The sequence below is a fragment of the Pseudonaja textilis genome, chromosome 16 (genome assembly GCF_049901715.1).
Source record: "Pseudonaja textilis isolate UNSWEBS1 chromosome 16, rPseTex1.2, whole genome shotgun sequence".
NCBI classification, from domain to species: domain Eukaryota; kingdom Metazoa; phylum Chordata; class Lepidosauria; order Squamata; family Elapidae; genus Pseudonaja; species Pseudonaja textilis.
The window spans coordinates 2,777,781-2,915,557 of NC_142005.1; the positions used below are offsets into that span (position 1 = coordinate 2,777,781).

Genomic DNA, 137,777 nt, shown 5'->3' on the forward strand with positions numbered 1-137,777 from the left:
TCTACTTCCTTCCTTTCTCTTTCTGTGATCCAGCAGCATCAGAATCCTTGGAGTGTGTCAAACTTAAGGCCCGGGGGCCACACCTGTGCCCCCCCCAACCCCCGGGGCCTGGAAGTAGCAAAGGATTGGCCTGCGGTGCCTCTGCCCATCCGAGGCCCCATTTTTGCTGGCGGGGGGTAGCGGGAGGCCGAAAAGGGAGCTCAGGAGCCCGTTTCCTTTGGCAGAGCACTGGGGCCACAGCGCCCCCCTGCCAGCATGAATGACGTCGAGCTGGCCACACCCTCCTCTGCTTCCCCCCAGGTCAAACACAACCCAGATGCGGCCCTCAATGAAATCGAGTTTGGGACCCCTGCCCTGGAGGCGGTTTCTGGGGGCCCGAAGGTGAAGGGTGGAACCGACTCTGGGTTGCCGCCCTCCGGCTCGGTTCAAGCGGCTGGAAATCGCCACGCCTTGAAAGTCTGGACCGGTCAGTCCAGGCCTAAAGTGCACAATGGCTCAGCCGCCTGTGCCGCCCCCTCCCCACCCCGCTTGGGGGGTCTTGGATGCCCGTCTGGTGTTGAGCTCAGCCTGGTTTTCCCGGGCTTGGAAGCAGCGGCACTGCGAGGGCTCTGCTGTTTTCCCACCCAGGGACCCTGTTCTGGGTCCCCTTTTCCCCAAGACGGGAATTGGAGGGCTCTCCTTTTCCTCTCCTGATCGCTCCCCTCGTTTGGCTGAGCCTTGGGGTGGCGTTGCCTTCCTCCCCAAAAAGCCCGCTCAGGCCCACCTGGCTGCGTCCGCTCCTCCAGGATGAAGGCAGCCAGGGAGAAGGCTCCCCCAGGGTTGGTCCCCTCCCCCGTTGCTTGAGGTGGGATTTCCTATCCGAGGACCCAGGCGACAGCAGCCCCCAAACGTTCCTTGACAGTGTCTCCCCTTAGCGAAGAGCCTGGATCTAGAGAAGTGACGGAAGGAGCTTTTTCCCAGCATAGTTTTATTCAAGGAAGGCAAAATTTATATCAAGCGTCCACTAAGCCTCCTCGAGACACTAACAAGGAGCTGCAGTCCAGTCCAGGCTCTTGCTGGCTCTGGGAGCAAAAACTCTACTCTGTGCTCAGGGTGGGGGGGAGGGGGTGTTGCAGACCTGCCCCCTCCAGCCCCCCCTCCCCCCCCAGCAGGTGCGTCTGCTGGGCCGGCTCTAGGAGAGGCGCAGGACCGAGTCCGTCTCTGGGTAGGGCGGCAGGTTGAGGGCGTACTTCTTCTGCAGGGCCTCGGGCACAAACCTGCCCCCCAGGAAATGGTAGCGCCCCTGGAAGTGCCGGGCCGCCGCCTTGGGGGCTGTGAGCGAGATCAGCATGTCCGGCTGCAGCCCGCCAGGGTTGCCCTTCTCCACGTCCCAGCCTGGCAACGAGAGGAACGGGGCCGTGAGCGAAAGGCAGGCCGCCTGCCGGGAGCCAGCCAAGGGCCCCGCGTATTCCGAGGTGCCAAGGCACCATTGCTGTGGCTCTCTGGCTTGGTTAAACTGCAGGGGCCCTACACACACACACACACACACACACACACACACACACACACACACACACACACACAGACAGAACGTCAGTCCCGTTTTCTCCAGATTTCAGGAGGAGGCAAAGCCAGAACAGAAAGGAAAAACGAAACATTCAAACACTTGAGTGAGGTCACCAATAGAGTCAGAGAAATTAAACCCTTCCTTGCTTAATTTTGGGATGAGGTTTATGGACACCCCACTCCTGCGCGGCCCTGGAGCCTCTGGGGAGAATGGATGCTGGAGGCCAGAACAGGATTCCGTTTTGTGCTTCCAAGTTTGTCGAAAACAGGACTTCCCGACCTTTTGAGTTGATCCACTGTTCATGAAGCTTCTCATTGTTCATCAATCCCCAGAGATTCATTACACAGAAATAATAAATGCAACCATAACTGATTGTACTATGAATAATAATAACACTGAGGGTTGGATATTGACCACTTTGGAGCAAAGTCTGCTGGCATGACCAATGCCCGCTCTGAATAGTTCATCATTTGAAGTATTAGGGCAGGGGGTCTCCAAACTTGGCAACTTTGAAGACTTGTGGACTTCAACTCCAAGAGTCCCTCAGCCAACTTTGCTGACTGAAGATCTCTGGGAGTTGAAGTCCACCAGTCTTCAAAGTTGCCAAGTTTGGAGACGTCCGTATTAGAGGGTGGGAAATGAACAGCAGCTATGCAAAATAAAATAAAAATAAAAATCAGGCTAATTGTATCCTGACAGGCAGTTTGGTGTTGTGGTGAAGGCCTTGGGCACAAAGCCAGTGGGTGACCTTGGGCCAGCCATTTACCCTCAGCCCCGGGAAGGAGGCAATGGCAAACCACTCTGAGCAACCCTGCCAGGGCGTTCTCCAGGCTGCCTCAGAATCGGACATAAACTGAATGGAAGGAAAAAATGTACTTTATCTCTACTTACAAGCCTAGACCCCGTTAAAAGCTAAATTTCTCAGCACTGAGAAATTTATTCCATGGACCTAAATTTTCCAAAATTGCTCTCCAGCAGAATTATTTCGGGGGGGATTTGGGGGGGGCCACAGAAGGCCAGCAGGATGAGGTACAACTCCCAACAATGAAGCAGCCCAGGCCCTCTTGGGCCCAACATACCAGAAGGAATATCGATGCTGACCACAGGGATGGTCACCTTCTCCAAGGTGCCCAGGATGGTCCCGAAAGGTTCCCGCACGGCGCCTTGGAAGCTGAACCCAAAGATGGCATCCACCACCAGACCGTAGGCCTCGTCGATGAGGGCAGCCTGCGGGGGGATCAGACTTGGGTGAGGGGTGCAGGTGGAGACCCACAAGAGGGCTTCGGTCCAGCCATCCCCAAAACAGGGGGCTCTCTTTAGAAGGGGGGTTCTCAACCTTGGCACTTGAGGATGGGGGGATTTCAACTCCCCAAATCCCCCCACCAGCCTTAACCAGAAGCTGTGGCGGCGCAGTGGTCAGAATGCAGCACCGAAGGCTAAGTCTGCCGACTGCCAGCAGCTTGATTCTCACCGGCTCGAGGTTGACTCGGCCTTCCATCCTTCCGAGGTTGGTGAACTGAGCCCCCGGAGGGCTGGGAAGCCCCGTGAAGCCATTGATGGGCCTAAGGGCGGTTGCTATTAACCCTGAGACCCCCTTGTAGAGCAGCCTTTCTCGACCCTTGGCTGCGGGAAGACGGGCGGACCCCCGTTTTCTTTCTTTTCGACTTACTTCAGAGGGAAACTCTGTGAGGAACGGGATCTCCATCTTCTTACACTGGGTGGTTAAACCTTCAAAAAGCGGCTTGTTGGGGCGCTTGGGATAATAGAGGGCCGGCTGGTAGCCCTGCAAAGACAAGGGGGTTAATCTGGAGTTCCCCGTTTGTCTGGGGTCTGTCGTGTTCCTTGGTGCCTTTTGGGCAGCCACGGTTTGAGGAGACCTTCTCAAGGGGCAGGAGGCCAGCAGTCCAGTATTGAGCCTCTGTGGCGCAGTGGTCAGAGGGCAGGACTGCAGGCTCCTTCTGACTGACTGCCAGCTGCCTACAATTTGGCAGTTCAAATCCCACCAGGCTCCAGGTCGACTCGGCCTTCCGTCCTTCCGAGGTGGGTAAAATGAGGACCCAGATGGTTGGGGGCAAGAGGCTGACTCTGTAAACGGAGAAGGCTGGAAAGCACTATAAAGCGGTTTGTAAGCTCCGTGGAGGGAGGTGGCAAACCCCGAGGCTCAGCTGCCAGGGGTGGAGGGTGGCAGAGAGAGGTGCATTGTGAGCGTTCCCTGCAAGCCGCACTTACAAACACAACCGGGAGGGACGGGTGCAAACAACTCACAAACATTTTCAGATGACGGGCACAAACTAGTCCATCTCCGCCGTTGTTCCCAGGGCCGCACACGATCAGCACCGCTGGCTGGCTGCTGGTGAAGCTGGTGGCTGGGTATGCCTGGGGGCGGGGGGGGGGGAAGAGGTTTGTCCTGAGAATGGCAAGTTTCCCAGGAGACCCACAAACACAAAGCGGGTAGCGGTAAAGAGTCTCCAGATTCCTAATCTAATGAAGAGCAAGGATTCTAGTCCTCATGAACTAACTATCCCTAAACTCCTTGAAACAGGGAAAACTATACATAAATAGTTTTTATGGACTCTGTTTTAGGACTCCTGGACTTGGTGACCTTCAACAATAAATGGGGGTTTTATACATTTGCTTTGTATTCCCGGCTCCCTCCTCCCCCAATGTCTACTTGAAAGGAAGGCCCCTCCCCCCAAAAGGATAGAAAAAGAAAAACCAAGATGGGAAAGACGGTTCTTTGACTTCATCCCATTGGAAATATAACCTGGGCACCTACATCCGTACCCAGGCCGAAAGCTCTCCCTTCGCTACGCAGCGCTGTGTGTGCATTCACAGAGGGGGAAAAAACCCTTCACTCTAAAGTGGGTTGAGAGGACGAATGCGAACCTCACGCTTTGCCCAGGAAACTCGGGCCCTGCGGCACACGGCCGTCTTATCTCCTCCGTGGGAAGGAGGCCCAGGGAGGCCAGCATCCCTCCCCTGCTCTGCCTCCCCAGCACGCTGTGCCAACCCAGCTCTGGAAATGGAGCTGTGCAAGACAGCCGGCCGGGCGAAGGGTTTGTTTCCCCTTCCCTGGGATTCCTACCTTGGCAATGGCCGTGGCGCAGCTGAGGCCAGCCAGCTCCATCAGCTGGTCCACGCTGAATCCATACTCCTGGAAGAGCTCCTGGTCGATGGCCTGGGCTTCCTTCTGCCTGGAGGGGACAGGAGGGAGGAGGGAGGGACGGCTGAGCAGCCCCGGACGGGTGGCACGGATAGATCTCCTGGCCCACCACCGTCCCCAAAGGGTCGGCCGGCCGGACGGACACTGAACCCTCCTGGGCTCCCTCCCGGCTGGATGGCTGGCGCCCTTCCCTTCCCCAAGGGAAGAACGGGAACAGGGGGAAGAGCAGCTGCCGGGGCTGCCCCGCAAGAGGAGCCCGGCGGCGGCTGGTGCTGGAGGCCTCCGTGCCCAGCTGGCCGACCTCCCGTCCCCCCGGGGCCCTGCAAGCTCCGGCTCTTCGGCCTCCACTCTGGCTCAACCCCCCACACACACACACGCCCCTTGCAGGCCCGGGGCAGCGGGGCGAAGGCAGCCGCGGAGGGAGCCCCGCACGGAAGGGGCTTCGGCAGACCGCTCGGCTCCCTTTAAGCCCGGCTCTTTCTCGGGGGGCGGGGTGGAAAGCGAGGCCGCCGGATCGGAGCCCCCCAAGCCCCCCCGGCACGGAGGCAGCAGGACGCCCCCCCGCCCGGCCCGAAGCCTCCTGGCCTCCCGCCCCGGGGAGCGAGCGCGTCTCCCGCCTACCCCAGGAACTTCAGGCCCGGCGGCGCGGCGCTCTGCATGGCGCGGGGAGGCGGAGGCCAGAGCCGGGCCGGACAGCGTCCCGCGCCCGCCGCCCTGGACAGGAGCAGCCCGAGTCCCAGCAGAGAAGCCACCCGCCGCGGCCCGGACATGCGGACAGGCGGCCTCCTTCCGCAGGCCCCGCAGGCCCCGCCCCGGCCCCGCCCCTCGGGCCCTCGAGCCTCCCCGCTCAGGGACAGTCTACCGCCCAGACCGCGGCTTTGGGCCTCCCCTTCGGCTGCTTAAGCCCCGCTCGCCCGGCCGGGACGCCCCCAGCTCCGGCCAGCCCAGCCCGCCCCGCCGGGGGGAATTCGGGAGGGGGAAAGCGGGCAGGTTGGGCGGGGCTCCGAGCGGCCACGCCTCCTGCGGGGAAACTACAGCGCCCAGGAGCCTCCGCGGCGGCCCAGCCGAGAGGGCGGGGCGAGGGCGGGGCGAGGGCGGGCGGGGCGGCGGCGGCGGCGGCGCGGGAGATTCAAACCGCCCGGGCAGAGCGAGCGGGAGCAGCCATGGCGCAGCGCGGCGGGGCTCCCTCCGGCTGTGAGTCTGCGGACTGAGGGCAGCCGGGCGGGCCGAGGGACGGAGGGAGGGAGACCCCCGGCGGGGCCTCGCCCCTCTGACCGCGCAGGGAGGAGGCGAAGCGGGCAGGCAGGCGGGAGGGGGGGCCGGGCGGGCGGGGCAGGGTCGGCAGGCTGCGGGGCTTGGCTGGCCGGGGGAGCCCCCCTCCCGGGGCGGGCGTGGGGTCGGCCGGGCCCAGGGGGGCTTCAGGCAGGGCTCGGGGTCTCCAGCCTTGGCCACGTTAAGACTTGTGGACTTTGAATTAGAGTCTAATAAGCATTTAATAATGATAATATAATATGCATAGTTGATTTATATATAATATGAAGTTTAATTTAAACTAGAAGGGCAGTTGATATTGTGCACAAGAGATATGTACCAACTGACACACTGTATATAACGGAAAGATGGTTTTATTTGGTGTTTTATGTTTGTATTTGTCTAGTGTTTGTTGTCAAAATAAATTATAATATATATGTACACGTGTACACACACACACACACACACACACACACACACACACACACACACACACACGACTTGTGGACTTCAACTCCCAGAATTCCTCTGCCAGCATAGCAGGGGTAAGGAATTCTGGGAGTTGAAGTCCACAAGTCTTAAAATGGCTAAGGTTGGAGATCCCTGCTTTATTTTATTTTATTTTATTTTATGTTTGTATTACATCTACATTCTTCTAGGGCCCTTGTCCCTGGTTCAGAGCAACGTTTCTCAATCTTGGCAACTTTTAGAGGTGTGGACTTCAATTCCCAGAAATCTCCAGCCAGCCATGTTTGTTTATCTGTTGGCTAGGGAATTCTGGGAGTTGAAGTCTATGCCTCTAAAAAATTGCCCGGGCTGAGAAACCCTACTCAGTTGGCAGAGAACAAACAAGCATGTCCTCGAGATAAGCTCAAGGTCTGGAGAGAGCTCAGGTGCAGATTGTTGCGTGCGCTGGTGTGGCTGTTGTATCCATGCAAATATTCTGTGTGAAACCGATCCAGACACTCGCTGTGGCTTGTTGCATTTGTGGTTCCCTCGGCTGTGGCTCACTGACTAAGCGACAAAAGGTCGGATTCACAAACTGCTGGCCTAAAACGCTCCTCCCTCAGTTCCAAAGCGCAGCCGGGCTGCCTCCCCAGAACTGAAGGCGAATTCCAGGACGGGGAGTGGGATGGAGGGGGCATCTTGGGCCCCTTCACTTGGGGGCTGGGAGGCCCAGAAGGACAGTTACTTATTTATTAAATTTATAGTCTGCCCACCTCACCAAGGAGGTGCCTGGGCAACTTATAAAATTGGTCGGGGGTCTCGTGGAATTTTGTCTTGGGGGGGTGAAATTCTTTCTGCCCCCACCCTCCCCCAGATGAGCGTCTCACGGCGGATGAGATGGACGAGAGGCGGCGGCAGAACGTGGCCTACCAGTATCTCTGCCACCTGGAGGAAGCCAAGCGGTGAGACAGTTTTGGGGGTGGCTGGGTGGGAGAGAACCCCCACATTCACCTTCACAGGGAAGCCCTTTGTATTTGAAAGACTCCCCCCACCCACCCCCGAGAAGCGGTAACTTCCCTTGCAATATGTGTGATCAATTATCGTGGATTAAAATCGATCCACGTCCTTGCTAGGAGCCAAGAACAACTTGGAGGCCCTAATTATAATAGGTGATGAGGCTGGAGAGCTGAAAGACCTCCGAGGTCATCCGGACCAACCCCTGTTCCCTGCGGGATTCACCGGAGCAGAGTTTCTCAACCTTGGCCCCCAGAATTCTGAGATTTGAAGTCCACCTGCCGGTTGAGAAAATCTGCCCGGCCATACATTCCGCTCTTCCTCATCAGGTTGACTTCCCATGTCTGAATGTGCTGAAGTTTTGAAGCAAGTGGACCTGAATGGGGGAGGGGCTGAGTGAGCCCGAGTGGGTCTGAATGGGGCCTCCCACCACTGCCCTTCTGAAGAAGGAACGGGGGGGGGGCCTCTTCCAGCCTTATTTCGGGGAAGGGGTGCCGCTGGACGGCCTCCCAGAGACAAGGGACAGGAGGGATGTGGGCGCAGGAGTGCAAAGGTCCGCAAGGAAACTGTGGCCAGAGAGGCTTCCTCCTCCTGCTCCCCCCCTTGGCCAGAGGTCTTAGAGGGGCAGCCCCTCGTTTTAAAAGGACAGTGGGTCCCAGGTCAGGCTAGGGGTCTCCTGAGGGGCTGCTCCGACGGATGCCCTGGGCTGGAGAGGCGTAATAACCCTGCCCCACTTCCCCCCCACCCCAGCTGGATAGAGGCTTGCCTGAAAGAGCCGCTGCCCCCCCCGACCGAGCTGGAGGAGAGTTTGCGCAACGGCGTCACCCTGGCCAAACTGGCGCATTTCTTTGCTCCGGACGCCTTTCCCCTGGGGAAGATCTATGACCGCGACCAGGCCCGCTTCCAGGTGAGGGGCTCGGGGCTGGAGACGGGGGCTTCACGGGGGCTGCCGGTCAGGCAGGGGGTCCCCTCTGGGGGCCAGGAATGGGAGGGGAGTTTTGGAAAGGCCGCCCTGCAAGCCCCGAAGCTGGTGGGGAGCCTGGAGTTGGGGCTCCTGCAGGCCACCCGAGCTCGGATTTGGCTCAGGAGGAGCTTCCGAGACTGTAGGGTGGAGACCCCAAAGGGAGACGGGCAGCTTCTGGTTCCGGTCAGGGTTCGGCCGTTCCTGGGCACAAGGCAGCTGGTCCTTCCCTCCCCCTTCTGCTCATTGGGACAATCCGTGGCTTCTCCCCCCACCTGAAGGCTGGAGAGATGGACCCCGTCGCTGGAGTCCTAGGGCAAGATGGCCTCACAGGGACACCCCACCACCACCCCAATTCACTCTTCCCACGTCCACCTGACCATCTAGAAGAGGGGAATCCAATCTTGGCAACTTGAAGGCTTGTGGAATTCCAGGGCTTGACGTCTTCAAGTTGCCAAGTTGGACTCCCCTCTTCTAGAAGAAAGACTCTTCCGCCTTCCTATTTTGTGGAGGAGGGACTACAGCTTGGGCCTTCCCAAGGCCCAGCAAAGGGGGGGGAGGAACTGGCCACTGCTGCCAAGCCTTCCTGGAGCGGTCCCTGCCCCCAGCGTCCCGTGATGGGCCTGGGAGAGGTGACCGCCTTCTCTCTTCTTCTCCCCTCCCTCTCGAAGGCCTGCGGCCTCCACTTCCGGCACACGGACAACATCAACCGCTGGCGGGACGCCATGAGCCGCGTCGGGCTGCCTGTGGTGAGGCCCTCGACCCCTCCCACCTTCGCTGGGTGTCTGGCAGCGGGTCCCCTCCGTGCTCTGAACCCCCTCCCCCGCTCCCTTGTCCCAGATTTTTCACCCCGAGACCACCGACATCTACGACAAGAAGAACATGCCCCGGGTGGTGTATTGCATCCACGCCTTAAGGTGAGCCTCGCGCCTGCCGCTTGGTGAGCCATCCGCCTCCCCGTTCGTGTTCGATCCACGCTGAACCCCGTCGTTTCTCTCATCCGCTTTCCAGCTTATACCTGTTCAGGCGAGGGCTGGCCCCCCAGATTCAGGACCTGTATGGAAAAGTTGACTTTACAGGTAAGGCGGGCAGAAGGAGACCTGGGGAATCTTTGGGGCCTTTTGACAGAATCCTAGAGTTTGAAGGCAGCTACAAAAATGCAACCTCTCCCTGCCCGCCGGTTCTCTTCTTTGCACGGCGCTTCATCTATTTGGCATTTGGACTGTGAATTAGGCTCACTGTGTTGCTGTAGGACAGGCGTGTCCAACCGAGGCAACTTTAAGGCATGCAGACTTCAACTCCCAGAGTTCGACTGGGGAATACTGGGAGTTGGTCTACTGGTCTTAAATTGCCCAGGGTTGTAGGAGAACCGATGGGTCTTGTGGAATGAATGAATGAATGAATGAATGAAGCAACTCAGTTTCTTAAGGCCCAAGAAGCCCCTTTCACCTCCAGGATTCTGCTCATTAAACATTGATCGACAGGAGGGGGATTTTTTGGGGGAGGGCAGCCCAGACCCTCTGGCCTGACCGGCGCCTGGACCCTCCCCTTCCCCTCTGCCTTATTCCAGATGAGGAAATAAACCACATGAAAGAGGAACTGGAGAAGTACGGTTTGCAGCTGCCCACCTTCAGCAAAATCGGCGGGATCCTGGCTAAGGAGCTCTCGGTCGACGAAGCAGCCGGTACCGTAGGCGCTGGTCGCTGTCGGGTCCGTGGGATCTGCCGCTCTCCCCTCCCCCCCCACGTTAATCCGGCTTCTCCCCTCCAGTGCACGCGGCCATCCTGGCCATCAACAGGGCGGTAGAAGTGGGGATCGTGGCGGAGACCGTGGCGGCTTTGGGCAACCCCAGCGCCATGCTGGTGGGCGTGCAGGAGCGTTTGGGTGGCCCCTACCAGGAAGAGCTCTGCCGGGCCAAAGGAGAGAAGGCCGAGAACGCAAAGAATCGGGTGAGGAAGGTTTCTTCCACCACCACCACCCCAAATGCCCTACCTGTTCTCCCCGCTGAGTCGGGCTCGGCTGATTGCAGAAGGGAACCGACCATTTGCTGGCGGTCCTGGGACACGTGAGCAGCCTCTCTGCGCTCCGGGGAGGGAAACTCTACTCAGGTGCCTTCAGCTCCCACCCCCGGTGATGCAAGTGGGAAAGTGCTTGCCAAGGTGTAATTAGGGGGTGCAAAGTAGCCTCTGTTTGCAATTTTTCCCCCCTGTTCTGGTAAGTTCCAAGAGGGGCAAACACGGGTGACGGGCTGATTCCCTGCTCCCTCCGGTCAGTTTCTCGTTCTTCTCCTGCACATTTCCTTCCTTCACTTGGAGCTATCCTGGAGGTGGCCCAATGGGGGACCGTTTGGCTTTCTCTTTGCTTGTTCTCAGCACCCGCAGAAGATACCAGATGGGGAAGACATCTACGATCGCTGTTTGACCCAAGCTGAAATTCAAGGCAGCATCAATTGGGTGAACAGTGAGTAGACCAGGACGGGGATTGAAACCGTATAAGTTAGGCTGACTGAGGAATTCTGGGAGTTGGAGTCTATCCATCTTCAACTTGCCCAGCTGAGAAACGCTGGTCCAGACCACGGTTTGGGCTCTTGAAGGCTCTAACCGTGGCTGGCTTTCTTTTCCCATTCTGTCTGGGGTGGACTTGGAGGAACGCTGATTATTACTAGCATTGTCTACGTAGTATGGCTGTAGAACTATTATTTATTCTTCCGAATTTCATTACTCGTCTCTCTCATTGGAATTATGACTATCCTTATTCTGTTGCTTTGCATGCGCATTGAGAGAAAATTCCTTGTGTGGGTCTGGTCATTGTTCTGGGCGGTTCTTTTTTCTTTTTTAATTTTAATTTTAATTTTTACACTTTAAAAACCACCTCTTTTGGCGAGCAGTCTGGTTCCAGGTTTTTACATTTCAATACAAACACGACCCTAGTTACGTATTCATCTTTCTCCTTCCGTTTCACATCATGTTATTACTTGTTTCATTTTCCTTTAAATATTCTCAAATATTAAATGCATTACGCTTGTTTTATCCAATCCCAGTTCGCATCTTAGCTTATTTCGTTTTTCTTAAAATGTTCTCCAATCTTATTTTACAATATTGTCATATTTGCAGTTTTATCTGATAGTGCTATTCCATTCATTGTTCAGTAAAGTTATCCTTGTTCTAATAATTCAAAAAATCGTCCCCTGTTTACCTTATACGTTCCTTCAGTGTAGAAGAAATGGGGGCCTTTCCGGCTTCCCTGGCCCCAGTGGGGAGGGCCTGGCCATCGATCTGGGGGGTTCTGAGGGGTCCTTGCTAAGCCTGGGCCGCTATCGGGTCGGCTGCTTGCAGAACAAACCTGCCCCTTGCCCTTCCCCGTCTTTGCGCGAGTCCTTTGCGACCCTCTCCTCCCCATCAGCCAGGAGTGCCCTTGAGATGGTGGATGACGCCCTGGAGGCCCAGGACCCCCGGACCTTGTACCGCCTTCTGCAAGATCCCATCCTGGCCCTGAAGAGCCTGCGGCGGGAGAACGCCGGCTGGTACCTGGATCAACTGTCCGCTGACCGGGAAGAGAAGGCGCTGGTACGCCAAGGGAAGCAGGGAGGGAGGGGGGCGTTTCCTCCTCTTGCATCCGCCTCCTGTGAGAGCGTGAGAAATCAGGAAGGGGAAGGGGGATTCTGGGATGGGGGCTGCCTGTGAAAGCATGCCTCCAGTATCTAAGCTCTTCTACCAAGGCGAATGTTGATCGTCTCTGCCAGTTCTCTTCCTCGTGGTTTATTCAGAACACTTTCTCTCTTTTCTCTCCTTCCTTTCTCTCTTTTCTCTCCTTCCTTTTCTCTCCTTTTTTCTTTTAATCCCTTCCTTCCTTCCTTTTCTCTCCTTTTTTCTTTAATTCCTTCCTTCCTTTTCTCTCCTTTTTTCTTTAATTCCTTCCTTCCTTTTCTCTCCTTTTTTCTTTAATTCCTTTCTTCCTTCCTTTTCTCTCCTTCCTTCCTTTTCTCTCTCTCTCTCCCTTCTTTCTTTTTCTTTTGTTTTTTCCTTCAGGAATTGGGGTACGTTGACTTCCTTGACCAAGAAGAAATTCAAGCTGGACTCTACATGGCCAACCAGAGAAGTGATGAGGAGCGTGCCGGTGAGTGGCGTTGTGCTCCAGGGCAGGACCTATGGGGGGGGGTGGGAGGGCAGCCTTGGCTGGTTGGGTGTCCCTTTGCTCTTGGGGGGGGCGGGGGGGGGCAGAGGACCCCTGGGGAGAGTTCTGCCGGGGACTCCTGCACCTCCCCTTTCGGTCTCGGGCCTTTCCTTAACCGGTCTTGCCGCAACACCCCCTTCTTCTCAAACACCTGAGAATGCCCCCTGCCCCTGTCCAGCCGCCCAGGCTGTGAGCCACATCAATGCCTCCCTGCGAAGAGGAATCGCGGAGGAGACGGTGCGCGCCCTGGCGAACCCCGAGGCTCAGCTGCCGGAGGTCTTCCCCTTCGCCGCTCAGCTCTACCAGCGAGACCTGTCTGCCCTGCAGCGGCAGCACCCCCAGGTGAGCGAGGACCCCCGAAGGCTTCCTGGGAGGGGGGGAGTCCCAGCTCAAACAGCTGCTGTTTTCCCCGTGTGCAGAGCAGCTCCCTGTTCCCCTCCTTTTCCCTTCGCGCCTCTCGGCCCAGAACCCTTCCCGTCGGGGTGGGTTTTTTTTTTAAAGACGAAGAGGCCCTTTCCACCCTTTACAAAATAAGCAGGAAAAGGAAAGGCCCCCGAGCCCACTGGCCGAGTCAGGTGCCTGTCCTGGGCTGCAGGGTCTCCCAGCTGTAGGCCTTGGGGCGCCTTGTGAGGGGAAGCCATCGGCTGGCTCAGAAGCACCTGCTTGGGGCTTCTGCGGGGCGCACCTGGCTTGGGGAAAGCCCGTACCTGGCCCTCCTGCGTTGCAGGGGAAGCTGGCCCAGGAGGAGCTCTTTGTGGCCGTGGAGATGCTGTCCGCAGTGGCGCTGGTCAACCAGGCCCTTGAGGATGGAGACAGCCGCAGCTTCTGGAGGAGCCTGCTCAGCTCCGCCCTGGGACTCTCCAGCGTCGAAGAGAGCCATGCACAGCGGTAAGAGGCCCGGCTCAGCATGGGGTGTCCCCCTCCTCCTCCTCCTCCTCCTCCTCCACAGCACCTGGTGCTGGGTGCACGGCAGCTGACAGTCCAGAAATTCCTCCCCTTTAGAGGACAGTTGCTCCACAGATCACCCCCACAACCGGGACCAGAATTTCCATTGTAAATTGTCATGTTCAACACACTTTAATGACAAATTTTATGGCAGTTGTTAAGTGAATCGCCATGGCCATTAAGCAAATCACATGATTAACTGAATTCGGCTTCCTCAATGGACGATTTTTGCTGAAAATCGGCCCAGGAAAAAGTCACAAATCGCAATGGCTGCAGCCGATGTTACCAGGCCGTGAATTGCTGAATCTCGTGACTCGAGATTGGGATGAGATTCACACAGCGGTGCTGTGACGGGCGTAAGTGCAGGTTGCAAGCCAAGAAAGTTGTCACTGGTCGTTAAACAAACCCGCTGTCCGTCGAGGACGACCTGTAGACCGTGATTAATTTCTGCATTCTAGCTGACGCTAATTGCAGCTCCGGCCTCGTATTCCCTTTTGTTTCGGTTCTGCAGCTATTTTGAGGGCCTGTCAACACAGAAGCGCCTCTTTCGGGAAACTCGGCGCGACTTCCTGAGTTGGAACGACATCCAGGCCGTGGTGAAGGACGTGAACGCCGCCGTCCAAGAGGAGCAGGACAGTAAGGGGACTCGGTGTCCGTTGTGGTGGGCAATTGTGTGTGGGGCTGCAACTGAGAGCCGAAGGGCCTGGCCGGGCCTCCCGGCTGAAGAGCCCTTCTGGGCTGCGGGCCTGTCTTGGCCTCGGGGGCAGCAAGCGAAGCTTCGGGCGCCTGGAATCGGAGGCTTCGTTGGGGCCAGTGGGGTGACTCTTGGCCCAACCCGCTTCCAAGGATTGTGTCAACTAAAAGATACTCCTTGGTCTTTTTAGCTGCCAGCAAAGAGGGAGTAGGGGAAAACAGTGCCTTCCTTAAGTGCCTAGATAATCACCCTGGCAGGGACATTACTGGATTGGTGACTCTTGGCTATGGACGTGTCCCATTGGAGAATACACATCCAGGGGGTGGAGGGGGAAGACCAAGGTCAAGGGGGAAATGAAGGATGTATTTTAGTACCAGCTGCATCCAGCTAACACCAACACGTCCACTTCTAATAAATCAATTTTATTTTCTCTGAGAGATGCGGCTAGAGACTTACGATTTGAAGCGGGGGTGGTGGATTTGTTGGCGTCCTGACAGATGGTTGATGTGGGGGAAATCCAGGAGAAGGAAAAGGGGGCTTATTTTCCATATTTCTTAACTGCCCGTCTCCCTTGGAGATGTGTGTTTGCCATCCAATAAATAAAAATAAATACAGGGCTCATTCCGGAGCTACCACCGAGGTGCCCCGTTGGGATAATTCCTGGAGTGTTTCTCTCCGGCCCCGGTTCAGCCGAGACCTCCCTCTCTCATTGCAGAAATCCTTGCTGTCCGGTTGGTCAATGAGGCTCTGCAGGGCGACTGTCCGGAGAAGACCCTCAGGGCTCTGCTCCTGCCTTCTGCCGGCCTTTCCGACGTGATGCTCCCTGTAGCCAAGCGCTACCATTTCGTTCTGGCCCAGAGGCTGAGGCAGAAAGCCCAGGTAGGAAAAGAGGCGGGGGGGTGTGCGGAGAGATTTTTGGGGTGGGGCTGGGGTCTCCTGAGCTAATGCAGAAACACCACCAGGCACCTGGACCAACAGGTTTCAGGCGCTCCCAAAACTGGGTGTGTTCTCTCTGGCCGAGCCTCTTGCCGGAAGCAGGAAATGGTGCTAGGAACAGATGGAAACCGGATCGAATCGCATTTTTTTTCCCTCTGGCCTCTTTTCTCGGAGTAGCACCTCCACCTGCTCCAGTCTGGACGCCTTTCAGCTGCCTGTGCTACAATTCCCAGAATTGGGAACTTTCGGTTTTGGAATTGGATGTCCCTGTGGCTTGGGGGGGGGCATTGACGCAGCGGCTCCCGTGGGGATTCTGCCATCTGTACCAGTTGGGGGAGGATCAGCACCCCGGTCCCCAAAGAGTTGTGCCGCCAGTTAGACCAGCATTTCTCAACCTGGGGAACTTTGCGGGGGGGGGGGGTTATGGGAGTTGAGGTCCCCCCCCCCACACCATCTTAAAGCGCTGAGTTAGGCAGTGCACGAGGAGAGCCGAGTCCATCTATACCAGTGGTGGCTAACCTTTTTGTCGTTGCGTGCCTGCACCCATAATGCAATGCGCGTGCACCCCCCACGCGCATGCGTGCGTTGCCCCCCCTGCACATACACGTGCCCCCTCTGCGCAGGTGCACACACGTCCCCCATGCGCCCCGCCCCCACATGCATGCACGGCACATACCTGACGCTCAGCTGCTAGCAGGAGGTGGGCACCCATGCGCAGGGCCTCCTCTGATCTGGAGCATCTGATCTTGCGTGCCGGCACACCGTGCCATAGGTTGGCCACCACGGGTCTACGGGATCCAAACTCAGAAGGAACCCAGTGGCCCCTTCTCTGGCTTACACAATTGGAGCTTGTGGCGCCTGGTTTTTCGTAAAGTCTGTGAGCCAGGAAAGCTCGGGGCTCTCCAACTTCCAGGCTGGTCCGCAGCCTGTTAGGAACCGGTGAGAGACGCTTCATCCGTGCATGTGCTGGAGCTCCAAGTAACACAAAAAACCATCACTGCACACACACACACCCCAGTCTGTGGAGAGGTGGTTCTTTCCAGGACTCCAGTCCCTGGTGCCACAAGAGGAATAAGGTTCCAACCGCCTGAAGGGGTCAGAGGCGGCTGTGGGGCTGATGGCAACCCCGGTTGGGGTGAGGCTCCCGGGCTGCTCTGCAGGCCTCCTCCTCCTCCCTGTGGGACCTACCTCACAAGCTTGGTGTGGGAAATGTAAGGCCGTCCCCTGGACAGGTCTTGGGTTTGTTTTACCGACGCACAACAGATTCGGCTTTTGTGGAGCTGGCGGTCGCGGCTTCTCCGGAGGAACCACGATTCGTCCGCCTGGTCCCGACTGCACCGCCAGGGTCTGGGCGACTGACTCAGAGCGGGGGCCCTTTTGTCTTCCCTGCGCAGGCGGCCGGAGACCCCGGAGCGCTTTTGTGGTGGGAGGACATCCAGGAGGGGGTCTGCAAGGCCAACCGGGAGAGCAAAGCGGCACAGCAGAGTAAGGCCAGGGGCTGAGGGGCCGTCTGGACCGGGGGCTTGGGAGAGACCCCCACTCCACCCCCACTGCCCTGGGACCCCGGCTTGCCGCCCCCAGCTGCAGCCCCCTCTGGATCTTCCACAGTGGCCCTGGGCCTTGCTGCCATCAACCAGGCCATCAAGGAGGGGAACGCAGCGCAGACTGTGCGCGTCCTGCGCAGCCCGGACGTGGGCCTCTGTGGCGTGGTGGCGGAGTGTGCCACGGCTTATCAGGCGCAGTTCAGTGCCCTCCTGGCAGCACGAAGGCCGGCAGGTAAAAGGGGGGAGGTCCCTGCTGCGGGGAGGCTCCCCCCCCTTCCTAAGTTGCTTGTCCAACCTTTGGCCGTAATGTTTTGCTTTTGGCGCGTGTGTGTGCGTGCGTGCGTGTGTGTGCAGGGGGCCACTCGGAGGCGCTCTGGGTGCGGCACAGACTGAGGGACGGCTCTGAGTACTACTTCCACCTGCGGTCCTTTGAGGGCTCCTGGGAGCAGCCCCAGCCCCTCGCCCTCAACACGGCCCACCTCAGCCGAGAGGAGATCCAGGTGGGTGTGGCAAGAGCCTAGGGGACCCCACCGGGTCCATGCAGTGTGGCACAGAGAGTTTGGGGGCTTGAAGGGGAGCAGAGCCGTGATGGGCTTTGGATTCGCCGGGTCCTTCCGGGTGCCGCCTCACCGGCGCCAGGGAAGGTCCCAGTCTTGGCACAGGCTGCCCCCCTTTTCCTGCCTCCTCTGGGCCTGGAGGGCATCAGGTGGGCCCCCCGCGTGGACTCTTCGCGCCTCACAGAGTGAAGGGTGTGCTGAGCTGTCCCGACGGGCCGCTCGTCTGTTTCTCCCGCAGGGGGCCATCACCCGCGTGTCTGCCACCCACGACCGGCAGCGCCTCTGGCAATCCCACGCCTGGCTGGTCGTCCGCTTGCAGGCCCGGATGAGGGGCTTCCTCTTCCGCCAGCGCTGGGCCGCTCGGCAGCGGCTCCTGTCCCGGCAGGTGCCGGCAGCCACCCAAATCCAGGTGGGTGCAGGGCACCTTTGCCGAGAGGCTGCCTCCCCCGATCTGCCGCAGGGCTCCTTCCTTGGACCCATCTTGCGAGGCGGGGGGTCCTCACAGCCCCTAGAGCGGGGCTCCCTGAGCCCCCAGTCCGTGGACCAGCACGGGGCCACGTCCTGCCAGAAACCGGGCCGGACAAGCAAGTGAAGCCCCGCCTGCAGGATGCAGGCAGCACACGGAACCACCTGCGGAAAACCCTCTCGGCACAGACCGGTCCCTGGTGCCCAAAGTGGGAGGGGGGGGCTTTGCCCCGGAGGAGCAGGAATGCCCCATTCTGGAGGTCAGAAGCCCCCGACCGGCTGGGCATTAGCTGCCTCTGGAGGGCTGGGCGTGGGGGCCCCATCTCCAGTCTGCGAGGAAGGCCGGGAAAGGCCCTGGAAGAAGGCCAGGCCGGGGCCAAGGGGAGAGCCCCTGGGGTGGGAGGGTGACCCCTGCCCTCTGCTCCCAGGCCGCCTGGCGTGGGCACCTGCAACGCAGACGCTACATGGACAGGATGGGCTACTTGCGGAGGAACGCAGCTGCTGCGATCAAAGTGAGTTGGGGGGGGGGGGAGGGGGGGCTGGGCCTCCCCCCCGTGAGAGGCCAACGGTTTGGCTTTCCCTCCACTATCCCTGCTGCACCAGATTCAGTCCTGGGTTCGGATGTGGCTTGCCCGAAAACGGTACCTGGAACGCCTGCGCTACTTCAGGAAGAACGTGAGTGTTTCTGTCCCGACTGTCACAAAGGGGGGGGTCTTCCTTTGGTGGTGGTGGTGGTGGGGGTCTTCCCGGAAGAGACCAGCCCGATGTCTCCAGCGAGCCCCTTTGCAGGCCTTTCCATCCTCGGGCTGCTCCTGAATGTGGAGGCTCCGTTCTGCGTCCCCAATTAATGTGTGTCTCTCTAAATGACGTCATTCCCCGACCTCTGCGCTCCAGACGGGAGAAGAAACGGGTTGGAGCAGCCAACTTTTTAGCAGGCAGCTTTTGATAGCCAGGGGATTTTGGGGATCCACATGATCCAATGATCAGGGTTTTTTCTTTTTTACTGCTCTCTGTTCCCCCACATTCTTCTCATTCAGGAGAAGGGCAGAAAATCTGCTGTGGGCATTTCTGTTCCCTCTTCCTGGGCTGGTCCTTCTTGTAGAGCCAGGCTGGCGAATCCTGGGCCCACCTGGATGGCTCTCTCGGCATGAAAAGCCCTTGGGAAATCACTAGGTTTACCCAACCAGGCTCACCCCCAAACTACACTGTGGGCCAGTTGACCTGCTACCCGCTTTGGGGCTTCTGCGAGCGGGGAAAGGTGCCCCGGCCAGGCCCTGAGCAGGCGGTCCCTTGTCCTGCGTCTCTGACAGGTGGCTGCCGTGGTCAAGATCCAGGCCTTCGTCCGGGCCAACAAGGCAAGAGAGGATTATCGGATGCTGGGTGAGTGGCCGGGGCTGGGCTCTTCCTTCCCAAGGTTGGCGGGAACGGCTGCTCCCACTTGGGCCCCGCTTCAAGGCGGGACGGTGAGCGCCCGTGAAATGCCGGAGAGCATTTCCCCACGAGGGTCACCACGGAGCCCTCCCTCCTCCGCCCCGAGGGGTGGAGGGTCCGGGGGCTCCTGGGGAGGGGGCAGGGAGGGTGATGGCCGATTCTGCGTTCTCTCTCCGGGCCGCCAGTGCACTGCAAGGAGCCCCCACTCCGCGTCATCCGGCGTTTCGCCCACCTGCTGGAGCAGAGCCAGCGGGACACCCAGGAGGAGGAGGAGCTGCGGGGGCTCCAGGAGAAGTTGGCCAGGGGGATCCGCTCCAACCAGCAGCTGGAGAGCGACCTCAACCTCATGGACATCAAGATTGGGTTGCTGGTCAAGAACAGGATCACCCTGCAGGTGAGAAGGGAGCGCTGCTTCCAGCCGGGGAGGGGGCTCTGGGCGAGGGTGGGAGCCGGTGGAAGCGGCCGCTCGGTTTCGACGCAGGGACAGGAATCCGGCCTTCTTGGCTTAGAAGCGGCTCCTTCCCCAGTTTGGGAGGCAAAGTGGCTGCCTTGTCAAATAAAACCAGCCGGTAGCAATCGGTAAATATTTTGCACTGTGGGAATTAACCTGCGGGCTTTTAGCCTCCTCCCGAGGAAGAGGAGAGCAGCACTTGACCAGCCTTCTCCTAACCACGCCCACTCTCAGGCGGGAGGACTTCAACTCCCAGGATTCCACGGCCGGCCCTGCGGTGTTCTGGGAGCGGAAGTCCACGCGTCTTAAAGTGGCCCAGGCGGAATCATCCTGTCCTTGACCTTTCCGCCCGAAGGCGGAAGTGGCTCTTACTGAGCAGCGGAGCCCATGAGCTGCCTGGCCAAGGGGTCATTTCTTGGGTAGAGGCACAGACGATCTCCTTGCCAGCCCCGCCTCGGCCCGCCTCTTCCAAAGCTGCGTCTCAGCTCCCTTTCTCTTGCTGCGTGCGTGCGTGTGTGTTTGTGTCTGTTGAAATGGGCCCTTGTGTGTCCTCCCGGCCTCGCCCTCCCATCCTGGGGCAGCCTGCTTCCTGCCGGCGGCCTCCTGAGTGGGGAGGGGAGCTGGAGGCGTGGGGAGGGGGGGGAGGGGGGTGCCATTGTCCGGCCTCTCCCCTGGCAGGAGGTGGTGTCCCATTGCAAGACGCTGACCAAGAAGAACAAGGAGGAGCTCTCCAGCAGGATGGACGTCAGCCAGGAGAACGGGCTGAAGGCGCTCAGCAAGGAGAAGCGGAAGGCGCTGGAGGCCTACCAGCACCTCTTCTACCACCTGCAGGTGGGCGGCACCTGGTGGCCTTGGACCAGCAGCCCTTGCGAGAGGCAAAGCTGCGAGCCGCGGCTCCCTTCCCCCGCTGCGTCGCGCCCGACGAGGAGTTTCTCGGCCGGGGCTCCTACAGAGTAACATCAGGCCACGTCTGCTTTATGACCCCGGGGCCCCTCGCTGGTCCCCCGTGCAGCCCCTCTTTTCTTAAGGCCTACCTTACCCGCACAGCCACGATGCAAAAAGGAAGGAAGAAAGGTTTCGCTTGTGTGAAATTGAACCAGACCCTCAAAAGTAATATTAGATCCAAGAGGCAACTTCGAGATCTTTAATCTTGGTCCTATTAAGCAGGGGTCCCCAACCACCGGTCCGGGGACCGGTCCCGGTCCGTGGAACAATTTCTACCGGGCCGCCGGTTTGCTGGGCGCCGCCATCTTGTTTTGATGAAAAACTGCTTCCGGTGAGCTTTTCCGGGTAGAAAGCGGCGTTTGGGTGCTGAAAGAATCCTCGCGCCTTAGTTTCATCGAGGGGGGGGCGGCTTCGAACAAAACTAAGGCGCGAGGATTCTTTCAGCACGCATGGCAAGGCGAGCCGAGCGACCGTCCCGAAGCCGTCATGAAGCCCATTGGCACAGGTACAAAGGAGGAGTTGAAGGTGGCGGGGAGAAGTGGGGGTCGGCTGGCTGGCCAGTTGCTCGGCTCGCCTTGCCATGCGTGCTGATGCCGGTACCGGGCCGCGGATGATTTTGTGATGCCGGTACCGGGCCGCGGCACAAAAAAGGTTGGGGACCACTGCTATCAAGGATTAAGCCTTGCGATCTACGTCAGTTATTCTTGATCCAATTGCATCCGAGCTTGGACAACTGCACCCCCCAGGTTTGTGGTTTGTGCCCTGGGAATAGAGTCCCCTGCCCTGCCTGGACGTCCGGGCGGCTCAGCGGTTGTTAGCTGCTCTCAGCCCGGGTGGGCGGGTGGGGCTCGCGGTCCAGGAAAGCCGTTGGCGCATCAATAGCCCTTTCCTGCTGTTTCTCTCCCTCCTCCTCCTCCTCCTCCCAGACTCAGCCGGTGTGTCTGGCCAGGCTGCTCGTGCAGATGCCACCCAACAAGTCCACTAAGTTCATGGAGTCGGTGGTCTTCAGCCTCTACAATTACGCCTCCAGCCCCAGAGAGGCTTACCTTCTGCTCCAGCTATTCCAGCGGGCCCTGCAAGAGGAGATTGCGTAAGTCCTTGCCCCCCCCCCCCCTCGGGCTCTCCAACCTCGGCCACTTTAAGCCTGGAGGACTTCAACTCCCAGAATTCCCCAGGCAGCAAAGCTGAGTTGAAGTCCTCCAGGCTTAAAGTTGCCGAGGTTGGAGAGCCCTGGTTGAGGGCACCGAATGGCATTTGGTGGAAGGCATTTTATTGAATCTGGATGGACAAGGCAAAGGTTACCGGGCCAGGCAGCCATTGGTCAGGCTGGTGGACGCATCTGGCTTCGCCTTTTCCTGCAGGCCTTAACAGGAGAAGCAAAGGAAAGAAACAGCCGTGCCCCCTTCTCACCCAGCTTGGCCAGCGAGCGGCTGGGGGCTCTGTGCTTCTCATCCCTTTCCTGGCACTTACGCCCTACGGACTTATGCCAACTCACCTGCCGTTGGGAAGGCTTCCGCCTTAGTCGGTTCTTTATTTAAACATGGTTTTCTTTAGGTCTGTTGAGGTTTACCAATTTTAGGGCCCAGCACTGAACATACCAGGCTGATCATTATTGGCTTAGCAACCATTCAAAGTTGCGACGGCACCGAAAAACGTGAAAACCGCCCCTCTCGCTTATAATTGTCACGGCATCCCCCACAATCCCAGGATCGAAATGCAGGTGCTTTGGCACAACCAGCTCATATTTACAATGGTTGCAGCATCCCCGGGATCCCACGATCCCCGATTACGACCTTTCCAGCTGGATTCCAACAAGCCAAGTCCTCCCGCCAGATCCGAGGTGCTGCCTTTGTCTTCCTCCCAGGTCCAGAGTGACCCAGCCGCGGGACATCCTCACGGGGAACCCCACAGTGATCCGCATGGTGGTGAGCTTTTACCGCAACGCCCGTGGGCAGAACGCCCTGCGCCAGATCCTGGCAGAGCCGGTGCAGGAGGTCCTGCACGACAGGAGCCTGAGCATCCGCACCAGCCCCGTGGAGATCTACAGGGGGTGGATCAACGAGATGGAGTGCCAGAGCGGACAGAAAAGGTGGGCAGCCAGAGCGGCCATTTCTCCACTTCTGGGCTGTGACACAAAAATAACACAGTCACAAAGGTAGAATAAATTGCCTTGAATGCCTCCAACTTGAGCCCCAACATCCAATTATCCTCCGCTTGATATCAAACTCTGCCAAAAGCAGTCCATGAAGAAAGTAAATGCAGTCCGAACCAAAAGTAAGGATAATTAGAAATAAAATAAAAAAACCAACACAAACCACACTGGAGTCATTAACACAGCAGGCCAGGATGATAAATTGCAGACTTCCAAAAGATAACGCAGCACACACAGATGGGAGGACACCAAAACCCAGATAAGCCTCGACAAAGATAATGCGCGCTTTGCTTCCAGCAAGGGGCTGTGTGCAAACGCCCTTCTTATATCCTGTTCTCCCAGCTGCAACTAATGAAAGGGATCAGGGCCTTTTCCTCTCCCATAAGCCACATTGGTCCCTTCTCCGTTTCTCCCTGTGTGGCCTAGGATGAAGAGCAGCTGGGCCTGGGTCTTTCGCTTTCCCTTCCCCTGTTTCCTCCACAGCCACCAGAGCCCCCCTCCCACTCCCTGTCAGCTGCTCGACCTCCCCCTCAGAGTCAGACTCCAACAGGGGCATGACTGAGGGGAGCCGAGATGTCGCCATGGCGGGCACCCACAACGTCTCTTCTGCATGAGGCAAACTGACGCTGACTCTCAATTGTGGGAGGTAGAAACGGCAACCGTGCTGACACACTGTTGTCTCTAGTTGCTGCCACTGTTTTTGTCTCTCTCCAGCCACCTGCCGTACAACGTCACCCCACAACAAGCCCTCGGCCACCCAGAGGTCCAGAGGCGGCTGGACATCTCCCTCGGCCATCTCCTTGTGCTGGCAGACAAGTTTCTCTCGGCCATCCTCTCGTCGGTGGACAAGATCCCGTACGGATTTGAAATCTTGCTAGAGTTGGCAGCCCGGTCTTAGCTCACGCGAAGCTTCAGGCGGGGGCATCCGCCGGGCTGGCAGACGAAAAGGCGGGCTGGGATTTTAGGCAACATGGCAAAAGACGCCCTCGTTTCAGGCCACGCAGCCGCTGCAACCTTACTGGCCCTGGGTTCACGCAACGACTCTGCAGGGCATTGCGCAAAAATATAAAATGAACATCCCAGGAGTGTCCCATCCCTACATAGGGATAGCAGTTCCCGGGACGTGCGTGTGTATGCTTCCTCCAAAGGGGGAAGACACTTCAATTTGCAATTTACCTTTGCAAACAACCCTGGGGGGGGAAACTGAGTCAAGGGAAGAAGAGAGAAAAGGCAAAATTACGGCTAGACGGGGCCTCCGACTGCCCCACATCCCGCTTCCCCATTAGCATCCTTATAAAACCTTACTTTGGTTTTATTTTAATTTAGCATGTTATCTTTTCTATTGCACAGATATTTATGCTGGCGTTTTGTTTCAACTAAATTTGCATATCGGTGACTGATGAGTCCGTAGATGCCATACGCTAAATAAATAAATAAAAACAGCAGCCTTTTGGAGAGGTGGGGGGGGGCAGTTTTCACACCCATCAGATTAATGCTCGCCAAAACTACCCTTCCATCGAATTGCTCCATACTGGAGAGGGGAGGTCACAGGTGGACCCCATTTTTGACCATTTTTCTCCACCCTCTTCTCTTAGCGTACCCAGGAGCTGCGTCTTGGGAAGGGGGCTACTTCCTGCCCACCCAGGAATAAAATCTGGCTGTCCTTTCAGGTATGGGATGCGCTACGTGGCCAAAGTCTTGAAGGCAACTTTGACGGAGAAGTTTCCAGGTGCCTCCAAGGAAGAGATCTACAAGGTTTGGAGCCTGGGGTGGGGTGGGGTGAGGGGCTAGGCCAGGGTCTGCTCTATTTCCCTCCATTTAAGGTTATTTTATGAGTTTCTCAGTCAACCTTAGAACCCTGACATCAATCACCTTGGGAGGGGTCCCCCACGCCTGGTCTCTGGGCCAGCACCAGGCCAGAAACTGTTCCAGTCTGTGGAAAAGCTCCTCTCCACAGAACCAGCCCCTGGTGCCCCAAAGGTTGGGGGGGGTGGGGGGGCCCTACAGGGCAGGGATCCATCGTTGCTTCCGCCTGTCCTTGGTCTGCGAAAAGATCCTTTTTGACCAAATGAAAACTCTGTGTTAGATAGCACGAAGGTCACCCGGCCAGTCACAACACCCTCTCGATTTGATTGGCCTTGAGGACTAGCTTTAACCTGGTTGAGTCCTTGCCCGGGATCCCCCAGGGAGAGTCCAGAGGGGGTTTGTCCAGTTGCCCTGATCCAGGGCACCCCTTTCGGTGGCTCGGGGGCTGCCCAGAGAAGCAGCTCGGGAGTAGCCTTTAGACGGAGGGTCACTCAAGGAAAACGCTTGCGGCCCCTTTGTCCATACTGGCCAGCCCCATCGCAGCAGCTCGCAAGAGGGAAGGCCAGTATTTTGGCTCGAGGTTCTCCAGGTTCCTAAGCCCTGGGAAGGGGTGGATCAAGTCGAACAGGGGGGTCAGCCGCAGACGCGTTGGCGCCGCCAGAAACAATGAGCCGCCTAGGTACCAGCCTTGCTTCTTCAAGTAAGACCTGCCGCCCTCCCGTCGTAGGTGGTGGGCAACCTGCTCTACTATCGCTTCATGAACCCGGCGGTGGTGGCACCAGACGGCTTTGATGTGGTGGACGTCTCTGCTGGGGCACCCCTGCACCCTGACCAGAGGCGCAATTTGGCCTCTGTGGCCAAGATCCTGCAGCACGCGGCTGCCAACCAGCTTTTCGAGGGAGAAAACGGCCACTTGAACGTGGTCAATCGGTACCTGGAGGAAACGCACCATAAATTCAGGTGGGTCAGGGGATGAAATGCCCGTCTCACTGGCCGTTATCTTCCCTCCCAAACCCCGGAGAAGGACCAAAGGAGAGCCCCTCCCCACTCCAAGTGCAATGGGACCCCTGCCCCATTTGCAGCTCTCGGGTGCCTGCGTTGGCATCCCTGGCCCGTTAACTGGGAGTCGCCCCAGTTGCCCACCGGCATATATTCTAACCCGCTGGGTGCGGCTGGAAGGGGGAGGTGCTTCCGTCTGCTCATCCTGAAGAGTCCCTTGGAGCTACGCAGGCAACAAATTCAAATTCAAATAAATAAATGAATCAACGAAATATTGGAAGGGGTGATGGAGAGCATTCCTCTGCCATTCAAGATCTTGCTGTCAACATTCCAGCAAACCTCCAGTCCGGTCGGTACCTCCAAGACAAGCGTCATCTCAAAAGCATCTTTATTGGAACAGCACCTGGCACATCTGTGGATTCTCGGAACTAGAAGCTTCCTGGACTTCCCACAATGTCCCAAACTAAAATCCATCCCCCTTTTTCCCCCCATCGTCACATCACACGGACCAATCACACTCCGTCCCAGAGTAAGATCCCTTTTCCATCCTGCGCCACACTTAAAAACCTTGAACTAAGGAAAGAATTTTATTTTGTCTACTTAGGACTACTCAATTAAATCACCCCACCCCCACCTTATCAGGCGAGGTGGCAGCGTGGAATATGGCTTGCAAGGGAGGGAAGCGGCCCACCATGTCTAGTGAAAGAAAAGAAGGAAGAAGAAGCAGCAACGGATGGAAACTACCGTATTTTTCAGAGTATAATATGCTCCAAAGTATTAGACGCACCTAGCGCCTCCCAGCGATTTTCCTCCTTGCAGCAAACAGCCGGTTTCAGCTTCAACCCAGCCTGATTAGCACAAGCAGCCGATTGTCGGTTGGATCGGCTTCCCGACGATCAGCTGTTTCAGGCTGCAGGGATTGCCATCGCCTATTGCCGTCTCCATGCACCCCATTTTCAGCCTCCGCGCACCGACAGTCAGCTGCTTTTGCTAATCAGGCTGTGCTGAAGTTGACCCGGCTGTTTGCTGCGAGGAAGCACATCGCTGGGAGGCGGAGGCCGAACGGTGAGGGCCAGCGGGTGAGCAGAACTTCAACATTCACTGTGTGATATTTCCACCTACTTTTGGGGGAGGAAAAAGTGTGTCTTATACTCCGAAAAATATGGTAATCAAGGAGAGACTCAACCTGGAACTGAAGAAAAATTTCATGACAGTTGGGACAATAAACCAGAGGAACAGCTTCCTTCCAGAAACTGGGGGTGCTCCGTCACTGGAGGTTTTTAAGAAGAGACTGGACTTGTCTGGAATGGTATGGGTTCTCCTGCCTGAGCAGGGGGTTGGACTAGAAGACCTCCAGGGTCCCTTCCATGTTTTTTCCTTCTGTCTCTTCCAGAGCATTCATCGACGCAGCCTGTTTGGTCCCTGAACCGGAAGAAAGATTTAATGTGGACAAATATTCAGAGCTGGTGGCCATCACCAAACCAGTGGTCTATATAACCGTTGGGGAGCTGGTCGAAACCCACAAGGTGCAAACCTCAAATGTCAGAAAAAAAAAATGATTTGAGGGGAGAGAAATCATTGCTTTTGTGCATAGGCCAAACCAATCTCCGGATTGCTTGTTTGTGATTTTATGAGTTTGCAAGCCAGGCTTTATGGCTTGACCCGTGAAAATCCAACAATCTGGCTTTTTTAAAATAAGCCCATAGTTTTTTGTAGACCTGAGCCCACTTTTGCCTTCTTCTAGTTTCCCCCTTGGCTGTATCTCTTTTCCACAAAGCCATTTGGTTTGCGGCAGATGTCCAACCTTGGACACTTTAAGACTTGACTGGCTGGGGAATTCTGGGAGTTGAAGTCCTCCAGGCTTAAAGGGGCCGAGGTTGGACACCCCTGATTTAGAGTAACTGTCTATGGCTTTCTTGCTACTCAGATTCTTCATCTTCGTTGTCTTATTTCTGCTTATCCCTTCGTCGATTCATGTTTTTAAGACTGTATTTTGATGATCCAAATGATGTTTGTTTTACTCAATTTGGAAAGGCAAGTTGTGTAAATAAGGCACCGGGAATTTCCTTCTCTGCCAACCACACAGTTGCTGCTAGAACACCAACACTCCTTGGCTCCCGATCCCGAGGATGTTCTGCACAAACTTTTGCAAGACCTTGGAGAGGTGCCAACCGTTGCCTCGTTGATAGGTAAGCTGTGGGCACCCTTCGGACGGACGGCGTCCCTCCCGGTACTCCATTGGCGTGGGAGCGGGCCCTGTTCCTGCCCCAAAGAGGAGGCCTCCGGTAGCACCTTTTCCAATGCCGGTTCTATAAGAGGCTGCAGCTCACCAGAAACTTACGGTCCTCATAAAGTTTGCCAGTTGGGAAAGGTGCTGGCAGACTCTTCCTAATTTTGGCCTGCCAGAGACGGGCGTGTCTCTCCCGTCTCAGTTTCTGCATGTCGTTCATTCAATTTTTGAAGCCACCCAACTCAACCAGGTGGCTTACAGTTCTAAAATTATAAAACAATTAAAAATAGTAGAGCAGTAAATACGTCCACAAAAATAGATAGATAGACAGACAGACAGGATAGATGGATAGATAGATTAGATAGAGACAGACAGACAGGATAGATGGATAGATAGATTAGATGGATGGATGGATAGAGAGATAGACAGAAAGGATAGACAGGATAGATGGAGAGATAGATTAGATAGAGACAGACAGACAGACAGGATAGATGGAGAGATAGATTAGATGGATGGATGGATGGATGGATAGATAGATAGATAGATAGATAGATAGATAGATAGATAGATAGATAGATAGATAGATAGATAGAGACACATGATAGATAGAGAGAGAGAGAGATAGACAGAAAGGATAGATAGGATAGATGGAGAGATAGATAGACAGGATAGAGAGAGACAGACAGACAGACAGACATAGATACAAACAGCGGTCGTGATGTTTAATCAACTCATAGCAAAGTCAAGAAACGGGGCCCTTCACATTTATAACCCTAAACCAGGCTTTTCAAGAGAGTGGTGGGGCCGCTGTATCCCCACCCGCACTGACAGGGCGAGCCGCTGGGCGTAAACAGGGAGCAAACCAGGCTGCTACTGGTTCACACTGGTTTGGGTGAACCGGATGTTGATTTTACATCTGGTTCGTCGAACTGGTAGTTGCAACAACTGGCTGGCCCTCCCCTCCAAGGAGTCTCCACCTGGCCCGTTTTGGATCCAGGTAAGTGCAGGAGACTTGGGGGGGGGGGGAAGAAATGGGCCTTCTAGAAGTTTCGGAGGACCTCTGGGCTACAGAGATTCTCTTCTATCGGCCTCTCCCCCCTCCCTCCCTGGCCTTCAGTTTGCGCGGCTGGGGTGCCAAACGTTAGGCTCCCGGAACCCATGCAAACATCCGCCCAAAGGAGTGTGGGGCACCTGCCTTGCTTTCTTCCTTGGCTCCCATGAACCTGTTGGATTGCTGTCCTTCGGCAGGCCACGGCCCGGGGCAGGGGGCGAACGGGCCCTGGGAGGACGCGCTGTCTCAGCTCTCCAGAACGGAGCTCTCGCTCACGCTCAGCGGCAGGTACGGCGGGGTGGAGGCCGAAGCCGAGGGGGAAGGAGGTGCCGAAGGCCTGTGGCTCAGGTAGGTGACTGTGTCCCCTTGCGAGGGAAGGTGGTCGGGCCCGGCTCCCCCCCCCTCAAACCCCGTGAATAGCAAGCGGGTGACGACACTCGGGAGCACCAAGACACTCCGCGACGTAGGAAGCCGGTGGGAAGGGACTTTAGGTGAAGCGTGAAGTCACGCGGCTACGTCCTTAAGGGATGGTTGTGGGGGTTAAGCAAGGACCCCTCTGCCACTTCCCACCGGCTTCCCACAAGCAGCCACTGGGGAAGCCAGGGGAAGGTGGCCAGTCGGAGGTCGCGTGCAAGCCAGTCGAAGGGAGGAAGCCGTTGCCGCCCCGTGGGGAGCTCCGCTCTCTGACTGCGAAGGGCCCCTTCGGGCGGAGAAGGCCGAGGGCATCTAGATTGGTTCAACACCTCCCACCCTTATTGCACCCGACGCCTGTGGCCGTGTTGGCATTGTGACGGAGACGCATTAGGGGAACTAGAGTGGTGGCTTACAAAGAGAGCCGCTCTTAACCGAACGGTGGCTCAGAGCGGAATTTGGACGTGCCCCTTTTTGCTCCGTGAGGGTCACAGCTTGGTCAGGAAGGGGCCCTGGGAAAACGATCCCTCAGTTGCAGGTCCATTTCCTAGAATCCCAGCCCAAAGAGCTCAGACAGTGTGACCTCTCCCGGGGCTCCTGCTGGGCAGCGTCTCCGTGACCCTTTCAGCCTCTGCCCACAGTGACCGGTGCCCTCTCTCTGGCCTTTCTCTTTTGGGGATGAAGCACCAAACGGATGCTGGTGGACGTGATCCAGTCCCAGGCTGGCGACTCCCTGGCTGAGATCCTGCACTCCGAGGCATCAGAAGAGGAGGTGGGTGGAGCGGGGGGCGGGGGCCCCGATTGCCCAGCAGGGGCGCAGTGCCCTTCCCGGGTGCCTCCGGGCCGAGTCTGCCCAGGTGCTGCCCTCCGGATTCCTCCAGGTGAAGCGGGGGTGGCCCCGCCCCTTCCCGCAGATGCTCTAAGCCCCCCCGGCAGGCGTCGCCCTGCTTAGCGGGTTCTGGGAAGGCAGCCCTGGAGGTGATGGGAGAAATGCAGACCCATTGGGAGGATTTCTGGAACCGGAAGAGAATAAAAGCCCCACCTTCCTTCACGTTTCCTGTTGTGGGGAAGGGTCTCCCTCACCCCCAGGACAGCTGCCCTGGAGCCCAGTTGGCCCTCAGGAGGCCAGTAAGCGATCAGCTCTGCGGTTGGAATGACGGGAGCCACTCATCTGCGGAGAGACACCGACGGGACCCTCCGCTTGTGTAGGAATGTTTGGGTTGTAGCTGACTTGGTCCACTTAGGGCCGGTCCCTCAGCCACCAGTCCAAGTTGCAGCCTCCTTTTCCGCAGGAGCAGCTCCACCAACAGCTCTTGCGGAGGAGAAGGGCCGCTGGCCACCCGCAGGGCCAAGAGCGGGCCCATCGTTCCCTGGCGGAGAAGAAGCAGGAAGTCCTCCAGAACCTGGAGCGCCTGGCTTTGCTGGGCTCGGCCGGCCAGCCCCAGGCCCTGCTCCGCGAGATTGCCCAGGTGACCCAGGCGGCGGAGAAGGTGCCCTGCGGGAGGAGGGTTGGCCACCCCTGGCCTCTTCCGCTCTCTGGCCTACCTGGCGGGGGGGGGGGGCTGTCCATCTTGGCTGACGGTGGCTGCAAAACGGGAGGAGTAAAATAGCATGGAAGCCGATGTTAGGCCGGCCGTGGGGAAGGTTCCTCTCCTGGGGGGGCCAAGGGGAGGCGCCTCCAGCGCAGGGGGCTTCTCCGCCTTGGTGACTTTTAAGATCTGGGAACTTCAACTCCCAGAATTCCTCATTTAGCATAGCTGGGAGTTGAAGTCGCCAAGGTGGAGGAGACCTGATCCTTCCCTCCTGAGATGAGGGGGCCGCCTGGGAGTTGATTGAGAAGCCGGGTGGGGGTGGGAGGTCCCAGAGGAGGGGCGGGGGCCGTTCCCGGTGCACTGGGCTGCTCTCCCCTCCCCGCAGGACATCCGCTGTCAGAGGCATCGCCGGCAGTGCCGCAGGGGGCAACTGGCCAAGCTGCAGCAGACCCTGCGAGGCCTGGCCTCCAAGCGCCGCTTCTACCGGGAGCAGGTGGGCTACTACCAGAAGTATCTCCGCACCTGCCTGGACAACCTGGCCGCCGCAGACAGGTACGGGGCCCTTGCCGGCTGGGGGATAAAGAGCACCTGGCGGGTGTGGCCAGGGCAGGTGAGGGGCAGGGGCAGCCCTCAGGGGACACTGCAACCTCCCCTGAAAAGAAAGTGAGGAGGGGCTCCTCATCTCTTCCCATTGGGGGGCAGCGAAGTGAGGTTCTGCCTTGAGCCCCCCTTGGTAGGGAGGGTGAGACCCCCCACCTCTCCCTCTTTTGTGGCTCTCAGGGGAGCCACTAAAAGGACATGGCAGCCGTTCCCCTCCCCCCACCGGAAAGGCCTTGCAACACCGCCGGCCCCCATTTCCCTTCCCCAAGCAGAGCCCCCCCCCGACATTCCTTGACTGGGAGCTGTGCCCAGGTCCACTGTGGGAAGGCTGGCCAGTGGGGGAGCCAGGAACCTGGGCTGGCCCCTTCCCCGCTGACCAGGCTGGGGCCCAGGCGGAAGGAAAGCCAATTTTGGGTGGGGTGGGGGGCGAGGCTTGGCGTCCATCCAGGCTGACCCCTTTTTCTTCCTTTCAGGCCCAGCAAGAAACAGGCTGTGCTGCACTACACCGCGGCCCGCCTGTTTGAGAAGGGGGTCCTGCTGGAGATTGAGGCCCTCCCGCCAAACCAGTGAGTCCAGATCCTCCCCTCCTGGCTCCTGCCATGCCCCCCCCGCCCCCCCACCCCCGGGGGGGCATCCTGGGGAGCGTCTTGGGAGGGAGCAGGACCACGGGCATCCCAGCCGGCTGCACTGAGCGAGGGGCCGAACTTTCCTCTCTCTCTCGGGGTGCTGCGGGAAAGGCAAACCGCCCCCGGCAGCGCCTGCCACCCCCCAACGCCGCGGCTTTAATTCCTCTCCCCCCCCGGTTCTTTTTTCAGACTTAGAAATGTCATCTTTGATATTATCCCTTCCCGGGAAGCTGGCAAGTTCCAGGTCAAGGCGAAGTTTATGGGGGTCAATATGGAGAACTTCCAGCTTAGTTACCAGGTAAAGCGGGCGGCTGAGCGGGGCTTATTTAAGGATTTTAATGATGGTGGTCGACCGAGTGAGGCCACCACCCCCCCCACCACTTGCAGGAATCCCACCTGAACCATTCTGGGCCCTGGGAACGAGGGTTCACGCGGAGATGTTCTGCCGCAGAAGGGTTGGGAGGAACCATGGAGGTTTTCTAGTCTGACCCCTCCCTGCTCAAAGCAGGAGACCCTGGCCCATGCCAGACCCCTTTCTCTCCGCTCAGGACCTCCTCCAGCTCCAGTATGAAGGCGTGGCTGTCATGAAAATGTTCGACCGAGCCAAAATCAACATCAACCTTCTAATCTTCCTTCTGAACAAGAAGTTTTTCAAGAAATAATGTGCTTTGGGCGACAGCTGTGGATTATTGGGGTCCTCGCTGGGAAGAGGCCAAAGAGATATAGAGGTGCTCGCTTTACTCCGGTCCTGCTTCAAAGAAACCCAGAGGGACCCCACGGGACCCCCACCCGGGCAGATCCTTGCATGGCAGAAGGCCCCCTTGCCCTATAAACCGCTTGCATGCAGAACACTACTAGGCCAATAGACCAAAAGACGGGCTGCTTTTCCGAGCGCAAAGCGTTTCACCCGCCGTCCAGCCCTCTTCAAACACTCCCACTGGTCACTCAGCCCAGGGCGCCCTAAAACCTCTGGGTTCAGAGTGATGTGACCAGTCCGGCGACCCCATCTCTAGATTCAAACATCTGCCTCTCAGTTGCCAGACTCTGAGGGGGCCGATGACCACCCACCTACCCCCGCTGCCCCTCTCGCCTTTTGGACCCCACAGGCTCCTGGCGCTGATCTCCAGGAGGGGCCGTTGGTCCTCCCACCCGCTGGAGCTGCCCTGTACTTTGAGAGGAGAGGGGCGGGGGTCTGCGTGCCTGAGAGAGAGAGGAAGGTGGGGTGCTTTTTAACCCTTGTCACTCCCAGGGAGAGCTTGCACAAAAATCCGGTTTCCTCAAAGGGAGTTTTAGAAACCCAGGTTTGCGGATTGTGCTTCCGCCCAGTGCTAGTTTGAAACAGAACTTGCACAGAAGCTGCCAAAGAGCTCCCTTCTTTTTATACCGGCGTCTGGAAGGCGACTGGAGACTGAATTCTTTGGATCCTCCCTGATAATTTAAGCATTCAATCAAAAGAATAAGATAAAAAGTTTGCACAGATTGTTAATATAATCAGGCATTTTATTAAGATCTACAATAAACACTATTATTCAGTTCTTTTTAATATGATTACTGGATGTTATCTGGGTATAACGAAAGGAGTTCTGTTTTTGGGTTTCGTACATCAGGATTTGTACAATTCACAGTTAAAATGTAGACCTTAAAACTAATAATTGAAAACAAGAAAAATCTAACCGAAGAAATGAAATCTAGTGGATAAAGAAAACATTGGGGGGGCGGGGAGGATTAATTAAAGAATCGCTGAGAAATGCATTTCATCCGACTGAAAATAGGAAAAGATTCTCTGAATGATAGAAACATGGGTGATTTTTTAAAAAGCTTTTGGTAAAAACTGCCCAATAAGATTCAGGAAACAGAGGAGACAGGCAGGGAGGGGAGGGGAAATTATGCCTGTCCCCTTCCCCTGCGTCCCTCTTAATTTCCTAGCAGTAGCGAAAGGCCACAGCATTAAACGCACCAAGTCGTATCTTCGAATAATCCCCTGTATTGAATGTAAACAGAGGCTTCAGCCTGGGGAGGGGATCTGTCCATTAGGTGGCGCTGTTTTCAAGGGAAGCCAGAAAAGGAGGCAGAGGGGGGCGGCCGTAGGGGAGGAGGAAAGAGGTGGGGGGGGATGGGGGGGACGGGACCCCCAGCCTGCATGCTCTTGGATCCGGCCCACCCACGCTGGGGTCCAGGGAAGCTCCCCGGGATGCCCAAGAAGTGCCCTGGGGGCCGCTTGGAAGATGGAGGCGCCTGAGCGACGCCTGCCCGATGGCCACGGGGAGGCCCCCCCCCCCCCCCGGCCGCTTAGCCTGATCCCATTTCCGAAGCCTTTGGAGCAGAAGGCCACATCTGGTGGCAGTGAGTTTCACAGGCTGAAACCGAGATCCTTTCGTTTCCTTTTATTTTTGGCTCGGTATTTCTAGGGAATTGTGGCAAGAGAGAGAATAGTTTGAGAAGCGTCGCAGTTGCCATGCGACACCCCCCCCCAACCCAAGCCAGTTGGATCTGCCTGCGCTGTAGACAGCTGGGGATGAGTCTGACAGGGAGGGGGGGGCTGAGAAAGCCCCACCAATGCAAAGGGGCCGGCCCCGTTGGATGGGGCCACGGGGTGTGTGTGTGTGTTTGGGCTGGCCAGAGCGCAGCTGCTGTCTGCCCCGGCCCACCCCTTTGGTCAAGCCATGGTGCCTTCAGGCCTTTCCAGGGACCAAAGCAGAGGTGGGATTCAGCCGGTTCTGATCAGTTCTGGAGAACCGGTAGCAGAAATTTTGAGTAGTTGGGAGAAGCGGCCAATCCCGCCTCTGACTGGCCCCGCCAGCCCCATCTCTTCTCTGCCTCCCATTGAGTCCCAGCTGATCGGCTGGGTCTCCTTTGGTTGCCCTGCACAGGAGAACGGAGCTGGAAAGCAGGTCAGTGGGGTGGGGAGGGAAGGGGGATTTTGCGGTGTATCCTTCCCCTGCCAGGCCCACCGAGCCACACCTACCAAGCCACGCCAAGCCACGTTCTCAGAACCAGTAGTAAAAAAGATGAATCCCAGCACTTTCCTGCTTAGGACTGTGCCAGCCTGGGACTTCCTCTGGCCACCCTCGGGGCAAGAGGGGCTTGGCTGGCCCTTCAGGGCTTGCAAGTCTGAGAAACCACAGAGCAGCTGATCCTGTCCTCTGGCTGCACGGATCCCCTCGGAGGAGCTGGGCAGGGGCAGAGGGGGCTGCAGCCACGCAGCACAAGGGACATTCTGGGCGGAGGAAGCCCCCAGCCAGGCGGCCCCAATCCTGCTCCCCGGAAGGCCCCTCCGCATTCTTTCCTACTGATGAGTAGGGCCTGGAGGAGAGCCAGGCCAGGAAGCAGAGGCACCCTTCAACCCCCGGCTGGCTGGCTGGGCCCCCACGTGCCTTCGCTGCCCAAGGCTGCAGGGCCCCAGCTGGAGGGCATCTGTGGCCTGGGTGGCTCCGGCAGCTGGAGCGGAAGGGGCAGGGAGAAAGAGGGGGGCCCAGCAAAGCTTGGAGCCCCACATGGGGGGTGATGAGGCCCACTGAGGCTCTGTTCAGTTCAGGGGTCCCAGGGGTGGCCTGCAAGGGCAGCTTTGTGTGTGGTGGTCAAGGCGTCGATGCTGGAAAGGCTGGCCATTGAGAGGGTCAAGCAGCCTCGACGGGTGTTTCATCCACTCCTTCCCCGAAGACTCTCCAAGTGGCCCTTGCAGAGTGAGACCCCCCCCTCTCTTTGGAGGAGGGAAGCTCCTGCAGGGTCAGAGAGCAAGGACACCCCCCACCCCCCACCCCACCATTTGCCAGGTGAGGAAATAAGGCGGCTATGTTGGACCAGGAAGCTTCATCCCTGGCAGGTCTGGCTGCAGACAACTGCGATGCTGCCCTTGCAAAGGAGCCCCCCGTTGCTACCCAGCTGGGGGAACAAATGGGTGCTGCAAACCCCCCCCCCTTCAATAGAAACAGCTGTGGCTTCTCCTAGTACTTTCGTGGTTAGGGATATTAATGGTGCCAGAGAGAGCTAAATCACCATTTTCCCCCCCCATCATTTCTGGAGTTGGGATGTTTGTTTACATTTGGGTGGGGGGGTGGGGGGGGTGGCACCCGATCCTTTTCTGAAAGGAGGCCAGCAGAAGGATTTCTTCCCCTCTTGGAGCTGAGCTGCTTGCAACTGGGGAGTGGGTCAGCTCGGCTGGAAGTCCTTTCTGGAGTCAGGGGGGCCCCCAGGCAGCAGCCCGGCCTTCAGTTCAAAAGCTGCGGCCTTGCACGTCACACTCAACCCCCCTGGTGACGGTTCACTGCCTCTCGGAGAGCCTTCAGAACCGTGGCCGACCGTGGCCGCTTGCCAAAAGCTCTTCGGAAGCTCCCGGCCGGTCCCCAAGGGAGCGGCCTCGCTCCGCCTCCGTCCTCCCGGGGCTACGTGGGCAGAGGAGGTGGCCCTGTTGTCCAGGCCCTGGCACCCCCGCCCAGCCCCGCTCTGGTCCCTGCTGGAGACGTCCGTCTCTTGCACAAAGGACCTGAAACGGGCCAGAGCAGCGCCGTAGCGGTCCTTTGCCCCGTGGTCGTTGTGGGGGTGGGATGGTGGTGCCCGCCCTTCGATACTGGCACAGCTGCCCAAAGCAATTTCCTTTGTTAGACGGGGAACCTTCTTCAAACTAACGAACATAAGGTGGTTATGGTTGCCAGGGCGACATCCGATTGCCTTGGCAACCGCAGCTGAGTTTCATCAAGGGTCATGTTGCAAACTGAGGGAGAAGTGGGGGGGGTTAGGAAGGGGGGGGCATGGAATACCCCCCATCGTCAAGTGCAGGTTCAAGGGGCAGAGCTGCTGCCCTCCGGCCCTCCTCTCCCTCGTCCTCTCTCGGCTCCTCCCAGGGGGGCAACTTAACATACGGGCCTCGCAGGAAGGAGCAGAGGTGGAGGGGCACATTTGCCCGAGCCCCCCCTTCGCTTCGCCGCTGTTGCCTCTCCAGCAGGGCTTGAATGGCTCCCCGCAACCCCGGCTCGCCCGGCTCTTCCACCTCTGGGGGCTTGAAGGCCTGGCGTTCGTTCCCCACTAATTCAGGCTGGGGCTGAGGCCTTGCCAGCCAAGGCTTCTGTGGGATCTCAGACCAACCAGGCTGGCATGTTCAACCTGGGGAATTCATTCATGGCTCTGCATGTCCTCAACTTCCCCAAAATTGGGCTCAGCGGCTGCTTATGATGTCAGTCTGGGATGGCGGACCTATGGCATGCAGAGCCACCTCCTGCCCGCACACAAGAGGTCACCCAGAAGAGCCCCACTGCGCATGCGCACACGCTGCCCCCCAACAGCTGGTCATCAGGGATCTGATGCGCACACATGTACTGAGACATGCCGGGCACGTGGGGGAGTTGCACATGCATGCACGGGGGCGTGCCCCCCCACCCCACATGCCTTGCCTTGTGGGGGCTGGCACACGAGTGAGCGGATGTGCAATTTTCAGCACGGGAACCCAAAAAGGTCAGCCACCACTGATGTAAGTCATGCAAAGCCACCCTGCCTCCCCCCGCACCCCCTCCCTGGCTAACAAAAAGTCAGGTACTGGGGCATGCAGGCTTATTCTGGACGTTTAGAGATCCTGGCTTGCTTAGAACAGAGTTTGGGGCGCTTGGGGTAATAATAATATCACCTTGCTGGCTTTTTTGAAATGGTGGCCAAAAGTCCTTCATACCGGCAGAGAATCCTGAGTGGCAGAGATGTGACTGGCCATAAACCCATTTCGACTTTACTCTCCGTGTTACTAAGAAGCACGAAGTGGAGACGGTCTGGGTGGAAACAAGAGCCTTTCCTTATGGCTTGCCTCTCATTGCAGCAGACAGAGACCAAGATGAAGTCACCTTCATCTCTAGCACAGGGGTCTCCAACCTTGGCCACTTTAAGCCTGGAGGACTTCAACTCCCAGAATTCCCCAGCCAGCAAAGGGGAGCCAGGTAGAATTTTGGCTGGTTGCATACGGGAAAGCGTGCACGCTTTCGCAGGCAAGGCAAAGCTGTGCTGTGGGCGGAGGAGCCATTTTATTCCGTGCAAGTGGCAACCACCGCTTTGAAAACGAATGCATGGAAGATCAAGGCAGCTGCGTTTGCCAGCAAGGATAACGCAAGAAATTGGACATTATTCATAAATGGTGGAAACTAGAGCGCACGCCTACATTTACAGTATATGTATATAAAGGATGGGGTAATAGCGCATGAAGCCATTTCCAGCTGCTCCTCCTAGCAACAGATACACGTGCAAAGAGGTAAAAATGGCTGAGTATCAGAGGCGGCTTTGGCCCACTTTGCAAGAGGGGAGGGTGTACAAGAGAACCCCCAAAACAGTTGGTGGCAGAAAGGAGAAGAAAGAATGAAGCGTGTTGTGGGGGTTGAATATAGGAAGCTGAGGTGCTGAAATTGGGTGGGTGGGTTCCAGTGAAGCGCCTGGAACTGACCTCTCCCCATTCCTCTCGTGCAGAGAAGAGGGGAGGCATCGAGAGGAAGGTCAGAAAAGCTGCCCTTGACTTGCGGATTGTGGATTTCAATTTCCAGAATTCCTTTGCTTGCCAGTTCAGGAATTCTGGGAGTTGAAGTCCACACACTTGACAGTTGCCAAGTTTGGAGATGCTCCTACTTTGCTGTCATAGCCAGCATCTTGAATTGCACCCGGAATGTACTGGGAGCCTGTCCAATTCACACAACGGGGGTGTAACGTACCCACACGGGTAGATGGGGCAACTCCTCACTGCATGTGCTGCCACATTCTGGGCCAGTTGTAACTCGGGCGGCCTTCAAAGGCTGCCCCATGTAGAGGATGCTGCAGTAATCTAGGAGGGAAGAGACCAAGGCATGGAGGGCCTCTAGATCTTCCTTTCCCTCTTTCATTACTTGGGTCTCATCTCATGGCTGCAGTTTGCTGGTTAGGTCGTGTGTGTGTGTGTGTGTGTGTGTGTGTGTGTGTGTGTGTACTGAGTGAGTGCTGCTAGAACTGGATTTATTGGTTAATTAATTTACCTATATATTACTATTGCATTTTATTTATTTTGATCTGTTGATTTTGTTTAATTTTGTGGTAAGCCAGTGTGAATCATTTATGATTTGGCAGCATATGTGTTGGATAAATAAATAAGCAGATAGTACAATGTTGGATAAATGTTAACAGGACACGTAATACTGAGATTGGAGTGGAGGCGGCGGCTTCTCCCCCAAGTAAGAGGCGGGTCAGATAGATCCGGCAGACCGAAATCCCCCAAAGGCAGTAGATAAAGCAGATCTTGCTGAGCCCTTGTGCCCCCGATGTTTAGTTGTATTTATTTTCTCTCAGGCCTTTGGAAGTGCTGCCACCTCACACTGATTCTCCACCGATGGCTGCCGCTGCCGGCTGGCGGAGAGAGAGAGACCAGGCTTCTCTGTGAAGGCATCTGTCCTGAGTGCTGATGGATTCCCCCCCCTATAATTAAGCAGGCCAAAAATAGCCTTGAGGTCTACTGAATGCGGACAGGAGGTTTGAGGAGAAAGAGCAGCAGTCACAGCAGAGCAATGGCCTCCGTTCGCTTTCTCGCCATCGGAGTGGGGCGATCGTGGTTCCACCGGCTGCCTAAAGAGCTAAGGCAGCCCTGGGGGTGAGGTCACTGCGCTCGAGGCCAGAAAAAGGCGGGGAGATACACCTCTAGAAGTCACGTTTAGGTTCGTTTGCACTATCCGGATACTTGGGATCCCCCGGAACGGTTTTGCCTAAAATTCGGCCTCTCCTGAACCGGGTGGGCCCAGGGGAGCCTCTTCCGCAGTGGGCCAGCAGCCCAAGAGAGACAGACGGACGGACTTGGGCCAGGATGAATGCAGACGGCGGGCCCTTTGCTCCGTTTCGCCTAGTGGTTCTGAAAGGGGGCTGGAAAAGGCCAGTTCAGAGGGAACCTTCCCCAGGAGAGGAGAGTTGACACCTGCCCATAAGGGTCCCAAGAGAGGCCCCCAACCGTGGCCACTTTAAGCCTGGAGGACTTCAACTCCCAGAATTCCCCAGCTGAGACCACAGGAAGGGAGGGTGGGGGTCCGTGGGGTGGGAAGACCTTTCCAAAGAGAGCCGAGAGAGCGGCTGACTCGGGGGCAGGAGAAACCTGGGCAAGTCAGACCCCCGGGGGGAGGAAGTCAGACCCCGGGACCACCCTAAAGTTTCCGTCCTAGTTTGGTTTTTGGTTCGGGAGGGCGGGAGTCGGTAGAGCAAATAAACGAATTCATGCCGTTTTTATTTTGCAAAATCTAGCGACTTTACCCAAGGAATCGGTAAAGGTAGAAAAAGGGAAACCAAGTCATCGTATAAGGAAACCTTTCAGGGCTCCATTTCCCGGAAGGCAACCATCCTTCTCGCTGTAGCCTACCCCTCCGCCCCCCGCCCCCCGCCAGATATGGCAGGCAAGAGAAGGGAGCATTGCATTACACGCTTTTGAACACGGACTCGCAAGCCTCGGATTCCCACGACTCGCCCGCCTGGCCTCGCGTAGCCCCCGCGCAGGCGCGTCCCGAAGGGGAGGAGCCGGGAGAGCTTGGCCGCCGTCTCCCGCGAGGGGGCGTAAGCAGCGCGCCGTCTGGTCGCGCAGGAGACGGTGACGCACGCATGACGCCAATGCCGCGGGGCGGGGCCACGCACAGCCGTCGCCCGGCCGCGAGGGGGCAGAGCGGGGCCTCCTCCGCCGAGGTCCCGGCTAGATCCGGCCACCTCTCGTAAACACCGTGTCCCTCCGCCGCGCGTGCAATGTAGTCCCCGCCCGGCTGCCTGCCCCCCCGGCCGCCCGGCGCATTCCCACGACCCGGTTCGGGCTTCACGTGTCGCGTAAATGCGGCCGCCAAGCTTGGCCCGCGTCGCCCCAGAAAGCGGCGGCGCTGCTGCCTTGAGGCAATGGGGCCCTCGAGTCGCTGCTGCCGGCTGAGCGCCGAGTTCCGCTCCTGACGGCCCGGCCGGCGAAGCAGGGCGGCTCCCCCGCGGCCCCCTTCCCGCTCCGGCCCAGGCCCAGCGCTGCCCCCGCCCGGCGCCCCGTTGCTCCCAGCCCGACCCCCGCCAGCGCCGCGCCGGGCCGCCGGAGCGACCCCTCCGGGCCCCCTCCTCCCTCGGCCAGGCGCCTCCCCGGCTCGCCCCGCCTGGCCCGGGCCGGTGCGGGCGGAGGGATACGGGCGGCGAGGAGTCGGCGGGAGGGGGCGGCGGCGGCGGAGGAGGAGGAGGAGGCGGCCCTCCCTCCTCCCTCCCTCCCTCCCTCCCTGCCTGCCTGCCTGCCCGGCGCGGCGATTGGTCCCCGCCGCAGCTGCCCCGCGTCCTCGGCCGCCTGGCTCGCCCTGCTGGCTGCCGGAGGGGCTGAGTGGCCGCGGCGGCCTCGGAGCAGCCAGCGCGGAAGGGAGTCCGGCAGAGCAGCGCCCAGCCGAGCCGGCCCGGAGCCCCGCCGCCCGAGGCTCGAGGAGGAGGAGGAGGAGGCCGGCCGGAGCCCCCAGGTGAGCAGCGCCCGCCGGGCAGGGGCAGCCTGGGAGGGTCGGCCGGAAGTCGGCGGGGCCGGGCGGCGGGTGGCGGGCAGCGGCGCGCCCTTGACGGCCGCCCCGAGGAGGGCGCTGCGGGGGGCTGCGGAACAGGCCCCGGCCGCTTGCCCGGGGAGCAGCCGGGCGGAAGGCAGGCGGGGTCCGGGGGCTTCGGCTGCGGGGTCCGGGGCCGCTGCGGTCGGGGAGGGCTGGGGCCCCGGAGCCGCCCGGGATGCGGGGGTTCTCCGGGCCCGCCGAGGCCAAGGCTCCCGGGGGCATGTAATAATACACCCCCCGCCCCGGACAGACGGGCTGCAGTTCTGGCCCGGAGCTGCTTTTCGTGCGTGTCTGGTTGCGGGGAGAGGCGGCGGGCTGTGCAGATGCTTCCGTCGGGCCTGGGCTCCGGTGTCGTCGTCGTCCTCCTCCTCCTCAGACGGGGGTGGGGGGCGGGGGGGGGTCTGTTTAACGCCGATTTCCCCGAGTAAACCGCCCTGGGCTGAGCTCGGAAGGCCGGAGCTGCTGGGCTTCGGTGGATTGAGTTGTGCCTGGTTGCTTTTCCTTCCCACGACCTGCCAAAGTTAGACTGCGGTTGCTTTGGATTTGCCTTAAGGGGTGTGAGGATTGTGGCGTCTATCTGATGGTTCAGGATCGATCCTATTGTCTTCGGGACCCCTTTGACTCCATTCCCATAATAAGTGCACATTTCTCCGTTTGCATCTCGATGAGATCTTTTGGCCCGGCCGTAGCCGTTGTGGTTAATTTAGCATTCTTGTGTATGTCATGCAAACTCCCAAATTGGGTCAATTGAGTAAATAATCGGGCTGTGTGAACCCAGCCTCTGATGTGAACGCATCCAGGTTCTCATAGAATTTTCTTAGGTGCTTTCTAACAATTTCCCTGCCTGTTTGTGTATATTTTGTAATTCTCTCTGTTGAATCTGATGGTTTTTTTTTAAAGCTGCCTCTCTGGGTTGTTATGTATTTATCCACAGCTAATATAATTTTCCCCATATTGAATTTCTCATAAGTTTGGGTGATGTTGATCTATGCAAAGAACACGCAGGTTGGTTTGACACGTCAGGCTAACCGGGTTGCTGGTTTTGGGTGCCATGCAGATACAGGGACTGAACCACCTCTGGTCAATGCCATTTTAGGACAGAATGCCCTGCAAAATTGGCCAGTGTATTCCTGCTGGATTATTTCCCTAAACCGTGGCCAAATTTATTATGAGTAAGCCTGTTGTGAAACCAGCCACTGGGTTGGGGGCGCCTTCCACTTTCTGGAGGGAGCCCCTTCCGTCCCCTGAGTTGGAGGGGCCTTTTGCCAGCATTCCAGGCCTTGCTTGCCGCTGCCCTGGCAGTGGGTCTCTGGCAGACGGGCAGCGTCTGGCCTGTCAGCTGCGAGGGCTGGGCTCCGGTGGTGCCTCAATGAGAGTCGCCGCCGGACTGACCAACAAGCCAAGTGTGCCGCTCAGACTTGTATCATTAGCAGGCGTTGGTGGGCAGCGGACTCCAAGCCCTGGGCTGGCATAAATCTTGTTTTGGAGCAGGGGACCTGGGAGGAGGGAGGGCGGCAGGTCCCGCAGTCGAAAGGGTCAAGGAGGTCCACGAGTGGGGGCCTTCACTCGTGCCTTGGGTCAGGGGAAAATGACCGACGGCCACAACGGTTTTGTCCTCACCCTTCCTGTCTGCTGCCCAGGCGCAGGTTGGCACAGCGGTGCTGTGTTTGCGCTCTCACGGGGCCCCAGCGGGACTGTGTCCCCCTAGCCGAGTTCCCACCACTTGTTTAGCTTGGTTCCTGGATGAACGCCACATGCCGAGCCTTCAGCCGGGCAAGGAGGCGCTTCATACCAAATTGCACAGGACTAAAATTAGCCACGCTGAGCATGTGGAAGTGCAGCCACCAGGCCTCCCATGGAGCCACTGCAACATCATGTGTCAATACAGGCCATGTTGCACTTTTTGTGAGTTTCCTGACTGGCACCAGCGGCCCTCCTCTCCTGGGGGGCACCTCTGTAGAGAAACGGGCACGAACCTGTCTTTGAGGAGGGCTGATCCTTATGGTCAGGGAAGGAGGAGGAGGCTGAGCGTCTGGTTGCCTTGTGTCAACCATGGCTTGATGTGGCTGGCATGGCACCGTGTATTCCGGTTATGTAAGTGGAGAGTTTGCGCAGCACCTGATCAATCTGTAGCCCTCTGTGCCATGGGAACGGCTGCCTCAGCTGCTGAGAGCATCCTTGAATGCCAAGCCAGCGATGGGCCTGGAGGGAAGGGCGTTCTTTGGGTTGCTCTCCCCTAAATTTGGGCCAGGGTCTTCCCAGGAAGGGAGAGAGAGAGAGAGTCCTCCATCTAGGAGTATTTAATTGTTCTGCCGTTGTCTCCGGATCTGTTCCTCGCAAAACAAGGCTGTGTGAAATTCAGCCGTCTCTCTAACCTGGCAGCTGCATCCTTTTATTTATTTATTATTTGTCAATTGCTTACAAGATAATAGGTATAAGTAAAAACGTAGTTATGAATATATGGGTACATATAAGAGAAATAAAAATAGAAAAGAAACAATAGGACAGGGACGGTAGGCACGTTTTAGTGCGCTTATGCATGACCTCTTAGGAAAGGGGTGGGGTCAATAGGAGACGGTCTGAGGTTAAAGTTTTTGGGGTTTGCAGAAGCTGTGCAGATGCAGATAGATAAACTCAACAAGACGTCCATAACAAAGTACGTTTATTGGTTCATCGGGTATCCTCATAACTCACATTTGTGATGAAGTTCTTTAATGACCAATCCTTTGCATATCTGCCTTGTAGGTAAAAATATGATTTATCTTTTATCTGTAGCGGTAGAAGTAGAGGAGTTACCGCGAGTCCATGAGTTCAGCCAAGAGTGAGGAAAACCTCCGCCAAGCCCTGGAGGGTCAATTTAGTGACCAATCAGGATTACAGATGTGGTCACGTGATATGGGCTACGTTTCCCAGGATACCTTAACTACATTTCCTATGGGGCATTTCCTTAAGGGGGCAGCTCACAATTGCTACCTAACTATCCAATCCCCATAGACTGGCTGGACGACACACTCCCTGCCTGGAATGGTACATTCCACTATTAAAAGAAGAGAAAAAAATTAACTATAAACTGAGATAAACAGTTAGCTATATTACTAAAAGAAACAGAAAACATTCATAAAGCATCAAACAACGCAAAGCATGCAAAGTTTGAGGTTCAGTCTTCAAGTTCGGCCTTTCTCCGCAGTAGCACCAGGTCAGTGACTGGCCTGGTGTAGAGCTTCTTAGTAAAGGTCCGATGGTCGCAGGAGGAATATAGTGACCTCGCCATCAGGACCTTGACTTTGCGGATAAGTCCATCAGAGCTGGGCGTGGCTTGAGACACAAGTCCCGTAGGCCACGCGTTGCGATGCACATCCTTGTCTTTCAGCAAGACAAGGTCTCCCTCCTGGAGGTTTGGTTCTTTGGTCTTCCATTTACGGCGGTCTTGTAGGGTAGACAGGTACTCTTGGTTCCAAAAGGTGTTGGCAGGCTGTTGAACTTGTCTCCATTGTGGTTTGTACAAGTCCTTAGATTCAAAGTTCCCTAACAGTGCAGGCCAGTCGCCCGTCTTCTGAGCTAGCAAGGCAGCTGGACTGAGAATGGTCGGATTCTCAGGGTCTGAAGTGGCCGGAACTAAAGGCTGACCATTTATGGTGGCCGCGACTTCTGCCATAAGGGTAGATAAGAGTCCCACGTGTCAGTTTAGGTGCTTTCGCCAGCATCGAATCAAGGATCCGACGAGCCATTCCAATCCTGCGTCCCCACGCTCCTCCCATGTGAGATGCGTGGGGAGGATTAAATATCCCATGTGCATTTGTTGGCTTTAAGGTAGCCGTCGAGTGGCGCGTCAGGGCGAATGCCATCTTCAGTTTGTAGATCTTTACAAGCGTCTACAAAGTTCGTTCCACAGTCAGATCTGAATACCTTGACGGGGCCTCTGTGGCCTCTTGAAACCTTCTCAGGGCGTGGATGAAGCAAGAGGCCGCCATAGATTCAATGACTTTGATATGGACCGCTCGAATGCGGAGGCATGTGAAGAGTGGTGCCCATCGTTTGCTGTTAGCTTGACCGTCCCCGGTCCGTCGGGCATACACAGACCAAGGGCCGAATCCATCGAGGCCTACGCTGGTGAACGGTGGTTCAGAGCTCGGGCGCTCGGGTGGTAGGTCAGCCATCATCTGACGTCGAGTGTGGCCTCGTTGCTTGCGACAACGGAAGCAAGACGGCTGGACAGTTGAGGTGCATCTTTTGGCACCTGTGACCCAGAGTCCACTCGCTCGGAGGGCACCTTCTGCCATCGTGGCGTCTCCCGCATCCTTTTGGTCTCTTCCTTGAAATACGCGCCCGAATGGCCTCTTTCAAAGGGCTTTATAAGCGCCCCCTTTTCAGGCTTCTCTGTGGATCGGGGCCACTGGAGGTTTGTGCTGGGGCTGAATTTCAGATCTAGCCACCCAGGAGAAGCCCCAGCGGTTTCGGGAGGAAGGAACATTTGGCTGAGGCACGAGAAGGAGATTTTGGTACAGTTTGGACCATTTCAGGTGCTGGTGTCGAAAGGCCTTTTGGCGTAAAGGCCTGAGGGGGAGAGAAATCCGGGCCTAGCTGTGGGCTACAACTCCATCCTTGCCCCACGTCTCAAGGGGTCCCATTGGCCCTTTCCTCCGTGGCCTCCCCTCCCGCCTCTCTCTCCCTCCCGCTCCCCCACGGGCCCCAAGCGCCTGGGCCAGCTCCTTGTTTGGGTGGGTTTTACAGGCGCCCCCGGCACTCACACCATTCCCCCCCGCTGCCTTCCTTCAGACCTGCCCAGTTGTCGCTTTCAGTATTCTGGCAATCCCCGCCCCCGCCTGGCCTGGGAGAGAGCCCGGCTGCCGTCTCCCTGGACGGGCAGAGCGTGTGGGCACCCTCAGCCGAGCCAGCCTGCTCTGCTGCAGGTGGAGGCAGGAGCTCTGGCCCTCGCCGGCTTCCCCGGGCCCCTCTCCTGGGTTGGCAGCCTTTCCTCCTCCTCGGCGCCATTAGTTGCCTTTGGACAGTTTGCATTATTGTCGTGTTTGGTTTTGAAACTCTTTCATGCAGGGCGGATCTTTCTCTCTCTCAATGTTGCCCGCCGCCTCCTCCTCTGAAGATGGAGGCGGACAGGAGGTCAGAAACGCCCCGTCTCCTCCTCACTTGTCGCCCCGGGTCAGCCCACTTTCCTGCTTATCTCTTCTTCAGTCTTCACGCGGCTATTTGGCCCGCGTCCCCCTGCCTTCTGCTCTTCTAACTCTGCCGCCTGGCTGAGGAGTCATCCTCTCTCGTGGTGTCCAGAAAGGCTCCCTTTGGAGAGAGGCCCAGCTGTCTCTGGAACGGGCAGGGCTGCCCGGGGGGCAGATTGGGGGGGGGGGGGCCAGGGACCTCTCTGAACCCCAATCTGGCTTGGCCCGGTCCTTGAAAAGGACGTCGCCCCAACTCTGCGGGCAGCTGCCCAAAAGCATAGTTTGGAATCCTAGGTTGCGCACCTGGTTTTCATTTTGCCTTTTGGTGCCCTGGCCGTCAATGTTTGGGGCTCGTCGCTGCTGTTCATTATTTTGTGTTTATGGTGAGCTGTAATTTTCTCTTTTTTAATGCTTCCGTTCAGTTTTAACTGTTTTACTTTTTAATGGTTTGATTCGTTTTTCAGTTGTTCGGTTCTAAATAAATGCCGTAGACAGAAGAATAGGCTAAAAGTAAATCCAGATCACAGTGCCCAAAAGAGAGCAATCTCGGGCTTCCCACATCAGTTTGCTTAATCACAGTTTAGTTAATAAGCCACAGTTGGCTGGATGTGCGTAATGTTCCAATGCTTTGGAATTCATGCTTTAAAAACAGTAGGAGCAGCAGCAGCAGCAGCAAACCCCCCAAAATACGCTAGGCCAAAGGCATGCAAATCACACAGTGGCTTTGAAGTGTGCCGGAGGGTAACTTCTCCAAGACCTGAAATCGTTGCCCAGCCAGGAGGTGTGGAAGGTAAACTCCATCGGGGCCTTCTGGAGCCCAACTTCCTTTATCGCGCCAGGCAGGCCAGCGTGGCTCAGAAGTCTTCGCGAGAGGAGTGCAGGAAGAGGAATCTCTGAACAGTTTCAACAAAACCATCCACAACGTTAGCAAATCTGGATGTGGCATGATAAAACCACAGTAATGCTACCTCGTTCCTTGATTTTGCAATCCTTCCTTCCCCCACCCCCCTCAAAAAAAAAAAAATCTGGATTACCGGAGTTTGGGGTTTCTCCCCTTGTAGCTCTGGAGAAAGAAAATCCACGGGGTCTTCGGAAGCTTTGCTCCGTTTATCCGTCCATCCCACATGCTGGGATTCCTGTTTAGCCCCTCCTCTTTGCGGGGTTTGTGTAGCTGTGGGCTTCCTAAACAGAAGAAACGGAGGGCTTTGGTCACTTTGGGCAGCCACAAATTCTGCACGTGAGAACTATACTTTATTCCGTTGGCCCAAAAAACCTCTAGTCTCCCCACCGTACAGATTCAGGTGACCCTATTTCTCTGCTATCCTGCCCAGATTGTAAAAGTTTGTACCAGGCACTGAATTCCCCGCTGCCGAAGGAGCCAATGGGTGTTGATGGCTCCCAGATGGGTGGGTGGGTATGCAGGGACGCCAAGCCCCATGGTCCACACCTGCTGTCTTGGGGGAGCGTTGGGTGGATGCCAGCCCAGGGCAAATCTCCCTCGTAAGGGTCGCTGGGAAGCAGGGAGTCATTCCAGTTTTCCAGAAGTCCAAGTGAGTCAGCCCACAGGAGTCTTGGTTAGGCTGGGGAGAAATTGGCATCTTAGCAGCCCTCACCAGCCCCACCAGGCTTTGTGGAGAGCTGCTTGGTCAGGATGCTGCTGTCAATCAGCTCGCCTGCATTCTTGGCAAAGGAGCTGGTCAGTCAAGCTGGTTCTTTACCAAGAGCCGCTGGGGCAGCCGGCTCAGACTTGAAGCGCTGCTGTTCTCCTGGCAAAGCCGACGCCAAGTTCTGTCTGCCTAGGGCAGCGTTCAGCCTCGGGGGTCTCTTCTTCCCCCTTGAGCCTAAGGATGCTGGGTGCCCAGTTCACCAGCTGAGCTTTGGTGGAAAATGAGGCCGAGGGAGGCAAGGAGGCCTCCTGGATGTTATTATGCCCTTTGCGCTGGAGGCATCCTAGTTGGCCTGAATGTCTGCGTCAGGCTACGTCCTGGGCAGCAACCGCCCGAAATCCAAACACACAACAAGGGCTCAACCACAGCCGGTTTCCCAACCTTGGGAACTTTAAGGTGGGTGGATTGTAACTCCCAGAATTCTCCAGCCAGGGAGGCTAGCAGAGGAATTCTGGGAAGTGAAGTCCACACTTCTTACAGATCCCAAGGTCGGCAAACACTCCACCCAAGCAATTTCCGCTCCCTCGTGGGACGCAGCTATTGGGTGCTCAGGCTTAGCTTTTGAAAGTAGGCCGAGACAGTGAGCTTGAACTGCCTAAGATCCGCACCAGGGACAGGTCTGAAGGCGAGATGTCATTGCCTTCGTTATTAATCCCGTTTCTATAGCCACCCGTCGCGCCCAAGGCTGGCTTCCCATCATGTCGCTGTGGTCACCATCGTGAGGCTTGTGTACTGCTGCTGTTGCCGCCTTTAGCACCGTCCAGACAAGATCAGTGCAAGGAGACAGCAGGCGTGATGCTCCCCGAGGAGGAGGAGGAGGAGGAGAACACAGGAGAACATAGCGGTGGGATCACTTTGTCCGTTCTATTAAAAAAGTAAGAAAAGGTAGTGTAAAATATTCATCCGAGTAATTCCGGTCTCAGCAGTTGAGAGCCAGGCCACCCTCCAGAGACCGGCTGGGCCCGTGTCCTGGACTGGCCGCCTTGCCTCTAGCCCAGCGTCTTTGGGAAGGACTTCCGGAGATGGCTGTGCCCTCCTCTTGGCGGTGGCACAATGGCGGCTGCTTTCCTCGACTCCAGCACCACCCCAAACGAACCATGCCCGGCTCCGCTTAGCGTCCCAGTCCAGAGCAGGTCCGCGGATGCCGCCTGCTGTTGAGTGGATGGCAGTCTTGCCTGCGAGCGCACAGCTGTGCCCGCCCTTTTGTGGGGAACACTGTTCTACGGAGCAGAGAAACAGAGTGCAACGTAATGAGCCCCAAAACTTTACAAGTAAAACTCCGATAAGGAAAGAACAAAAGGAAACGCAGTTGACTCTAATTGATAGCAACCCGCAAGGCTCTTTCAGGATCTCATCCCCTCCAGCCGGCCAGTTTCTTGGGTTTCCCCATTTATTTTTGGCTGAAGCTCTTTTTCCTTTATTGCACACGCGCTTCTTAAGTACAGGTAGTCCTTGACTTACAACCATTCATTTAACAACCTCTTGAAGTTACAACGGCACCGAGAAAAGTAACTTGCAACTCTTAGGATTGTTGCAGCATCCCCTGGTCAGAATTCGGGTGCTCGGCAACAAGGATGAATTTAGGATGGATGTAGCTTCCTGGGGTCATGAGACACACACACACACACACACAGCCACACCCTCCCCCAATTTGCCACCCTCCCAGCCAGCTCCCAACAAGCAAAGTCAGTGGGGAGAGCCTCATGTGACGTGCTTAACCAAGCCAAAAAAGGGTTAGAAAATGGGGCAACAGATGTAACAGATTAACAAAGGTGGAAAGGACCTTGTAGGTCATCTAGTCCAACCCCCCGCCCAGTGCAATTCACTTAACAACCATCTTGCTTAAAAATGGAAATCCTGGCGGCAGTTGTCGTAAGTCGAGGGCCTCCTGTACTTTCTTCCGTCTTCCTTCGTACTTTCGTCTGCGTTAAATGTAGACGTTTAACGTTTCTCTGTACCAGGTCCTAGCACGGCTTGTTTGAATCTGAGCTCCAGCTGGAAAATGTAATTCCACTTTCTGATTCCCTGGAAAAGTCTGGGGTCTGTTTTGTTTGTCCTTAAGGAGAAAGTCGTCTGACCTGAAGAAGTGAAAGGAAGGAAGGAAGGAAGGAACCGGAAGGGCCCTGGGCCAGAGGGAGGGGCCGGCCCGCATTCCCATCGGGGTGGCCCTGCACCCTTTGCAGAGCAGCGATGGGAATTGCCGGCTGCCTCGGTGCCTTCTGGTAGCCTTTTGCCAAGAGGAACGGCCGCTTTACCCAGGCTGTGGCTCCTGGGCAAATGGGTTGGTTGCATCTGGCGTCAGTTCCCTAACTAATATTATGGGCCTGCTTTTTTTAATGGGGTTTCGTCGAGGCTCTTGGCTTCCTCAAAACTTATTTATTTAAATTTATTCAAATGTATTTAAATTTATGTTTAAATAATAATTTATTTAATTATTTAAATTTATTTAATTTAGTTTGCCTTGTAATGTATGTCAGCATGTCACACAAAGACATCTGGTCCAGCCAATTGGGAGAATTTGAGCTAAATGTCCCTTCCTTCCTTCCTTCCTTCCTTCCTTCCTTCCTTCCTTCCTTCCTATGTCGAAAGCCCTCCATGACCCATTCGCAATCCTGGTTGGTCAGCCATGAAGTGTTTATTCTGTGGAAGGAGGCTGAAGGGAGGGAAGGGTTTCTTTATTGGCCAGGTGTGATTGGACACACAAGGAATTTGTCTCTGGTGCATAAGCTCTCACTGTACATACAAGCAACAAGTGATAAATCACAATCGTAATCATAAAAATACATCGTAAATCATAAGTTGCAACACTTAGTGATAGTCATGAGATACTAAATAAGCAAACATAAATCATTCTAGGATACCAACTAAACAATATAAATCGTAAGATACAAGCAACAAAGTTATAATCATAAGTGGGAAGAGGTAGGTAATAGGGAAGATGAGAAGAACAACAGTAATACAGTCTTACTAAGTAGCTGGACAGTGTTGTGGAAGTTAGTTGTTTAGCAGAGTGATGGCATGGGAGAAAAACTGCACTTGTCTCTAGTTGTTCCGGTGTGCAGGGCTCTATAGCGTCGTTTTGAGGGTAGGAGTTGAAACCGTTTACGTCCGGGATGTGAGGGGTCTGTAGGTATTTTCACAGCCCTCTTTTGGACTCGTGCAGGATATACAGGTCCTCCTCTTGGAAGGCAGGTTGGTAGCCGTTGTTTTTTTCTGCAGTCCAAGGTGCAAATGATAGATTTAATAATTCCTTTGTCGAACTATTATCAGCAGCTCTTGGGCAGTCTGAGCTTTCTGAGTTGGCGCAGGAAGAACATTTCTTTGTTCCGTTTTTTTTTTTTTTGATGAATGGTGTCCATTTTAAGTCTTGAGATATTATAGAACCCAGAAACTTGAAAGACTCTACCGTTGATGCTCCGTTGCCTAGTGTTGTAAGAGGCGGTCGAATAGGAGGGCTTCTCCTAAGATCTACTGTAATTTCTACTATTTTGAGAATGTTCAGTTCAAGATTGTCCCGGCGCCAACGCTAGTTGTTTAACCTCCCATCTGAACGAAGATTCACCGTTGTCACGAAGGAGGCCAATTGCGTTGGTGTCATCTGGGGTGATCTGAGGGACGACCGTCGCTTGCCATCCCATCTCCCCGACCCATCAGGGCAAGGAGGCAGGGAATGTGGCGGGTCCCATCCCCGAGGGAGAGACCCCTGGGGGGGACCCAGGACCTTCTCTGTGGTGGCTCCCTCCCTCTGGAACACCACTCCCCCCCCCCGAGATTAGACCGGCCCCCGCTCTGACACTCTTCCGGAAGGCCCCGAAGAAGACCTGGTTCTGCCAGCGGGCCCGGGGAACCCAGCGCGGGATGGATCTCATCAAAGGGCTCCTGGGATCTGCTGTCACCGATGCGGGGGTGGGTGGGAGGTGGGGGATGATTTGGTTATATTGTACTATATTAGTTTGATTCTTTTGGTTAGTTTTTATTGTTTTAAATGTGGTTTATATTCTGTTAGCCGCCTTGAGTCTCCATGGGCGAATAGGCAGCAATATAAGTCCAATAAATAATAAAATCTGCAAACTTCAGTACTTCAACAGAGGAATCTTTTGAGAAGTAGCCATTGGTATAAAGAGGGGGGGGAAGAGCACACAGCCAAGCCTGGGTGGGGGTGGGGAACTGTGCTAATTGTACAGGTATCTGATATTAATTTGGCTACCTTCAACCTGGTGCTCCCTGTCTGTTAGGAAGCTTATGAGCCATTTACAAGTGTGGCTGGGCACAGCCAGCTGATTTAGTTTAGTGAGAAGAATCTCTGGAATGATGGCGTTGGATGCCGAGCTGAAGTTACAAAGAGGATCCTTGCAAAGGTCTTTGGAGATTCAAGGTGTTGCAGGATGTAACGCAGAGCCATGTTAACGGCATCATCTGTCGATCTATTTGGTCAGTAAGCAAATTGCAAGTAGTCTTACAGTGGATCCATGATGGTTTTCAGGTGGGCCAGCACTAAATGGCTCTGGACAGCAACACTGGGGGGGGGCTCCCCCCCACTTCCTTTTTTCTGGTGGGTCAGGGCTGCTTGTGTGTAAGCGACTCCCGTGGGAAGCCCCCTCCCTAGGGGCCTTTTCAGCCTGGGGAAGACGGCCAGGGCAAGAGGGTCCTTCGTACAGCCCCCGGGCCCGGCTGGTGAATGTTGAGGGGGGCAGAGCGTGGCAGAGGAGGAGCCGGTTGTTCGCTGGGCTTGGTCTGCTCTCCCCGTTTCCTGAGGGGCCGGGGGGGGCCCTCTCAGCCAGGACGAAGCAGCTTGGGAGGGGAGCCAAGCGCAGGCCAACTCGAGGGGTCTCCCCTCCCCCCCCCCGAGGGACACCTGTCCACCTGGGCTGTCAGCCCTGTCACCGGCCCTGATGCATGCAAATGGGGGCCCTGGGGAGCCGCGGCTGACGATGCCCCAGAGAGCGGAGCTGTCACTTTCAGTCAGGCTCTTCCCCAGGCCCCACAGCCGGCCTCTCCATTCAGGAGCTGGGCTGGCGAAGGACACCTGTCTCTCGGGGCCCAGAGGGGCTTCCTTGGGGGGCAGCTTCAACCTGGCTTGCTGCTTAATGAGTCTCTTGGAGAACCCCTCCCCCGCACGCCCAGAGGGCTTTAATTGGCCGGGGGGAGAGAGAGAGAGAGAGAGAGAGGAGGACTGTTGACCAACAATGTCACCACCTAACCGGAATCCGTAGAATCTGCCATTTGCCTTCGATAGTCGGGCCTCAGCTGGCCAGAAATGGCCCCTGGTTAAACGTTGGGGGGGGGGAACGGGACAGTTTAAGATGTCCCCCTTCTTTGCTTGATCTACAGCAGGCACTCCAGACTCTGGATCAGCGTCCCAAAGCCCCCCGGGGCCGGGGTCTTGGGAGCAGGGGTCTTGGGAGCAGGGTGGGCTTGGAAGTCAGAAACTCTGTTGTCTTGCAGGGGAGCGTTGGGACTCGGGAGCCTTTGGGCCCCGGGGGTGGAGAAGCAGAGAAGCCCCCCTCGAGTCCAAGGGTGGGATCCTGTCCTGACCCCAGGATCGCGAGGTGGCCTTGGGAACGGGCGGCATCCCTGCTCCCTTTGGCTGCCCCGTTGTGGCTGGGAAGCATCAGTCCGGGGGGGGGCGGCTGCGCTTCCATCCCTCCCTCCCTCCCTCCCTGGGGGGTTGAAAGTCAAGAGAGCCAAACGGATCGGGCGTCACCCCCCCTTGTCTGCTGGCTGGCCGATGCTTCCACCGAAGCTCCTCCGACGAGGGCCCCTCACCTCAAAGTCCCGGCCCTCCGTCCTCCCCGGATGGACGGGGAGAATCTCTCGTCCTGGGGGGTTCTGGGAAGTCTTGGCCAGACCCAGCGGGGCTGTGAGTCCAAAGCACTTTGCTCCTGCGGGCAAATGCGGGAGGCCCCCCACACTCCAACCCAAGAGGCGTTGTGACTTCAGCCCAAAGAGCCTTTTGCAGCCTGGGCTGGGCTGGGCTTTAGCAAAGCTCCCTGGAAGAGCACAGGGCCTCCCGCCTGCCCTGCGAGCCCCTTCCTCGCTCTCTTACGTAAGGGGTCTTAGTCACCGAGCTGAGAAGGCTGCCCGGCTGGTGCTCGGTGAGATCTCGTCAAGGGAGGCAGGCAGGAAGAAACCCAGGGTGGCCTCGGCTCCCCACGTCCCTTTGCTCTGCTTGGCCGGCCAGAGGGGCCTTTTTTCCACAGAGGCCGGAGGAGGTCGGCCTCTTCGGAGCCTCTTACAGCATTGCTACCCGTGTCCCTTTTGGATCCCTAAGGAGGGATCGCCGGGGTCACAATGTTCATAAAAGCACCCCAGTTTTCCTTCTTACCTTTTCCTATCCTGGCTCTCTTCTTCTTCTTCTTCTTCTTCTTCTGCAGAAATGGCTGGTGCTGATTTTACAGGACCCTGGTAGTTTCTGTAGCAATTTTTGTTTCAGTCACATATTCAGTAAAAATGATAATTTTTTCAGAGTTTTTGGTGGGGAAGATGTGAAGGGGTGAGAAGGTGGAAGGTTCTGTCAGTCTTTTCAGCATTTAGAATTGAGTTCCCAATCTGGCAGGCGGTCCAAGAAAAGCTGCTGCAAGCTGGATGTGACTTTCGGGTGCTGAGCGACAAGAGTCGCTGCGGTCAGAGCGGGGTCCCCTCAATTGGATCTGAGTCACTTGCCAGCCTTGCTCAAAAGAGGGGGCCACGGAGGCCCCCCAGAATCCAGGGGCACCGTCGTCTTCCAGGCCAACCTTTTCTCTGGCAGGTAAAAAACATGGCAGGTGACGCAAGGCCGTCCTTCTCCCCTCTTGACAGGTGGTTTACCGAAGGTCTTCATGACCGCAAATGGAGCTTGGTAGCTGAAGGGGTGACTGCCCCCCAAATACCTTAGGGTCTGTAAAGACACTGGACCGATTGCCAGCTTCGTTTAATATGTCGTGGGAGGTCTGGTCCCTTCCTTCCACGGTCTCCTTGCTAGGAACGGTAGCTGAAGTGTAAAGCGGCCCCTGGGATGGGTGACGTCTTCACGCGATACAGGATCCAGGCCTCCCAAGGAAGGACGGGCTTCTCTCTATCTCCAGCCGGCCGTGTTGGTTTCTGCAAAGGCCGGCTGGCCCGATCCACTTGCTCTCGAATAGCTCCACAAACAGAGGGCACGATAGCCTTGTCCCAGGCAGAACCGCTCCTGGGCATTGTCCTTCCTGGTTCTTCCTACCTGGCTTGGCCACCTGTCGGAAGGGACCCCAGCTCTGTTCTTTCCTAACGCCCCGTCCTGGAATGTGTCCTTTTACAAACTGGGCCTCCACCTTCCTTTCCGCCTCGCTTCCTCTTCACGAAAGTTCTCGCTGGTTACAAATCCACCAAGACAGGCATGAAAGGTGGATTTTACTCCTCAATAATTTGATGTCATCGGCTTCCCCGCTCAGCTCCTCGTGATCAAAAAATTATTAAAACACTTTAAATATTAAACATTATGAACTGTCAAAAACGCGGCTCCTGTGGGAACGTTACTTTTTTTGCATACCTCTCGGAAAAATACTTATTACCTCTGTTGGGTTCTTTAGTCCATTGCTGATTTTTAAGGGGGCCTCTCACCCCACGGTCTTTTAGACTACCCAGGAGCTCTTAAGAAAGGTTGCCGTTGTATTTGTTTTTTTTGTATTCCAAAAATACAAATTAACGAAGTCTTCAGATTGCCTGCAACTGTGTACCCGTGTCATGGTAAAGAGATTAGCAAGACGTAACTGAATCAAACGTTGATTCTTTCTCTTCCTTCCGTGTGGGGTGTGGGGCCTCTGAGCCAGTCGTGACTTCTGGCCCCAGACTGGAGAAGTCCCTGCACTTTTCTTGCCAAGGTTTTTCCCGAAGTGGTTCGCCATTGCCTCCTTCCTAGGGGCTGAGAGAGAGCGGCTGGCCCAAAGTCACCCAGATGGCTTAGTGCCCGAGGCAAGACTAGAACTCACTATCTCCCGGTTTCTAGCCTGGTGCCTTAACCACTGTGCCAAACTGACTTTCATACGCTTGACTTTTTACAGCTTTAACGATAATAACCGCTTCATTTTCCGTGGCTCCCTTTTGCAAAAAAAAATAATAATAATAATGTCATAACATTGGCCCCTTTCCAGCCCTCTGGACAGAGGTCAAGCATTAAGGACACGGTGGGAATTTTTGCTAGAAGATGAGCAATTTCATGCTTGAAGTGAACCTGGACCCAGAGATTCATTTGTCTTCTTTTCTGGCTCTCCTAAGCTCTTGTCTTTTTAAAATCTCTCCCCCTCCCTCCCCCTTTCCCTCCCCCTTTCCCTCCCCCCCCCAATATGAATGAAGGAATGAGGTGTCCGGTGGCACCCCTACCCCGAAAAGGCGAGGGGAGCGTCCTGGGGGGTTCTTGCTCCGAGTCAAGCAACCCCGATCCACTGGGGGGTTCTGGAGCGGGGTGGGAGCGGAGTCCCCCCAGGCAACTCTGGCCTCAGAGCCATGGACCTCGTCCTTCCTGGCAGGTGCTCCGTGGGGCTTTTTCCCAGAGTGATCCCCCGGAGCTGATCTTGTGGGTAGCAAAGCGCCTGTTTTTTTTTTTCTTCTGTGTTCGTCCCCTTTTTCCCTTTTCTTTGCACTGCAGAGAAAGTCAAATGCGAATCTGGCTCTTTCAGAGAGTCTGAAAAACACATTTGATGAAGCCGAATCAATGTTGTTAGTATTCCTTTTCATTCTTGGAAGAAGAGGAGCTACCAGATTTCTGATGTCTTGAATCAATCTACCATCTATTGGCCCTCCTCCTCCTCCTCCTCCTCCAGTCTCTTTTCCAGTAAGTACCTGGGCAGAGTCACCTTTCCATCTGTCTCTCTTGCTCTCTAGCAAGAGGGCTCCTTCACATTGACAGCACAGCAGATGCCCTCCAAAGGTCCCCTGGGGTTTACTGCCCAGGAGGCAGAGGTGGCCGTGCCCCCTTTGGCAAACCGGTTGATCTTGGCAGTTCTCCCAAAGCTGCCTTCCCCAGAATCCTCCGGAATCGTCCTTTTACGGAGCCCGAAGGACTGTGTGCAGTGGACATGAAACAATTAGTTCTGATGTATCGGGCTTATTTTATTTTTTCCCTTCTTCTTTTTAATATTTTGTTAGCTGTTTTTGAGGTCAGAGTGGCCCTGCCTTTTCCTCTCCTTATAATTGGCCTTGCACACAAGAGCCGAAAACAATTGCGGGTTTTCAAAGGAAGCAACTAAATTTATAGCACGCTGAATCCAAGTTCGGGAGAGTCCTTGAGAGCAATAGCCTGCTTGAGTGAAAATCCAGGTTTCTGATATGAAGCAAACAAGACTCTCTCTTCGTAGTCCAGAGGTATCATTGCTCCTTAATTTAGAGCACGTGACGCTTAAATGCATATTCACAGGCTTTTAAGAGAAGCCAGGCATTTTGGGGGTTTGTTTTGTGTACTTTGATTAAAAATAGCAGCAGAGACTTGGCTGCCCTGATCTGCCCTCTTGGGATAGGAGGAACCTGCTGGCCTCTTGGGGCCATAAGTGTGGGGCAGGTCCTTTCTCTGCCCGGAGTGGAGCTCTAGCAAAACCACTGGAAGAAACCACCGTCCACAGCAGGTGTGATAGAACCGAGACCGAACAGGTGGGGCGATTCCTGGGCTGTGGGCCTCACCCAGGGCAGGGGAAGTTGGTGGCTGGGTGCAGTGATGGAGATGGCATCTCGGCCAGTGCCCTCTTTGGCCAACTCTTGAAGAAACAGTCATGCCCCATCCTCAAGGTGCAAACCTGATATAGGCACCCATTTGTAGCAAGGCATTGTCAAAAGTTTGGGGCAGGGACGTAGCTGGAACTGGAGGTATTTGGGGCGTTGCCTCACCGAAGGACTGCCGCCGAAGGCCTTGCCCGTCAGGAAAAATCCATTTTCCAAAACCAAGCTATTTAAGGTACTCCGTGTCACTTTCTCTGGAGCTGGCGAAGAAACCGCTGGACTGCGTCCAGTGGCCACTTTTGAAAACGTCTCTGGGGTCTGCCTGGAATGCAGAATCGTTCCTGGGAACGTCCTGGAGGGAACGGGGCTCCCAGGGACTGGAGAGGCGCTGTTGAGATGGCGAGCCCACCCTCGCCCTCGGGGAGGGAAGGCCCTGTGGGATGGGACCACCGCAGCCGCCTCCAGTCTAGAGGAAATAGTTGTTGGGCGATGGGTGGCATTTTCTGCCCTTTTTTTTTTTTTTCCTAATGGTTGGAATTGCTCACGATTGTGTGAACTGCTTTCCCCGCGAGCTTCCTTTCTATTCGTGCTCTTGAATCCGCTGCCTTGAAGTCCAACGGGAGGGAGATCTCGCTGGGCAGAACGTGCCACCCTTGGAGTCCAGCTCTGGCCTTGGGCTGCGTTTGAGCTCCCGGCTGCGGCTTGCGCACTCCGGCTTCCGTTCTCGAAGGGAGAAGGAACGCTGCTCTTTTTCCTTCGGTTGGCCCCCAAATCCGGGAGTGATAGGTGTGTCTGGATGCGCCTTCAGACTGGAGAGCTGATCTGGCGGCCCCGATGAGCCGATTCTGCTGCTCCTGGGAGTATCCAGGCGGCCGATCCTCCTTCGGTACTTGTTTGCTGGAGGGATGATCCAAGGGGGGGCTCAGCCCGCTCCCCCAGGACAGCAAGAGGGGAAGACGCCTCCTTGGACCTCCCTCACCTTCTAGAGAGAGAAAAGGAAGCAAATCTGTGTAAATGCAAGAATCAGATCTTTAGATTACAGAGTGAAGGCCTTAGAGGCATTCCTCGACTTGCAACGGTTCATTTAGTGACAATATGAAGTTAACAAAGGCACTGAAAAAACCCGACCTGCGACCATTTCTCACGCATGTAGCCGTTGCGTCACCCCCGTGGTCACGTGGTTTATATTTGGATGCTTGACCGTCACGGTACCCCGGGGGCTCATGCGATCCCCTTTTGCGACCTTGGGACAAGCCAGATTCACTTAACGGTCGTGTTCCTCATTTAACATCTGCAGCGATTCCCTTAAATGTGGCAAGAGAGGTGGTAAAATGAGGCAAACATCAGCAAATTTCTCCCTTAGCAATATCAATTTTGGGCTCAGCTGTGCTCCTAAGTTGAGGATCACCTGTATTACCTGTATATCTCCTGGGCACCAGCACAGAGGAAACCCCGCCTTGAGAAGCCAAGCAAATTGTGTGGAGGGAACACCTGGAGGATCCAGGTTCACCATGTGGAGAGAGGTAGAGTTGTAGAGAGGCCTGTAGACTGGAAGGGAGGAGGGGGTGCTTGAGCCACCCCCTTGAAGGTGCCAGCCAAGGGGGTCAGGAGTTCTCCAGCCAACCTGCCTTTCGTGGAATCTGCTCCTGTGGGCCGATGGTTCCTTGTCCCACCAAGAAGAGCTCTGCCTACTGAGGATTTCGTGCAAACTGGGTGTTGAGAGACGGTGAAATAACTAGAGAGCGATACCTGAGGGATGCATCCCGGGGTGACCCTGCGTTGTCCCCAGGTTTCTCCTAAAGCAGAATTCAAAATGAAGGTGGGCAGCTGTTGGTGGACTTTTCGAGAGGGGCCAGAACCTCCTCTTATCCCTTCACCAAATCATTCCTTATTTATCAACGTGAAGAACAGCAGAAGGCCTGGACCAGGGGTGTCCAACCTTGGCAGCTTTAAAGCTTGTGGACTTCAACTCCCCAAATTCCCCAGCCAGCAAAGCTTTCCAGAGCTGGCTGGGGAATCCAGGGAGTTGAAGTCCATATATCTTAAAGTTACTGAGGTTGGACACCTCTGACTCCCGTGAAAGTACCAAGGAGCCCTTGGTGAGTGCAGCCGCTCCGTCCTGGGTTGATGACTTAACCAGTTGGTGGGAACGGAATGTCTTCAAACCCATTGAACAGGGCCTTGGCTTTTCCAGGCCTCTCTCTTCCCAAGGTCCAGGATGTCATTCTCTTCTTCTTCTTCTTCTTCGTCAGGGTCTCTGGAAGTTCCCTGTGTGTCCAAAAACCAGGTTTCCTGCTCCCAATGTCCTTCCATTCCCCCTCTCCATTTTTGAAGCTTTCCTTAGGGATGCGAGAGAGCGGCGGCATCCAACGTCCTTTCCGAGGTTTCATCCGGCTGACTTGTGAGCAACGACGCCTTTTTCTTCTGGATTCTTCCGTGAGCGGCTCATCCGATGCCACAGAGCTGCTTTTTCGGATAAGAGGGTTCTGGCTTTGGCACCCTAATAATCAAATCTTCGATTCTTTGCATTTTGCCTCTGACTTTCTTAGGGTTTTTGTTTGGTGGTGGTTCTTGAGAGAAGAAGAACTGGGTCCCGATTTGATGATAGGAAAAAACAAACTCCTTTGAGAATATTATTTCTGCACCCATCTGTGTCACTGCCTAACAGCTGGATGGTCTCCAGCTGGATTTACTTGTAAAGGCAGATGTTTCCTGCTTGTTTCACTCTTGGTGGCACCTGTTTTAAGGTGGGGGGGTGGCAAGAGATGGGCGTTGGGTTTTGTGTAGCTGTTGATATCAATTAGCTATCAGAAACTAAGTAGATGGAAACCAGACTGGTTATTTTGACTGTGCTTTAAGAAAGATTCAGAACATAAAACTGCACGTACCAGAAGTGCATGAAATCCGTAGGGCGGCCCCGTTGCAGGTCACTGTGATTCCTTCTCGCTGTCTCAAAGGATCTTGTGCAGGCAGAGGAGGCAACGAAAGGGTCGAGGGGGTTGGAGTGGTGGGGTGAAAGCCCACGTCATGGAGCTAGATTCCAAGGGCACAGGGTCAGAGTTCAAAGGGTTTACTCAAAATGATTTCCCAGTTGCCTCTTAATATTGGCAGAGACATCCAGGTATAGCATCGCCTGCCAGGGGCACGGAGCAGGAGGCAGGGGGTAGGCGGTTGTGTTCCTCCAAAAAGGCTCCGTGGTGGTTTTTCTTAGAAAGGCTGGCCTTTGCCGGACAGGCAGGTGAGCAGGGCCTTCCCGGCTGGGAAAGTTTTGCTTTCCCCATCTACACACAGGGAGCCTGCCCCCCCGCTGAGTGGCCCGGAGCCAGGGCTTATTCTAGGAAGGAGGGAAGCATCTGTGGGAAAAATACGGCCTTTCAAGCAGGCCACGACCCCGGGGAGCATCACGAAGGGCTGCAGCCGCTCTTGAGTCCTGGTGGTGGCTGTGGACCCCAGCAACAGAATTTGCCTTTGGGGGGGGAACAAGGGGGTTACCTACGGTGTTGGGGAGCCAGGTTCACTGGCTTTCCGTCCCCCGCGGGAGCCACGGCTTTGTCAATTCCTGGCAGTGGTTGGAGTGGGCGTCAGCTAACTCCTGTCCAAAATGTCACCTCAAGAGCGGGTGAAAGGACTGAACCGTAGAAATGGCATTTTCGGTCGTTTTCGGGGCCCTGCGTTGGTCCTGTGCCGGGAACGGCGTATCTAAGGGTGCCTCAGCCACACTGTCCTGGTTGAATTGGCGCCGTTCCTTGGACCAACCTGTGACCCATCATAACTCTTCCTCAAGATGGCCGCCTGCAGCAACCGCCGGACGGGCGAGAAACCAACGTGCTGACCAGATGGCCGGCTTAGGCGGTTCTGCCTCTGCCGTTTGCTGCTGTGTGGCTTCCCTTCATCGGAGCTTCTCACTGCTTGGACGTTTGGAAGAGGAGCAGTCACGGAAGGGAACTCCTTTCCCACCCATTCCTGCGCCTAAGTAGTCCACATCCAAGTGCCATAACAGCATATCAAAGACCCTGAAGGTCTTCTAGTCCAACCCCCCGGCTCAAGGCAGGCAGCCCTACACCGTTCTGGACAAATGGCTGTCCACTCCCTTCTTCCAGACCTTCAGGGATGGAGCACACCCACCTTCTGGATCAATTGTTCATGTCAGCCCAGCTCCTCTCTCCATTAGGCTAGAACCGGGGGGGTCTCCAAACTCGGGCACTTTAAGACTTGTGGCCTTCAACTCCCAGAATTGCCGGCTGAGGAATTCTGGGAGTTCAAGACCACAAGTCTTAAAAGTGGCCAAGTTTGGAGACCTCTGGGCTGGACATCCCCGGTTCCTGCAACTGTTTGTGTGCGCTGTACCCTCGGAAGAAAGAAGGTTGCCAGCCTTCTGGCCCTTCCCATCTTCGAAGGCTTTGGGGACGTGGTGCCGTTGTGAGGAGGGCGCCTCCCTCCTCCCCTGCGTGTCACAGCAGAAGTTCAGTTCCTGCCAGCTTCCGAAAGTCCCATTTTCTTTCGTTTCTTGAACCCAGACCTTTGACCCGGAAGCACATGGAGGTGTCCATCACTCGGAAGCCCATGCCAGTCTGAGGCCATTCCGGAGCCCCCCCGGCCCCCCTCCCTCAACCTCTCCTGGCTTCTTAACGGGAGGGGAGAGGCAGCGGCGTCTTTGGTGCGCCCAGCTGCTATTATTATCCCCATGTATGGAAGAAAGAGGCCGCCAACACCAATAAACGTTTTCTCCCATGGCCGTCTGGACATTCAGGAAGTCGAGATAAGGGTCATTACAGGCAGAATGGCGCAGCCTAGCAGTAGCACTTAGACTTATATACCGCTTCGCGATGCTTTACGGCCCTCTCTATAGGATAGAAAGGATCGGGTCGATGGTCATTACGCTCTTGCTCAGCCGGAGCTCACTTGGAGAAAGGGTCTTCGTGATATTCACGAGCTCGATTGGGGCGACACGGGGACCACCACCCCTCCAGGCCTTTCTGTGGCAAGGCACCCTTGCTTCCTCCGTGCTGATGTCTCTCCCGGGGGGCTGGGGGGGGGTTGCCTTTTTGTTCTCGGAGCTTCTCCCCTCTTTTGGGGTGACTCATAGCTCCGCCCCAGCAGACTCTCCTCTCGCTCGTCCTTCATGGGCCCCTCCTGTGATTTCATTCTCTGGGAGAATCAGCAGCCACTTTGATCGGACGTTTCACTTTTGGCTTGGGTTGAACCGGCAGGGTCAAAGCTTTCAGCCGAGATCCAGAAGGACGCTGCCTGGGCCGTCTTGCCAAGCCAGCGGGGATCCAAAGGGTCAGCCAGGCCCCAGCCCGCTGAGGCACGAAATCCACTCTGCAGCACCCGGGTGAGTGGCGGTTGTGGATCCCCACGAAATCTTCATGGAAGCTTCCAACGCATTCAGAGGCAGTTTGCTCCACGGCTGATTAGTTTGCCCGTCAGGAAGTCCTTTTAATTCGGATTCTTCCCTTTTTCTCTCATTCAGCTCTGTCCCTCTTTTGTGTAGAGTAGCACTTCTCAAAGAATTGTGGACCCAGCTATGCTGGCTGTGGAATTCTGGGAGTTGAAGTCCGTGCATCTTAAAAGTGGCCGAAAAGTGGCCGATTTGGAGCAAATGCAGAATAATTCCTGTCTCTACCGGCCAAATTGATTTAAGTTTCTCTTTCCACCTTTTCTCATCAACCTCTTGTGAACCTAATCTCGCCCATCAATAATGTCTTCTTAGATTGCATGTCTGTGCATCCGGTGAGATTTGGCCAAGGCGTAAGGGAGGCAGGTGTTTGTTGATGCTTTTTCGCCATGCAGCTAGAATTGCCTTTATTTCTAGCCCACTGGACTTCCTTCGTACTTAGTGGATGCTTTTCCTTCACGGTAGGTCAGCTTTTTAAGTATGGCTAGGTAAAATTACGTGCACCTTAGAAATGCTGAGCTCAACGTCTGTGCAAAATCTAAGACTCCTAAATATATCTGGGCTAGAACTAAAGAACTGAAACTAAGCTAGAGCTAAACTGCCTTATCCCGATAGGTTCTTATCTCTCTGGGAAGAGGAGCGAGGATGAGAGATGGAGATCTAGTCATGGGGTACCAGGGGGGAAAGGGAGGAGGAGGAGGAGGGGGAGGAAGAGGAAGGATTCAGGGGCAGGCTTCATATCAGAAGGAGGAAGGTCTTGTCAAGCTCCAGATGCTAAAAAAAAATATCACAGTATTTATAACCGTGGAATCTTGTGGGATTTGCAGGGATCTCTTCCCCTGGAGGATTCCATGATCCCACGTGGATAGGCTGAAATCTTGGCCGGCATCTTGGAAGAGCTCTTGTATAGCAGTAGTCACCAACCAGTGGTGCTCCATGAGAGATTTTGGGTGGTCTGCAGAGAAATGGCACCCCCAAAGATTGTGCCGCCCACATGGCCCACGGGAGCACAAGGCTTGTGTCGCATTGCAAACCACATGAGGTAGTGAGGGGAGGGGGGAAAGGGCGGAGGGGGGAACTCGCGCCTGGCCTGGTCCCCGGGCTGCTTCTTTCCGCTTCTTTCTTCTTCTGCTTTTGGCTGCAGGCAAGGAAAGCAGCCGAAGTCTTTCTTTCTCTCCCCCAAACTCCGCCCGGCATGAGTCCCCAAGAGACGGCCAGTGCGACAAGTCACACAAAGACTCCTTTCTGGCGGAGTTTGGGGGAGAGAAAGAAAGACTTCTGCGGCTTCTGCTGCTTTCCTTGCAAGAAGCCAAAAGTCTCTCCCCCCCCACACACCCTGAGAACAGAGCTGGAGACAGGATCCTGCGATCCCAAATAAATGATCGATCGGTAGGAAAACGGGGTGGGGGATTTTCCTGCAGACTTTGGGGGGGGATTTTCCCAGGGTCTCTGGTCTGCCAGATTTAAAATGATGAGTTTGGTGATCCCTGAGGTCCAAAAGGTGGTGGCGACCCCCGTTGTAGAGGCCCTGTGGGAGGGCAGGTAGGCAGGAGGGGGATCCTCCCTCCCTTCCTCTTAGAGGTGGGGGGTCTCCCCCCCCGTGTCTTCCCCTGCCCCCTCCCCGCATTAGCCCCCCTTCTTCCAAACGGCCGAGAGAGCCGCCCTTGTGGGAGCTCCTTGGCTGCTGGCAGGGGGGCCTTGCGTGTCAGAACAGCAGCCCTCTTGCTGCAACCTTTCTTTGGGGGCCAGAGAAGCGCATGTGTGTGCACACGCGCCTGGTTGCCATGGGAAGGTTGACAGGCTGTCATTCCACCTTGCATGTGGCGCGTTGGTGTGGGGGTGGTGTGTTTCTCACAGGTTGCTGACTCACAGGGAAGCGGCTGCACATCTGGCCGAGCACAGAAAGGTGCTTCTGCTGATTTCCACACACACACACACACACACACACACCCCTGGCTGCAGCAGCAACGGGCGGCTCCCCGCTGCAGGTCCCTTTTGAACAGCAGCAGCAGCAGGCCTGGCTGTGCCCGGGGCGGGGGAGGGAAGGGGGGGGGGTCTTCAGTTTCCATGGCCGCCTTCCAAGCCACGCAAGCTGCCCCTCGCGCATGCCGTGCCAGGGGCTCCTCTTCCCCGCTGGCCTCATGCCGTAGGAAGAGCTTTCCGAAACCAGTGGCCCCTTTTCTGAGAAGGCCTCTGCATCTGCAGGGGCCCCGCAGGGCTTTAGTGGCCCTGGTGAGGAGGAGGAGGAGGAGGAGGAGGAAGAAGAAGGTGGTAGAGGTTCTGAAGGTGTATGGAGTGGGGGGTCTGTGTGGATGGTCCTGAAGCCACCTTGCTCTGAGCAAGGGCTGCTTTGGGGCCAGCCCCCTCCCCAGGCCCTTGGGCCTTCCTGGGGCGGAGGGGGGGAGGTCTGTGTCCTCCCTCCCTCGGTGCACGGGCCTGGGGCGGGGAGGGGAAGGCTTCCTGAGTGCAGTGGGAGAAATGACACCTCCGCCTCCCCCAGGGGAGTCAATCTGTAAAGCCAGCCTGCCCTGCAGCAGCGGCCAGAGGCTGCCAGTCCCCACGGAGGTGCCAGCGCCTGGCAGAAAAGAGCTTGGATTATGATGTTCCCCGTCAGCCTCTCCCGGCCAGCAATTAGCCAGAGGCTCTTCAATCATTAATGCTTTGGCTGACTCGCCACTAAGTAGGTCAGGAATGAGAGGGAGTGGGGGGTCTCTCTCCTGCCTGAGAGAGGCGGGGCCTTTGCTGAAAGCCTCCCCCCAGCCTGGCTTCCTGCTTCAGGTGGGAAAAACGCTCAGCCAGGATTCCCTTTATCCTACCTGTCTCGGGGCAAATCGACGGTTCTCCATCATTCCTTGGGGTCCCTATCCAAGGCTCCCAGCTGGCTGAGGAACTCTGGGAGTTGAAGTCCACAAGTCTTAAAGTTGCCAAGGTTGGAGACCCCTGCTCTTAACAGTTTCAGTGATTCACTTAACAACCAGGGCAAAAAAGGTCGTGAAATCGGGTACCACCCAATAACTGCCTTGCTTAAACCACAGAGACTTTGGTCCCAACTGTGGTCGTAGGCTGAGTAGTCGCATCCTTATTCTTCCAAAGGAGAAAAACTCTGTTTGAAGGCCATAAATAAAATAAGTGCAGGGCCTGCAGTGTAGAACCAATATGCAATTTTTTTTAAACGCCTGGGATTGAGGAATTTAATGAATAAAAATCAGTTCTAGTGCTGATGACGTTACCTTGGTTCGAGTCATGAAACGTTTGCAAGAAAACAGCCAAGCTCAGAGAGCACCGAGGGCATTTCAGCCCTGAGCTGCAAACATTCTTCTGACTGAAACCAGTTTTAATATTTGCATCTGAGAGGAAGAGCTGAGCCTTCACTGGCTATCTTGAATAGTCCTTCTCAAATATACTTTTATTAAGAATTTTAAGTACAGTAGGACAAACTAATGCGGATTTAATTTAGAGAAAGAGAAGAGAATAGAAAGAATAAAAAAGTGCGAGAAAAGAAAAAAAGGAAAAATATAAAGAAAAATAGAAGATATAATGAAGTGACTTCCAACCTTCACTGCAAGTATAAATAAATTGAATAATACTTCACCCCGTAAAAGGTTAAACGGGTATCTCTTCAAGCCACACCCTGTCTCTTATCTAAAAGCACATCCCTAAAATATCAGCTTTTCAATCTTAGTGTCAGCAAAAGGTCTATAAAAGGTCGCTAGATTACAAAAATATGTCCTATTTTAACCTTGATCAAATAAGCCAATGTTATATTCCTTCCTTTTATTTTCCTATTACAGTCTAATCATTTATCAAATGTCATATTGTTGTAGGATTTGATTTCTCTTCATTTTATCCCATTGCATACATTTCTTCAAGGCTTTAACAAGCCTCTTTCGTAAATTCAATAAGAAAACATATAACGGGACATGAGCCGTGGTGGCGCAGTGGCTAGAATGCACTATTGCAGGCTACGTCTGACTACTGCAGCTTGCTTGCAACTTGGCAGGTTGAATCCCACCAGGCTCCAGGGTGACTTGTCCTTCCGTCCTTCCGAGGTGGGTAAAATGAGGACCCAGATTGTTGGGGACAAGAGGCTGACTCTGTAAACTGTTTAGAGAGAGCGGTAAAGTTCTGTAAAGCGGTATGTAAGTCTAAGTGCTTTATTTATTGCTTGTATTTCACTTTTAATTTTTAAAACTTTAGCCGCCGCCCCCTTTTTTTTTAATAACTAGTAAAGCTTCCTTTTCCAAATAATTCTCTTAGCCTGTTATTTGTACTTCCACAATCTTTCCCTTATCAGATAAAATCTGTTCTGCTCCTGTCCTTCCTTCGGAATAGTCTGCCGCCCGTAGAAGCAGGCGTGGTTATTGGCAGTGTTGACATTGTAGTTGCTGCCTCCATTCTACAAAGGTCTCCTTTAGTATTTCCAATGTTATAACATTTTGTATCATTCTATAAATCCCAGAATTAACTGACATCAGCCTTTTTCTTCTGCTTAAAATCTTTCGTCCCTCTAGTGTCCATTTTCAAAAATCGCCACTTAGGTTTTGTGATAACTTGCAATTGCCAGGTAATTCCAAAATTTCATACTAAAAATCAATGTTCCAAATTTAACTGGATTCGTTCATTTATAATTTTATTTTATTAAAATCTTATTTAGTTTTTTGTTGTTTTTATTTCAAATTCTTAAGCTTGCAATTAATTTTACTTTTGTTCAGATTTGAAGATAAAATCACCCCATGAGCTCCTTTTAAGCCTGCTGTTCTCAATGTCTCTAATAGCTTTAAGAATAGGGAAATTTGGGGAAAATGATTAGAATCTGAGGTTTGTGGACTTATTGTGCTTTAAGAGTCTGCTGTGACTGCAAACAAGATGGCTGATTCCAGTATCTTCCGGTGCTCAAATTTATGGGAAGCTGCTGTCTTTGTAGTCTCCTGTGAGGAGCTGCTATCCAGAGCCCATGTAGGCGATCTCCTACCCTGTCCTTATCCAGAGAGATTCCACAGAATGGTCTGCCAACAGCTCCTGTAGTCATTTGTCAGCTCCGCTCTTGCAGAGCCGTCTTCAGGCCGCCATGCAAGGTTCCTGTCAAGGCTTGTTGAGTTGGAGAGTCCCCTAAAGCCAACTCTTGCCAGGATCTCAGTCTTCCAATATTTGAGGAGCTGACACAGAGAAGAGGGGGTGTCCGCCCGTTCTCCAAAGCACCAGAAGGCAGGAGAAGAAGGAAGGGATGGAAACTAATCGAGGAGAGAAGCAACCTGGAACTAAGGAGAAATCTCACCTCCAGAAGTTCTGGGTGTTTTTTAAGAAGAGATCAGACAGCCATTTGTACAGGCAGGTTTCCTGCCTGAGCAGGGGGTTGCACTAGATGATCTCCAAGGTCCCTCCCAACTCTTATTCTGTTAATGCATTCCTTCTCTGTCTCTTGGTAGGGACAGCTGGGGAGAACTGGAACAGTTTTGCAGGCAGTCTGCTTCTAGGTGCGATTGGCTCCAAGCCCTGTTTAAGCCTGGCCTTCCTTCCTTGAAACATCCCTCCGGAGTATTTGCTGGCCCTTTGGTGATCTCTGGATACCATGTTGCCCAGGAGGCCTGGGCCTTTAAAAAGTGGCTGACTTCTGTGCAATGGGCCTTTAGAGATAGATCTGTGGATCTGGCAGATTCCTCAGGAGCAAACTGGCTGTAACTCACTGCCCGGGGTGGTCACAGTCGCTTGCTGAGGTGGCGAGTTAGTGGTGCAGGAGGAGGAAGAGGAAGGGCTCTTGAACGCCCCTCCCCTGCAAGTGGGCCTCCTGTCTTCAGGGAGCAGAAGACCTGCTCAAAGAGCCTCCAGGCTGGGTTCTTTGTGCTGCCAGGATTTCCTGCACAGTCCCGGCCCTCCCACGCCTTCCGCTTGCTGAAGTCAGCCGAATGGCCACTTGCTCAAGGGACACGATCCCGGGGATCCTGGGGCTTGCAGGCAAGTCATCCCGGAGGGATTGGGGGGCAGGGCTTCTTTCTTTGCACCACAGGGGGGGGGCTGCCCAAGCTCTCAGGAGACGCCCCTCGGGGTCCCTTCCGTGGCACGGAGCAGCCCCACCCACAGCCGAGGGGTCACTTTGGTTTTTCCTTGCTCCAGCCTCTCTCCAGCTGTTGGTTTCACTTCTGTCTCTCCCTGGGCAAGAAGGAAGTTGATCAGTGAGACTGAAACTTGTGGTTCTAACAGTCACAGCACCACATTGCTTTCTGGTTCACCACATGGGTTAGGATCCTTTTGTAGGGTGAGCACACACACACACACACACACACACACGCACTCTGCCTGTGCATCCTGTTATTGTCCTGCCTACCCCGTTGCCCCTCTGTTCCTCCTGAACTGACCGGTTCTCCCCGGTGTTTCTCGGAAGGTGGTCACAACCCAAACCAGCGAATGCCCATCTCCTCTCCTGCTGCCCACCCCTGGCCAGGAGTTTTGCTTTTCCTATTAAATGGTAGCATGGCCCAAAGGGGGTACTTTCTATTCATTGAAAGAATATATTTGGGGAAGCCGCGGAATAATTGCCCAATGGTACATCGTCCACCCAAGATTGGTGGGCGGGAGACTCCCGAGGCCCAGCCGGTTCGGCAGATCCCCTGAACGCAACGCCAGCTGGGTTTTCCCCAAGGGCCCAGAGGTCCTGGTTCCGTGGGGAAGTGGGGGGGGGGGCTGAGCTGATCCAGAGAGCGTCCCTGCTTTTGAGGCCTCTGAGTGAGAATCGACGGAGCCAGAAACCGGGAGGCCGAGTCCTGCCTCAAGCAGGAAAGCTGGCTAGGTGAGCCTGCCCTTCTCTCTCGCCCAAACCACCACGCAGAGTTGCGGTTGTGGGGAAACCAGGAGGAGGAGGAAGGAGTATGTTGCGTATGTTAGCGGTGTTGAGTTACTGTCAAAGAAATAAAAGGTGGGATAAAAATCAAATCAATAACGTGATTAGAAAAACGAAACCATCTTAATCAAGGATGAAAGTGACAGCAAATAAACCTGTTTTCCCCCCTCCCACAAAGAGGTGACGGCTTCTTGTGATCAATTGAATTAAAAATGGAGGATTTATCTATTTATATTTTATTTATTTATACTTCATACTTCTTAACCATCCATCTCCCTTGGAGAGAAAGAGAGAGAGGCTCTGGGCATTGTACCATAGAATCAATAAAATTAAACAATAAAATCAGAATAATTTTGAATTAAACCTTTTAAAATTTTAAAGCAACTTTATAAAAAATTCAAAAGGTGAAGATGTCAGGGCTCCAACAAATCCACCCTCATTCGAAGCAAAAGTCTCTAGCCGCATCTCAGAGAAAGCAAAATTGATTTATTAGAAGTGGTGATTAGCTGGATTGCAGCTGATACTAAATCACATCATGCATTTCCCCCTTGACCCTGGTCTTCCCCCTCCACCCCCTGGATGTGACTTCTCCCATGGGCCACATCCGTCTCCAAGGGTCATTCATCATGTTCTCCAATAATCGTCCTATGCTTCGGCAGCTTTGGGCTGCAAAGGTGATTATTTAGGCATTTAAGGAAGGCCTTGTTTTCCCCCCCACTCCCTTTTCCTGGCAGCTAAAAAGACCAAAGGAGTCTCTTTTTAGTTGACAGAAGAATTAACCGTTCTTAATACAGGTGGAGGGCATCTCCTGGGGTCAGCCAGCTCCATGATTGCGGGGGTCCCTGTCCCACGCAAGGCTACACAGCTGAGTTTTGGCCCCCTTGCAGAAGGCCAAGAGACCAAGGGGCTTTCCTGACTTCTGAGGAGGACAGGATGTCCCACAACGCAGAGGTGGCGGCAGGGAAGGCTCTCTTGCTACACCCCCCCACCCCCAGTCGAAACTAAAAAGGATTAAAAAGGCAAAGATGAAAATGAATAACTGGAGTTCTTGGTGGACACCCCGAAGGGCCATTTCCTGGGATTTCCGAAGTGGGTTACATACAGATAATCAGAGTTGGAAGGGACCTTGTAGGTCATCTAGTCCAACCCCCTGCCCAAGCGGGAGACCCTACACCATTTCTGAAAAATGGCAGTCCAGTCTCTTCTTGAAAGTCTCAACTGATGGCATTCCCACAACTTCTGTTCCATGGGTTGATGGTTCTCACTGTCAGAAAGTTTCTCCTTATTTCCAGGTTAAATCTCTCCTTGTTCAGTTTCCATCCATTCTTCCTTGTCTGGCCCACAGGAGCTTTAGAAAATAGCTTGACCCCCTTTCTCCTCTCTGTGGCAGCCCCTCAAATATTGGAAGGCTGCTATCATGTCTCCCCTGGTCCTTCACTAGACTAGCCAGGCCCAGTTCCTGCAACCGTTAATCATATGTTTTAGCCTCCAGTCCCCTAATCATCCTTGTTGCTCTTCTCTGTACTTTTTCTAGAGTCTCAACATCTTTTTTATAATGTGGTGACCAAAACTGGATGCAGGACTCTAGGTGTGGCCTTACTAAGGCTTTACAGAGTGGTATTAGTACCTCCCTTGATCTGGATTGTATCCCTCTGTTAATGCAATTTAGGATTGCATTGGCTTTTTTGGCTGATGCCGCTGCACACTGCTGGCTCCTATTTAGCTGGTTGTCCACTAAGACTCCAAGATACTCTCACAGTTCCTGCTATTGAGCCTGATTTCACCCAGTCTATATGTGTCCTTTTGGTTTTTCTTGCCTAAGTGTAAGACTTGACTTTTCTCTACATTGAATTTCATTTTATTAGATATTGGACAATGGACAAGCTTAGCTCAGCAGCTGTGAGACCTGGAGGAGGTTTCTCTTTCGGGCTGGTGGATGTGGAGAAATTGGCTCTTGCAAAAGGGTTTGGAAGAGGCCCAGGGGGCCTGATCCAAAAAGCAAAGAGATCCCTGGAAGACAGGCCTGGTTTCGTGACTCTGTGTACTGACTCTTATTTTACAAGCGGCATTCATCACAAAACAGTTTTCTTCAGCTGATTCCACCCCCCCACCCATCATGAAGTGCTTTTAAATGGGGGGGGGCCCACGATGCACCTCTGGATGTCAGTAGGGGGACCGGGTGGGGGAAGGAGCTCCCGGCCAGCTCCTCTCAAACACAGGCTCCTCCGTGGGGGGGGGGGCTTTGTAGAGAGCGAAGGTGATGAGGCCAGAGAGGCAGCTCGGCAGGTGAAGGCGTGGAGGTGGGTGGGAGGGCAGCCTGTGATCTTGGGAGCTGAGTGGCAGCAGAGGCCTTCCAACTCTCAGAGAAACCTGGGGACGGAAAACCATATTGGAACTGATTTTGGTGTCAGGTTTTTGTAGTTTTTAATCTTCAGCCAGTTGAGTTTTATAGTTTTAAGGGGGTTGTATATGTCCTTTAATTTTTGATTGGGAGCCGTACAGAAGATGGCTGGCTGTATAAATGTTTGAAATAATTAAAATAAACGGAGGGCAACCTCCGCTCGGAAAAGCTTGCAGGTCATAACACGGACTCTCTCTGCAGGGCTCTGCCCAGGGGCCTCTGGCTTCCAGAGCATCGCCGGCCTTCGGGTGCCCACAGGTTCCGGCCAGTAGCCGGATGGAGACCTTCCCCCTCTGGGCAGCATGCAAGGAGCCTGGCTTCGCCCAAAGGGGCTTTTCAAGGGGCAACTGGACTTTCGTGTTTTTCTTTGAAGACATTTCGCTTCTCACCCAAGGAGCTTCTTCGGCACCGACAGTGAGAGCTGAAGAAGCTTCTTGGATGAGAAGCGAAAAGAAAAACGAAGGCTAGTTGTCCCTTGAGAAAAGCACCTTTGGGACCACTGTGACCCAGAGCCTGGCTGGTTCTTGGTGGGGGAGATGAGCTGATGGGCGGGGGGGTTAATACACCAAGAGAGGAAAACAGCCTAGCAAGGTTTGTGCGTGGTTTGTGTGCCCATTCCTCGCTTTAAATTGCTCAAAAAGACGTTGGAGACGCTGGCGCTTTATCCCTGGGTGGGAAAAAGGAATGGCGGGTGTGAGGAGGCTGGGGGTCGGCCCTGAAGTGCCAGGCAGCCTTGGAGGGGTTGGCGGTCCTGCAGGGACCCAACTGCCAGGCTGGCCTTACCCAGCCTCCCCCTTTTCCCCACCCCAGGTTGTGTGATGGACAACTCGGCCCCCCAGTCACCTTCCCAAGGCAGCTGAGGCTGCTGGGAGCAGACAGACAGACAGACAGACAAGACAGACTGCCAAGAGTCGAGGGGCTTTGAGGGTGGTGGGGGGCTGGCTTCCTCTCCCCTGTGGGTCCCAAGAAGAGGGAATCCTTTCTCCCTGATGGGGGAATCTGCCCTTTCGAGAGAAGTGGGCAAGGAATTAAACTGTCGCCCTAAACAGTTTAGGATTCGTGCTGAAAATAGTGGCATCTCTGACTTCCTGGCAAGCCGACTGATCAGCTCCTGGTTCAGCCACTCAATAGATCAAGCGCTCAGGTGGCTCTTTAGGAATAGCTCGACCCCAGAATCGAGGAGATGTTCTCACCGCGTCACCTGTGGGTCAGGAAAACAACTCAACAGCCTATTGTGTGTGGAAGAGAGGGAGGGAGGAGGGAGGGAGTATGACCCACACAGGAGCCGAGGCAAGGTCAGAAGTTGGCCACCTCCGTCCTCCTGGCCGAGGGTCTCAGCAGGCTGGCCTTCCTTTTCCCCTGGAAGGAGACCTCCAGGTGGGTGTCAAGGGGCCTGGACGGAGGCACTCAATAAGGGCTGCTTCTTGGGGTCAGGGGGAGGGAGAGCTGCGGTGAAGCCAGGCTGGTGCACCGTCGGCGTCTGGGAGCCTGGCCAACCCAGTGATGTGGGTCTCGCCCTCTCCCTCAAGAGTGAAGTCTGTGGCGGAGGCGGGGGGGGGGGCTTGGGGGGGTGGGCAGAGTCAAGAGGGAAGAAGGTTGTGCTCTGATTGGCTCCTGCGCCAAGAGTCCCACCTGGGCCCGCCTGCATTGCCATCCCCCTCTCTGAGCCCCTTTCCCTTGGACCTCACGGATCAGCTCTTTCGGCTCCATCCGGCTGGTCAAGAAGGGCAGAACCTCTGGGTGGAGGATTTCGACCCAGCTGGGCCCCACTGGCACCTGGTGGGCAGCCCAGCTCAGCAAGCGAGGGCCCTGGGGCTTCTCCCATCGCTGTCGCTGGAGCGTGGGGCTCCGCGCGTGCTTATCTTGCTCCCATAACTTAGAGCTTTTGGGTTGCTCCTTCCCTGCCCGTGAGAAAGTTGTGGCACGCAGAGTAGTTTGGGCAAGCTTTTTTTCTTAATCCATCTAACAAAGGTTTCTCGTTTGATGCAATGTGTACTGTATTGGGTAAAAACTTGGATCAGAGTTTAAAATGGAAACAAACACAGCACTGGACATTGCGAGTCTTCCTGGGAAATAAAAGGATCGCGGTGGCCCTTTTCGTAGGACCCGGGATGGGAAGGAGCCGAAGGCGTGCGAAGGTTGGCCGTGGAAATGGGTCACCAAATCGTTTTTGTGAGTGTTTCTCCCAAGGAGAGGATGAGAAATGGAGGCACTTGTGCTTTAATTTCTCCTCCGCCTGAGAGAACGAGAGAGAGAGAGAGAGAGAGAGAGAGAGCGCGCGCCGTTCCTGCCAAGGTCAGAGGAGGCGGGGAGGGTTTCTATCCCAGCGGGGAGGGGGGAGCATTTGCTGGCTGGAGCACGAAGCAGCCTTGGCCTCTCTCAGCCACAGCCTTGAGGACGCAGACCCCAGCAGAAGCAGGGGGGCTTAGAAGAAGGGTCCAGCTGCACGAAAGGGAGGTGCCAGTTTCCCGGAAGATGCCGGTCTCTTCAGTGGCAGCCGAAAGGACCCCCAAATCCAAGGAAACTGAGCCACGTGTTAGAAGCTCCCTCTTGTCAAGCAGTCCTGCCAGATCTGGGGAGTCTGATACCTTTGGTGGATGGGGACTTGCCGGGAGGCGCAGGGGCTGGGCTGGGACCAGGACGGATTTGCGTTGGGCTCAGGGGGGGGCTTGCTAGAGCTGGTTTCCGTGGGTGGCGCGATGGGAAAAGAAGCCACAGAACTGGGTACACCTGCCTCCTCCTCAGCAGAAGGAAAAGGGGGGTTTTGGACAAAGTCTGGCGAACCAGGTGTGGATTTGCTTGGCTAGATTTGGGTGGTGGAGTAGCGTGCAGCTCTGCGTCTGCCTTACCTGAGGCCCACACCAGTAAAGCCTAAGGCAGCTTAATGTGCTCTCCTCGGTCATTCCGGGTGCAGAGGAAGGTGGGGACGACTCCCCCCTCTAGCCTGGTGGTGTGAACCTGGGAAGCAGGACGTTGCGAAACCGGTTTCATCCTTCGCCCTGGTTTTTTTAATTGGCTCTTAGCCTCCTACCAAGGGTAGAATTTACCCCTCGCAGGAGCTCAGCTTTCCCCTCCTCTTGGGCTGACCCAGGACATGGCGATTTGGGCCCGTGAGGGTGAGGAGGAAAACTTAGCAATAACAGCGAAAGACAAAAATGACCGTTGGACTCATTTGCAGGTTTGCCTCCAGCTCCGTGTACATTCCTGGTTCTTCCAAGTTCAGGGAAATTGCCCTGCCTGAACAGCCGTTGAATCTCGGCCTGGTTGCTTTTTCGGTGCCTGCAATGTCCGGATTGGCATTTTGTATTTTTTGGAGGCAAATATAATAGAAAAGACAAATGTTCCTTTGACGCCTGATGCCCAGGAAAAGTTAGGCAAGGCAAAGCAAGACTGGTGCCCCGGGGGAGGGGGGAAGGCTCAACCAAGGGGCGGAAGGCAGCATTGAAATGGGGAGACGCCCCCACACAGCTTCTTTCATTCTGGCCTGATTTTGGGCAGCCCCCCTGCCCATCCTCAGGCCTCGGTCTCCGCTCCCTCCCATAGTCAGTCAGACGGTTTCTCCCTGTCGTCCAAGCAGGGCACCAGCACTGGACCGTTCCCCGGAGTCCAGGCAAGGGGAGCGGTCCAATGGGCGGGACATCGGGGCCCAGCAGAGCCCTGCGAGGGGGAAGCCGAGGCCGAGCAGGGAAGAAAAAGCGTCATGCCCAGCTGCTGAGGTGCCCACTGGGCCTGGCTGGCTTCCCCGCAGCATCCAGGGCTGGGGAGAAGTGGGTAAGGATGCCGTCTTCCCGGCGCCTCTGAGGGCTGCCTCACTCTTTCCACTGGAGAGCTAAAATTAGCGACTCCCGCCCCCCCCCACCACCACCCTTTTCCCTAAAGGACGGGCATTGTTTGAACCGAGCCCGGCTGCCACAGCGGTTCTGTTTCTTTTTAAAGCTCCTGGCCTTGTGTTTTGGGAAACGGGACCAGCTCAAGCCAGGTCACGGACGGGGAGTCGGGGCCAAGCACAGGCGTCGTCGTTTCCCCGTCTTCGCCTTCGCCTTTTTTTTTTTCCTTCTGGAAACCGCCAAAATAGAGGCTGGAGGCCTGTGCCTGGGGAGGGGGCTTCTCTTCCTGTCTGAAGGGCTGCTGGATCTTCCAAAGGAAAAGAGGAGCCGCGCGGCCTCTGCTCCGAAGCCCCGGTGGAGGCGCTGGGGGGGATTCTCCAGGCTTGGCCGGGAGGGCTCCTGACTCTCGCGGGGGGCCGGGGGAGGGGGGGTCTGGGGGCACCTACATAAATGGCAGCAACTACTCCTGAGGTGAATGGAGTTATGACTGGAAGCCAGTGGCCAGGCTCTCTCTCTCTCCTTCAACCGTTGGTCTTTAACTCGAGAGTTTGGCATTGTTGATAAGTTTCCTTGGCTCCTAGGCCATGTTGTGTTTCCTTCCATGAATCCATCTCAGGGCATCCGCCTCTTGCTGTGGGCCGTTCAGAAGGCAGTACAGAACTGGGGTGTTCGTGGCCAGGAAGTGAGCGTCCGTGGTCACAAACCCCCGAGAAGGTACGGCGGTTCCCCCGTAACCTCATTGGCCAAGCTGGAGGGAGGCAGCCGCTCGGCTCGTGAGCCAAGGACACTGAATTCCGTCCCTGGGACTTTCCGTACGCCAGGAGAAAGGCCGCCTGGGCTTGTCTCTCCAGAAAACAGCTGAAATTGGGGAGTTGAAGAACCCTGGAACAGGTGCTCAGCATGTCCAAGGGCTTAAGAAGCTTAACAGGTGGAGGCCTTTGGAGCAAAGAGCCATAATTGGATTAGGACGGTAGCCCTCAAGAAAGGAGCTTAACCTTCCCTTTGCTCCAGCACCTTGGTTACAACCCCCATCCCCCCAGTCCAGTTTCTCCTGAACCAGAAAGGTGCTTAGCACCCCCTTCCCCCACTTTCTCTCACTGGGGCTGATCTTGCGAGGGTGTGATGACCCAAAGGGGCGTGGCACAAAAGCAACAAAGTCACAAAAGTAGGCAAAGTCCCTTTAATTCCTCCAACTTGGCCCCCAGCGTCCAGGTATCATCGGCTGGAGGAAAAAAAAACTCTCCCAAAAACAGCCTTTAAAGGGAAGAAATTCATCCATATAAAGTTCATATAAATTATAAATAAAAACCAACACAAACCACAAGCTGCAGCAATCAACGAGACAGGGCAGGACGAGGAATTGCAGACTTCAAAAGATAACAAAACACACACAGTTGGGAGGACGCTAGAACCCGGATAAGACTTGACAAAGAAAGATAACACACGCTTTGCTTCCGGCCAGGTGCTGTGCGCAAACGCCCTGTTTAAATCCTGTTTTCCCAGCTGCAGCTAATGAAGGGAATCAGGGCCCTTTCCTCTCCCGTAAGCCATGTTGCTCCCTTCTCCATTCCTCCCTGCGTGCCCTAGGATGAAGAGGGGATGGACCTGGGTCTTCCTCTGAATGCCCAGCCCTACTGTGCCCTTCCCCAGTTTCCTCCACAGCCACCGGAGCCCCCCTCCCACTCCCTGTCAGCTGCTCGGCCTCCCCCTTGGCATCCGATTCCAACAGCAGCAGGACAGAGTGAGACAGAAGGTAGCCGAGCGAGTCATCTTTCTCTTCCCTGCTGGCCTGGGATGGTGGCCCAGCATTGGGTCCAGAAGGTGCCTGGAGCGCCAGTCACATAGATGTCGTGATGCTGGCTACTCTGAGTTTCTCTGAGAGGCCTTTGGTGGGCGCAGAACCTTCTGTGCCTTCTCTTAGCTGCCGGATTTGTCAGTCCCTGCCCAGCTGCTCTTTAGAGCCAGCGAGGGATGTCACGGCCACCCTCGCTTCATCCTGAAGGTCCAAGGGTGGTGGGGGAGGGGGTCCTGCCCGTGGGAGGGATGCCTGTTTCCCCCCCACATCCCTCCTTACTTCCGCCCCCCCTCTCCTGCGCTTGACTCAACCAGGAATCTTGATTTGTTGTTATTGTTTTGCTTGGAGGCTGGTGGAGCTGCAGGATGGGCTTCCTGGACCTGGCGCCCCGCCCACCCTCGCTCAGGGTCAAGCTGCAGGTTTGGTTGCCTTTGTTGTGGGCAGCGGCGTTTCTTCGTCCGCCTGCTGTTCACCTCTGATGGGTTTGGAGGTCAGGCTGCCGGCCGTGGCCTTGGAGCAGTTCCGGTGGCAAAGAGCCCTGGTGCCCGAGGTTGGGACTGCAATTCATTAGGAACCTCCTTTCTCTACACCGCTTCCTGCTGCCTTTTCTCCCCAGCCGGAGAGCTTGGAGAGCGAAGGTGTGAGCCCTCTTCTTGCCCATCTGGCAAAACGGCAGCAGTTGTTGTGGTTCGCCGGCAGCAGGTGCGGATGGCCGAGGCCTCGGAGAGCGAGGACTTGCATGTGAGGCAGGGATGGGGCCGGGACCATCAGGGAGCGGAGTGCTGCCTCTGGAGAGTGTGGAGGCTGGCAGCAGTGAGGAAGAGGACCCTGAGGAGCCTGGTTCACTTAAGAACTGGAGCGATTTGTTTAACAACCGTGGTGAATAGCTTGTAAAACGGGGCACCACTCACTTGCTTTGCTTGACAGCAGAAACTTTGGGCTCCATTGTGGTCATAAGTCGAGAACCCCCCCGTATGAGTGTGTAGGCCAGTCGCCACTTGGGAAATAGGGGTGAGGGGATCCAAGCCCTTGGATCCTGGTGGGAAGGGCCCTCTGGGCAGAGGTGCCCCCAAGGGGCTTCGCAGGGGGAACCGGCCAGCCCAGGCCCAGCCTCCCCTGTCCCAGTCCGGCTTCCCACTTTCCCTGCGGTGGTTTCTGGGGGCAGCCAGCAGGCCTCTCGCCTGCCCCCCTCGAGCGCCTCCTTATCAGGGATCCCAACTTTTGCCAGGGCTGGAGTGGCAGCTGAGTATCCGGCAGCCCCACCTCAGCGCCGGGAAGTGGTGGCTGGTTATTTCATGCCCTGCAGGGCCCTGCGGGGGTGGGGAGGGGCGCCTGCAGGCGTTAGCCGCTTCCCTTAGAGAGGAAGCTGCACGCAGCACCGGCTGTTTTGAGCGGACATAAATCACCTACGTTGCTGCCGCCGCCGCTACCTTTGGACCGAGGGCAGAGGGTTCCTGGCAGGTGAAAGCGGGAGCTTTGCCCTGTCCTTGTAATCCCCGCCTGGGCTGGGCCAGAACTGTGTTGGCGGCGTTGAAGAGATGCTCGGCTCCTCGAATTCCCGACTCTCAAGTTGGCCTGGGAGTCCCCCTCGGTTCCTCTTTTCCCACCGACGGAAAGGAACGGGGGTAGGGTCTCCTGCTTGGGCGGGAGGTTGGACTAGATGACCTACCAGGTCCCTTCCAACTCTGTTAACCTGTTAAGCTCAGCTGAAGGGCAAGAGCTCGTGGCTCCGTGGCGTCACCCTCAAGCGGCTCTCAGGCCGCAACATCCATCGGTCCCGGAGCGATGGGCCTCGACCTCCTTTCTGTGCCTGGGCTCCTTGAAGAGTTCTCAGCCATCTTTTGGCCAGGCTGAGTAGGCTGCCCCCCCCCTCCAGAGTCTCATGACACGCCTTACTTTCTGCTTCCTCTCTGTTGCCCTCCTTTTTCCGATCAGGTGCATTCTCCCACCCCTCCCCCACCCCCTCTCCTCATGCGGCTCCTAGTAACGGTGTAAAACTAGGCTTGGGCCAACTGGCAGCCATGATGCCTCACCCCCGTTTGGGGAGGGCCTTGGAGGAGTGCTGGTAGGAGAGGGTTTGAGTCCCCCTGCCCGTCCAGAGGACCCCTTAGGGCCTCAGGGCTCCCACGTCCGTTAAGGAAATCCGCCAATCCGAGCCACGAGATAAGATTAGCCTGCTCTTGCCAAGCACGTCATAGGTTTCCAGGTGCTCTAGAATTTTTCTGGTCCCCGTTGCTCTTATTCGCTGGGTCCTCCTGCATCCCAGCCACGGGATCCTGCACAGATTTACGGGGTCGAGACTTGGTGAGTGGGGTCAACGGGTCCCTTCCGTGCCCCAGCAGGGGATTCAGTGGCCCTGGAGGTGCAGGCCGGCTCAGGTGAAGGGAGCAGCGACCAGGTCCTCTCTGGCCTCCATCCTGCTCCTCTCCGCTCTTCCTCTTCCTCAGAGGCCGGCCCGGGTCGTAGGCGTTGGGACTTTCTCCAAATAGAGCTTTTTAAAAAAAGGCTGGGAAGGATTCAGGAGAATGACCCAGGGCCACTCTCTCTTCACGACAGCCCTCAAAGGAAGGCAGGGGGTGGGGGGTCTTCGGGTAGGTCAAAAGCCACCTGGTGTCGAAGGGGCCATGCGATCGTGTGGTGAACCAGGGGAGCGGGGGGAATTTTCTCTCCCCTCTGTGGTCGGCGTGGTTTCGGCTGACGAGGTTCAAGGGAGGAGGGTCTGCCGTCTCTCTCCCCCGTCTTTTTAATAAAACCGGCGTTTATTTCTTCAGAGCCACCTCACGTCTGATTTAGAGCCAGCATTTGCAGCGTTGGAAATAAATTCTCGGTTATAAAGTTTGGGGGAGGATAACAGGGCAGGGTGGGGGGTCCTCCCCTCCCCCCAAAGGCAGAAAGAAAGTTCCTGAGCACCTCTAGAAAAATGAGGTCAAGAGGGGTGACATTTGTGTTTTCAAGGTGGCCACCCATTGCCAAGCTCCTCTTGCTGGCCGTCAAGGAATGGAAAACACCAGAAGTCACTGAAACCGGCAAAGTCCCCTCCAAAGCCATGGCAGCCTCCGGATCTTCTGGCCCGAGAAGCGGAGAACGGAGGGGGGAAATCTCCCTCCCCTTGGAGAATTGTTCCCAAAGGATTGTTGCCCTGGCGCCCTCCCGAATGCCGTCGGCTTGGCAGGGCAGTTGGCACTGAGAGCTCTAGGTGGCACCCGCTTTTTCTGGAGCAGGGGTCTCCAGCCCTGGCGGACTTCAACTCCCAGCTCGGAGGGTGGGCAAGGTTGGAGACCCTGTTCTAGAGCACGCTGAAGTTGGGGTCAGGGCTATTTTCCCTCCCTCGTTTGGAGAGACACAGAACGCGTTTCTGATTTGAGAAATCCGGAGAACGTCAGTCCTTTAGTCGCCATTGGAAGTTACAATGGGCCTCCCTGGGGGCTACGGAGGACCCCAATATGGTTCCCCGCTCCCCATGGGCACATGGCTGACCTTTGGGCACTCCCACCACAATGCTGCTGTATTTATGGCCATCACGCCTTACGCTTAGGCTTCGTTATGGTACTAAGTGGAGGGCTAACTCTACTGGGGCTCGGACGAAACATTGGTCTCCACCGCCCGAGTGGCCGGGTGATCTTGCAGGACTACATTTCAAGATGTACATTTCAAGGACTCCATTTCAAAATGGCTACATTTCAAGACAGCAGCTTTTAATTCCCCTTCCCTTCCTACCCTTTTTGGCTGGCTTTGCGCCACCAGCCAAATTCTAACTTATTTCCGGATTCACAGAATCCTAAATTAAACCTACAGGCTGGAGTTGAGCAACTGGCCGGCCGGCTTCAATCTAACCTAAGAAATACCTCTAAACCCTCCTAGGAGTTTCCTTTCTCCTCTCTTCCGCTTCAGTTTGGAGCAGTCGGTTGGGAAGAAAGCCCTGGAGCCCTTAGCCCGGAGGCAGCTGAGAAGCTGGCTAATTACTGGCTAATTCTTGGGGCAGAAGATTGGGGGGTGGGGGGGGCAGGTGTTTGGGATGTTGCTGGTCCTTCTCTGTTTTTCTGGGTCGGGGAGAACATGTGAGAATGCAACTCTGTTAGTTTTTAGTAGATACAAACTAAATGGCAATATAACACATGGCAATAAAACCGTGTAACCGCTCTGTGAAGAAAAGGCCTTCTACTGTAGTTCCAAAGGACAACCTGGTACATTATGATCTATAAAAAGCTACTGTACGTAGTGAAAAAGGAAGCCTGCATTAAGGTACCTAAAAACATTAAAAAAAAAGATCTGCAGTCTTGGATGGCAAAATTGTTCAACTCTTATCTTAACCCTAAGAAACCGCAGACAGCAAGTTTCAGCCAAACAAATGAAACTTTAAAAGCTTTAAAACTATGAGGACTTGTTAATGTAATATAAATACAATATAAATACAATAGTACATAACCTGGACTACAGGGTTTAAAAATACACATCAGAAGCTTTGGGGAGCTTAATGGACCTTATAAATGTGTTTCTTATTTTAATCCAACAACGGGATTGAATGACCCTGCTGGGACCCGTGTTTGTTTATGGCCAAATGATGCACATGGCGGTGATGTTCTTTCCCAGGTGGTGTGTGCATTAAATTGCACTTTTGCAATGAAAGAAACTCGGCTCTCTCTTCTGTGGCTCCGGGCTTCTGTGCTCAGGTGTGTCTTTGTTGCCCGCTTGGAGTTACCTGGATTTTTGCAGCCAAATCCTGGTCCACACCTGCATTTGCGTCCTTTGGGCTGGTGTCCTTCCCCTTGGGGGGGGTTTGCTCTAATTCCTCTCTCTCTGCATCCCTTAGAAGCAGCACTTTTGGGCCTGGTGCCCCCAAACATCTGCTCAGGCAACCCCATCTTCTCAAGCCCAGAAAAGCCCCCCCACCCCGACAGCTGTGAGGTTGGGGGCCGGCAAAGCCCCCCTCTCCCGGCCCTGCTGCCCGCTTTCCCCTCCGCTGGCTGCAAATGGCTGCCATCCCTGTCCTCTGTTTACCTACTTATCTTGCAAGCGGGGGGGAAGGGGCTTGGGAAGGGTGGGGGGAACCTCTAACTCTGTTGCATAGTAATAGTTGCCATGGAGACCATTCCCTCTGCATCCTTGCATCCTGGCTGCCTGATGTTCCTCCTTTGGTCCTGCCTCTCCACAGATTTGAGAGAGAGAGAGAGAGAGAGAGGTTAGGAGGGGAGAGGCACCTGCCTGCCTGCTGTGGGAGGACAGGTGGCCAAGGTGCCAGTTCTTGCTCTCGGCCCTCTCTTGAGGGCACCAGCAGGAAATAGCACCTGATGCCCCTTGGGGTGGCCTCGGGGGCCAGTGGCTTCCCAGTTGCCACCCACTCCCCCTCGGCCCTCCCCCCACCTGGGCAGCTCCTCCTGAGCCAGATCTCTCTTTGCAAACTAGGTCAGGCTTTCTGCCCATCTTCCGGAGCGGCACCACATGCGCAAGGGCCCGCGGATGCCCGCCCTCTCCACTACCTGCCTTTCCTCCTGCCTGCCAAACTCGCCCCCGGCACGCTTGTCTTCCTCTTCCAAGGAAGCGTTCCTCTGGGCACCCCTTCGCTCCTCCCTCCCCCTGTGGCTGAGCAAAGCCTTGGCTTCCGCCCTTCCCTCGCCCTGAGCTTCCCCTCCAGGGTAGGCCTCTCGGGGCCCCTTCGGCAGGCTGGTGGGGTGCTCCAAAGGCCTGGCCTGTGCTTACCCAACGGACATCGCTGGTTTTTCCAGCCCCGTGTGAAACGGCAGGGCTCCCCAGCCAGGTCCCAGCGTAGCCAGGCACTTTCTACAAACGTCTGTCTACCATCTCTCTCCTATGGAAAGCAGATCCCCAGCCTGGTTCTTTGCAAGAAGTTTTTGAGAACCTTGGAACATTTGAGGCTCAAATCTTTACTTGGTGCCCAAGCTCAGCAAATGCTCGGAAGGAGGGGGAGGGTGCGGGGCCCCCAGTCTTGGTTGTCTTTGCTTCTCAGGGTTCTGGCAAGCGATGCAGGGCCCCCTCCTCGGGAGGAACCACACACACACACACACACACACACACACACACACACACACACACGCTTAAGCCAGCGGATTCTGCTTTCGGTGGAAAATATCTCAGCCGCAGCCAGAGTGGACCTAGGAGTGTTGGTTAAAGCGGCAGAGGAGGTCAGAAATGAAGCAAAATGTTAACAGAATAGAACAGAATTCCTTATCGGCCAGGTGTGATTGGACACACAAGGAATTTGTCTTGGTGCAAATATTCTCAGTGTACATAAAAGAAAAGAGACATCCATTAAGAGTCAAGAATCATAAGGTACAACGTTTAATAATGATGATATTTAGGTCTCCTTACCAAGCGCATCTAAACTATATTAAAGGAACCAAAATATCTTCACAACCCCCCAGGCATGTCATACCTTTTGAGCATCCCTAATGTTTGGAAATTGAAAGTTGATTAATTTGACCCGCGTCATGCCACGGCAAATCCTCGGCTGCCTCCGCCACGAAAGTCAGCTCAGGGAAAGCCGTTGTTCCTCTCGGTTCTGCACTGGTCCACCCGGCACTCGAACAGCATGTCCGGTTTAGGGCAGCAGATCTGAGGAAAGAGGCTGAGGCCCTGGTGCAGGCCTGGAGGAGGAGGAGGAGGAGGAGGGCAAGGCATCAGGACTCCGGAGGACAACATCCGCAAGGCAGAGAAGGCGGCCCTGTCAGGATTTAGCCCGAAGAAGGGAAGCGCCTGCTGCCAGGACAACCCGGCTGTCTTCAGACCTCTCCAGGGCTGCCATGCAGGCAACGGGGCAGATTGGCTCAGCGTTGTTGTTCCGGAAGGGAAGTCGAGGACGGTGGGTTGGAGTGCAATGCAGCACCTTCTGGCTGGACATCAAGAAAAGATCCCTTAGGCCAGTCAAGGGGAGCAGCTGCCTCCGCTCCCCCCAGGGCAGGCCGGCAGGCTCTCCTTCGCTGGAGGTATTTCAGCAGAGGTGGTGGGGGGGGGTCGTCTGTTGGGGGAGGGGTGGGGGCTCTGGTTTTGTGATAGGGGACAGATTGTGATCAGTGGGACCCTGCCCTGCTGCTGTCAGCTGGCGGGGGGGGTCTTAGTTACCTGGTGAGTTGTGGGAGATCTCCAACACCCTCCCTCAAAACAGGAGATGCAGCCCCCCGATGAGTATGCAAATCTTGCCTGGGCTCAGCTGCTGCTTGGGGTTGGCAGAAAGTGGGGTGGGGGGCTCCTGCTGGCTCCCCAGTCGCACCTTCCTGTACTGGTTGGGTGCTGTGGAAGCAGGTGCAACTTCTGTGGGGAGGGAGGGGGGGCTGGGTTGGGTGCATGAAAGGAACCCCTTGAGAATCCCCTCCCCTTAAAAAACTTGGGTCGCCCGGGGAGGCTCTGCTCTCGCCAGGAGCCAATGCAGAAAAGGCCCGTAATTGTGGTGACCCCCCCCGCCTCCCCCCGCGCCCCCCGCAAGAGGCCTCCTTCCATTCTGGGTCATTGTGCTCCTCTTCGGGCAGGCTGGCTTTTCGGGTGGGGATTCTGTTGGAAGCTGACACCCCCACAGCTGGCAGGTGGGCATCTCCGAGGCAGGGGAAGAAGGGCCTGGCCTGGCACAACCCTTTCCAGCTGCCTCACTTTGCTCGCCCCGCAAAAGCCCCTTGCGGCATCTGCTACATGAAGTGGTACTTTGTTCCCAGGGCAAATGTGATCTGTGGCTTGGCTGGATCTTCCCATGCGTGGCAGCTCCCAGCCAGGAGCACCGAAGAAGCCTTCCCAGCTGGGAGGCCTTATTCCAGCCCCTCTTTGGGGGAGACGGGGCACTTCTGTGGGTGGGCAGAGCAAGACGCAGCGGGACAGTCCCCACTGGGGCTTGCGGGAAGCAGAGGCCTGTTCTGGATTCAAGACCTGGAGGAGATGATGGGGGGGGGGCGGTTCTGAGGGGGTCTGTTTGGCTCGTAACCAAAGGCTTGGATGCCACCAGGGGTCCCATCTCAGCTGGACCAAAAAGCGCCAGGCAGGAAAGAAGGCGGTGCTGGTTGCGTTGGCTTTTGAGGAAGAGGGGAAGATGATCGGGTGGCCTTGGTACATTTGAGGCGGGGGTCCTTCTGGAACCCCCCGGAGTTTGGGGGGGGGTTTCAAGCGGAGCCCAGCCCGACAGGCAAAGATCTACTGGGCAGCCCCACCCCCGTGGGGGCAGTGAGGGATTTGACCTCTGACCTTCCAGGCCCAAAGAGGGCTGCCTCTCCGTCCCTCTGGGTCTTTCAGAGTGCCAAGCGCCCAGGTGGGAAACGAGTGTTTTCAAAGAATCACAAACCACGAATTGATGGTTGGTTGTGGCTCTTTTGTGCCTGCACAGGCCAGGTGTGCGCAGTTTGCACTTCCTGTTGTGCGTCTTCTGGGGTTTAAACTTTTCTTCCCGGGGAGGAGAAAAGGGATGGGGGCCTCTCGGGGGGCCTCTCTGTCCTCCCGGGAATCATAGAGTCCGGAGGGACTTAAGACACCCTCCAGGCCAGTCTCCTCTTACTTCTTTTGCTAACTCTCAGTATCGTCTTGGATTTATGGACTGGCACTTTAATTGTTCCTTTTGGTTTTTTAAAATTTTGCTGTTCGTTGGCCAAGGAAATATTGATTGATTGATTGATTGATCGATTGAAGGGACTTAAGAAGTGATGAAGTCTAAACCCTTTCATTTGACCATCTCTGATAGATTATTAAACCCTTCGGTCCTTTTTTCATTTGCTTGCAGGCGTCTTTTGGCATTTCCGAATGCATTCGTTGCACTGGACTGACCTTGGCCGACCTCCAAAGAATTGACTGGGGTTTAAGACCTGCACGAGAGAAAAATCTCAGGCTGAGAAGTCAACACGAAGCTCGGGAAGGAAACCAGGTCAGGCCTGGCTTGATGGAGGTTTGGCCAAGGGTGGAGCTGGGGGGCTTTTTTCCAGGCAGGGGGCCCAGAAATTCTCCTCTCCTGTTCCCCTCCCCTCTCCCCCCCCCACAGTCGCCTTCTGAAAAGGACAGGTGGGGCATTGGGAGGTTGTCCTGCAGCACGGCTGCACAGAAATAATAATCTGTGCACGCAAGTCGGGTCATGGCGGAGAGGCTGCCTTCCTTGGCCTTGGCGGGCACTTCCTCCGCTGCCGCTCTGCCAATCACCCAGAGCAGCCCTCCGGAGAAGGGGAGGCCAGGGGGAAATCATCGCATTTCTAGGGAGAATCGGAAGGCAAAACAACCTCCTGTCGAGAAGTAGCAATTGGGGTGGGGTGCCGCCCCCCAACGCTTCCTTTCCACTTCCCGGGGTGTCAGGAACCTGCAGGAACCGAGATTGTCAGAGGGAGAAAGGGGGGTGAACTGCACCCATGGTGTTTTTCCTGGTGTGTGTGTGGGGGGAGATACAGGCCACGCAGCCCCAGAAAGTTTGGCCCTACAGATCCCCTCGCCCCCCCACCCACCCCCCAGCCAAGCCGTGATTTTAACCCTTCCTCCTCCTCCCCCTTCTGTCTCCTTGCAGGCTCCTTTCGTTCTTTTTTTATGACTCCCCACCTGGATTGATCCCGAGTGGAATATAATGAACTGAAGAAATCCGTTCTTCCCTTCTTGGTTTTTTTTCTATTTTTTTCCTTTTTTTAAGAAAGCTGCTCTTTTTTTTTTTCTTTTTTTGGATGATCGCACACTGAATTTTTTTTTCTTCTCCTTTTTAATTTTTTTTTTTTTTTGAAATAAAAATTGAGTCACCTCGTATTGCGAGAAGATGGGGAGGAAAAAGATCCAGATCCAGAGGATTACGGATGAAAGGAACCGGCAGGTCAGTGGCTTTATTTGCCCGTGTCCTTAATTGATCCCGGTGGATTCACCGAGGCCTGTGCCTGCTCGCTGGTAAAACGGGGGGGATCAGAGCCAGCGAGGGCGGTGGGCCTCGGTGTACCTGTGTGTGCCTGCTGGGCTTCTGGTGCTCCGAGGCACCCAGAGGGACCAGCTCGGGGGTGGGGGTGGGGGTTCCTCTGCATTTTGGGGTCACGGGGCTCTGGGGTGTCTAGAGCCAGGCCCCTTGAAGACCCCCAGGCTGTTTCCCACCCCTTTCCCTGCGACTTCGGGGTCTGGCAGCTGCTTCCCAACCCTCGTCCTTCTGACTGCGTCCCTTGTGGTCCTCTGGTCTCCCGTTTGGTTGGTCATACCGTCTAGTGGTTAGACTTCAGCCAGGGAGAACTCACCGGGGGGTGGGGGGGAAGACAGGCTGGCTTCTGCCGGTGCCTGGAAGCCTTCGAAGCCTCCAGTCCAGAGCTGATCACTTTTCTTCTCACCTGTGAATCAATAGAGGCGAATACCTGGGGTATTTCCAGGTGTGATAAAATGGGTTTCAGAACCTTGTTTTCTTTTCTGCTTTGCCAAGTGCTGGACCCCTGAGGGCGGTGATGCTTAAGGATATGGACTGGAAAGACCCTCTGGCTCGTAAATAGGGATCTCAGCTGCTTCTTCCTCCTCCTCAAAATTCCCGGGGATCCATCCCAATTTAGGATAAGGGCCGAGGAAGCGGTTTCCATTTTGTGTTACTTGAGACTGCTTGATGTCGTGACTGACACAGGCTACCTGAAAGTCAAACGTCATGTCCGACTTTGCAAGGAACTCTCCCCCCCCCCCCCCCCCAATTCCAACAGTTAAACCAGCATTTCTGACGTCTTTTGGAATCTCTGGGTGGGGCAGATGATAGGGTGGTTCTAAACTTAGCTTCCCATATGTCTGCTTTGAAGTAAAAGGAGCAAACTCTGGGCTTGCAGTCGTTGGGTTTCTAAGGATTCGTGGGTTTCCCCAGGGTGGGGCCGGGGATTCATCTTACCCTGGTATTAAAGGGGAAACAGATTCCCAGGTTGACCTGGGAAACGAAAAGCACCGCTTCCCAGGAGGCCGCGACTTCCCTCCGTCTCCCTTGAAGCAACGCAGAGGAGGACTGGCGGGCCGGTGGAGGAGTAGGGAAGAGAGCTCCTTAGGGGGCCACCACGCGGTGACATTGGCGAAGGAGTTTTACCTGCCGCTCGTACACCTTAGCAGCGGCTGTTGGTGTTGGTGCAGTCCTAAACTTGACTTCTTGTGTTTGCACAACACGCCGTGGCCCCCTAAGCCAGGTCTCTCCAACCTCGGCAATCTTGTGGACTTCAACTCCCAGGATGCCTCAGCCAGCTTCGCTGACCGACCTAAGCCACCTCCTTCCCGGCCCTCTGGGGACCGAGGTCTGAGAGTGACCCCCCTGGTGGCAGATGGCCTGTTCGGATTTCCAGCCGCCTGGCCGATCTGCTCCCTTGGCCCCCTCTGCAAATCCTATTAGGAGGATGCACGAAGAGACTCCTTCAGCCTCTTCTGCTCAGAGGGCCAAGGTGGGGAGGAGCCGGGGGGGCTGGGGCTGGGGGGCCCTGGGGGGAGGGGAGAGACCATCAAAGAGGAATGCTTGTGCAATTGGACGGAGGGGCGGCTCATAGAGGCTCCCAGACACCTGTGTATGACGTGCCCCTATTTGCCCCGTGCTCTGGAATCTCTTTCAATCCACTTGGACTCCTGAGGTGGCCGGTCTTGAATCTGAGCAGCAGCTCAAACCTCCCTTCCCCCATTGAGCCCCCCCACACACACACACAACTCCTGGCTTCCCAAACATCTGGAGGCTCCATTTCAGTGGGCAGCTGAACTCCCAGGAAAACTGCATTTGGGGGTGGGGGGGGTTGAGCAGAGGAAGGAGGCCGGTGCCATCATGACCACCAACACACGCCGGTTGCTTCTTTGGGAAGAGAAAAGGGTGTCCGTCCGTCCCCCATTTACACAGCACACAGCATCTCTTTCCCCCCCCACCCCCCCAGAGCATAATTGGTGGAAAGAGGCTCTGTGGACCCCCGGATGGAGCAAGGACAGACGGCAGTCCCTCCCCCCTGAGGGAAGAAGCAACGTGACACGGCTGCTCGTCCATTTTAGGCCCTTACAAATCTTGGAAATAAACTGTACAAGAAGGTGCTCCAATGAATCAGCCGGCTGTACGGGGACCATATATATTGTTTTTCTTGGTTTGACATGGAAGGGAGCCGGCCTGGCTTCTGGTGATGTCATGGAGAGCCCTGAGAGGGTTTCTGGGCAGCCGTAATGGGAGTTTTTTGGCACGGACTTTTTCGGAGTGTTTTTCAATTTCCCAAGAGCCTCCATTCCGACTCCTGGCTTGTAAACCTTGGGATGAGGTACCATCCCTTTATTCCTAGTGACATTTTTCTTCAAGTTGACAGCAACCTTGTAATATATGAAGTATGGAAGGGGCGGGAAACGCTGTTATTTTGAGGAGAAATGCTACATTCATGTGCAAAACGATGTGGATTTGAATCAATCAAAAGTCCCATGACTGACTGGCTGGCTGAACGTTCTCGATCGTGTTTCTCAGCATTCTGCAGCGATTTTAGAGTAGGAGTGTGCGGAATATTTTGAATTTGAACTGTTTTTATGTTCCAGGGCCAAATGCAGCCTTCAAGGGCCCCCTTTCTGGACTTGAAGCAGCAGTAGCTTTTATTGTGGGGAGGGACGTTGCCACAGCTTTGGGGTGGTTTCGAGGACACGCGCTTCCCAAATGATGGAAACGGGGTTTGAGGCTCGGGATGAGACGTCACGGGTTCCTGCATTTCTTACAGCTGTGGCCTTCATGGCTCCCGTTGAGGTGCTAAGGGCACACGGCTGCTGGGAAGCTGGGCTTAGGAGGATGCTGGCTAAATCCAACGGCTGCCACCGCTGGCTCGTCTAGAGTGGGGCCCATTTCACACGAGGCAAAGAAGGCAGACGGTTGAGGGTGTTTGTGGGAACCAAGGAGGGTTGGCAGGGTGTATGGTTTGAAGAGGGAGAACCTCCAACCCACAGCTCAGGCCTTGGGCCCTCACTCGCAGTCAGGTCTTTTCCGTGGGGCCAGCGGTTTCTGCGGTTCTTGGTCCACCGTGAAGGGTGGGGGGTTTGCCCCATTTTACGAACTTTCTTGCCAGATTTTTTTTTTAGTGAACTTAGTTGACTTTATTGTCCTTGCACCTCGTACAACGAAATCAAACACCATTCTCAGTGCATATCATGACCCTGAAAATAAACACAAACACACATCCCTCACCCTCCACACAATGAACCGAACCCCCCCCCCACCGACATCGCACCTTCTGGGTGGAAATTCAAGCCCCGGAGGCCACAGGCCTGCCCCTCCCCCTGCCGTCCTCCCCCTGGGTTGCTCAGGACCCTTTCGGGGCTCTGTCAAGGGACGCCCTTTGAGGCTGGGACAGCTCTGGCCCTCTTGGCTCCTTACGGCACCCGACGACGTTTTTTCCCCGCACTGGGTCGGACCGATAACTGAGCCCTCCTTCTGAGGAGTGGGAGGGTTTGTTATTCCAGGCCCTCAGCTTATGCGGGATGGTTAGGTTGGATCACGGTTGGGCTGCCTTTTGCTGGTTGCTTCATTCAGCACCCAGAATAATATATCTGCAGTTGAGTTTCCGTTATGAAACGAGTAGATCTTTGCAGACTTCCTGGGAGCTGTGAAAAGCAGAGAAAACACTTGGCAGGCCGGGATGTTCTGAGGGGTGGATGGAGATCCCCCATGAAATAGGGCCAAGGGAGGCCCCTGCCTGCAGTCAGCCCCTCTCTTCCCATCAGGGCAGAGCTGGGGGTGAGGGAAGGGGGGTTCTGGGCCCCCCCAGCTAGGAGTGTTGGGTTTCAGGGGAGCAGCTGCTCCTTGCAGGGGGTCACCTGCCTCCCAGGGAGATGTCCGTCCTGCAGGTGGCTGCCCTGGTTGATCACCCTGCTCACTGCAGAGCGGGGGGGGGGAGGGGCTCGGCTCTCCTGGCCTCCTCCGTACCAGTCTGGGTGATTCAGGGTGGTGCCTCGGCAGCGGGATGTCCTGGGAGGGCAGCAACAATCGCACGAACCGCCTGGCTTCAGTGGGCGCCTTGGCAAGATTAGCGTCTAATCCTCCCTTCAGTCAGAGGGGGCTGAGCTGCAGCAGGCCCTCACCGCTGGCATCCCCCCCAGAAAGGAGGCCTTGGAGGAGTGAGCAGCCATGGGCCTTTCCTGCGGGAGAGGGGGGACAGAGGCCCACAGCATTGGAGCCTCTCGTCCCAATGGCAGAGCGGATGTTGTGGCAGCAGATTTGCCTGCGGTCGGCCTTGGCTCAGCCTGTGCCAGGCTGGGGCCCGTGGCCGTCCCCTTCCCCCCCCGGCAAAGAGCTTATGTCCCAGTGGAAGAGGATTTGGCGGCCCTCTTAGACTTAGAAGGTTAATGCCGCCAGATGAAGCCTATTCTGGCTGAAAGGGCAGCGGAGGGAGAGTCCCTGGCAGGGTCACAGAGGCCCCACTGGCCGCCCTCAAGCCCAATTCAAAACCAGCCCAGCTAACCTGAAGGGGCGATTCCCTGTGAAGCAAAAGGCAGAGGAGCGGGAAGCTCCCTAGGAGCCAGGCTCAACTTCCCTCCCTGCTGAGCTGCACGATTGGTTGGCTGTTCCCGGGATCCGTAACCGAAAGAACCAGACCGCATGAATGTTGCCCCACGGGAGGCCCTGCTCCGCTCCCCAAACCCTTTGGGGCCCACACTCCAGTGATGTCAAGGGGAGGGTGGGAGGGGGGTGTCTCCCTGGCTCACCCATTACTTTATCGTGTCATGGAATTGGGAAAGGGAGAGTGGCTGCAAGGACAGTAAATAGGGACAGCAGCACACCCGAAGCTGGTTGCTGGAATCGCGTAGCTTTTAAGCGCCTTATTTCTCCTCCTCCTCTTGATCGGTTGATTGTGGACTTGCAGCATCTTAACGTCACATTCCTCTGCTCAGCCGTGCAATTGTCTCCGAAACCATTTGCAACGCAGAACTCCATTTCAAAGTAATGCATTCTGAAGCCTTGAATGTTCCAGCAAAACAATATTTGAATGCAACATTTTTGGCTATTCAGTACCTTCACGCTGCCTGCAGAAAGCCATTCCTACCTGTCTGGTTTGTTTTGTAATTCCTGCCCTGTCTGGATCTACGGGATCTCTTCTACTGGCCCACCTGCCACGGGCTGCCTCTGAACCTCAGGATGCGGCCGCTCCTGTCCGTCCACCCACCTCTTCGGGCAAGCGCAGAATCCCCAGCCCTGCCGTTTAGCGTGGCGAGAGTGATGGGTGCCTCCCCCAAGGGGCAATTGGGGGTTGATCAGAATCCTAGAATCTTAGGGCTGGAAGGGGCCTCAGAGATCATCTAGTGTAACCAAGGGGATGTCCAAGCATTCCTCGAAACCTCCAGCAATTGGGGGTGAAGAGCGCTCATGCTCATTCGGTTGTGCCGCCCCAAAAGAAGACAAGAGCTGGAAAGCAGGCTTCCCCTCTGGACCCAGGAGATTCAACCAGGTGGAACTGCTGCCCGTGTGACCCTGACAAGGGAAGTGGGGAGGAAGAGAGGAATGGTTCTGGCTCTCTTCTCATCCTCTCAGTTGGGGTGGGGGGCAGGCTTGGTGATATCTGGAGATGTCCCAAGTGGGCGCTGAAGGTTTGCCCTGTGCTGGCTGGTGCGTTTACGCTGCACTCCTCGCCAGGAATCACACCCGTTGCCCCCCCCCATTCAAGAGATTTCTCCAAAGGACTGCAGATCCCTTGCCCCACCCTTGCCCTGAATGGCCTGCTGGCAAGGAGGACAAGCTGTGCAGGATCCCATCGGTTGCCTCTGTGGGTATCTGTGTCTGTGTGTGTGTAGGGAAGGGCTTACTCTGTGCCACCAGCTCCCCACTTCGACCAGAATCAATCAGAATAGAGCTGGGAGGGACCTTGGAGGTCTTCTAGTCCAACCCCCTGCTCAAGCAGGAGACCCTACACAATTTGAGACAAGTGGCTGTCCAGTCTCTTCTAGTGATAGGCTGAACGGACCTAGTTCCTGCATCCGTTCTTCATATCTTTACGTCCCCAGGCCTCTAATCATCCCAGTAGCTCTTCTCTGCACTTTTTCCAGAGTCTCAATGTCTTTTCTGTAATCATCTCCTCCTCCTCCTCCTCCTCCTCCTCCTCCTCCTCCTCCTCCGCGTAATCCCACAAATGCACGATCTGCTTTTCAGGTCGTTGAAGGCCACTTTGCCTGGTCAGCTGCATCTCCAGGCCTCAGGCTTCCATATCTTTGTTGATGGTGTCTTCCCATCTCTCTTTTAGATGCCCATGAGGCCGCCGGCCATTGACTTCTAGTTGGTAGGCAGTCTTGGCCACGGTGGGAGGTGCTGCTCCCTGGACATGTCCATACCACCAGAGTCGGCCTTCTCTCATACATAAATAAACACCAAAATGTTGTCGAATGGTGTCATTTGTGATGTGGCCAAGAAGGGAGGTGCCCGATATCCAACGGAGCCTTTGCATTTCCATGGCGTGGGGAGAACTTTCAGTCCCAGTTGCTGCTGACCAGCCTTCAGTGCCATACGGTGCAACAGGGGGGAAGGTTGTCTTGTAAAGCTTAGATTTAAGACACGTTGTCCGTCCCATAACACACCGGGGAGTTTTCCCAGATGCATCCAGGCCGCATTCATCCTTGCTCACACCTCGCCATTGAGGTCACCATGGCCTTGGAGGTGGAGATCCCAGATACCGAAAAATGTCCACTTTCTTTGGGTTTTCTCCATTGATTTGAAGCATTTCAGTGGTGGTGACTGTCTTGAAGTACCCAGTTCTCTTGATGTTGAGGCGGAGTCCAAAATGGTTGAGGGGATCATCCCATGTTTGAACCTGCTGCTTGTAGCCCACCTCTGGTGCATGCGCCCGCCTGTCAGGTTTGCAGCCAGGCCCGGAGACGAAGTGCTTTGGGTGCTGGAAACTCTGCAGACCGGCAGGCCCAACAGGAAGTGCTGCTTTAGAGGAGGTTTTATCTCGTGGGCTCAGTCCTGCAGGAACGGGCGCTGCCCCTTTGGGCCCCCAGGGCGCCTCTGCCCCTTTGCCTCCTTTGCCCAGCCTTTCCACGCACACGGGCGGGTGAGCTCTCAGGCGGTTGGGGGTGGGGGGAACCGGATGAAAAGAATCTTGCTACAAACATCTGCACCTCCACATTATGTTTGCGGTTGGGTTTTTTTTCCTTCGCGGCATCTGCGCACACATTTGTTTATTATTTATTTGTTTGCGGTGGTTTGTTAGTGGCTCAGTTGCAAATGGCTGTGAGTAGCTTTAACCAAGCAGCGAGACAAAAGGCCGAGCAAAGCCCCCCGACGGCTGGCAGCAGCCAAGGCTGGTGGGGAGGTTCCCTTTCGCGGAGCCCTGTTGTTGTGGTTCCAGTGGGAAAGGGGTCCTGGATATTGGGGGGGCAGCTGTTCTGGGGAGGAGGCCACCAATGAAAAGGCCCTGCAGAAGCTCTTCTCTTGGTGGGGTCTCAGGGGTCTTCAAGGAAGGCTCTGAAAAGGACAGGAGCTGATTTGGGTCCCAGGGGGAAGCCATAACTCCCTGGGTTGCTGCAAATTCATGCCAGAGGAAGCTTCCAGATGTCACCGATTCCAGCCCTGTCCAAAGCCAGCCTCCTCCTCCTCCTCTTTTCCTCCTCCTCCTCTTCTTTCCTCCTCCTCCTCTCTTTCCTCCTCTTTTCCTCCTCCTCCTCCTCTTTTCTTCCTCCTCCTCCTCTTTTCCTCCTCCCCCTCCTCTTTCCTCCTCCCCTCCTCTTTTCCTCCTCTTTTCCTCCTTCTCCTCCTCTTTTCCTCCTCCTCCTCTTCTTTTCCTCCTCCTCCTCCTCTTTTCCTCCTCTTTTCCTCCTCCTCCTCCTCTTTTCCTCCTCCTCCTCTCTTCTTTTCCTCCTCCTCCTCCTCTTTTCCTCCTCTTTTCCTCCTCCTCCTCCTCTTTTCCTCCTCCCCCTCCTCTTTTCCTCCTCTTTTCCTCCTCCCCCTCCTCTTTTCCTCCTCTTTTCCTCCTCCTCCTCCTCTTTTCCTCCTCCTCCTCCTCTTTTCCTCCTCCTCCTCCTCCTCCTCTTTTCCTCCTCTTTTCCTCCTCCTCCTCCTCTTTTCCTCCTCCTCCTCCTCTTCTTTCCTCCTCCTCCTCCTCCTCTTTTCCTCCTCTTTTCCTCCTCCTCCTCCTCCTCTTTTCCTCCTCCTCCTCTTCTTTTCCTCCTCCTCCTCCTCTTTTCCTCCTCTTTTCCTCCTCCTCCCTCCTCCTCCTCCTCTTCTTTCCTCCCTCCTCCTCCTCCTCTTTTCCTCCTCCTCCTCCTCTTTCTTTCCTCCTCCTCTTTTCCTCCTCCTCCTCCTCCTCTTTTCCTCCTCCTCCTCCTCTTTTCCTCCCCCCCTCCTCTTTTCCTCCTCCTCCTCTTTTCTTTTATTTTTTATTTATTTTTCCTTCTGCTCCTCCTCCTCCTCCTCCTCCTCTTTTCTTTTCTTTTTTTCTTTTTTATTATTATTTTTTCCTTCTGCTCCTCCTCCTCCTCCTCCTGTCATTTGGCCTTAAAGTCTACTTGGGGGCAGAGAATGATGAGCCGAACAGAGGAATTAATTCTCCTCCTCCTAAAATAAGAGCCAGCCGTGTGGCAGTTTCAGGGCCGGGGAACCGCGGCAGCCTCTCCCTCCCTCAACCCAAGAGAGGCTCTGGGGCGAAACGGTCCCCAAGGGCAGCTGAGGGGCATCACCGCGTCCCTCTGCCCAGGCATGGCCTTGTGCCCTAGCGCTGGTGATAGGAAACCCACCGGTCCGTGGCAGGTACAGATCTCGTCCCAATGAGCAGCCAAGGGAAGCTGGGGACGGGCATGGCTGCCTCCTCCGGAGGACGAGGCCCAAGAGCTGCCCTCGGGGGTGACAGGTTTACTGGGAGATCGGATGGGACAGACACCCCAAGGTCAGCCCAGAGACCAAGGACGGGCAGGGGGTCCCTGTCTCACCTGACCCGGCGGGTGGGCAACAACCCATTCCCCAGGGGGGGCTCCTATGGGGAGCAGGCTCCTCTGGGTCTTCTGGGTAGGGGTCTCCTTGCCCTGCGTCCATCCCCCTGCCTTTCCCTCTGCTGCTGGGTCCCTGGGGGCCAGCCGTGCCCGGGAGGAAAAGGGGTTTCTCCTCGGCCGGTCCCACACCCGGAGGAGGAGCCCAGCTGGGCTGGCAGGCTGAGCAAGGGCCTCTCCTCCCCTGCCAGGGGAGGGGGCCGAGGGAGGGGCCGCGGGGGCCCTCCTGGCAGACGAGGGGAGAAGCCCTTGCGCTCCCCAGATCTGGGAAGGAGCAGCTGCTCCACAGTACTGGAGTCAGAAAGCTTCATCCTGACAAGGAGGCCGCATCCTGGCAATGGGGCGTCGGGCGTTCCCGGGGGTGGGGGAGACCACCTCTCTCTCCTTTCCCACAAAACCCTCACTCTGGTGGGCAGCTTCAGGGCACACAGAGAGGCTGCCCGGGCAAGGCTTCCTGGCTTGAGCAGAGTGGATCTCGGGGTCTTGGGTGCTGGGTTCAGGTTCAGAAGCGGCCTGCTCCTCCACCAGGAAAGCTGGCTTCCAGCCGGGGTGGGCGTTGGGTTGCCCGGCTTGGCCAAAGCTCTGGCCCTTCTGGCTTCCCCATCAGCCCAATCCCCTGCCCGGCATTTGGGAAGTCAGCTGCGTACCCCTGCCCTTCCAAACCCCCCCCACCGGCTGCAGCGCCAGCCCTGTGGGGATTGGGGGGGGAGTGGGGGCGGTGGGCAGCCTTGCCCTGGGATGGAGGAGGCCGGAGGAAAGAAAGAGCTGCCTGCCGCTGACCTCCCAGCGCTCTGCCACCCCAGGGCCTGGCCGTGTGACTGCCCAGCAGAGGAAAGAGCCAAGCTGATCCCACTTCCTGGGGGTGGGCGGGGAGGCCTGGCGGTGTGTCCTTCGGCACTCTGGTGGATGAAAGGCGATTAGGAGTCAATCTTATTAACCACTTTGCAGCCTCGGCTGGCCGCAGAGACCCCGAAGCGGGGCGGGGCCCCTTCTCCTTCCCGCCACTCTGCTCCAAGGTGGCCAACTGGCCCTTCCCCCACCCCCACCCCTTGCAGCGGGTGGCAAAGGGACACTGGATCCAGGAAGGTCCCCTGGGTGCAATTTGGCTGGTTCTGGTTTTCGACTTGTGACCCTTCAGAAAGTGGGGGGCTCCCTTCTAGGACGGTCCAGGAAGCCTCCCCAGAGGCAGGAAGGCCCTCAGCCGAGAAAGGTGGACGTGAACTGGGTCACGGGCGGGATCGACGGTCCAGTGTGCTGAGATCAGGTGGGCAGGGCTGACCCCCAAGCGGGGAGAGGAAACGGGGTCTATTCCACGTCTCCAGAAGCCGCAGAATTAATTGCCAGGAATCTCCAGGGATCGGGAGGAAAAGCCCAGGGCTGGTAGAGTCGGTGGCGGTGGCGGGGACGGACTTTTTGGAGGACTTTCGCATTTATTCTCCTTGTGCAAGTTCAGTATTCGTCTATTTTATGCAGCTTGCGTCTCTTGATGACAGAGTTGTTTTTTAAACCCAGAGGCCAGCATCGTCTTATAATCTGCCTTGTTTCCTCATAATTAAATACCTTTATTCCTGCCAGATCCTTGTAAGTGATTATATTTGAACACATTTTCATTTTTATCTCTTTTATCACTAAAGGTTTGGAATGTCACTTAAAGCTAAAAAAAAAACAAAAAAAAGATTTTAAAGATTTTATTTACCTTATATGAGGGTGTCCTACCTCCTGAAGGAAGGGTTGATCCTACAGTGCCAGGGATGGTTATAGAATTTATTGCATTCCCCCCCCCCACCCTCATTTTGTCAAAAAAGTAGCCCCAGGGAACCGGCCTCCGGAGTCACTTCTCAGCCACGGCCTCCATCTTGAGAAGAGAGAAGGAAGGAAGGAGTGTCGGGGCCGAGGCGGAGGAGACCTGAGCTCCTCTCCCAGGTTCCCTCCCGATTCGGCCTTCCGAACCCGGGGAGGGTGTGGGGGGGGTGGCGGGGGGGGGAATCTGGGTGGTTTCCGATGTGGGCGCGTCCTCCGGGCTCCCCGCTCCCCACGCTGAGGCGGCTGCTGTCTGCCGCAGGTGACGTTTACCAAGCGGAAGTTTGGGCTGATGAAGAAGGCCTACGAGCTGAGCGTCCTGTGCGACTGCGAGATCGCCCTCATCATCTTCAACCACTCCAACAAGCTCTTCCAGTACGCCAGCACAGACATGGACAAGGTGCTGCTGAAGTACACCGAGTACAACGAGCCCCACGAGAGCCGGACCAACGCGGACATCATCGAGGTAGGGCGCCCGTCCTTGCCCGGGAAGGCGGGGGGTCCCACGCCTGGGCTCACCCTCCACGCCGGCCTGCACAGCCACCCGCCCCGCCGTGCGGGAGACCAGCTGGAGAGCCCGGCTTGGCTCGGTGGATCTGATCCCTGCCGGGGCTCCGGGGAGAATTGGGGTAGGATTTTAGCCTTGCTCCGTGGCCACTGAGCTGAGCAGGTGTGCCCGGGATCCTAAGCGGCAGAAAATGGGCAAACCCTCCCCAGCCACAGTCCCTGGAACTGGCTCCATTCAGCCCCACAGGGGTCACCCTTCAGCAGGTGGTGTGGTTCTTGGTCAACGGCCTGGGACCACGGTCAGGGCCGCCACTGCGGCCACGCCGAGTGTGAATCCTGCATGCTCGGGAGGGCTGGCCGGAGGTGAGTGAGGGAGTCCCGGGCGGGAGCGTGGCCGGCTGGCCTTTCCCTCCGGCCCCCTCGGTGCACGGATGGCTTCCCAAGGAGGGACCCGGGAGACGCCACTGCCGCCACTTCTTTGTCACCTTTCAGTGAATGTTTGCCCGCGGGTGGCTGCCTCTGCGCTTGGCAGGATCTAGACAAATGAACGGTTTGGCTGGGTAATTATTGACATTACAAGTGAGCAGAAATTAAGGCACACAAAACCTTTAGTCATTCAATTTATCTGCTCAAGATGGGAGAGGCTGGCGAGGGGGTGGATCGTTCTGCAGGGAGGGGGAGGGGATTTTGTGCCAGGTGCACACTTAGGCACGCACTTGCACACTCGCTCACATGGACGTTCATGCACACGCATACACACACACACAGACAGAGTCAGTGCAAGTGGAACAAAATATAAAGAGGTCCAGGACTTGAGAGTCGTGAGGTCACCTGTGGGATGGGCCTGAGCTTCCCCCCTTGCACCCAGCTCCGTTGGCAGTGCCCCGATTGGCCCTTCATTGCAATCCTTTGGCGAAGTGCAGGGACTCGGGGCCCATCCCCGGATGGCCGTCGTGGCGGAGCGAAGGATCTTCTGGCGTGAGCTTCCCGCAGCCCATGCAGGAGAATCCGCGGCTGCCTTGACCCACCAGCCCCCAACCCGAAAGGGCCTCTCCTTGCTTCCCATCCAGCGTCCTTTGGGGCGAAGCAGCGTTTCCAGGTGGCATGGCGGTCTGCCCATGTGAGGAAACGTGAGGAGGGTGGCAGGACTGCCAAGCTAAGCTCCTCTGACTGATAAAGCCCCCATCTTGGCCCTCCCCTCCACAGCCCCCGGCTTCTCTCCAGATGAAAGCCCCCACCCCACCCCCCGGGCTTGTTTGGCATTGGGCACAAAGCTGCCAGGGAAGTCGCTTGGGGCAGAGGAGAAGCGAAATGGGTTAATCCAGGTAAGATGGAGGCCCCGCGGCCAGGAAAGCAACTAATCTGAATGAAGGATTAAGGCTGTCCTAAATAGGCCTTGCCTTCCCTGGGGTCTTGGCCACTCTGCCTGCCTGCCTGCCTGCGTGTGTGTGTGGTGTGTGTGTGTGGTGTGTGTGGTGTGTGTCGCTGCCACTTATTGCCTTCCAGACGGGCAGTCTCCCTACAGGAGGAGGTGCCTCTTTGGGGAGACCTTCCTCCCTTTCCGAATCCAAATGGAAGCGCCTACCCCGTCCTCGGGAGCATTTTTTCTTCCAAATTCCTTTAACGACCTTGAGTGGTATTTTGAATATTTCGAACAACCTCGATTATAGTCTTGCCTAGCCCGACGGTTAAGTTGGGGACGTAAAGGAGAGCGGAGTCATTTGGGCTGGCACAGACACCCCCCAATCGGTGGGTGCTGTGGGCCCAGAGCTGAGTGGTGAGCTGTGTGCCCTCGGTTGCTGCCTTCTGCACGTCGTGTTAGTTCTTCAGCGCGGCTGGCAGGCTGGTGATGAGCAGGAGCCTGGTTTTTATTTTGTTTGTTCATTTATTTATTCATTAAACGTCTGTGCCACGGAGAGGTGCTTCACTCCGGCCGCGTTGTGGTGGCTGTGGGAAGGTGCCTTCCCGGCTCCAGGGCCCCTTCCTCTCCCTCTGGCCGCCTTGGGCCGCTCCGGAGCTGGGAAGGGCATGTGGGGCAAGAGGCTCAGCTGCCCTGTGGAGTGGGGGAGGATGCGGGGGGAGGACAGCTGCTCTCAGCCTCTCCCAGTGTCTCTGAATCACAGCTGGGGAGACGTGCCGGCCGCCTCCTCTGCCCCCCCCAGGCTCAGGGTAAAGGTCGGCGCTCTTGGATTCTGGCTCTTTCTCTCCCGAAGCGGCTTCCTCCTCTTCCTTTCTAGAATTATGATCCCGTGAATTAATCATGGTCACTCACAGCCCAGGAGTGTACACTGTGGGGGGAGTCCTGAGTGTTCATAACCATGTTTGCTCCAGGAATCCATGCCTGTTTAGCCTTATTTCTGCACCTGGGTCTCTTCCCTCGGTTGCTCCGGGCATGGATTTAATCCAGAAAAGCTTCTCTTTTTTGGCTGAAATGAGGTTTGGAATCTCTCTCTCTCTCTCTCTCTCTCTCTCCCTCCTTTCCTCTCTCCCTCTTTTTCCCTTCCTCTCCTCTCCTTCCTCTTCCCCTTCTCTCTCTCTCTCTCTCCCTCTTTCTGTCTCCCTCCCTCTCTCTCTGTGCTCTCCCCTCTCTCCCTCCCTCCTCCATTTCCTCTTCTCTCTCTCTCTCTCTCTCCCTCTTTCTCCCTTCCTCTCCCCTCTCTCTCCCTCCCTCTCTCTGTCTCTTCCTCTCCCTCTCTCCCTCCCCTCTTCTGTTCCCTCTCCCTGTCCCTCCCTCCCTCCGTCTCCGTCTCTGTCTCTGGCACGTGCACAAACACACACCGTTTCTCCTTAGTCCCACAAGAGTTCAAGACTTCTTCACAGGCTTGCACAAGTTGACTTTCCGGGAGGATTGGCGAGTGGTGGCTCCGTAATGGGGTCTAATTGCTTCTGGTATTTTGAAAACACCGTGATTAAGTGTGGCAGCGGAAGGCAGCCTTCAAATCAGCTGCCATGCCTGGAATAAACACTTGGTAAACATGCCGTTGGATGTCCTCGTGACACGCCGGGGAAGGAAGTGTGCCGCCGCCGCCGCTTCTCTCCTGCCTGGGGAGAGGGGGACGCACGCGGAAGGCAGTGGGCCAAGCAGGTCCCCGAGATTCCTCCGGATCCATGGGGTCTCTGTCCAGTTCCTGGGACCAAGTTCTGGGCTTCAACCTGCCCTTGTCGTCTCCAGGAAGCAGAGCCTCTTCCTGCTGGCCCCAGGCCCCGCAGGGACCCCAGATCCGGCCTGGCTTGGCCTGAGGGCCACCCTGACCCAGCAGGGGTACGAGGGCAACCCAGGGGGACGGCAGGGGAGGAGGGGGCCGTTGTGTGGCTGAGGGGTGGGAGGGAGAGGTTGCGTGGATCTCCTCCACTGGGGAGCCCGGGGGGGGCTGGCCTCCCGTCCCCTCTGCCCCCCACCCCCCGAGGCCCCTCCTGAGCGTCTCCCGTTGTGCTTTCAGACCTTGCGAAAGAAAGGGTTCAATGGTTGCGAGAGTCCAGAGCCCGACGGGGAAGACTCCGTTGACCAGAGCCCTCTGACCGAGGACAAATACCGCAAAGCCAGTGAGGACCTGGACAACTTCTTCAAGCGCTACGGCGTAAGTAGCCGCCCCCAGCCGGCCAGAAACCCCTCACCATCTCTCTCTCTCTCTCTCTCTCTCTCTTCTCTCTCGTTCTCATCTGTTTGTTGGATTCGACCCCCCTGCCCCCTCCTCCCTCCCGCCCGCCCTGGCCGGACAGGCGCTGAACAAGAAGCATAGAGAGGGCGAGAGTGCCGACGGGGAGGACATCTTTACCCTGACACCCCAGACCGAAGAAAAGTATAAAAAGATTGATGAGGAGTTTGATAAAATGATGCAGATTTACAGGCTCACAGTGAGTAACGGGGCAGCCCCCTCGCTCCCCTCCGCATGGGCAGGGCGGCCGCCGGACGGGGCGGCCCTGCACGTCCTCAAGGCATTAACACGCGTGTGGACGCTCTTCTTCCCCGACATCCGCTTGCCTTGCCAAGACTGCCCCGTCTGCCAAGGGGGGAGCCGAGGCCTGGGGGTGTGGGGGGGGGGGCTTGGTACCCTGAGGAGATCGAGGAAGGGACCCCACCAGGGAAACACAGGTCTGGAGGAGGCCGCCCTGCCCGCTGGGCCTGAGGCCAGGCTGGCTTTATGTACGTGGTTATTTATTTATTAGACAAACGTACGTGAAAATAGCCCCTCCTCGAGGAACAACCTACTCCGTCCCAGGGCTGGCCAGCCTTCCTCTCACCTTTCCCTCCCTTCGGTTTGGGGGTCTCGGTGCAAACACAGCAGCAGCCGCAGGAAATCATCTGCCAACCAGGCTCGCTTTACTCCTGGCGGGCAGGAGACCCCAAGGTGCCCCCCACACACACCGAAGGGAAGGCCCTTTGAGGGCCGCGTGGCCTCCATGAGACCTGCCCTTAACAGCCTTCCTTCCTGCCAATAGCCCTCCCCACCCCTTAGATGCCCCCCCACCAAAGGCAGCCCCTCCCGGAGGTTCCCCGGCAGTTAGTGAAGAAAGAGCAGGAGGAGGAAGAGGAAGGAGGAGGAGGAGGGGGAGGGGGAGCAGGAGGAGCAGGAAGGAAGAAGAAGAAGGAGGAGAAGGAGAAGAAGAAGGAGGAGGAGGAGGAGGAGAAGAAGAAGAAGAAGAAGAAGGAGGAGGAGGAGGAAGAAGAAGAAGGAGAAGAAGAAGAGGAAGGAGAAGGAGAAGGAGAAGGAGAAGAACTCCTCTTGTGCGATGGGCTCCCCCCTCCGATTAAAATGCCCGACTCTTTCAGTCCTTTGGAGCCGGGCAGCTTGTAAACTGGTCTAAGAATGAACTAACAATTTTAGGGGCGCCCCAAGACACCCCCCCCGCCTCCCCGACTGCCCTGCTTGCTCCTCTCACCGGCGTGCCTCCCCTTGCTAGGGCCCCCAACGCGTCTCCGGCGCGGCTGCAGACCACAGAGGCCCCGGGCCCTGCTGGGGGGAGAGTTGAGTGGCTGCTCCCTTGGTTCCGGCCCGGTTTGTGTCAGGCTGAGGTTGCTGGCTCCTCCTTGCCTGCCTGCCTGCCTGCCCTCGACTCTTTCGGGGGCCGTGAGCTTCGCGCCCTCCGCCCAGCGTTTCCCCACCCGCTTTGGAGCTGCCAAGCAGGAGAACGGTGCGCTCAGAGGACCCAACTGGTCCGAGATCCTGTCCGAATCCCAGCGTTCCTGCTGGTCCAGGGCAGCTCCATGCTCCGTGGTTCCTTGTGTGGCTGCGTGGCTGGTCCCGCCGCTCGCTCGGGTGGTGCTGGTGGCAGGGGAGCCCCTCCCCGCGGCTGCCAGGGCTCAGCTGCGCCCCCGCCCCTTTTCTCCGCAGTCCTCCGTTCCTGCTCCCAACTTCGCCATGCCGGTGACGGTGCCAGTGACCAACCAGAGCGCCCTGCCGTTCAGCAACCCCGGGGGCTCCCTGGTGACCCCATCGCTGGTGACTTCCTCCTTGACCGACCCCCGGTTGCTGTCCCCGCAGCAGCCGGCCCTCCAGCGCAACACCGTCTCCCGGCTCTCCGCAGAGGCCGGCCAGCGCAGGTACGGCCTTCTCCCTCCTCCTCCTCCCCTCCTCTTGCTCCTCCCTCCTCTTCCTCCTCCTCTTCCTCCTCCTCCCTCCTTTGCTCCTCCTCCTCTTCCTCCTCCTCTTCCTCCCCTCCCCTCTTCCTCCTCCTCTCCCTCCCCTCCTTTTGCTCCTCCCCTCCCTTCCTCCTCCTCTTCCTCCCCTCCCCTCTTCCTCCCCTCCTCCTCCTTTTGCTCCTCTTCCTCCTCCTGCTCCTCTTCTCCTCCTTCTCCTGCTCCTCCTCCTCCCCTCCTGTTCCTCCTCCTCTTCCTCCCCCTCCTCTTCCTCTTCCTGCTACTCTTCTTCCTCCTCCTCCTCTTCCTCCTCCTCTTCCTCCTCCTCCTGCTCCTCTTCCTCCTCCTCCTCCTCCTCCTCCTCCCCTCCTCCTCCTGCTCCTCTTCCTCCTCCTCCTGCTCTTCTTCCTCCTCCTCTTCCTCCTCCTGCTCCTCTTCTCCTCCTTCTCCTGCTCCTCCTCCTCCCCTCCTCTTCCTCCTCCCCTCCTCTTCCTCCTCCTCTTCCTCCTCCTGCTCCTCTCTCCTCCTTCTCCTCTTCCTCCTCCTCTTCCTCCCCCTCCTCCTCCTCTTCCTCTTCCTGCTACTCTTCTTCTTCCTCCTCCTCCTCTTCCTCCTCTTCCTCCTCCTTCTGCTCCTCTTCCTCCTCCTCCTTCTGCTCCTCTTCCTCCTCCTCCTTCTGCTCCTCTTCCTCCTCCTCCTCCTCCTCCCCTCCTCCTCCTGCTCCTCTTCCTCCTCCTCCTGCTCTTCCTCCTCCTCCCCCCCCCCTCTTCCCCCTCCTCCTCCTCTTCCCCTCCTCCTCTTCCTCCTCTTTCTCCTCCTCCCTCCCTCCTCCTGCTCCTCCTCGGGGGCCTCTGGGGCAAGGCCAAAGCAGCCGGCCAAAGGAAAGAGGGGCAGGAAAATGCGATGGGAGGGGCCCCCCGGCCTTAAGGCAAAGGTTTGCGGAGGGTCCCTGGGCGGAGGAAACGGGGAGAAGGGGCTGCACCCACAAGCTCATCTTGGGGAGATAACAGAAGCACCGAATGTCCTCGACCTACGACTGCAATGCAGCCTGCCCAGTACGGTCGTCGGCGGTGTAGCCCATCGAGCAGGTCATCCCATGACCAGCGCAATTTTATGATCTTCGTAGTGGTGGCCATTAAGCAAATCACCACAATCATTAAGCAAATACATTAAGCAAATGTGAACTCATGGTTCACTGGGGGGGAGGGGGGGGGAGGCTTTTGGCCCAAAACTGAAAGTAAGTGCTGGGTTTTGGGGGAGGATGTCATAAATTTAGTCCGGTGGCCAGGGGGGCTTAGGGGAGGCTGGGGTCATTCTGCTCCCTGGAGGCGGGGGAGGGCTGCCCGAAGGCGGCTGGGGATGCCACTGACCCTCGGCTTCTTCCTAGGGGCCATGCTCGGAGGGGACCTGGGCAACACGAACGGAGCCTGTCCCAGCCCCGTGGGTGAGTAGCCGCGGCGGAGCCGGGCCGAGGGAGCTGGGGAGCTGCCCCTCCCCCCGGGAGGCCCCAGCGCTTCGAATAGGCCCTGAGGGTCCCAACCCCCCCGCCCCTCCCCCATGGCCTTCATCCCCACTTCTGTCCCCCCCCTCCCCCCATGCAGTTTTGGCTCCTTCGGCTGGACAGCTGAGCGGGAGGAGCAGCTGTCCTCACCGCCTTTTTGGGGCGGCCGAGAAGGAAGGTGGGGGTTGAGACTGAGAAGGTGCAAGTCGGTGGGGGCGGGGCGGGGCGGAGGGGGGGGGGCAGGATTTCACAGGAGGGAGAGCCGGACGATGCCGGATTGGGCCCCCTCGGTCTCCAGCCTGAAGGTGGAGCAAATTTTGGGGGGGGGGGTATTCTTTTATGGGGCCCGAATGTACGGTATAGGAAGGGGGAGGGGCTCCCCAAATACCCCCTTTGGAGGTGCATCCCCTGGTCTCTGAGGGCCCCTCCCCCACCCCCATCTGGAGACACATTGCCATCCTAACCGGGGGGCTGCTCTGTGGCCCCCGAGGGTCTTTCCCCTTTTGCCAGCCTGCCAATAAAACCCGTTGAGGCCAAAAGCTCCTTCCCAGAACCTGCCCGGGAGGGGAGCTGGGTGCAGCCCAAAACTGGCGGGGGACCAGGCCAGCCAGTTTCTCTGCCTGGGTTTCAACGGGAGGCGCCTTCCTTGCCTTCCTTTGTCCCCCCGCCCGTTTCAAAACCAGCCCTCGCCTGGAATGGGACGCCCATCCTGGGTGGCTCCAGGCAGGAGGCCAGGCCCCTGTCTGCGGGCCGAGAGGCAGCTCCCAGTCAGCTCTGCTCGGCCCAAGCGGCCGGGTGCCCTCAGCCAGCCTCTCTGGGGCGCTGGGGCCTTGCCCGCCTGTGCCCGGTGGCGGGGGGAGAGGAGCCGCAGAGCCTGGGGTGCCCTGGCTCCTCCCTTCGCTCTTCCCCACCCTCTTGCCCTGGACCCCCCAAACGCCTCTCTTTGCTGGCTTAGCTGCTCGGCAGCTGAGCCCGCCGGGGCCCGGAGGGAGACAGGCGAACTCTGCAGCCAGCTTCCTGGAGGGCAGCCCACCCGCCGCGGGCTCTGCCGTTTCCCAAGAGGCTCCACACACTGAAACGTTCGGTTTCAGCCGCGGCCCAAGCACTTGGAGCTGCCCCGGGGAGGCCGCGGAGAGCGGCGGCACCTTCCTGGCCCCTTCCAGGGCTCCCCCAGGATGGGGGGCGGTCTCAGAAGGGGGCTGGCTGCAGGGTCCCGGGAAGCGGGGGGCTGCTGCTGGTTTCGGGGAAGGCCGTCTGCTGGGCCGAGGCTGCTGCCTTAGCCCATCCCCCGTCCCGTCCCCGGTCCGGGCTCCTCTCCCCTCTCCAGAGCAGCCCCCACGTCAGCTGTTGCGAGCGGCTGTTCCAGCTTGCAACTTGGCAGGGACCCTGAATGTCAGCCTTGACGTCACAAAAACATTCCCCTCGTTCCAGGAAACGGGAGCGGGGGGGGCCACTCGGGACCCCTTTCTCTGGGCTCCCCTCTCTGGCCGCAGGGGGCCCTGGCTGCATCCCCCTCCCCCTTTCCTCAGGAGGATCACGCTGCCTCCCCTCCCCAACGTGTTGGCTCTTTGTCTTACTCTAAAGCGGCGTTTCTCCCCTCTGGCCATTCTAAGGTGGGTGGACCAAAACTCCCAGGACCCTCCAGCCGGCAAGGAGTGGAAGTCTGCCCCTGTCAAAGTGGCCCAGGTTGAGAAGCCAACGGGGACTCTGGGCTGACCCAAACCGCCTCCCGCTGAGCCCGCCATTCCCCGAATTCCTCGGCCCCTTGAAAGCCGCCTGGGGGGACGGTGCTGGGGGGCTTCTGGTCTGCGGCTCAGAGGAACCTGCACAGCAGCCGGGCAGCGGCTGGGGGGGGGAGGCAGAGCCAGCATGGGTTACCAAGCCCGCTGAAGGGCTTTGCTGGGGGCTGGAAGGGTGCAGAACAAGCCCCACGGGGGCCTTTGGGGAGACGGCAGGGGCCAGGCCTCCGATGGTCCCGTGAGGTTTGGGGGCTAGTGCCCGCCTCTGGCACGCTGGCACCCACCCAAAGGAGAGAACCCCAGCCTCGTGGTGAGGAAGGGGCTGGCAGGCTCTGCTGGGTAACCCCGCTCGGTTCTGGGGTGGCTTCCCAGCTTAGGGCCGGTGGTCCTTGCCCAGCCTGTCCGTCCAAAGGGCTTCAGCAGGAAACGCCGGGCTTCTTTGCACCGGCCGCAGTGGAGGCGGGAGACAGCCCCGCGCCCCCCAACACCGCAAGCTCCTGGAACGGCGCTCTGTGCTCCCCTGCAGGCAACGGCTACGGCAGCGCCAGGGCCTCGCCGAACCTCCTCCCCGTCTCCAATGGAAGCAGCCTAGGCAAGGCCGTCCCGGCGAAGTCGCCCCCGCCGCCTCCCCAGCACAGCAGCCCCATGGTCAGCAACCTCCGCAAGCCGGACCTCCGGGTCATCACCTCCCAGGGCGGGAAAGGCCTCATGCAGCACCTGGTGAGTCCAGCGTGGAAAGTCCGGCCTTTGCGGGGTCCGGACCCTGGGAGTCCTTCCCTTTTCCAGTCCGCCTCTGGGGAGGCCCAGCCCCTCGTCGGAGGATGCGGCAGTTGGTGAGGCCCTTGGATCCTTTGCAGAGGGCACATGGGGCGGGGCTGGCTAACTTTCGTGCCCCACTCCAGTCTCACACACACACACACACACACACACACACACCCTTCTTACAGGCCGTCTGGGTCCGCCCTCCCTCTGCGTTTTGTGGGAACCGCCTCTCGGGCAAGCCAAATTCTGTTTTCAGCTTATTTGTGTTAAAGTTGCTCCGCTTTGGTCCAGCAACGTTGTTTGAATCTGTTTGTCTGCCTAATTAATGGCACTGATCTGCAAGATTGCATCAGTTTGCAGCGCTGGCTAGGGAATTCTGGGAAGGGAATTCTGCTAGGGAATTCTGGGAGTTGAAGTCCGCTTGCCAGGGTTGGAGCCCTCTGGTCCTGCACGCTTTGCCGAAGGGGCCAATCCCCAGGGGGGCCGTTTGGGTGCAGCCGGGCAGGTCCAACGGCCTTAAGGCCGCTAATTGGTGCTTTGGTGTTTTCCGCCTGGAAGCCCCCCAGGCTTCAAAAGAGACCTCAGACGAATCAGCCCAGCAGTGACTCTCTTTGCGGCCCACGAAGGACACAGAATTGTCAGTGAACGTGGGAAGCAATATCGGAATTAGGAATTCAATGTAATAAGTTTCCTTTGCTTTCATTTTTATTCTGCATCCAGACGGACGATCAGTTGGACCTGGTGAGTTATGCATGGGTGTGCCTCTGTGCGTGTGCGTGCGTGTGTCTGTGTGTCTGTGTGTGTGTGCATACACAAGGGTCTTTCGTCAACCACTGTTCTAAAATGGTGAGTGGGACGTTGGGGGTCCCCTAGCGGAAACAGGGGCTCCCACACTGGCTTCTGGCCCCTTCGGAGGGGTCTGGGTGGGTTCTTCCTCCGGGGGGCTGCATGCTTCCGAACTGCATCCATTGCCTGTCTCCTCCCCCACCGCCTCCCCCCCAGGACTGGCGCCTCTCGGCCTGAGACTGACAGGGTCCTCTTTGGCCCAGGTTCCCTCTTGCCCCCCCTGTATCCTTCCCCCCCCCCGCACCCCCTTGTGGCATGGCTCCATCAGGGTCCTTGGGGCGCTGCCTCTCTTCACCGCTGAGTATTCCCACACCCGCAGCCCGCTGGATCCGGCCTGGGGGGGATGCCCCCTCTGAGCCTCCGTGACATCCCTTCCTGGCCCCCAGTGCTGAAGGAGCCAAGGTGTGCCCACCTCCCTCGGCTTCGTGCGCTGCCGGGCTGCCAGGCGAAGGCCCCCCAGGCCATGGGGCACTGCTGGGAGGGGGGGCTTTTCCCTTCACAGCCCTGGGGCGCTTCTGGCCTCGGGGCCTCCGATGGCTCTTGAGACGGAAGGAGGCGGCCTTGGGCAAGAGGGGGGGCCGCCCCGGAATGGGGTTGGCTCCGCTCCTGGTGGGAGACGTTGGGCTCTTCTCCACCCTTAACCGTGGGGCTCCCCCGTACACACTGGATGGTTTCCTAGAGACCATGTAGACCTTCCTGTAAGGCTTCCAAAGGGAGGGAAGAAGGAGGAGAAACGGGGGTGACATTTGGTGGCTGCATCCGTGATACGGATCGTGTGTCCATTGGGATAAATGAGAGTCTTGTAGCGAACCAGGACTTTCTCCAGTGTAGACCTTGGAGCAAGAACGCCTCCGGGGCTGCCTGGGACCCCTGCCCCACCTCTCAGCCAGGGGGGTGGGCTTGGCATGGAGGGCCAGGAGGCAGAAGGCGCTCGGAGCGTCAAGGAAGGTTCCAGGGGGGGGTGGGACAGGAGTGGGTGGGAGGGAGGGTGGGAGGGAAATTCACCCCCTTCACCTCCTTGGCTGCCTTGGCCAACAGGCCTCTCTTAGCTAAACTGGGCACAGCCGTTTGGTTCGGCCTGTCCGGATCCTGCCCTCCTCTTGGCACAAGGTGAGATAGGCCAGAAGGGGGCTGATGGTTTGGGCATTGGGGGCGAAAGGGGCATCCAGGGGGCTTTGGGTTTCGCGGCTGGGGAGAACCAGGCCTTCTTCGCGTTGCCCTGGAGCTTGGGGGGCGGGATTGGGCGCCCCTTCTTTTCCGTCTCCAGAAAAGCCAAGGGAGCTTTGAGGTTGGCAGGGTTGGGGCCTCGGTCAAGCCGTGAAAGGCGCGTTTTGCCACACACCTGAGCCCCGTGTGGCCCTGGTGAGCCACGGAGCCTCCGTGGCAGGAAAGGGTGGAGCGGTTCAAGGCGACCCCTGGGGGCCCCTGGGGACTTTGCACCAGAGAGGACACAATCCACGGGGTTCCCAGCTGCAGCCAAGGGGCGGCTGCTCTCGTGGGGCCAGCCGAACAAGTCCGTCCCTGGGTTGCACCGGGTCCTGCTGGGGGGCGGGGGGGCATTGGGGAGGGAGAGACCTCTGTCCTCAGGACGCACATTGGGAGGAAAGGCCCCGGCTCTCCCGGCTGTCCGTGGTGTGAGGCTCCGATGCAGAGGACGGCCGCCTTTCCCAGGGGGCCAAACGCCGGAGAGCCCCCTCCCCTCCCCCCTCCTCCTCCTCTGTCAGATTCCCTGTCTCATTCCTTCTCTCTTTCTCTCTCTCCCTCAGCAGAACACCCAAAGACTCCTGGTGTCTCAAGCCACACATTCTTTGACCACGCCGGTCGTTTCAGTGGCCACGCCCAGCCTGCTGACCCAGGGGCTGCCCTTCTCAGCGATGCCCACGGCATACAACACAGGTGAGGCCCCTGCCAGAGTTGAGGGAGGAGGAGGAGGGGGGAGGCCCAAGTTCTCTAGGAACAGAGACCCCCTCCAAGCAGGGTCGGGCAGCCGGCCCCTTCTGACAAGCAGGCCTGACTGCTCTGGGAGCGGAAATGGTAGTTGGAGGACCATAACAGCCATACGGTTGCGAAGGGGCCCCGGGGACCCCTCCTCAGCCATCCGGGCCACGGTGGCCCCCAAGGGGCTTCGCTTTTCCCCTGAAGGTGTTTCGCTTCTCCTCGGTTCTGAAGAAGCTTCTTGGACGAGGAGCGAAAGGTCTCCAAGGAGAAACCCAAAGACGTCCAGTTATGAAGGGGCCCCAGGGGAAGGAGGGGGGCGTTTTTTCAGGAGGGGAAACGGGGGGGGGAGGGGGCTTAAGCAAGTCCACTTTTAACAACCTGCATTTTTGGGGGGCCCTCCTCCATCCTGGGAGGGGGCTTTGAGGGGCTGGGCCTTTCCGGGGAGGCCCAGCGCAGCAGGGAAGGAAGCCCCCGCTTGGGAGGAGGGTCTGCCTGAGGGGTTGGGGGCGAAGGGAAGCTCTGGCGCTGGCCAGGGCCCCGTGGCTTCGCTTGGGTCAGTCAGGGGTCAGCCAGCACAGGACCCTCCAAGGGTGACCGTCCTCATGCTCCCTCTGGCCCTGCTGGGTCCCTTGGCTTCACCCAGCAGCGCCATTCCTCCTCCTCCCAGGTGCCCCCCTCCCCCAGGGGCTGGGAAGGAGCCTTGCCAAGTAGGCCAGTGGCTCCTGTTTGGGAGGGGGAGGGTCTCCTCCTCCTCCTCCTCTGCCTCTTAAGGGATGGCGGTGTCTGGAACGGAGAAGCCCCCAAGCTACAACCCTGCCCTCCGGCGGGAAGGAAACCTAGCAGGGGAGTCTTGGCTCAGCCTTGACTTTGGGGGGGAGGGGGATTAGACACGGGGTGTGTGTGTGTGTTTCAGAAACTACAGACTCCCCCAGAGAGAAGGGGTGGGGCAGGACATCCCAGCCAAGAGGCCCCCAAGTATTCCGGGGGCCTCGGATTAGCATATTCCACCCCGAGAAGCCGCCACCAACCTGCCGCCTTCAGCAATGAGGCTCCTCAGGTCCTTCACCCCTTGGCTGGGACCCTTCCTCTCTCCTGGGGGGGCATCAAGACAGGAGGCTGCTGCCTCCCCCACCTGGGAGTTTCAAGGTGGTGGAGGGAAACTTCAGGCGTCAACGTTCATGTCAAGCGGCGACAGGTCCGCAGCGCAGCCGTCCCACCCCAGAGCCTGCCGGGCGTGGAATAGACAGTGAAATAATTAGTTATGCAGAAAAACAGGCCCAAACTTCCTCCTTCCCCCCTCAGAGCCTCCCTTCCTCAACTGGTGGTGGCCGGGGGGAAATATATTCTCCATTTCGGAGCACCGGCGGCTCAATCCTTCTTTCGCTTTTCCTTTCGCCCCGAGGAGGGAAGGGAGCCAAGCAAAACGGCCTCTGGTCCCCTCCGGCTCTCCCTGGGATCCTCTGTGCCGATTGGGCTCCTCTTTGCTGCTCGGGGCAGGAGCTACAGCGGCCTCTGCGATACATAGTAGCACCTAAGGGACCTTGGAGGCCATCTAGTCCAACCCCAGGCCCAGTGCCCTCCTGGACAAGAGGCTGCCCGTCCTTTCTTGGAAAACCTCCAGGGATGGAGCCCGCACAGCTTCGGGAGGAAAGCTAATCCACCTTCTTTCACGCCGTCTCCCTTCTCAGTAGAGCTCCCGGCCTTTTCTGTTTCCTGATTTCGAAAAATATTATTGGCCCCAACGTGGTTTGTCCCTAAGAAGCGGCCGGCTTGTCCTGCCAACCTCCAGAGAGACGGCGCTAGGCTTAGCTACGGGATAGGAAGTCTAGGAAATTGTATCGATTGATTATCATTCATTCATCCGATGACTCACCCGTCCAAATTCTATAGCCACTCGTCTCGTCCAAGGGTCGAATAATCTGTGTGGCTTACAAGTCTAAAAACAGTTTTAAAAAAATCCAAAGCCTAAAAAAAACATCGGATCCAGGGCTGGGCGCGATGGCGGCTGAGTGGTTAAAGACGCCGAGCTGGTCAGCTGGAAAGTGCCCACGCTCCTTGCAATGAGATCAATGGACAAGTAGGTGGGGAGGGGGCCGCGTTGCGTGCTGGCCACAGGTCCACAGACCAGGCTGGCTCCCTCGGCCAAGAAAGGGGGGACCCCTGGCTCCCCTGGGCCGAGCCGTTGGCGGCTGGGAATCGGAACAACGCCTTCGGTGGAGGGGCTGCCAGGCGGGAAGGAACTGGCGGCTGACCTCGATCAGGTGGAGCAGCCCGGCGCAGGCCCAGGCGCTCTGCTTCGGGTGGCAAGGGCAGCCAAGAGGGGGCCGAGGGCGCCATCTAGCGGCCTGTCGTTTTGGAAATGATCCAGAGACGGGTTTGGCAACCGTGGCGACTTTAAGCTTTGGCTTTCAACTCCCAGAATTCCCCCAGCCAGCCAAGCTGGCCACCCCGTGAGGACTACCCCCTTGGGTGCCTGCAGATGAAGTGGCTACATCCACGGCTGGAGCCGGACTCTCCCCTCTTATCCCGTCTTTCACTTCATTGGTCCGGTTCGTCTGCCACCAGATTCCCAGGGATCCTGGGCAGCTTAAAACAAGGGACGTTCAGGAATTCCCATTTTAAGAAATTAAACGGATCGATTGGATAGGAGCGAAGCACAGGCGCCCCCCCCTTTCCCCCCCAAAGGGCCTGGGATACCCCCCCCCGAAGCCAGGCAGGGTGGGGGCCGCTGGCATCCTGGGGCCAGAGGCCTCTTTGGAGAGGGCAGAGCCTGTGGCCAAGAGAAACGGACGTCCAGGGTGCCCACAGATGGCACCGCTTCGTTGGAGGGAGCACGCCAACCTGGCCAGGCTGAACCAGCGGGCAGGTATCCCGGGAGGCAGGGGTCCTGTAAGTAGGCAGGCCCTGCTGTGCCAGGAAGGCAAGGGGTGCCCTCCGTCCTGGGCCAGTTGGACTCCCTGGGTAGCCTTCAAGGGCAGCTCCTTAAAGCAGCACCTGGCAGCGGTCGAGCTGTGCAGCCTGGGCGTGAGGCAGCCAAGTGGGAGTGCGTTGGCCTGACCTCTCTGCTTCCTTTCAGACTACCAGCTGAGCAGTGCGGAGCTCTCCTCCCTCCCGGCGTTCAGCTCGCCCACCAACCTGTCTCTGGGCAGCCTCTCCGCCTGGCAGCCGCAGCCACAACAGCTGCAGCCGGCGCAGCAGATCCCGGTCTCCCTCAGCAACCTCATGTGAGTGGCTCCCCTGGGCCAGCCGGGCGGGGCGGCTCCCCCCTCCCGCCCGGTCAGCGTTCAACATTAGAGCCCCGGTTCTGAACCTCCAATGGCTGCCCCTCATCCCCCCAGACGGGCATCTTGGGCCCTCGGCCTGAATTTGTGGCGGCTGTCACACGACCAGAGTTCATGACCCTTTGGCCAGAGGCCCCGTTTCCAGCGGGTGGGAAGGGAGCCGTGTGGGGAGCAGCCCTGCCTGCCTTGCCACCCCCCCACCCCTCACCCGCCTCCCTCTCTCCTTTCTCTGCCAGACAAGGAAGCCACCTGCCGCACGCCGCCACCGCCGCCTCCCTCTCGGCCGCCACCCTGACCGTCAACACCAGTCCCAGCATCAGCATCAAGTCGGAGCCCGTCTCGCCCAGCCGGGAGCGCAGCAGTGGCACCCGCTCTCCTCCTCCTTCCCGCACCAGGCCCGCCACGAGCCCAGCGGACGCTCGCCCGTGGACAGTCTCAGCAGCAACGCCAGCTCCTACGAGGGGCCCCCCGAGCGGGAGGACCCCTCCCGGCCCGACTTCGGCTCCTCCTCGGGCTCCTGAGACCCGGCGCCGAGGCCGAGGGGGAGAACGCCTCCACCAAACGCATGCGCCTGGACGCCTGGGCCACGTAACTGCCCCCCACGTGGGCCCCCCCCTTTCCCGCAGGGGGCTCTCGGCTCCCCCACACACACAGCTGGGTCGGAGGGAGGGCAGAGGGAGAGGAGGGGGAGGAGGGGGGAGGGGAGGCATGGGGAGGGGGAGGGGCTTATTATCAACTGCCTGAAAAATAGCTTTAGGATTTTGTAGGCATCTGTTCTAGAACCTTATGCAGTCCGAAAAGGGCCCCGGGGACCCTCGGCAGGAGCCCCGTCCTGGTCTGGGGGTCCCGGCGATGGCTGGCTCTGCGAGGGGCCAGGGGGAGGCCTCCCTCCTAGTCCTGCTTGGAAGAGGAGAGTGCCTTGGGGCGTCCGGGGGGGCTAAGGGGGGAGACGGGCCGCGGCCCAAGCCGTCGCTCTGAGCCGGGAGAGGAAGGGTTAAGCCTCCCTTCTCCTCTCCTGGGAGGCTGGAGGAAAATGCAATAGCTTTTGAGGGGTTTTTTTTTTGGGGGGGAGATCTCCTCGTCCATTCTTTCCAAACTTTTGATAATCTGGGGCACAGGGTTCCCCACCCCTCGGATATGAAACGGGGGCAGCCCAGGGAGGCCCTTCCCAGGTGGGAGGGGCAGGGCTGGGCCCAGGTTGAGGGCCCCCTGCGCCTGGAGACAGCTGGGCGGTGACGCCCTGGCAGGGTGGGGCAGCCCCCCCCCACTTGCTGGAGGGATGGGGGGGGGGCCTTGGGGCACCTTTTCACACACTGCAGCTGTTGGGAGCTTTCCCCGTGGTTTCGCCCCCCCCCCCCCGCACTCGTCCCCCTCTTGGCCCAGTGACGGGCGTCCCTTGTTCCCCTTCTGAGCGATGGATCCAACTGGGCCCCCACAAACCCGGCGTGGAAAGGGGGAGCAGCCCCGGGGGAGGGGAAAGAGGGCGGAGGGAGCGGCTGGCCCTTCCTGGCCGGCAGGGACCAAGAACCTGCTGCCCCCGGGGAAAGGGGGCCTGCTCCGGGGGACGCAGGGAGGGAGGTTTCGCATCAGTATTTCTAGGAAAAAAATCACTTTAAAAAAAATGCTGCCTTACGCTGAGGGGGGCCGGGGGGGCGATCCTTTCCCTCAGATACAAAGGTTCTCTGCTCATCATCCGATCTTCTCGGTGGCTAAAAGTCCAGGCCTTTAAATGCAAACCACACAATCGGGGGAAGGGGCTCTGATCCCTTCCCACGGGGGGGGGAGGCCCCCCCCTTGAGGCTCCTGGGCTGCTTTCCCGAGTAGGCCTGGCTGGGATCTTCCCCACCCTCGCCCCGGGGCAAAGGGCCTGGCCCAATTAGGGGAGGGAGCAAAGCTGTGGGGAGGGGCTTTATCCCCCCCATGCTTGCAAAACCCTGGGTGGGTCCCGTCCCCCCCGTGGGGATTGAGGGGGGAAGGGGGGGCTGCTTGTTCGCTCAGGAATCTTGCATTCGTTGTTGTCGTTGAAGGGCTGTTGGGGAGCTGCTGGGGGGGGGTCGCCAGCCCCAAAGGAAGGGGCTTCGTCCCAAGGGGGAGCATCCCGTCTGGGTTTGCGCATCATTGCTTTGGGTTCATCTTGATTTGCCTTCACTGGTGGCCCCGGAGGCTTCTTGGGATTCTGATGGGGTTGGTTGCAGGATGGGAGCGGAGGTGGAGCCCCCTGCCCCCCGAGCCCCGTGTGACCTTGGGGGGCTGCTGCCGCCTTGGCTTCCATGTTGGTTTCTGCCATTCGCCCTTCCCCCCACCCTCCCCACTTGCAACCTAGGCATTGAATTAACAATTCCCTTTTGTCCGGAGCCCCCGTCGTCGTCTCCCCCCCGTCCCCCCCGCCGGAGGGCAGAGCTGTTCCTTCCGCAGAGGGCCAGGCTTGGCCTGGGGGCCCCGGGCACCAGCAATGGGCCCCGAAGTGGGCGGGGCAGGAGAAGACCTCCCTTGGCTTTAGGGGACTCAGTTGGGTTGGAGCCAATGAACGTGATGATGAGCTCCGTTCTGTCCGTCACACTAAGAGGGACACGTTTCCCTGGGGGCTGTGCCCGAGGCCCATGGCCTTTACGCGGGGCTTTCTTTGGGGCAGGGGGTGAGCCTCATTGCACTATCCTTGGGTGCAGAAAACGGGTTTGGCCTCCCGGCTAACTGCCTGGAGCCTTGGCCCACCAGCAGGAGCCGGGATGGGGGAGGGGGGTGGGGGGGGGCAGGATGTCCAAAGAAGGGGCTGAAGACGGTCCGGCCTGGTCCAGCTGCTGGGCTGGTGGTGGTGGTGGACATCTGGAGAAGCCCAGGATTGTCCCTTTGATTCTGTCCAGCTGCGGTCCCTCTGTCCTTTCTTTCATGGGGGGGGGGGTCTTGCAGCCTCTCTCTGCCCCCCCTCTTTCCTCCACCTCGTTTTTTGAAAGACAAGCAAAGAATGACAATCTATAAAATCAAACCCCTTGTTTGTATTTCTATAAATATATTTCTCAAGAGCTTTTAATTTTATTTCTCGTGTTCATCTGTACTGTTGACAGTTACATTGTGTATAATTTTTTTTAATTTGAAAAAAAATGGCATTTGTATAGGGTTTTAGTTTTAAAAAGTTATCTATATATATAAATATATATATATATATATATATTATATATTTTCCATTTTTAAAAGGGGTGTTGCAACGAAACACAAAATTGCACGATTTAAAATGACTTTAGTTGAAAATGCTGCAGTTTTTAGAGATGTGGGGAAAATGGAGCTTATTTATTCTCAAAAGGCTACAAAAAGTGTACAATGCATGAGATGAAAACATTTACAAAAAAGACAAAAAAAGACAAAAAAGTGTAACCTGAACAAAGTGTAGCGTTAAAAAAAAAAAATTTAAACTACAAAAACGGCTAATATATTGTGTTTGGCTTTTGGTTTTTAAATGTTTCCTTTTTTTTTTTCCTTTGAGAATGAAATACAATAGTGTATATTTTCCTATAAGAAGAAGTATGCACTGATATGTTTAGAAAATGATATATTCCTTTCTAAAGCCTGGTTACTTAACCAAAGTCTGTTTCCGCTCTTTTCCTTGCCTGAAATGGGGGCGGCCAGGGGGTCCTCGGGGGCGTCGGCGGGGCTGGGTTGGGCTACCCGCTCGGCGCTGGAGCCTCCGCTAAGGCGGCGGGGGGGCGGACACACCTGGTCGCACCTGGGAGCGGGAGGCGCGTCCCGAGGCACCTGGGCCCTCCTGCTTCCCCCCGCGCTCCTTCGCTGCCCTGGGGGGGCTGCGTGGACGGGCTCCTCCTGCGACGCTTTCGCGGAAGGGAAGCCGGCCGGGCCGACGGAAGGGGCGGCTGGTCGCTCCGGGAGAGCCCCGGGAAGGGCCCCAGCAGGGCTGCCCGGTCCGCTTGCAGCGCCCCTCCAAAGGCCGCTCTGGGCGCCCGACGGGGCGGGCCGGTCTCCGAGGCGGCCGCTCCGTCCCAACGTCCGGGCTTTCTTCCTCTCGGCGGCTGCCCGGGCTCCCTCGGGGCCTCGGGGTGGGGGCTATTCCTGGGGGGGCTTTCAAGCGGCTCCTGCCCGGCTTCCCTGCCTGCCTGAGGGCGGGGCCGCCGCCTCCTCCGCCTCCTGGTTCACGCCCGGCCTCGGCCTGCGAGGCACCCCGAGAGGAGCTGGTCGGGGCCCGGCCGCCTCTGCAGCAACCCCCGCCGCCCGCCCAACGGGGTCCCCTCCTCCTGCCGGTCCCGGGCGCTGTGGGGCGGGAGAAGCGCGGCTCAGCCTTCGCCCTTCTGCTGCAGCCCCGCTCGGAAGCTCTCCGGTCCCGGTCGCCGGTGGACCCCGAGGGGCGGGAGGAGGTGGCCCCCCCGACCACGGACCCCTCCTCGGTTTGCCTCGAGCTGCGCCTCCCGGTCTCCCCAACGGCCACTTGGCGAGTCGCTCCACGGAGCGGCTCCTTCTGGCTCCCGCTGCGCGGCGGGGTCTCCCCCCCCCTTCCCACTCGGGCGGCCCCACCGGCTTTTCGGTGAGCTGTGGTGCCCCTGCCTCGGTGGCTGAGACTGGGGGGGGCGGGGAGGCAGGAGAGCCCGGGGTCCCCCTCTTGGCCTTCTAGCCCACCCAGGCCAGAGAGGAGCTGGCTGAGGGGTCGGAGGGGTGAACGGGAGCCAAACCTTGAGAGGTTGAGGGTGGGACACCTTTCTGGTTTGAGAAAGTGGTGCCGGCCCACTGGGGCCCCAGACCAGCCCCCCCCACGGCTTCTGCAATAATCTGCAATTCGAGGTCACTGAGCGATTCCCACAAGGCAGATCCAAAGACGGGCAGAGAAGGGGGCTTTGGGTGGGTCATCTGGACCCCACCCAGGACCCACCAGGGCAGACACGGCAGGGACGTTAGGAGCGGGGGTGGGCCTCAATATATGTCCCCCCACCCCCCAAGTGCATGTCTTTGTGCGCGTTGCTGCCCCCCATTGTCAACGGGGAGAGTCGTGGAATGAAACAGCTTTTCAGGGAAGGATGAGCCGCTGTGGGAAATTGCTGGGGGTCCAGGGTCCCATTAGGGAATTTGGGGGCTGGGGGCTGGGGGCTGGCCCAGAGAAAGCTGGTGGAAGAGAGAGGGAAGCTTTTTCCCATGAATCCACACCTGGGGCTGGGGGGGGGGCGTGATTTGCAAATGCAGCCCCCAAAGAACGCTGCTCCCAGAAAAGGGGGCTTAATGGTAATCCTTTAATCCCACTCAGATGCCCTTCGGCTGGCAAGGAGGCGCTCCTTGGAATTACCCTCCTCCGTCTGACTTTCCCACCAGCCAAAGCCCGGGGTTCCCGGGGGCCGTGTAGAGGATTTGGGGGGTGGGGGGGCTTTGTAGGTGAGCGCTTTCAGTGCCGGTCTCAGTGGGGGCGGGGGAGGGGCAGGCTGTCCTTCAGTGCAGAGCAGATCCCTAGAGGAGAGCAGCCCCTCCCCCCACCGCACCCTTCGATCCACCCGGCCCGTCAGCAATCAAAACATGGCGCTCGATCAGCCAGGAGCCGCCTCCACCTTGAGTGGATTGGGAGGTGGGCAGCATATCGATTTAATAATAATAAATAAGTAAATTTAATAGCCTGACACTAAATAATCTGTGTTTTGTAAAGTCTCGCAGAATCTACTACCGGTAGCCAAAGCAGGTTTCCGTAGAATATCCTCTGGCCTCCCCTGGATGAGTGGTGGCAGACGGGGAGCCCCTGGGATAACCCCAAACTGCTCGTCTCGTTTATAACTTTGTGTAGAGTCACCTCCTCACCTAGGAATTCCCACGTCTCTCTGCTGAGCTAGGACAACAGCGCGGCCTCTGCTGCTAAATGCAGCGCTTGACTCTGCGCAAGAGAGAGACAGATTCCTTTGACCGACATTTCTCTTTTTCTACTGTTTCACGCAAAGTCCATAGTTTTCCGAGCCTGTCCCTGGTTTTAAGAAGAAAATGGTATTCACCCTTAGGTGTCTTCCACCTTTCTTTCCATTTTTCTTCACTTTTTGGGTACCGAATCAATATGATATTCTCTCCTAAAGTGCCATTAGGAACATTGCAAAAAAGAAATACGTTCACTCAGCTGAGGTCAAAGGTCAGGATCATCCAGCCACCACCGGACACCCGTCTAGCATGGCTCCGTAGATCTTCCACTGGCCAAGCCGGAAGCTCCTTGTTGTGGCCTCTCTCTGTTCTCGGCTGCCCTCCGATATGGAGAAGGTGCCCCTCTCCTACTTTGGGGGTGGGGGGGGATCTCCGTGGATCTATCTTGCACCCCCTCCGGTCACCCCGCAAAGCTCTGCTGAGGAGGGTGGATCTCTTCCTTTGAGGAGCCTGGCTGGCCCTTTGCTCCCTCAAGCGCCTTCTGGTTAAGTCTGCTTTTCGGGAAGGTCAAATTCACCCAGAGCGGCTCAAAATCTTGTTCTTAGCAGTCCTCCCACCCGTCCCAAGAGAGGCATCTTCTGCAAGAGTCGTGGCACAATTTCTGTTCCAGAGAGATTAAAGTTTAAACTGCAATGATAACGTGGGAGGAAGTGGAAGACAGAATAATTAAATAACTCACATTACCATAACTGGCCTGGCTATAAATTTATGTTTTAAAAATTTCAGCTTCGTGTGGTTTTCCAAGGAAGACCGGAGAAGGGGGATTTGGGAGCAAGTCCAGGGATTAGGCCCTCCTGACCCAAATGTCCTGCCTGTGTTCCAGAGTTGGTTAGGCTGAATCCCGAGGCAGAAATGAATGTCCTGTGAATCTGCTACTGGCCCATCGTTTAGTTCTAAGAGAGACCCCCGGGCATCCAAGGACAGGCTTTTTCCTCCTGCCCTACATTGTGCAAACACACGGTACACACGGATAAAACACCACAAACGTAGAATTGGCTCAGCGTAGAGTTTTTATTTTGTGCATTCCGATATTCTCGCGCATCAAAAAAAAAAAACCCGCCTGGGAAGGAAGAGGGACGCAACCAGGATGCTTTCAGAAGCCCCTGATTGTTTCAGGGGAAGGCCAAAGAAGCTAGAGGAGGGTGGGGGGCTCCCAGGAGGGGGGAGGGGGAAGACCCTGTTAACATTCTGGGGGGAACGTGCAGTTCCTCTATAGAGTCTAGACGGCTGAGCCTGAGTTGTTCCATTGTCTTAATTAACCATTTGGAGCCGACTTGCAAGAGACAAAGCTGCCTCCCCCCCCCCCCCCCCCCCCCCCAAATTCCTTTCCCTTCGCATGAAGAAAGGGGGGGGGGCACCCGAGCAACCGGCTTGATTAATCTTACAAAACGCTCCCTGCTCCTTTTGGTGCCCCCTCCCTGGACAGTGGCAGACTCTGGGAATTGTAGCTGAATTCCCTGAGATTCTGTCTGCTGGTTGCCCAGTTGACGGCGGAAGGTGGCTGGGATGGTGCTGCACAGATGGTGTCTCTCCCCCGCCGCCGCCACCCCAACCCCCGGCATCCCAGCACCCCCACCCTTTCCCTCACCCAGACCCCTCCGCCTTCTATGGCAAAGCCCAGCTTTGGAGGGTTTATAAAGGCAGGGGTGTAAAAGAGGAAGTCCATGGCCGCCTTTGGAGAATTCAAAGTATTTTCAAATCCTATAATCTGCTTAGAAGTAATCGGCCTGTCGAAGAGGGTTTTATTCTAAGTTCTCCCACCGAGAGAGAGCAAGGCCTCACCTGACTGCCTTGAGTACCTCGGCTCCTCTTGGCCAGCGGAAGCGCCGTTCTCCATCCATGGAAAGGTAACTTCGTTCTGCAAATGGAAACTGACAAACTCCTCTTTCCAAAAAGAGCAACCAACTTCCTTGCTTTTCTGCCATTAATCAGCATCCCTTGTGCACACACAAAAGAACCACATTGCCATACTGCCAGTTAGGATAAGGCTGAATCGGGTGTGAGACCCACAATCCCATCTAGCCATTTTTCCCGAGTTGAAAAAGATGAATGAAGCAGAAAAGGCAAATCGAGTCTGTCAGCTTTGAATTGGTGCAATGCAAGAACGGCCTTAATCTTGATTTGGGGTTGATAACGGTCAACCTCGGCGCAGGCTGGCTGTGTTGGGTGAAGAAGCCCTTCTGGTTTCCTGTCTGGACTTAATTGCCAACCCAATGGTTCCAATTTTAGAGGCATTCACAGGGCAAGCTTTACAAAGTTGGCGGAAGCTCATAAAGACGACAACTACAACACAGAAGAAGAATTGTTTTGACAACAATGAATCAATGCTTGTGCCCCAGAGTTGCGGGTGTTCTATCCCTGGAGATTTTCAAAACTGGACTGGACAACCATTCGACTGGGGCGGTGTGAAGACGGCTTTCCAGGCCTACGATTCTACGAAGATTCCCTCGGGGATCCCAGAGTTGGAAGCAGGACCACCGGTGCTCTCTCGGCTTGGTTATTTTCTTGCACCGTTATCGTCATCAATTAGGCGTCATCATCATCAGGGTCTGCTCTCATTTTAATATGCTGGTGACTTGCCCTGTCAAAACCCCAGACCCCTCTTCCTTACATTTGTCCTTCCTAAACACCTAGTAAGCTGTAATTACCATGAAAAATAATTACGTCAATGAATGACGCCTCATTTTAAGATAATAAAAATGTTTAACTTTCTTTAGAATTCAGTCATTGAGTTAAAATGGTTGTTTTTTTTTAACTTTTTATTCCATTTTACATGTTTTGGCAGATTACCAGTATATCCACCATTTTCTTGCTCATAAATATCTCAAGAAACAAAAAACAGTTTTTGTTCAGGTAAATTTTCTGTCTGCTCTCTTGGTTTTTCCCTTTTTGCCCAGATGACAGCAAGTACTGGGATTGTGCCATCCCCCCCAGCTTCCATAGTGTTGATTCACACATTCAAATGGCATTCTGAATTATTGTCTCCTCATTCAGTGCAGTTCCATATCATCCGTAAATTATATTTAGGAATAATGTTTAGGAATTCTTTTACATTTATGGAGTATTAAAATGTCCTGCACCAAAACCAGAGTGAAGCTGCACTGATGCCATGAAGCCAAGGGCACCGAGGCCTCCATTTGGGGAGTTTGGCCTCAGCACCCTCCTTCACTGAGGCGTGTGCACTTATGAAGACTACATCGCTGTGTTCTGGGTCCCAGGGTATAGATTTGGTTACACAATCACTGACTGAAGCAGAACGTGGAACATTTTCACACCAGAGAGAGCTTGCCTGGCTCCTGGAGGGGTCCCCACCAAGAAATGGGGTTCAGCTATGGGCATGATTTGCTGACAGGCCTGACTGGCTTCTCCAGGCCTGGGGGGCACTCGGGCCGTGGGCAGGCATGAATACCGCAGAAGCTGCTGGCCCGTGTCTGAGGGGGCTTGGGAAGGGGGTCAAACTGGGCTCCTTTCCTCCCAGGGGAGAATGGGGAGGCAGTGACTCTTGGGAGGGAGAGCCGCCTCTCCAGGGTGGGGGCCGGAGGTCTCCTCCCAGAAGTGAACTTGTCCCAGGGGCAAATGTGTGAGAAGGTCTAGATTGAGACACCGGGGCTGTGGTGGTGGGGGCGTTTCTGAAGAGATACTCCTCCCCCCCAAAGAGGGTTTAACTCGCAGACTCTCACCGTGGACCCCTCAAGACCCTTGGAGAAGAAGCCCCGATGACTCAGAAGGTGGAATCCAGGCTCCACCTTGGCCTCCTTCGGGTATCCCTGAGGGCTGGTTCTGAAGTAGCCGCCTCCTCGGATTCGGAGGTGGCCGGCCAGGCTTTGCCACGGGGAGGATAAGCAAAGGGACGTGGATACAGCCCAGACCTCAACGGACGGACGGGGCGCCCATAACGCAGAGACCCGCTGAGAGGCTGCCCATTATATTATCTTCCAGTTTGTACACAGCTCAGTCATTACAGATTCATTTGGTTGCAGCGGCAGCCGGCAAAAGTCGCCCGTTTTGTTCCTTTCCTGTTTTCCCCTTTCTCCCCCACCCCCCACCCCCCGACCCCCCCGCCCAACCGCCCTCCCTCCTTGCACCCGGTTTTATGATAATTGTTATTAGCATCTTATTTACAGTTTGACAGAGTGGCAGGACCCCTTGCAAGCCATCCTGTGGCTTTCATGTCTGGAAGAAAGAGGCCCCTTTGGGGCTGAATGGAATTTGGGGGCTGATTGTCTGACCGAGCGCAGACTGTGGGGGCCATTTATTTATGTCAGGAGGAGAATAGGCTGGGAGGATCAGCATGCGAGCCGGGAGATGGAGGCAGGCTGGGAAAAGGCCCAGAAAACCTGAGCGAGGCAACTGGCCGTTCCCCACCCCACCCCCCCGACTCGGCCTTGAGAACCGAAGGAGGCCCCTGGTGGCCCTGAACTTGGGGGAGGCTGAAAGCCCCATTCCCAGGCCTTCCCAGGGGCTGGAGCTCCCGATGGGCCAAACCTCCCGGCATTGCCCGAAGATCCGGAGCAGGTGCCCTGGCAACCTCGCAGCAAAATCTGGGGAGAGAGACGGAGACCGGCGGCCGAGGGGAGAACCGCTCCTCGGTGGCACAGCCCTGGCCCCTTTTGCAATGGGGGACACTGCCCCCCCACCCCGCCCCCCGGTCTCTGGGCTGCCATCGAGCTGAGCTGCCAGCGACTCTCAGCCCAGCCTCTTCTGCGGGGCTGGAATGCAAATTCCGTCTTGTTTTGCACAAAAACGGTGTTTGCTGTGAAAGATTTCCTGCTGGAGGGGGAAGCCAAAGATTTTAAGGCAGCTTTCTAAGTTCCCACCTCCAGCCAAGGCAGCTCAGGGGTCAAGCAAGGCTGGGAAAAAGCCGTCCACCCCCAAGACTCCCCTTTCTGGGTAAAACCAGCAACGGAACTCCGAACCTAGGGGAGTGAAACTTTCTCACCTGGATCCCTGGGCTGCAGGTGTGGCTGACAGCTGCCACAGGTATGAGTGTGCTGGAGATGGGGAGGGGCCTGGAGGCAAAACCCACCCCAAAAGGTCAAAGTACACACCTGGCCCAAAGGAGAGAAGGTTCTTGATGCAAGCGGGGTCTTCCTCCAAGTTCTGTCACGGGGAACGGTATTTCCTGTACTGCCCAAGGGTGGGGCCAGAACCAGGGGACCGGGCTGTCCTCAGGGGGGCTTTTCCAACCAAGGTTGTGCCTTGGTCATTTGTCCATGACAGAGGAAGAGCTCTTGCCCGGAGCTCGCAAGGGGTAGAAGGAGGAGACCACTAAGGCTCCGGCAAGGGAATCATCATCGATTATATTGTGACAAATCATGGCTTTTATCCATGGGAGGTTCCTCCCCTGATCTGGAAAAAAACGTCCCAAATCAAGAGGAAATGCGCACACACACGCGTGCCCGTTCACAATCTCATGCTCTCATTCTCCTAAGGTTTGCGGTTCCTTGATCCACATGGGCAAAATCAAGGGGAAATGGGGGGGTTGAGGAGGGGCCCCTCCTGCATGGGACCGAACTCTCGGGGTTCAGGGCTGGTCTCAAGAGTTAAGCACCACCTGGGATGAAAAGAGAAGTGGGGGGGGTGGGGGGGGGGCGCACAGACAGAGAAAGCCTCGGTTTAGCCAATTTGTGGAAGAGTCCAAGTCGTTTTCACTCGGCCCCAGGGCACACAATGCGCCTCTCTTCTGCGGATCATGGGAGCTAATCCACTTCACTTTTAATTGGCATTTGAACTAAGCTGATTTAAACCTCTTCACCTTCTCCGGAGCCTCCTTGGCCCATTACTGGCTTGCTTGCTTTCTGCAATCTCCCCCCCCCCGCCCCCCCCCCCCCCCACACCACCACTTTAGGCCCAAACAACAATGCCGCCATCGTTGCCATTCTGTGCCCAACACAATGATATCTTTGTATGAGGAGGGAGGGGGGAAATATGGGGGAAGCAGGTCACTGGCAAAGGAGCCGCTTTGCTGGGCTTCGTTAATAAATGCGCTGTCCTGTTCGCATCTCCACCCCCCACAATAACTTTTTGCAGCACCCAGCCTTGGACCAGCTTCCAGTGGGGCTGGGGGGGAGCCTCGAAATAACTCTATACACAAAAACGCACACACACACACACACAGCACCGGCTAGTTTTCATAACTGCAGCAGGGCAACCCCCAAAGGACTTCCGGCCTGGGTGCCTCTTGGCCCCCACAGCTCTCCCCTCCCCCCCATGACAACCGGTCCCCTCTTCTCCACTGCAGCCGCTCCCCCGACTGCCACCTGGGCCGTTGAGTCCGGGCGCTGCTGTTGTGAGCGCTGGCATCGAACAGGTACGAAAAAAGAGCCCTTTTCCGAACAGAACAACGGCCTGACCCCGTTGTCTTGCCGGGCCTAGAAGGAGCTCCAGACATCAAAGGAAGCTCCTGCTTTTTGAGGGGTGGGGGGAGACCATGACTGGTGTTTTTGCTTTATTTCTTCAACACCCCACCCCAGACGTGGATTCGCATCTTCACCAGCCGCTTCTGTTACCTTTGGATCGCTGGATGAATTTTTTACAGAAACTGCCTCAGTGCAATAATTTCAAGGCAGAGAAACCCACATTTTAGAAATAGTGGAGGTCTTCAAGGGGGCACTGGTCTTCTGAAAGTGTTTTCTGGGACCAGCTCATGTGCCAAGTAACTGTCTGAGTAATCAGGGGTTACTCAGGATAAATGTTAGGGTGAGGGAAAGCAGTGACTGACTGCAACGACTAGGGCAAGGGTCTTCAAACTTGGCAAGTTTTTAAGACTTGTGGACTTCAACTCCCAGAATTCCTGAGCTAACATGACTGGAGGAGGAGGAGGAGGAATTCTGGGAGTTGAAGTCCACAAGTCTTAAAGCTGTCGAGTTTGAAGACCCCTGGACTAGGAGCTGGGAACCTCCCCTTCAATGGATTTCTTAAAGTGCAGGCTGGACAACCATTGACCAGGATTGATTAAATTAGATTAACAGAGTTGGAAGGGACTTGTAGGTCAATCTAGTCCAACCCCCGCCTCCCTGCCCAAGCAGGGGACCCTACACCATTTCTACAGATGACAGTCCAGTCTCTTCTTGAAAGCCTCCAGTGATGAAGCTCCCACAACTTCTGAAGGCAACTTCTGTTCCATGGGTTGATTGCTCTCACTGTCAGAAAATTAGTCCTTATTTCTAGCTCGAATCTCTCCTTGATCAGTTTCCATCCATTATTCCTTCTCTGGCCTTTGGGTGCCTAAGAAAATAGCTTGAGCCCTTCCACCCTGGGGCAGCCCCTCAAATATTGGAAGGCTGCTCTCCTGTCTCCCCTGGTCCTTCACTAGACTAGCCAAGCCCAGTTCTGTAACCATTCTTCATGTTTTAGCCTACAGTCCCCTAATTATCCTGGTTGCTCTTTTCTGCGCTTTTTTCTAGAGTCTCAACATCTTTTTTATAATGTGGTGACCAAAACTGGATGCAGGACTCTAGGTGTGGCCTTACTAGGGCTTTACAGAGTGGGATTAGTACTTCACTTTATATCAATTGTATCCCTTTGTTAATACGATTTAGGATTGAATTAGCTCTTTTGGCTGCTGCTGCACACAGCTGGCTCCTATTTAGCTGGTTGTCCACTGAGACTCCAAGATCCCTCTCCCACTTCCTGCTATTGAGTCTGGTTTCACCCAGTCTAGATGTGTACCCCTGGTTTTTCTTGCCTGAGTGTAGGACTTTACTTTTCTCTACATTGAATTTCATTTTGTTAGATACGGCCCAGTGTTCAAGTCTGTCGAGATCCATCTGGATCTTCAGCCTGTCTTCTTGGGTGTCGGCTATTCCTGCCAGCTTAGCATCACTTGCAAATTGGGTAAGTTCCCCTTCTGTTCCCTCATCTAAGTCATTTATGAAGATATTGAAGAGTCCCGGGCCTTTGTTGGTTGGTTAGCAAAAAGGACATCTATTGTTTCTGCGTGATTGGGTGGCCTAAGTATACATAAATGTGGACTCTTGGCCTGGCCAGAGGTTGGTCCCAAAGGTCTCGAGTGCTTTTTCAGGTCTTTGTGGAAAGAACTCAGTGGCGGTAATCTACCGGTTTGGGCGAAACAGTAGTAAAAAACAGCTGCTGGTTTGGCCAAACCGGTCTTTCTTGCCCCCTCCCGACGATCGGCTGTGCCAGGATCCCCCGGCTGTCCTACTGCTTCACCCCCACCCCCGCACTCCATTTTTGCCTCCTGGGCCTCAGGCAGGTCTTCTGGGAGCAAAAAACAACGGGAGGCTTCCCTGAGGCCCAGGAGGCCAAAAATGGAGCGCGAGGGTAGGTGTGCTGCTGCAAAAAGAAGCCACGCCCACTGGCCACACCCACCTGGCCATGCCGTCCTAGCCACACCCACAGAACCGGTAGCAAAAATATTTGCATCCCACCCCTGAAAGAAAAGCAACCCCGAAGAACAGTTCAGCTGCTCCTTGGCCTAAGACTTCTCCCCACTAATTGAGTCTGTCTGGTGAAAAAGTAAAATCTCTCAAATTGTGTTAGATCAGTGGCTAACCTTTTGGGGCTCCTGTGCTAAAAATTGCACCTGCCAGCGCACACACACACACACTCACGTGCCAGCACCCAGAATGCAATATGCGGGCCCCCTCCCACACCCCCTGTGCATGTGCGTGCAATCCTCCCCCCGCCACCCCCTTACCTGTACTGCACCTCACAGCTGATTTTGGGGCTGGTTTGAGGCCTTTTTCAGCCTCTCAGAGGCTTAGAAAAAGCCTCTGCAGGGCTTTTCAGTCTGAATTATAGGCCCATTTCGTCACTTCCGGTATTACCGGAAGTGACGAAACGGGACTATAATTCGTCCTTTTTCCAAGCCTCTGGGAAAAAGGCCTCAAACGAGCTGAAAAACCAGCTGTGAGGCGCGCACATGCACCGTGAGGTAAATTTGCCTGCAGCTCGTGTGCCAGCACAAATGGCTGTGTGTGCCACTTGTGGCCCGCGTGCCATAGGTTTGCTATCGCGGTGTTAGATCATCCACTGGGATTAGACAAAGCCGCAGAGAAGAAATCTCACCAGTGTCAGGCCAGAAGAACTGAGATCCATTTGCCTCCTTTTGTCAAAATTTTGTATGCAAATTTGTATGCAAAAATCTTATATAGCTCACAAAACTGGGGGTGGAGGGTTGAAATCTCACCGCCACAGGGCAGACCAATGCAAGAAGTTGTGAAAACATTCAGACAAGGACAAGGACTCTGTTCTGTTTGCCATTGGCCCGTGGACCATCGGAGGAAGAACTAGCTGGAAAGGCAGGAGAAGGACCCCAGCTAGGGCTGGGAACCCTGCAACTTTCTTAAATAGGGCTCCTCTCTTGCAACCCTCAAAAGGTGCAGAGGAGAGCAACAAACGTGGCCCGTGGAGGCCTGGAAGTGAAATTCTAGGAAGAACGGGGAAGGAAAACGGGAGGAAAATCTTCCACTGCTTGAAGTGGGGGCGGGGGGGCAGGGAATTACTCTCCATGCATCCAAGAACGGCTGGGTGGAAGGAGACCAAAGTGGAAATAAGGGGGGATTTCCTAACCACGAGGTCTCCTGGGGTGGTGAGGTGCTCCCCCAAGGGCCAGCCCATGAGAGATGCCCATCCACCACCATCATTTGGGTTGTAGAACCCACAGCGTCACAAGATGGCCTCCTTCACCCAGCCGGCTAGGACAATGGACTGACTACCAGTCACCGGCTCCCTTTTGCACTGGTCCAGGGTCTGTGCCAAGGCAACCGCGGAGGGGGGTTCTTTGCCAATAACACCGGGATGGAGGCATTGCCAGCCTAGGTCTTGTGGGCAGTGCCACCTGGACACGCCTCGGAGGCTCTGCTGCTGCTGCTGCTGCTGCTGCTGGGGTCCAGACCCCACAGGAAACCCCCCAGCAACGGCCGGGGAGCCCCCGGCTGGGGCTACCGGCTGGGCCCACTCAGGCCCCAGGAGAGCAGGGGAGAGCCCCCCAGCAGCGGGGGCCCTGAGGGGGGCCCTGGAGGGGCCCGGCCCGACCTGCCCTGAAGGGTCGGCCATTTTGCCGAGGCGGCCTGCCTGCCTCCGCGCTCCCTTCGCCCCGCCGCTTCCGAGGGGAAGACGGGGGGAGGGGGTCACAAGGCGGGGGGGGGGAAGCAGCTGGGAGGAGGAAGCGGCGGGGAAGGCAGGGCGGCTGAAAGGCCCCTCTGTCTCCGCCGGCCGAAAGAAAAGCCGTGGCGTGCTATAAGGGCCTGGGATGGCGGGGAGGAGGCGGAGGCCCGCCCCGGGGAACTGGGACCGTCCCTTTTGTCTTTGCCGGAGCCCCCTCCCCAAGTCGCCCGCTTTGACTTTTCCCACAGGGGTAGCCAACAATCGGGAATGCAAATGAGCTTCATTATGCAAATGGATGCAAATCAAGGTTAACTCGAAAAGAGGAGCCTCGGCATCCCTAATGAAACGTCCCTTTGCAGTCGGCCGCGGGGGGGTTGAAAGGCGCCGGGGTTTGCTGGGCTTATGAATTACTCGCCGAGTATTCCCACCGTCCCTCGCCCTCCCAGAGCCGCCCCGCTCCCCCCGGCCGCCCCCCAGCTGGAACGGGCTGGCCATGAGCGGGAGAGCCGCCCCCCCCCCCGCCCCCGCCGGAGCTGGCGCAGGAAGATGGGCGCTGCCAAGCGCGAGGGGGCGAAGCGCAAGGAAGCGGCGGGGCCGGGGGAGCCAGGCTGGCACGAAGCCGCCCGGCCCTGAAGCCCGGAGCCCAGCCGTAGAAGCGGCTAAACCCTCCCCCGGAGCGAGGCCGGGGGCTCCAGGGAAGGGGCCCTTCGGCCGGCCTTGGCTCCCGTGGAGGCCGGGGCTCTGGGCGCGCTGCTGCAGCGGAGGCCTCTGCGCGGGAGGCCGGGCGAGTCGGTGCGCACCTGTCCTCGCGGCCCCCGTTGCCCGGCCAGGTTTCTGGGCGGCGGCGGCGGCGGCTCTGAAACGTTTCGTTCCCCGTGGAAATCCATTCCAAACCAGGGAAGCCTGGAACGGAAGCTCTCTGAAATGAACCGCGCTAGATTCCTTTCATAAGGATTAATCACTCCCTCAGTTAATTATCCAATTCTATGAACTCATTGTTCCTTTGCACATTGAGATCTGGTGGAGAGTTCAGCAGGTATTCTTAGTTTCAAAGAATTAAGAGCGATTTTTAATTTCCCCTTTGAAAAGCGCCATAAGGTATTTCATATGTTTAGGAATATATACAATTAATTCATATAATTTGTTAGTCTGATTATACAATATAAATAATTATAATATATTAGAAATAAAATATATAATTATCTATTAGAAATACAATATATAATGATGATACAAGTATTTGCAATCCATGACATTTGGATTCCATCTCCATTTCCTTGTTCCTTAACTTTATAATTTGCTTTTTAATCTTCCTAGATGTCCTTCATCCTTAATGACGCGTACTATTTTTAAAATGTCAGGTGGGCTTCAGAGACCCCAAATCTGTTCCTCAGGAAAAAAGCATTGATGGCCTCACTTCCACCCTCAGATTAATTTAAGCGGCTCCTTCTTTCATTTCCTGCACTAATTTAGTTAGTGAATCACAATTCTTGGTGATCCGTTGTGTCACAAAGACGGTGCGGTGGGGAGAGAGAAGTGGGCGGAGATCCAGAGAACCAACCTGATTTTGCAGGGCTTTCCCCGAACACGGAGCGCTCTAGGGGATCCCATTTGTTTCGGGGGATCTGGAATATGGAAAAGCCATCCTGGTGTCTCAAAATACAACTACACAGTGCCCAGGCTGTGCCAGGGGCAAGACAGGCCAGGTTGGGGCGTTGCTTGATGCGACATCCCCTCAAATATTTGGGGGGGGGGGGGGGGGGCTGTGGCTAAGGCAAGTACTGGATCTCAGCCTTAGTCCACTGAGTTGTGCCTGGGCCTCCCTTGAGCAATCAGTCTTGGACTGACCCCCCCCCCCAATCTCTCCCTGGGGGGGACTATTCCTGCAGCTATTGGGGACTAAGGTGGGGGATGGATGGGTAGAGAAGGTGGCACTTCAAAATTCCTCTGTGGTTTGTGGCAGGAATCCTCCGGTTTCCTCTTGCTGGGCTTCCCCTGGAAAGGAATCAGTAGCTCAGTGCTATCTAATGCAGAAGAGATTCTCCAACCTTTTCTTTCACCTCCAGAGAAGTAAAAAGCCCTTTGCCCCCAACCGGAACAAGGTCGAGATTAGCAGTTTCTCCCTGTAGCAATTTCTCCCAGGCCTCCTCGGCACAGCACCGGAGAGGCAGCTGCCCAGGACCCCCAAAGAGCCAAAGGAGAATCCCACAGTCATTCCTGACTGGCATTAACGTTTAATTCCAGGTTTTGAATTTATGGGATTTGGCTTTTCCCAGTTTGTGGGCTCTGTCACTTAATTCCTGGGCAAGGATGAGAGTGTCAGCCTCGTTCCTGGGCTCATGTCTCCATTCTCGTCAGTGTCATGCAGAGAATCACACTGGGGAAAACCACACGGGGGAGCCCCTCACAACCCCCCCCCCCAGCTCCATTCATTGACCTCACAACTTCATTCACACAACTCACTCCTCCAGATCAGCCTTAAGTTGGTTTAGGCCTTTCATAGCTCAGTGCATTTTACACACCAGCCCGTTTGGTTTGCCAGAAGGCAGCATTCCTCCCCAGGCTCCGGCAGAGGGAAAAGGCGCCTTTGGAGGTTTCTCGGATATTTTACTCCACCAGGATTCTGTGAGGCTGTTTCTTAAGGTAATTCTGGGGTAAAGAGTGAGTTACGTGCCAAGGTCACTTCAAGCCCACACAGGGCAAAGTCTGAAAAGAGGCCAACACCTGTTTAAGGAAATGTTCTTATTGTTCATTGTTTTCAGAATCAGTTGACCTGAATAACTGCTGATACCCCCCATCAAATGGGCAAAGAGAAGCTTAGTTTTTAAAGAAATTTGGAGGGGGGGAGGGGTGGTGCCATTATGAAACAACCATCCTGGGAATGAGGGGTCCTCAAACTTTGTGCTGCCCAGGTGCCACCCAGGGCTTGGTTTCTGACTTCTGTGATAGGAAGAACTTGAACTGCTGGAAGGAGCCGCTTGTTTCCCCGAGGTTCACGGTTCACGCACCACCATGCAAATAACCTTTCAAGGTTTCCAGGGGCAGGTCCTTCAACTCACCCCGCCCCCACCTTCCTAAGAGGCCTGAAGGGAGTGTGCATAAGCGCACCAATAGTGCCTACCGTCCCTGTCCTATTGTGTGTTTTTTTTAATTTTTCTTATAAGTATCTATCTCATGTATTCAAAACTATGTTTATTCTTATACCTGTATCTTGTAACTGATTGACAAATCAAGTAAATACTAAATACTTAGCCAGCGTTCTCCCTTTCTCCTCCCCACCCTCTCACACAAACGCACAGGCTTTGGGGCTGCAAAAATATTAGAAGCTGCAGCTGAGCAGGTGTTTCTGCCTAGCCTGGCAAGCACCAGATCCAGCAGTCAGTGAGACCCCTCGGAAGAGAGGGGTGGAAAGGAGACCTGAAGCCAAGGCGGGGGCAGGGGGAAAATCCCCAGGCCTGGCAAAGAGGACGAGGGAGGCAGGACCTGCCTGGATTGTGCGATTGAAGAACTTCAGAGACAACGGAATGTAAAACCCCCGCTGCTTCCTAGAAATCCCCACCCTCTTGAATTACGGGAGGTATTTTGTTTGAGGTGTGAGTGGCACCTTCGCATTCAAAACAACAACAACAACAACCCCCAAACATAAATATATATGCCCAGATTACAAGAAATTGGAAAGAGCGTTTGTGTCTCTCTTTTGCACCCCAAGATTCCCCAGGAGAGAAAAGGCCCTTCCTCTCTTTTCACTCTTGGGGGGGGGCTTCTGAGACACACACACCCCCAGCCCCCACCCCGATGTCCCCAGCTCCAAGAGCCCTGGAAACGGAGCTGCCTTTCCACCAAAGCGTGGCCAACATTTCAGCACTGCGGACAGAGAATTCGCCCGAAAGGCCGCCCGGCTTTGCCGCCTTCGCCATCTTCCCCTCGGTCCCTCTTCATCCCCCGAACTAACTTCGGTGCGCCGACAAAGAGAAGCCCCGGCTGAGGAACCGCGGCTGGCGGCGGCGGTGGCAAAAGCCTCGTCCTCTCACGGACCAGGCTGCTGGGGTTACAAGGATCGCCCGCCAAGGATGGGGGCAATTGGTTCCCCTTGGCTTTGATCCCGCTTTCTCTGGAGAAAGAAGGGGGGGTTCTACTTGTTTAAAAACCGGGACAGGGCTGACTATCCCCAGATTCCCGTCGTTTCTCCAGGCCCAGCAGACGGAAACGTCTTGATTTCCCAACAATGAATCGAGGAAAGGACTCCTTAGCTGCAATACGAGAAATGTAACAAAACAATCCATTTCTACCCACCCACATTTGTAATCGACTCATCTCTAAGGTGCTGGAGGGACGCTATGCTGGAGAAAGTTTCTTTTTTTGGGGGGGGGGGACGTTTAACATTAAAATTCCAACTCAAAATGTTATTGCTTTGAACAAATTGATCTCGATTCCGCAGAAATAGGATGGTGGGGGGGGGGAACTCTACCCCTTAAGAATAGCAACTCCCAGGAAAGCCATTTCACCCCCCACCCAAAGAACAATGTTGGCGCATGCGTGAGAGAGAGCGGGGGGAGTGGGGGCAGGGAGAAGCGAGCCCATCCCAAAAGCAGAGCGGTGGGAAACAAGCAGGCCGTTCCAGAACCGGTCACGAGCTCCCCCCGCCCCCCCCCAGTCCGCGATGGCCGTGCTTTGTGCGGTATTTTGTGCGCAGAGGAGGTGCATCCCTGCCCGTTTCCCTTTCTCTCGGCCAGTGGAGGTTTGCAGGCTGCCCCGGACCGTTAGTATCTGGATGCAACAAAGGAACCCAAGAAGGAAAGGGAACCTATTTGGGGAGGGGGGGGCGGATTCTTCCAGGCCTCCCACAAACACGCAGCAGCTCCGACTCTTCCTCCTCTTTCCCGCCAGGCTGTTCTAGAATCTCTGGGCTTCGGAGTCGCCAAGGCCCCTCCTGGTTTCCTGCCCAGGGCTGAGGCAGCCAGGGCAGCCCCCCCCCCCCAGCGTGTCATTTGGAAAGGGAAGAAGTCCCCAGAGAAACGGGGGGGGAGGGGGTTTCACCAGATGCCACGTCTGACCCCAGCAGTCCGTGGCTCCCAGCCTGGGGCCGGGTCCTCCTTCCAAACCAGAACCATGATTCTGCCACTACAAAATACTGGACAATTTATCTCAACCTGTAAGGCGTTAATCAATGTGAGGAAGAAAATAACGGGGTTATTTCCCCCCAAAAAATGAATGAATGTTTGGAAAGGATTCTTCCTATCTAGGAAAGGATTCTGTGGCTGCAATATGAGAAATGTAACAAAATAATCCGTGTAGATGCATTCAGCTTAATATTTAATTTATTTATTTGTGAAATGTATACGCTGCCCATCTTTACCATTCAAGGGTGAGAGTAATCTAGCGGGTTATGGAAATGTAGTCCCATGGCACTAAAGTTTTTCAATATAAGGTTGACCAATAAGAATTATTTGCCGATTCTCTTTATAAAGAATCAATAAAACAAACTCGGTCAATGGAAATTTGAGCTTAACTCTAGCAACCAATCTGGGGCAAAACACGAAGGATCCCCAGGTAGGAGTGATGTCCAAATATCCAGGAGCCAATCAGGAAGCGCCAACAAAGACTGCAAGGTGGAGGTGAACCCAACTCATCACTTCGTTTATGGTTCGTTTACAGTTCTCTACAAACTGGGAAAATTAGTTAATTTAGTCACCAAATTAAGGATGCGGACCTAATCCTGACGAAACTCTTCCTGAGACCCGATACAAGTAAACGAGGCTTCTTAGGGATCGCCAGGGCGGGCAACATTGACCTGGCTAGCTAGTGTCCTCTTCTCACGTGAGGTGACGGGGAAGGAAACGGTGACGGGAAACCCCGGGTCAAGGCAGCGCTGCGCCGGGGCCCGGGTCTCCGAGGCCAGCCCCTCGACGGGCAGAGGCACAACCGGGAAGCCGGGCAGCAGCGCTCCCGCCTCTCCGCCCCAAGGCGCTCACTCCCGGTTCGGGCGGACGGCGGGGACAAGCCCGACGGAGCGGCCGCCCCTTCCAAGGCGCGGGGGTCTCCCTCGGCCTGCCTGGCTGCGCCTGACCAGAGACCCCGCGCCGCCCGCCCGCCCGGCGATTCCCCGCAGCCGCCCGCCAAAGCAGGCCGGCCTCGGCCCCTCTCCAGACGCGGCTCCGGCCTTCTGGCTCCTCTTCCTCAGGCGTGTAATGGGGTTATTTTTACTTTCGGTTATCTAGCTTTATGAAGACTGGAGCCCACTCATACAGCTAGATAACCAAAGATAACAACCAACCCCTGGAGGCAGCTGCCTTTCCCGCTGGGTCCGGGAGGGAAGCCCGGATGCCGCCGCCGCCGCCGCGCTCCCCGCCGAGGCCGGGAAGGAGGCCGCTGGGCCCGGCAGGTGGGGCAGGGCGTCCGCCGGTCCTCAGGCAAGGCTTGGCGTGGGGTGGGGTTCGGGCGGGGCGAGGCTGAGCGGGACTCGCGGGGATCCGCTTCGCAAGAGGCCAGGGGGAAGCCGGCGGAGTCTCCGGGCCGGCCCGGATCACCCTCGGGGGAGGGTGGACGGAGGTCTGGACGGTTCCTCCAAAGCCAGAGCGGCTCAGGTACAAGCCCCCGCCCGGCCGCCTCTCCTGCAGACGCGCCTGGAGCCCACCACCCTCGCGGGGAGGAGGCCGGAAAGGACCGGCCGGGCGGCGCTGGCTTCAACGCAAGCCGGGCCTCGGAGCCGGGCCCTGCCTGGCCGCTTCACGAGCCCCGCCGGAGGCCTTCCCCTGCCGGGCCCGCTTCTCCCGGCGGCGGCTCCGCCCGCGGCGGCGTCCCT

General features: G+C 56.4%; 3 protein-coding genes across 3 annotated transcripts; 2 read left to right on the forward strand and 1 right to left on the reverse strand.

Annotated features, from left to right (window-relative positions):
* Positions 1–950: 950 nt before the first annotated feature.
* NAXE (NAD(P)HX epimerase) lies at positions 951–5,667 on the reverse strand. The gene is made up of 6 exons (XM_087913810.1): positions 5,331–5,667; positions 4,632–4,740; positions 3,812–3,922; positions 3,216–3,329; positions 2,626–2,773; positions 951–1,374 (listed from the first exon to the last, which is right to left on the reverse strand). Exons 1-6 carry the CDS (start codon positions 5,477–5,479, stop codon positions 1,172–1,174), a joined length of 834 nt encoding a protein of 277 aa, XP_087769936.1. The 5' UTR covers positions 5,480–5,667; the 3' UTR covers positions 951–1,171.
* Positions 5,668–5,842: 175 nt separating this feature from the next.
* IQGAP3 (IQ motif containing GTPase activating protein 3) lies at positions 5,843–33,475 on the forward strand. The gene is made up of 38 exons (XM_087913812.1): positions 5,843–5,903; positions 7,282–7,369; positions 8,172–8,328; positions 9,054–9,131; positions 9,223–9,299; positions 9,394–9,461; positions 9,953–10,066; positions 10,153–10,331; positions 10,755–10,842; positions 11,785–11,948; positions 12,411–12,498; positions 12,734–12,897; positions 13,283–13,443; positions 14,012–14,136; positions 14,910–15,073; positions 16,525–16,615; positions 16,739–16,906; positions 17,029–17,174; positions 17,470–17,640; positions 18,125–18,208; positions 18,300–18,371; positions 19,007–19,076; positions 19,313–19,521; positions 20,257–20,409; positions 21,450–21,613; positions 22,388–22,612; positions 23,390–23,530; positions 24,346–24,430; positions 25,209–25,441; positions 26,874–27,006; positions 27,567–27,669; positions 28,959–29,109; positions 29,857–29,944; positions 30,465–30,641; positions 31,090–31,256; positions 31,778–31,870; positions 32,120–32,228; positions 32,479–33,475. Exons 1-38 carry the CDS (start codon positions 5,873–5,875, stop codon positions 32,590–32,592), a joined length of 4,893 nt encoding a protein of 1,630 aa, XP_087769938.1. The 5' UTR covers positions 5,843–5,872; the 3' UTR covers positions 32,593–33,475.
* Positions 33,476–41,157: 7,682 nt separating this feature from the next.
* Positions 41,158–115,706, forward strand: MEF2D (myocyte enhancer factor 2D). Its single transcript, XM_087913813.1, is given in 15 exon segments — positions 41,158–41,367; positions 86,916–87,056; positions 87,681–87,974; positions 99,129–99,332; positions 102,814–102,951; positions 104,707–104,879; positions 104,881–104,915; positions 106,339–106,395; positions 108,718–108,911; positions 109,674–109,694; positions 111,566–111,695; positions 114,814–114,961; positions 115,255–115,390; positions 115,393–115,522; positions 115,525–115,706. Coding segments are annotated over 13 exon segments (1,506 nt in total). The 5' UTR covers positions 41,158–41,367; positions 86,916–87,056; positions 87,681–87,920; the 3' UTR covers positions 115,611–115,706.
* The last annotated feature ends 22,071 nt before the right edge of the window (positions 115,707–137,777 follow it).

Excerpts from the sequence above, each read along its gene's own strand:
- NAXE (XM_087913810.1), bottom strand. The coding sequence starts at position 5,479 with ATGTCCGGGCCGCGGCGGGTGGCTTCTCTGCTGGGACTCGGGCTGCTC. Across the intron at positions 2,774-3,215 it reads TCACAGAGTTTCCCTCTGAA|GCTGCCCTCATCGACGAGGC; the intron begins GTAAGTCGAAAA and ends ATCCCCCCGCAG. Across the intron at positions 1,375-2,625 it reads CAGCATCGATATTCCTTCTG|GCTGGGACGTGGAGAAGGGC; the intron begins GTATGTTGGGCC and ends TCTCGTTGCCAG.
- IQGAP3 (XM_087913812.1), top strand. The coding sequence starts at position 5,873 with ATGGCGCAGCGCGGCGGGGCTCCCTCCGGCT. Across the intron at positions 17,175-17,469 it reads TCAGCCGAGAGGAGATCCAG|GGGGCCATCACCCGCGTGTC; the intron begins GTGGGTGTGGCA and ends TTTCTCCCGCAG. Across the intron at positions 31,871-32,119 it reads GAGGCCCTCCCGCCAAACCA|ACTTAGAAATGTCATCTTTG; the intron begins GTGAGTCCAGAT and ends TTCTTTTTTCAG.